The sequence below is a fragment of the Rattus rattus genome, chromosome 6 (assembly GCF_011064425.1).
Source record: "Rattus rattus isolate New Zealand chromosome 6, Rrattus_CSIRO_v1, whole genome shotgun sequence".
NCBI classification, from domain to species: Eukaryota; Metazoa; Chordata; class Mammalia; order Rodentia; family Muridae; genus Rattus; species Rattus rattus.
This window is the reverse complement of record NC_046159.1, coordinates 101,146,080-101,288,652: the sequence shown is the minus strand read 5'-3', so window position 1 is coordinate 101,288,652 and position 142,573 is coordinate 101,146,080. Positions and strand designations below refer to the sequence as shown.

The window sequence follows — 142,573 nt, the reverse complement described above, 5'->3', positions numbered from 1 at the left end:
CTGTGATAACCATGGTAACCCCCACTTACTAAAATGGGGCTCTTTCTGTGTCAGTTTCACCAGATACCCCAAAGGCTGAGAACAAAACAGTAGGTGTGTCCTTCTGAGTTCTAAGGGGAGGAGCTGGATGGCCAGTTGTGCAGCCCATGCTAAGAGACCTTGCAGCCCTTAGCTCCAAGTCCTGAAGGACCACTAGCATCTACCTCTGGGCTGTACCATGGAGCAGGAGAAGATTTCTCTGACAGCAGCTCCTCTTTATCTCAGACCCAGTGAGGTGCCTTCCAAAGGACCAGTACAACCAGCACGCCTCCTAGAGTCTGAGAGACTTAAGAGATTGGTACCAGACTTGCTATTAAAAGTCTACAGATGGACAGTCGGTGGCCAGTACCTTTAGAAGACAGCTGCTCATGGAATCACTGGCATTCTCAAAATCTCCATGTGCCTCACAGAGGAAGGGAGGCCAATCTGATCATTTTCAAGAAGAAATACTTAGGAGTCTTTGAATCCAGTTCCCAGTGCTACTGGGGCGGTATGGGGTGGATAGAGGGGTCCAGCCAAAGGGAGTACTCGGAGGGACAGGATGATCCATTGCAAGGGAGAACTGCTGGTGGGTGCACGAAAGACTGGGCACACATCCTAGCATGCAACTGAGGAGGCCCCTACAGGGCTAGAGACTGCAGAAGCTTTTGCACCCCTGTGAGAAAGTGCAACAAGAAAAGAAGCAACATTCTAAATCTGTCATTAGTAGTGACACTCAGCCAGTGTCCAGCTCTAAAAACCAAGGGAAACCTGGTCTCTGCTGCCCTGGCACAGAAGCTAGCAAACAGGGAGGAGGGCTGTAAGAAACAAAGGCTGCTGACCCACGGCCCTTCTGCCACAGACGACCTAGCTGGCACAACGCTTGATGTTTTGATTTGACAATGTATGAGACTTGATACCTAAAAAAAGAGACTTCAAAAAAGAAAAAAAAAATCACAAAACATAACCTGTGCGTTACCCAGAAGAGCCTGTTAAAACTATAAATTTCATCTGGGTGTAGGAAAAAGATGTCATTGCAGCAGATTTGTGGGAACACTCATAAGGAAGAAGCGTGCTCTCTGCTGTTCTTGAACCTGTTCAGAAAGTTTAAAATTGTGTCTGCAAAGCTCAGTAAACCAGCATGGCTATGTTTGGAGCTCTTGGCCACAGTACAGCCTCGGACACCTTGGCAGACAGAGGAAAACATTTCATCCAGTAAGGCTCCATGGTTTAATGTGATACAGACTGGACCTTTTCAGAACCAAAGATGGTCTAGCATCTCCTGGAAAAGCTGTGTGAACCACCTCTGGTTTATAGCAAGAGAGGAATGAATCATCTTGGAGGTTCCTGGTGGCCAAAGGGAAAACAAATAGCTTATCCTGGCATGCTTGTTAATAGTCACATTTTCTTCTGATTATAATGTTCTGCGATTTAAATGCTACAGGATGTTATCAACAGTGGATCTGACCAAAGTCAGACCTTAGCTGGGCACGTTGGCACACGCCTTAACATGGAGCCTAAGGCAAGAGAATCAATCCCCATTAGTTTGAGGCCAGTCTAGGCTACAAAGTGAATTCCAGGCCAGCTGGTCTGGAAAAAAATGGTAGTTGAAAGTTAGACATGTAAGTAATTGTGGAAACCACGAGGTTGTGGGAAATAGGCATGAACCTCCCTTCCTGAGAGCTGGCAAGGGTACAAATGACTAACCTATTTTCCTTTGACAAAATCCTGCTCTCTGCCTGCTGGGGGAGGGAGGGGGGGGGACTGCTCTCCGCCCACTGGGGGCGGGGCAGAGGCTGTCAGGAGGGCCCTGCAGTGCAGTTCTACAGTTTGGGCACCAGCCTTCATTCCATGTCCTTCCAGGCCCCTCTGCAGGCCATGGGGACTCAAAGTACAGAAACTTCACTTCCCATCTTTGTCTTCAAGGTTCTGGGTGTGATTTCTTCCTGCCAGTGCTCTCAAGCACAGCCTCAGGTAGCAGGGAAAAGTGTCACTGGCTGAGTACTCAATGGCTGTGGAGACAAAGGTAGACATAACATTCTTCAATAGACTCCAAGCCACTGAGAGCGACCATGGAGGAATGGGCACTTTCTGCCCTGGGCACCAGACTCAACCGAGCTTCTATACTCTCAAGTGCTGTGTGGCGCAAATATCCCAAACTCCTAACTCTGCAGCCTCTGGAGCCCCGTGCTCACTGATGCCTGCAACAGAGCCCCGCAGTGGTTCTTGTTTTCGTAATGAACCTTGACTGACCCAGCTACCTAGCTGATACACAGAAAGAAAGAAATGTACTTCATGGGTCTCTTTAAGTTAAAGGTGATTTTTTTTTTAAAGCTATGAGCTATTAACTGTCATTTTAAAAGAAGTATGCTATGAAGAGAAACTTAGCAATGGATGCTTAGAAATGTTTAGGACTGTGATTTCTATTGTCCAAAATAATGTGATAATGATTTTTCAAAATACTGAAGATACATTGTTGAATTTATTGAATTCCATTACTTTCAATAAAATAATCTTTGCTGAGAAATTAGGACTTTTTACTGTTAATAAAAGTATTTTCCAAACATTGTTTACTTTTGAAAATAGCTCATTTCTGCTTTAAAAATGCTTTACAATATCCATACTATATTGGTTCAGTACTCACTACATGCCTGTAATTTAAAAATACAAGTGCCTGCAGAAGAGGGCACAAGATTGGGCACAGGATCCTGAAAGTCCCCTCTGGAGGGCACATGTAAGCAGACAGCACAGTTAATGAAGCAGATGTGAGCGTCTGTCTCCTCCCACTTACACTCTGTGTGAGTGTGTGTGAGTGTGCCATGTGTGTGAATGCCCACACAGGCCAGGGAAGATGACAGGTTCCCCTGGAGCTGCAGTTTTCTGCCCGTGGGACTTAGTGTGGGCAGAGCAGGGGGTTAACCCTCTCCAGCCCCCACACTCTCGTATACAACTTTCCCCCAGTCTTGATGCATAGCCAGGTAGCCAGTCACTGCCACGGTTGCACACAGTAAGGATGGGACCTACAGTGACCCATTTCCCTAGTTTCAGGGTATAAGAAGCTGATATTCCAGAACCCCTCTATCCAGAGCTGGATGAACAGCATGTATGTCAGCTCACCACATGGGGGTCAAGTGGAGGAAGACCTTGCTACTTCAAAGTACCAACAGACTCATCTATAAAGCCACTAACTCTTACCCTCCAGAGACATTGTGGAAGGAGGAGCAGAGAAACTGTTAGAGCCAGAGCTGTGAGCCCAGGTCTCCTATAATGCCAGAAGCTATACCTACAAAGCTTCGCCAACAGGGCTGCCTAAACATGAGCTGAACGCGTACTTCATGAAACATGCCGATGTGGGTGGGCGGGGAGAACACAAGGCCTCAACCCTCTGCAGAGAACTACAGGAAACTAAGGAAAGCTCAGAGTGAGAGAAACAGTCTTCCCCAGGGAGGGGCAAGCAGTTGGTTATCCAATATTAAATGGTCAGCTCCGAAAACATACAAGTAACATACAGACTGAGCAGGTTGTATTTAGGAATAGACAGACAGACAGACAGACAGACCGGTAATGAAAAAGAGGCCATGAACTGGGGAGGCAGAGGCAGACGGGTCTCTTGGTTGGTTTACAGAGTGAGTTCCAGGATGGCTAAAGCTTCACAAAGAAAGTCTGTCTTTAAACAAACAAACAAACAAACAAACCAAACAAAAAAAGGCCATGAGTTTGAAAGAGCTAGGAGGGTTATATGGGAGGGTTCGGAGGGAAGAAGTGAACGGAGAGATGTAATTATATAATTTTGAAATGTATGGCATTGTCCTTGACACACATACATGGCTGAAAACACCATGTAAGGCTGTGCCTCCCCAGGGAGGATTGGCTCTGTGCTCGATATTTGTCAATAGAGACCCTGAACTCCTTACCAAGGCGCAGATCCCGACGCCCTGCCTTATCTCCACAGACCGCTCAGTGTTTTACACGTTGCTTGGCAAAGCCGCTTCTGAGTGCAGCTTTCCTTGCTTTCGTCTCCCAACCACTAGAAGAGGAACAGGACTCATATTGGTGCTTCATAGGATTCATCAAATGATAAAATACTTGCTCTCTCTTCTCCCCTGCCCCAAAACAAGATGTGGGCCCATGATCCAGGTCGGAGCAACTAAAAGCACCCAGCAGAGGGTGTGGCTTTAGGGTAGTGAGGATTTGAGAGAAGCCAGCTTCAGCCATTGTCCTTAAGTGTTTAGCAGGTGTATGGGCTAGCTTTATATCAACTTGACGGAGTCATTTGGGAGGAGAGACTCAACTGAAACAACCAGTGCCCCCAGAAGACTGGTCTCTGGTGCATTTTCATGACTGATAACTGATGTGGGAGGGCCCAGTACCACCATGCTGGTCCTAGGTGGTCTAAAAAAGCAGACTGGGCTGGCCATGAGGACAAAGCCAGTAAGCAGTGCTCCTGGATGGCTTCTGCTACAGGTCCTACCTGCAGGTTCCTGTCCTAACTTCCCTGGATGATGTACTATAACCTGTAAGATGAAAGAAACCGTTTCCTCCCCAGGGTGATTTTGGTCACAGTGTTTTATCACTACGACAGAATACCCTAAGGCAGCAGGTGACCAGTGCCATGTGTCAGCATTCTAAGCAGCATTGACTATGTGCCTAGGATGTTTTCATTGGATCAGATCCACGGAACGTCACCAAGTTACTGGGCATGTATCTTCTAAGCTTGATTTCTAGTATGTCTAGAATCAGTCATTTCTAGCTTGTATGTGGTACCTCGCACTAGGAATCCCGGCAGTTAGAAGACTGAAGCAGGAAGGTTGCCTTGAGTTTCAGGCCAGGCTGGCTAGAGTGAGATGTCTTAAAAACAAAACTACAGGGCTGGAGAGATGGCTCAGCGGTTAAGAGCACTGACTGTTCTTCCAGAGAGCCTGAGTTCAATTCCCAGCACCCACATGGTGGCTCATTTGTAATGGGGTCCAATGCCCTCTTCTAGTATGTTTGAAGAAAGCGACAGTGTACTCACACATAAAATAAATAAATCTTCAAAAAAACAAACAAAAAAAACAAAAAAGCCTTCCACCAACAAAACCCCCAGAGTTGTGATAGTGTTTTTATCTGGTTAGCGGGCCACCGTCTTAAAAAAAACTGAGGGGACTGGATGGTTAAGACTGCCTTCCTCACAGTTGACTGGAGTTGAGTTCCTACCACCCACATCAAGCTGCTCCCAGCCACCTGTAACCAGAATCTGACACCCTTTTCTGGCCTCGACATAAACATGTATACACACAAACTTAAAAAAAATTTTTTTTGAGACAGGGTTTGTGTGGCCCTAGCTGTCCTGAACAACCTCTGTAGACCAGGCTGGCCTTGGACTCACAGAGATGCACCTGCCTCTGCCTCCCGGGTGCTGGGATCAAAGGTGTGCGACACCACTGTCCAGCATCTTTTTTAAGTGCAAAAGGTGCTGTGGATGCATCTCAGCGTCAACATCTTGCCAAGTGTGCCTAAGGCCCTAGCTTCAGTCGTCACACTGCAAAGAACCAAAAACAAGGAAAGCAAGGAACAGAGAAAAGATCAGGCACTTTAAAAATAAAACACAGTTCTGGCAATACCAGAAGCACATTCTTTTGTTTTTTTTTTTTTTTTTTTTTTTTTTTCGAGCTGGGGACTGAACCCAGGGCCTTGCGCTTGCTAGGCAAGTGCTCTACCACTGAGCTAAATCCCCAACCACAGAAGCACATTCTTTATGACATTAAAATGCACTGAAGCTGGGGCACTTAGTTGGGAGAGGCTTGATGTGCATCAGGAGGCACCTGGGTTTGGGTCCCCAGCACCAAGCATTTGTGTCTAACCCCTGGCTGGAGGGTGGAGGAGAGGTTACAGAATCCCTGAAGCTCACTGGCCAGCTTCCGTCTGAACTGAGTAACTCCAGGTTCAGTGAGAAACCCGGTTCCAAAACAGTAAGGGAGAGAAAGATGAAAGATACCAGACTTTAACTTCCAGCTCCACTTGAACACACACCCAAAGACATTCACATACACAGATACATGCGGCACAGAAAAGAATGAACTGAAAAGAATTGAACAGACTCTTGGAAGAGGTAGGAAAATTTGCCGATGTTTTCTGTTCTTTTTTTTTTTTTTAAGGTTTAGTTACTTACTTTATGCATATGAGCACACTATAGCTCTCTTCAGACACACCAGAAGAGGGCATCAGACCCCATTCCAGATGGTTGTGAGCCACCATGTGGCTGTTGGGATTTGAACTCAGGACCTTTAGGAAGAGCAGTCAGTGCTCTTAACTGCTGAGCCATCTCTCCAGCCCTTCTGCTTGGTTTTTAATGGTGGGTTTTGAGCTCATTGGCCTGTGCTATGCTCGGGATATCAGATGGTTGCACAGTCAACACCCCACCAGCCGGGTAAGTGCTCAAACAATGTGAGCTTATGTGGAACGTTTGACATTCACTCAAAACACTGTCTGAGGAGAGTATTTAAGCATGGTAGTGCACGCCTTTACTCTCGACAATGGGAAGGCAGAGGCAGGCACATCTCTCTGAGTTCAAGGCCTGTGTAGTCTACATAAAGATGAGAGAGAGAGAGAGAGAGAGACAGAGAGAGAGAGAGACAGAGAGAGAGACAGAGAGAGAGAGAGACAGAGAGACAGAGAGAGAGAGAGACAGAGAGAGAGAGACAGAGAGACAGAGAGAGAGAAACTGATGGCATTCTCTGTAATCTTCCTGCATATTTCCCTTTGAAAATTATATACTATGTACTGGAGGTCGGTATAATGACTTTGTTGTGTGTGACAGGGAGAGATTATTCCATGTTCATGTTCAGGTAGCCACAGTAAAAGCCAGCACAATGTGAAAGGGACCTGATACAGAGAAGCTGTCACAGTGGGAAGGCCTAGGGCTGCACAGGTGTGTATGAGCTCAATCGGAAGGTGGTAGATCTGAAACACAAGTAGTCTAGCTGGGCTGAGAAAGAGTCCGGGGAAATACAAGATAAAATATGCCTCAAAGCTAATCTTCAGCAAAGACGAACCACGTCAGAATTATAGAACTGAGAACTAAGTCAAAAATCAGAAGGATGGCGGTTCTCACTAAGAGCCTGTGCTCTTAAGTAATTTGGGAATTTTTAATGGCACTAAAGTGTCGAAAACAAATGAAGTGGAAACTTACGGTTTCTTTGGGAAAGTCAGTCGTGTCGGATAGTGGTCTGCTGGGACAAGCACGTGGAGGAGTGTTTTCCTGAAGCAGACACAGGTGAGAGGATGTTTTGCTAAAGCAGACACGTGAAAGGACAAGTGATGAAGGACTCTTTGCTAATGTTAAGCTCTGTTTGTTGTGATGCCATAGAGAGAACCACACCAAAAAACTTCCCCTGGTGTTCCGGTGGCTTCTTGCCGCTTTCGAGGACTTGGGCTGATTGGCAGAGTGATGTCACCTGATAGACTCATGTGGACTTTTGCTAAGACAGACTTGTGCTGAGGCAAGACCGGTGCGAGGACATATGATGTTTGGAGGAAGTATAAATAGGGTGCCATGGGGAGTAAAAAGAGGCTTGCATATCTAGCTTGCAACATTTCTTGGCCTTGTGTCCATTGCTCATCCTCACTTCGTTGAGAGAGGCACGCAAGGAACTCCTGGAATAATCGTTCCTGCTGACTTGAGCCAGTTCAGCTGAGGCCTGGCTGTTTCTGCTAGGTAGGTCATCATTGTCCCACGGCTGCTAATTCATGTTTGCTATTCCAACACTGCTGACCTGGACTGCTAGTGTGTCCGTGAAATGTTTGCAAGTGGATCGAGCTGCTGCTGCTGACTTCTGTGAACTGAACTGCCGATTTCCTGACAATGCAGACAGGATTTGCTTCAAAGAAAAATTTCTAAATAGGTCCACTTCCCGCACATCCTAATAGCCTTTCTTTCCAATACTTCTGGTGGATGGTGGGCTAAAGCGGACATTAAAGCATTTAAGAACCCTTATTAAAGTAGGTTCTGAAAAATTGAAGCCTACAAACAAATTTCAAGCCCAAGGGCAGAAATTGGTATTGTTGTGCAGGGAAATGTTAGTGACCCCCACAAAGCCAGACAGGAGCCGACCTGATGCAACTCACAGCAGGGTCTTTATTCCACTTGAGCTAGCTCAGGTTCCATCCCCAGTGCACTGCCATCAGGCAGGATGGATTCAGTGGTGGGAGAGCCCCGAATCTCTATCGGGGCAAGGCTTTCTAGTAAGCAGCAACAGGGAGTATGTGTGCAGGCATCTAATTGGAAAGCTACTGTGGCCTCTCACATAATTGGCTGGTGCTGGGAGTCATATCATAAACCTAATTTCTGTTCTCCTCTGCATTGGTGGTCATTAGGCAGGGCATGGGCTTGTAACCTGGGGGTGCAGGTTTGTTGGGGGAATAACTTGGAAATGCTGGTCTTATTGGGGATTAGCCTAGAGACTAGAGCTAGGCTTGGAGTTTGTTGGAGGCAACTTGGAAACTAATGCTAGGTACCAGTCTGTTAGTTTACATGAGTTCAAACTTAGGTCAGGTTCTCTAAAATGGAGTCTGAATTTAAAAGATTTGGCATCTCATCATAAAATTAAATGAGAAAAAAAAATCTGCAGTCAGCTTGCCTAATTGGTGTGAGCAAAAGATTATTTACAAAGGTAAGAACTATTCCAAGGGAAGACCTAGCTCTGGAGGGGACCCCTGGGAGACCTCAGAGCTGACCAACTCAACTACTGTCTGGGCCCAGCTCCAGCACCTCTCGTTGGCCTCCCCAACATCTCCGAGTTGCTGGAGCAGGTGGAGAAGCTGGTGCTGCAGAACCAAGTCCTGGGACAAGTCATTGTCACCCAGGATGAGAACCTGAAGCATGGCTGTGATCGAAGCTGACAGCCGTCACCCCAGAGTCCTCTGGGGATCCTGAAAGACCCACAGAGGCTCCAAAGGGAGATAAGGCATTGGCGGGGGAGTCTGCAGAGTTTGCAGCGTCCTCAGAAGGACTGGAAAAGGGCGGGTCCGTAGGGAGATGCTTTTAAAAACCGGACTTAGGCTTTCTGACTATTTCCGGACGCTCAAGATGTCAAAGCGAGGACATGGTGGGTCCTCCGGAGCGAAATTTCGGATTTCCCTGGGTCTTCGGGTAGGAGCTGTGATCAATTGTGCTGACAACACAGGAGCCAAAAACTTGTATATCATCTCTGTGAAGGGAATCAAGGGACGGCTGAACAGACTTCCTGCTGCTGGTGTGGGCAACATGGTGACGGCCACAGTTAAGAAAGGCAAACCAGAAACTAAGGAAAAAGGTATATCTGGCAGTGGTAATTCGACAACAAAAGTCATATCGAAGAAAAGATGGGGTGTTCCTTTATTTTGAAGATAATGCTGGGGTCATAGTAAACAATAAAGGCAAGATGAAAGGTTCTGCTGTTACAGGCCCCACTGCAAAGGAGTGTGCAGACTTGTGACTCAGGATTGCATCCAATGCAGGAGGCATTGCATGATTCTCCAGTGTATTTGTAAAATATATTCATTAAAAAGTCTTCACTCTGGAAAAAAAAAAGAACTGGACTTAGGAAATTGGACAGAAAGATGGCAGAATAGATCTGGGTGTGCTGGGGAGAATGGTAAAGCTACAGAGGGCTATGTCTTGGGCTATGCTGTAACCAGAAACCATGTGGAAGTTTATGATCTGAGATGCCGTTGACTCCAAAGGGCAAGGAAGCTTCTTGTGCAGTGATATGAAAGACTACAGACTCACAGTTGAGAATGAGAGATGTAGAAAGAAGGTTTCTGTGACAAGCTCTCTCTACTCTCACCCCACACCTCCCAAGCAAAAATAGCCTAGATAGAAGATACTGAAAGGAACTCTTAGAAATTATGATAATTATTAAGGTCTAGGTAAAATATTAAAGCCTGCATGGAATGCTAAGACACAGGTAAAACATCAAGGCCTAGGTGACTGTTACATGGCTAGCCTGCCATTGTAAGGAAACTTTCTCATGCCCAAGTTGATTGCACACTCTGTTATATTCTGGGCCCCCGGAAGCCAATCACGATAGAAGGCAGCAGAACTGTTTTGCAGAATTACCCAATCACGATAGAAGGCAGCAGAACCGTTTTGCAGAGTTACCCACAATAAGCTTGGACCCAAACTAACCACCCAGCAGCACATCCTGCACCTACATATAAGCATTTTGGGTATTTGCTTTTGTAAGTTGCCCCTGGGATGGATCTCGGCATGAGAGAGATGCCTGCACCAATATAAGAAACTATTTGAACTATTTGAATAAGACTTCCATTTTGAGGAGGGGTTGAGTAAAGTTTAAGTTCCCGAGACCTCCCTGGGAACTGACATCCTACTTGGCAGAGAGAGAGACATGTATGTGGGTAACTGGCATTCTGACTGGCAAGTTAAGATGTAAATTTTAGACAAGTCCCCCGTCACAGTTAAATACCCCAACCAATGGGAACAGGATAAATGTACAACCAAGACATGTTCCTAAGTCACCTGTTCCTCAGTCCTGACTGGTGAAATAACCTGACACAGACGTGTGTAGATCTCAGGCTTTAAAAGGCTGATAAGCTCGAATCATGTCCCTGATCAATCAGTCTTAGGGTGTAGCATTCAATAAACCATCCCTATTTGACTGAGATCAGTGTCTGAATGGTTTGTGCTGCAGTTCCCAGGTCCCTAGCAATAAGGATGCTGAAGTGAACACCTTCACTGTTGGTGGCTTCTGGCGGGGGGGCTGGCCCAGGGACTTTGACCATGCTCCAGTGAGTATATGGGCAACATAAATTGAGCTTGGTTTTTTGTTTTTGTTTTTTTTTCTTCTTTGTTTTGTTTTGCTTTAGGGGAGGTCATAAGGATAGGGGTGACCTGGTAGGACTGAGAAGCTAATGGGATCGGGGTTCATTCTGTGAAAATTCTAAACAATAAAAGCCATTAAGTTTAAATGAAGAAACGGACGTTCGGAGCATAGTGAATTCCCAGTCAGTCTGGTCTACATATCAACAAGACCCTGCAGCTCCACAAACCGCTTTAGCAACTCGGCAAGAGCTAAGGAGTAGTGGGACTGAAATGTGCTCTGAGACAAATACAGAGCTTCGTTTGCATGCCAAACCGCGGCCGAAAGGGGTGGTTCTATTCACTCTGCCTTGGTAGGAGACACCATGCTGTGATGCCCCTGGTTTCAGGGTCCCAGGTTTCTCGAGGAGGTTTGATTCTTGAAAATTTATGGACTGAGCCGATGAAAAATAGAGTGCACTTGAAGCTGAGTGATGGCGGCCAACGCCTTTGATCCTGGCAGGGGGCAGGGTGGGGGGCAGGGTGGGGGCAGGTGGGGGGGTGGGGGCAGGGGCAGGCGGATCTCGAGTTTGAGTTTGAGGCCAGCCTAGTTCCGAGATAGGGTTGCACCAAAAAACCCTGCCTTGAAAAGCCAAAACAAACAGAGAGAAGAGAGAGAGAGAGAGAGAGAGAGAGAGAGAGAGAGAGAGAGAGAGAGAGAGAGAGAGTTGGGAACAGAAAGGTGAAGAGGCAACAACTGGCAGTGGCCAGGGCATGAGAAAAGGATGCACACACAGGCACATGTGATTACTAATATTTGCTGTTTTGAGAGACAAGGTCTTGCTCTTTAGCCCGGATTGGCCTCAAAATCACAGCAATCCTGTCCCGGTCTCCCAGGTGCTGAGATTACAAGTATAAGCCCCCACACTTGCTAGCCATTACTAAATACTAATTTTATGTGCATCTGACTGGAGTATACTTCCCTGCTTCTCCTCTCAGTCTAATAGTATAGCTTTGTTCTCACACAAGGAAAACAATGAGTTCTCTGCAGCTTGTTGAAAGGAAATAGCTTTCTTTGTACTGACGGGTTTGTGTGGCAGCTGAACAGTTCGGACCTTACTGACAAGAAGACAAGAGCGCAAAGAAGGTGAAGTCCCTCGCTGTGAACTTGCAGAGAACTATGGGCAGAGTGCAGAATGTTCTTCCCACAGGGTGGTCTTCTAGAAATAACTATATAAACTGTGATGAGCAAAAGCCAGGCCCGGCAGGGGTCAGGGGAGACCCCATGATGTGCGCTGTGTCTCTGTGGGAAAGGCAAAGGCAGGCCTGGGGTTCAGCTGACCAAAGATGAGAAGACGCACCACTAGGTGTGTTCCTTCGCTGCATTTGCATTTGCTTAAGCTAGCCGTGGACACCACCACCATCACGTTTTGCTTGCTTTAATAATAAAAATGAGATGCTCACTCTTTGCCCTGCTGTTGAGATCAAACACTTGGAGTCCCCGGGTACCCCATTAGTCTTTGGAATATCCTTCAATTCACAGGGACTTAGCCTTGCTGGCTACAGGGTAGGGTTTACAATCATGCAAGGAAGACAGAATACAATGTTAAGTTACTGTGTTTTAGATACCCTGAATGGGAGGACAGTGATTCCCCCAAGAAGACATGGGCTAATAATGAAAATGTCAGTACCACATGTAGGATACCTCCCTTCTAGTTATTGGTTAGGAAGGCCACTGAGGCCCTCAAATGACGCAATCTATTGTCATTGCTCTTGCTTGCCCACTGGAACTCCATGGTAAGGCCCTATTTGTGGGGAGAAGAGGAAGTCCTGAGTGAATGATGTCCTGAGTAATTCTGCTGTTGACATGAACACAGCCATGTCAAGGAACAAAGCCTTAGACGCATTGGAAAATGGGGTAGCCTCCACACTTCCGGCGAGGCGTGGTAGGATAGCAAAGCCTTCCACTGGTTCGTGTGGATATTGACAGTATGTGCAGAAATATCCTCTATAACTTTTCTCCTCTGCAGGGACTGCTCCTACCAGGATTGGTAAACCTGTCTCCTTGTTCTGTTGTATATAAAATAATAAGCCCGCCTCCTGGCTTATACCTATGCACTAACCCACCTCCCTGTTCAGTTCTCCATCCGAGAGCCCAGACCAGCCAATCCCTGCTCTTTGTGCATGTGCCTGTGTGTGCATCCTTTTCTCATGCCCTTGCCACTGCCAGTCAAGTCTGTAGGATCTAAGCTGAGCAAGAATGCAGCCCCTAGGGGTTGAGGATTTAGCTCAGTGGTAGAGCGCTTGCCTGAAAAAAGAACCAAAAAAAAAAAAAAAAAAAAAAGAGGAAGCGTCGTCCCCAGCTCTGAAAAAAAAACCAAAAAAAAAAAAAAAAAAAAAAAAAAAAAGGGGTTAGGAAGGCCCTGGGTTCGGGTCCCCAGCTCGAAAAAAAAAAGAACCAAAAAAAAAAAAAAAAAGAATGCAGCCCCTATTGATGAGGATGCAACATGCTTTGGGTGCCGAGGAGAAAGTACTGTGCAGGCTTCTGAGGAAGAAAAAGGTGTGAGTTGTATACTGCGGCTGCCCTGCAAGCTATAGTGTCAACCTGTCAGGCAAGGCGTGCTTATGTATAATAATACCGTGAAGGCTATATGGGTAACCTACTGTTTTTGCAACAAATTTGAGGCCTGCTTCACAGGAATGAATTCAGACCTGGTACTGTAATCCTGATCAATGGCTTGGGAGGCCATGGGCCATAGGGAATGTGCTAGCTAGTCTAATGTCAATAATACACAAGCTTGAGGTATCTGAAAAGAGGGAACCTCAGATTTTATGTCTCCATAAGATCCAGCTGTAGGACTGGAGAGATGGCTCAGAGGTTAAGAGCACTGTCTGCTCCTCCAGAGATCCTCAGTTCAATTCCCAGCAGCCACATGGTGGCTCATAACCATCTGTAATGGGATCTGGTGCCCTCTTCTGGCCTGCAGGTGTACATGCAGGCAGAATACTGTATACATAATAAATAAATCTTTAAAGGTTGCTTTTTGGTCATGGTGTTTCATCCCAGCCATAGTAGCCCTAACCAAGATAAGTTGGCACCAGGAGTGGGTATTTCTGTGACAGACCTGACCTGACCATGGTTTGGGGAGGATTGTGGAAGGACTTTGGAACATTGGGTTAGAAAAGCCATTGAGTGTTGAGAGCTCTGTGGGATGTCCTGTGGGTCCCTGGAAGATAAGACTGTGGAGAGCAACGAGAGGATGGAGGCCTGGCTTGTGAAGTTCCAGAGAGAAGTTTAATGACTCTTCTCAGGGCCCTTTGCTGTTTTGATTTAAGATGCTGTCATTCTGGTTAGTTGGGGCAGAAGAACCAGCCGTGCTTAACAAGATACCAGAACCATTAAAGAGAAACTTTTGGGGGCTGGGGATTTAGCTCAGTGGTAGAGCGCTTGCCTAGCAGGCACAAGGCCCAAGGTTCGGTCCCCAGCTCCAAAAAAAAAAAAAAAAAAAAAAAAAAAAAAAAAAAAAAAAAAAAAAAAAAAGAAAAGAAAAAGAAAAAAAAAAGAAAACCTGTCTCGAGTTACCTGGGTGGTACTGTTTTGAAGGTGTGAAGGAGACATGGAGAGACACTGACTGAGACTTGGTACTGGGAACCTATGAGAGGCTATGGTGAAAGTGTAGCCCAGTTGCAGCAGAAGACCCCAGTGTCTTGAAAATGCCAGTACCATGAGGGTGTCCACCAAGAACTGCAGTTAAATGGAGCCCACTGGGGCCTAGAAGGAAGACAACTGTGTGCGCTGCAAAGACAGAGTTGGAGAAGTGACCCAGGCTCCTTGGAGGAACCCAGAAATTCGTGATTGAATCCTGAATAATTATGCACCGGTTCTCAGACCGTAGCACGGACTATTGTGGTTTGGCTAATGACACTTTCCCAGACTGCTTCCTAAGTCATTCTGCCTCTGTAGATTAATCCTGCCGTCAACCCAGGGAAGGGAAGCAGCTCTCTGCAGTGGTCAACAGTTAGTGCAGAGACACAACTGCCGGGGTGATGAGTAAGCAAGCGTCTACTGGATGCTCAACACCGTGTGGGGTATTTATATCTGTAGGAGGCTCGGAGGTCTTCGTGTCCACAGATAAGCAGTGGGGGAGCTTGGAATGTTAAGCACACGAGGCTGTTCTTCAAGGGAAGAAATGCAATTCCTGTTATCTGCCCAGAAGCCTGGAAGCAGATGTGTGTGTTTAGTGGCCTGTTGACTTTTGTGCCCCGTGGTGGAGACTTTTCTGGCAGCAAATCCTCCCCAGGGCCCACATTGTGCTTTTTACTCAGCCTTTCTTTATGGACTTTACGCAGAGTTCCAATATAGTCACATCCATCTGATCTGTATTTAGCTTGTTTGTTCCCCCAAGAAGATTCACGTAAGATTTGCTATGACCATGCAGCCGAGTTTGCACCAGATTTTGCTATGCTTAAATATGCCTAAAATAAAACCATGAGGGGACAGACCCCAGAAGCTTGAACCATCACTGGCTACTGGGTCATATTGAACTGGGCTGCCTCTGTGCCGCCTGCTGATGTCACTCAGCTGGTTGTGAAGGTTGTAGAAACCCCCCCCACATATTACGCTGGCTCCCCAAGGCTCAGGGAACATCTCAGAAGAGCACAGAAAGAATGGACGGTCCAGAAGATGTACTGCGAGATGCTGTCTTGTGGATAAGACAAGGCCGTTGTACTCACGAACTCGATCTGCACGACCCTGCACGAGCCTGCAGGAGCCTGCAGAAGCCTGCAGGAGCCTGCACAAGATCGAGTTGATGAAACTTGTGAGCATTCCAACGGGCAGCACGAGTTGGACTCAATGCATTATGAGTGGCAAAGAAGGCAAGGACACAAGCATTGGTGCTTCCTGAGGCAAGTGGGAAGGACGATCTGGGGACTCCTGAGGATGGGGAGGGAGGAGTTGGGGTGCATATGTTCAAAATGCATTGTTTACGTGCGTGAACTTGTCAAAGGAGAAAGGATGGTTTTAAAAAGTGACTGTGTGGGGCTGGAGAGATGGCTCAGTGGTTAAGAGCGCCAACTGCTTTTCCAAAGGTCCTGAGTTCAATTCCCAGCAACCACATGGTGGCTCGCAACCCTCTGTAATGGGATCCGATGCCCTCTTCTGGTGTGTTTGAAGATATCAAAAGTATATGTGTATGTAAAATAAGTAAATAAATTTTTAAAAAGTTGCTGTTTGAGGTCTCTGCTACAGCAGGCTAGCTAGTCTTTAATAAAGTTATAATTGCAAGAAATTAGAAAAATTACTGTCCTCTACTTGAATATACAAGTCATTTGTTTCTGATAATTGTATAAGAGTGAAATTGGCACCAAAATCAAGTGTTTTGTCACCATAGACTATTACATTTATTTATTTGTTTTGCATAGTGTGTAGGTTTTATGGTTTGCATAAGAATGACCCCCATAGGTTTATATATTTCAATGTTTAGTCACCAGGAATTGGAACTTTTTGAAAAGATTAGAAGGATTAGCATCTGTGTCCTTGTTGGAGGAAGTGTGTCACTGAGCGGTGGGCTGTTTTGAGGTTGCCGAAGCCATGCCAGGCCCAGCTCTGTCTCTCTGCTTCTGTATCAGGGCGTAGCTCTCAGCTACTGCTGCTCACCATGATGATCACGGACTAGGCCTCTGAACCAGCAAGCCAGGCCCAGCTTACTGCTTTTCATTGTGTGAGCTGCCTTGGACACGGTGTCTCCTCACAGCAGTAGAACACTAGCTACACCAGAAGGCATGTGTGTGCCAGTGTCTGTGGGGAGCTCAGACGACCTGTGAGAATTCATTCCCTCCTTCCACCAGAAGGGGCTTGAGAGTCAGACTCAGGCTGGGAAGCTGGGCAGCAGGTGCCCTCACCTGCTGAGTCATCGCCACTGGGCCCCTGTCACCACAGATTGACTTACATCTTACACAGATGTATACAGGTTTGGTGAGTCACTCTTTTTGGGGTGATGATTTTGAGATCTGTTCATGTTACTGCATAAGTCACTTATTTGTCCCTTTTATTTCTAAGTAATATTCCACCACTACATCTCTTTTTTTTTGGAGCTGAGGACCGAACCCAGGACCTCTACCACTGAGCTAAATCCCCAACCCCTACTTCTCATTGTTTTATGCGTACATTTTAAAGATATTTTGTACAGGCTAATCTTATGTCAACTTGACACAAGCTAGAGTCAGCAGGAGGGAGCCTTAATTGAAAAAAAAAATACTTCTGTGGGATCCAGTTGTGGGCAAGCTTGTAGGGCATTTTCTTAATTAGTGATTGACTGAGGAGGGCACAGTCCATTATGGGAGGTGCCATCCCTGGGCTGGTGGTCCTGGCTTCTAAGAGAGAGCAGCTTCATTAAGCCATGAGGATCAAGCCAGGAAGCAGCAGTCCTTTGCAGCCTCTGAATAAGCTTCTGCCTTCAAATTACTGCCCTGTTTTGGTTCCTGTCCTGACATCCTTCGATGATGAACTGCTAAACAGAAGTGTAACTCAAATAAACCCTTTCCTCCCCAGGCTGCTTTGGTCATGTTGTTTTCATCACAGCAACAGTAACCCTAAGACAGATTTTATATAATATATAATATTAATCATATAATATATAGTAAGCATATATATACATATACACATACACATATATATGCTTATTTATTGACAGGGTTTCTCTGAGTAGCTTTGCATATCCTGGAACTCACCCTGTAGGCTAGGCTGGTCTTGAACTCAGAGATCTACTTGCCTCTGCCTTCTGAGTTCTGGGATTAAAGGCATGCACCACCGCTGTGTGTGTGTGTGTGTGTGTGTGTGTGTGTGTGTGTGTGTGTGTGTGTGTGTGTGTACGTATGTGTGTGTTAGATGTATGGTCATGTGAATGCAGATGCCCAAGAGACTAGAAGTCAGATGCCCTGGAACTTGAATTAAGATGTGGAATGTGCTGGGTCCTCTGGAAGAACAGTATGCACTCTTAACTACTGAGCTATCTCTCTAACTCCATGTCTGTTTTATTTTTAAAAAATGCATATTTTGGAGTGTGTGTTTGCCAGTATGCTCACTTGAGTGAATGAATGGAGTCAGAGGTTGGCTCCGGCTGTCTTCTCTTTTGCCATACCTTATCTTTGGAGACAGGATTGTTTGAAGCTTGTCGTTTGGGCTACACTATCTGGCCAGCACAACCCAGCAATCTGTCTGTCTACTACTCCCCAGCACTGGGGTGGGGTGGGGCGGGGGCTGCTGGAGATCTAAACTCAGGACTTCACACTAGAATATCAAACACTTCACCCCCAGCTGTCTCTCTAATGCCTGTTAATGGACATTAAATCAGGAGGGTTTGTTTTGTTTTGTTGGGTTTTCCCTGTGTAGCTCTGGCTGTTCTGGAACTCACTATGTAGATCAGGCTGGTCTCCAACTCAGAGATCCACTTGCCTCTACCTCTGGAGTGTGGGTATTAAAGGTGTGCACCACCACTACCCAGCTTAAAGCAGTTGTTTTTATAACCATGGTGTGCACATCAGGAATGACTTCAAAAGTAATATCGTTTCTCTGACATTTAAACAACACCTTAGTGCCTAAAACTGCCACAGCTGCTGGCCTGGCTTGCTAAGCTTCCCAGAATCAGTCAGTGAGGGGACACTGTGCCAGCAGAGTCACAGGGTTTTCAGACAAACAGCAAAAAGAAAATCAGTAGCCGAGCATGATGGTTTATGCCTGTAATCCCAGGACTTAGGTAGCTGATATGAGTCAGAAACTGAAAGGCAGCCTGGTCTATGTGGCAAGGTCCAGGCTTTCTACTGAGACCCTATACCAAAGTAACATAAATACATAAAGAATATTAACTTTAAAAATAAACACCTAGCCAGGAGTTTGAAGGCACAGCACCAGCCACAGAGTTGAAATCCCAGTAGTTGGAGATGGAGGCCGGAGGGTCAGGAGTTCAAGTCCAGCTTCAACAGATATAGATACCAGGCTAGCCTCACTCAGCTAACAGGAAAGACTGACACTGTGTCTCTTCTCTATAGTCTTTGTTGTTTAACTAAAACAGAAGCACAAACAAACAACAGCAACAACGAAAGCAAAAACAAAAAAACCAACAAACGCCTGATGGTGCACTGGACTGTCAGTGCCCATGGAGACCAGGAGAGGGCATCAGATCCTATGTGGCTCCAGTTACAGACCCTTGTGGAGGACCTAAGTCCATTTGCAGCATCTCACCTCAGTGCCTTGCATTTCCAGTCCTGCTCTGCCAAGTGCAGCAAGGCTGAGCTTTCAACAGAATCTCCAGTGTTAAATCACGACTTTGTAGTATGACTGTTCATACTTATTGTAAAGGTTTTGTTTACATTTATTCTCAGGAGCTTTTTTTCTTTCTAATAGGAATTTATTTTTATTTTATGTGTATGAGTGTTTTGCTTGAGTGTTTTTCTGTGTACTAAAGTGCATTTGGAGGTCAGAAGGGGCACTGGATCCTCTAGACCTACAGTGACATGGGTGTGAGCTGCCGTGTAGGTATTGGGAACAGAACCTGGAGTGTCTTTTTCCAAAGGTAAGATGGGATGACCAATGACCCATCTTTCTCCAAGAAGCACACACCACCTTTTGTCCATTTATGTGCCCCACCCCCTTGTACACACAGTTTTGTTCCTGTTTGGAAACAGGATGTCTCTGGGCAGTCCTTGCCGACCTGTAAACTATTTGATAGACCATGCTGGCCTCAGAGTTCTGACAATCACTGCGACTCTGTTCTCCTGAATGACGGGATGAAAGGTGGCAGGCCAGGCCCTTCTTTTGAATTTTTTGTCGTAATTGGCTTTGTTTTGCATTTTTCATACAAATGTCATTGGTTTTTTTGCTCATACTCCTCCTCCTCTTTCTATGCTCTCCCTCTTCCCTAGGACCCCACTTTTGCTGGCCAGCTTGTTCTAATGTCACATGTGTTCCAATTCTTGCCCCCCACCCTGCTTTGTTTTTACTTCTAAAGATAGTCTCATGTAGCCCAGGCTGTCCACAGAGCCTGCTAAGTACCCAAGGCTAGCCTTAAACTGCTCCTGATCCTTCTGCCTCCTCCTACCAAGAGCTCAGATTCTCAGAGGTCTGCCGAAAATGCCTTGTAGCAACCTCACCTCTCCCCTTCCGTTTTTCACTACCAGAGGCTATGGGCTATGTTGTTTTTGTTTTCTGATATTGTAGTATGCCTTATTTTCATTTCTGTTGCTGTGATAAAATACCCTGACAAAAAGCACCTTAGGGGAAAGGGGGAAAGGGTTTATTAACTTACCATTCCAGGTTAACATTCCCTCATTTTAATTTGAAGCAGCTGGTTCACAGCCATGGTCAGGAGCACAGAGAAATAAATGTGTATATGCTGACAGGCACTCAGCTCCTTTCTGCATTTACACGGTGCAGGGCCTTAAACCAGGGAAAGGTGCTGCCCCCCATGAGCCGATCTTCCTACCTATGGAAAGCAAGCAAGTCCACAGGCCAACCTGATCTACACAGTCCATTGAGACATTCCTTCTAGGAGACTCCAGCTGTGTCAAGTTTACAATTTAACCATCACATAGTACTTTAAGAGGTTTTTAGAAGGAAAAAGTTAGATTTTTGAAAAAACAAACAAACAAACAAACAAACAAACAGATTTCCAGCAGTCCACCTCCTTTTGGGAAAAATGAATTAATTTTCCTACCAGGCAACACTTAATAGAGGGGAACAGTGTCTGCCTCTGGAAAGGTAGCCTGAGAGCCCACAGTCCACCAGGTTCATCAACCCTTTTTTTAAAAGAGAAAAAATATATTTTATGTGTACATATGTTTTGCATGCATTATGTCTGTGGCTGGCATCCACAGAGACCATAAGAAGGCATGAAACAATTGTGAGCTGACATGTGGGTGTGGGAATTGAACCCAGGCCCTCTGGAAGAGCAGCAATGCTCGCTCTCAACCACTGAGCCATCCCTCCAAGTCCTTCATCAAGGTACTTGTACTCATTAGCATATCACTACTATGCCATCCTTTGAGATGTCAGGATGTTCTCTTGCTCCCACTAGGTTCTTGTCCAGCTCTCACCTTGATAAAACTGGGGGAAACGGTGAGCAAACAAGGAGGGTTAACTTGGGATTAACAACTTTTAATTGTTGTTAGAGGTTCTAAATTCAATCCCAGAAACCACATGGCATCTGTGCGCAAGCACCTACACTGGCGTTCTGATGCCCTCTTCTGGCATGCAGGTATACATGCAGCCAGAACACTCAGACGTGAAAAATAAATACAGCTTTAGGAAAAAACAACTGTAAATGGAAAACCAGGTTGCCACACAGAATTGGCGACCGGATAGCAGCAGTGTGGAAGTGAGCTGGACTAGAGCTGGAACGTAGAACTACTACAGGCAATACCACAGGAAAGCCTGCACTTCCGGGTCTCAGAATAGCGGGTCCTAATGGCAGGAAGTAGCCGCAGGATGCGCTTCTGCCTCTCTGCCTACAGCACGGACTTTGACTCTGGCGAGTCTTGAAGGCTGTCTTCTTCCGGCCTGTTACAAGTGAGCTCAAGCTATCAAACCTGAAGGGAGAAGGGGAGAACACTGAGCCCACCAACTGTGTGTACCCAATCAAGTGGGCCTGCTTCTCACCACCACCAATTACTTGCCTCTAGCTCCCAGCTGCCACAAACTCTGACTCTGAAACCCTTCTGTGTCTTTCACTCTTAGGAGCCTCAAACTAAAAGGGGAGCCCAGCACAACCTTATCTTTTTTCCTCTTAGGGAGATGACAAGTCTCCTCGTTGAAAGAAGAAAACAGACAACCACAACAGGATATTAATGTGGTAAACAGAGGGCACCAGGAAAGAGATAAACGTGGTACTGTACTTGGGGCTCAAGGAGACATGAGGCCACCGTGTCTTTTGAGTAAGACTCTTTTTAAGACACTGTTCAGTAAATTTCTACTGGGTAAGAAACCTATTTAAATTATTACTGCCACAAATCAACAGGCAGTCAGCAGCATGGCAAGAATCCAAGGGCAGTTCAGGCCCAAGTATGTCAGAGTGGGTATCTCTTCTCAGAGGTTTCAGAGGGCAGGGTGGGTGAGCCTCCATGCCAAGAGCCATGCTTGTAGGGGTGGGAGGAAGTTTACATCCCAAGGATGGATGTGCGATCATGAGGATATGAAAATGTTGGAGGAGGAGCCTGTTTAGTTAGGGTGTATCCATCCTGCACTGTGTCACTGGTAGCTCCTGATAACTTTGTCTATAAACTTGGGTCCTGTACACAGAAGCCACTCCTAGGAAGGAGAGACATAGTCGCATATGGGTATGAACTAAGCATTTGGTCTGGGTTCTAATAGACAGGAATGCCTTTTCTTTCTTTTTTTTTTTTTTTTTTTTAAGGATTTTTAAATTATTTATTGTTTTACTGCTACTTTTAGAATGTTTTTTATTTTTAAAGATTTTTTTTTTTTTACTTTTTCATTCATACAGTTTTTTATTGTTAGTTTTCTGACAAGCATTCAAGTGTCACAGAGGGAAAGAGAGAGAGTGTGTTATATTCCCTGCTGTAGGAGTTACAGACACGTGGGTGCTGAGAACCAAACTGGGTTCTCTGCAATGACAATTGCCAAGCTGTTTCCCCTCGCCCTCTAATGCTACCTTTAATTTTGACTGTAAATGTGAGTATCATGATCTCCATTTCATATTGCTTACATGTTCCTTCTTCTGCCAACCAGCTTTTAAACATATACTCAAATGTATTATGCTCACACACATTATTGAAATATACATAACATGCAACAAATTGAAAATACTTAAAATACACTATTTAATATTTTTGACATCAAATGAAATAAGCACCCCTTCAACAAGTCACCACAATCATATTTTTTTTTTTAATGTAATTTGAGACAGGGTCTCACTGAGGCTGTCCTAGAATATCTAGCCCAGGATCCTTCTTCCTCTTCTTCCTAAGGATGCCACCACAAGTGACAAAACTAACTTTAATCTTGACATGTAAAGCATAAGGGCCTAGGGCAGCTTCTAACAGACCCTGAGCAAGTGAAAAACCCCCGAGGGTTAGTAAGAATACTTAGGCAATATGCAGGCTTTTAGGACTGAGGAAAGAGGCTAGCTCAGATATCTGAGTAGAGGGGCACAAGAAGCGACTGGCTCAGAGGTTAAGAGCACTGACTGCTCTTCCAGAGGTCGTGAGTTCAATTCCCAGCAATTTCAAGGTGGCTCACAATCCTCTGTAATGGAATCTGGTGCCCTCTTCTGGTGTGTCTGAAGACAGCTACACAGTGTATGTAAAATAAATAAATATTAAAAAGAAAAAAGAAGCGACAGGTGCTAGACAAAGGTTAAGATATAAAAAGCTAATGAGGTAGGGCCTACTAGGGCACCCTCAAAAAATGGTTTTGTGACACGGCGGTAATCCCTGCACTCGGGAGGCAGACTAATTTCTGAGTTCAATGGCTGCTGGTCTACAGACCACCAGGACTTCAGAAACCTTGTCTCACCCTCCCCACCTCCCACACAGTGGTTTGTCCAATTTGACAAACATAATTATCCCTAATTAACTTCTAACTATAGTAGGTACTAATTTCTCGCCGTCCTATACTTATAGCCCACTTGAAAATTCGAAAACACAACCATTCTAATACATCATTGACTGCGGAAATGGCCTCAGCGCTGCAACCGGAAACAGAAACTGACCACTACATAAACGCCATCTAACGACCAGCTTAGAGCAAAGACAAACCCTGAAAGTAGCCCAATCGGAAGGGGCTTGGCTTTTCCTGTTAAAATCTGACAAAGAACAGGACGAGAGGGAGTCTCGAAGAACTGTTTTTTTTTTTTTTTCAAGCCGGTTTGACTCTGTCGTCCCTCAAGACCACTTTTGCGCAGGCGCAGAGCTACTAGACACAGAAACGAACACGTAAGCAAAAGCGGGAGCCGGTTCTGCTTCGTTGCATCCACTGTTTGCAGGGTGAAACTGTTGACTCTCGGTATCTAAACTACATTTCCCAGCAGGCATCCGTTTCATACTGAGACTAAGTGTGGTTCTCTGCGATAGGGTAAAAACAATAAATTTGAGTGATGACGTATAAAACAGGAAATAACTTGATTACAGTGTTTGAGTGTGTCAGTACTAGAAGCCCCAGTGGCCTAATGGATAAGGCATTGGCCTCCTAAGCCAGGGATTGTGGGTTCGAGTCCCATCTGGGGTGGCGCTTTTTTAAATTTTAACACCTTTCAATTAGGAGATGATTGTTGCCAATCATACCTATTATTCATTTAATGTATTATTTTGAGAAAGGGTCTCTCTACACAGAATGGTCTATGAACTCTGTGATCCACCTGCCTCTAGGGGCTGTAAAGGCGTATACCACAACGCCCGGCCGTTTTGTTTTAAAACTGGAGAAACTGATGTGAGGTTTTACTAGTTGAGGATCTGCAGTTTGCCATACCAGGATATGAGTCCATTTTCTTCCCCTAGGCTGCGGGTAGCCAAGTTTGGAGGTCGGTACGTTTAATTTTGACATCCCTGGTAGAAATAGTTAAGACCTTTTTGGCGCGACCTAGGTCAAATCTACATACTCTCTTGCCAGACACCTTTTCTCTGAGACTCGGCGACCTTCGGATTAAGGAAGTCTAAAGTGACGCAGTCAGAAGGGCCGAGAGGATTCGGTACCTTCCCTTGCTTTTCTTCTGATCCCCTAAGGTGTCACTTGGCGTTTCACTCGCAGGGCAGTCGGTAGACGGCGCTGTGGGGCGGAGTGGGCGGGCCAGCATCTGCCCCTGAGTGTGCGAGCGAGGGCGCCAGAGGCTGTTAGGGACCAGGTTCGCCAAGGACAGGAAAATGGCGGCCTTGGGGTCGCCGGCGCGCACTCTGCGGGGCCTTCTGCGGGAGCTGCGCTACCTGAACGCGGCCACCGGGCGACCATACCGCGACACAGCAGCCTACCGGTACCTGGTTAAGGCTTTCCGAGCACATCGGGTACGCAAGCCGCGTCTGGTGGGCTCCAGGTCGCGGGAAAGGGAAGATGAGGGGGAAGTGTGATGGTGGAGTCTTAGGGCAAACGTGTCTGGTCGACCTGTCCTCCACCTGCGGTTCTCACCACATAATCCAACCCCTTGGGTACCCAACCTGTGGTCTCAAATCCTCTACTGGCCTAGAAGCCGCGTGGGGTGCACTTTCCTAGGGACTTCGTATCTGCCACCCACCAGGGTGGAGCTGTCTCTGACGATTTCATTGGTTTGTCTGGTACGTGGGGTGTGGAATGGGGTAAGGGGCGGGCGTTGTGGGAAGTAGGTACTAGGGGTCGTGAGACTTAAAGGCACAAGGGTACAAGCGTCCCCCTCCTCCTCACCCTTTTCACATTAAAATCTTAATAGGAAGCAATGGTGGTGTGGTGGTGGTGGTGGTGGTGGTGGTGGTGTGTGTATGTGTGCGCGAGCGCACACTTGACATGTGTTTGTGGGGAGTGAAGATGCAGAATTTCAGTATTAATCTGGCCGACCTGGAATTTGCTGTTTAGCCAGACTGACCTTGAACTCACTCTGCCTTTTTCTTCTGAGTGGGTCTTAAAGGCATGGGCCAGGCAAAAGCAATTTTTAAGGCAATTTAGTTGGGAGTATTCAAGAGTTCAAGAGTGGTACAGTTTTATTAATTGTTAGCCTTTCATCACTGAGGAAAGCAATATCTTGTATTCTATAGAGATTGCATATCTTTAGCTTGCTGTATGACAGGATACGTGTTTTATTGGTGTACAAACATAAACATACAAAATGCTATCCTTGGGAAGTACTATTTTGAAATCCACAGTTCACATCCCAATAGAAGATGGTTAATTTTCCAAAGGAGGTAGTGCTCAATTCTCTGCCAATGCAAGAGGGGTAGCTAAGGCTCAGGGACACTTACCTGAACAGTTCTGCTCAGAACTACAATCTAGGGGAAGGAAAACTAATGTTCTTGAGCAATTATAATTATAATAATTATTATTGTTTTTTTTAAGATTTATTTTATTTGTATGAGTATACTGTAGCTGTCTTCAGACACACCAAAGAGGACATCAGATCCCATTACAGATGGTTGTGGTTGCTGGGAATTGAACTCAGGACCTCTGGAAGAGCAGTCAGTGCTCCTAACCACTGAGCCATCTCTCCAGCCCTTGAGCTTATCCCAACTGCTGAATTTGAGCAATGCAAAACCTTAGAACTAAAATTCACTTAGCTTTTAAAAAGTCATGTTAGGGGGTTGGGGATTTAGCTCAGTGATAGAGCGCTTGCCTAGCAAGCGCAAGGCCCTGGGTTCGGTCCCCAGCTCTGAAAAAAAAGAAAAAAAAAAAAAAAGTCATGTTAGGGACTGTGTATTAAGAACTACAGCCAAATATCAAGAATAAGATGTGACAGGTGGTGGTGGCACATGTCCTTTAATCCTAGCACTTGAGAGGCAGAGGCAGGTGAATCTTTGCCTTTGAGGCCAGTCTGGTCTCCACAGGGAGTTCCAAGACAGCAGGACTATATAGAGAAACCCTGAAAAACAAACAAAACGATGTGCACGTAAGAAGCCACAGTCTACCTGAAGAGCCATGAAGTAAGATCAAGTTTAGCACAAACAAGTGCTAAGGGTATATAGATAGTCAGGGGACAGGGCTCTGAGGAAGAGGTGGTAAAGAAAGGCTAGGAGTCTACAATTAGGGATCTGGAATTTGCAAGTGAATGGAGGTTAGGAAAGGTTAAGGATACAGGGAAAGAAAATGCATAATCAAATGGCAAATCAACAGTTTCGAATAGGGGAAGGTAAGGTAGGTATATATGGCTGCAGCTGTACATTATAGACGGAACATTATTGCTCCTGAAGGGGCTTTGCAGTAAAGGTTTTGGAATTCTCACAAACAACATTTGCAGGCAAAGGCCATCAGATCTCTGAGTTTGAGCCCAGCCTGCTCTAGAGTTGAATTCCAGGATAGCCAGAGCTCCACAGTGAAATACTATGGAAAAAACAGTAACAACAAAAGAAATTCCTCAGGAAAACAATGTAAATTCATGCTCAAAATTCCAGGGCTGGGCCAGGCATTAAAGGTGATTCACACCTTTAATCCTGGAAGCATAGGCGGGCAGATTCTGAATTCAAGGCCAGCCAGAGCTACCCTGTCTCAAGAAACTAGCAAAAATCCAAACAAAACAACAAAAACAGCCACTCAAAACACTAAGACATTTGCAGATGATATGATTGTATATTTAAGTGACCCCCAAAAGTTCCACCAGAGAACTACTAAACAACTTCAGCAAAGTGTTGGGGTATAAAGTTACCTCAAACAAATCAGTAGCCTTCCTCTACTCAAAGGATAAACAGGCTGAGAAAGAAATTAGGGAAATGACACCCTTTACAATAGTCCCAAATAATATAAAATACCTTGGTGTGACTTTAACCAAGCAAGTAAAAAATCTGTATGACAAGAATTTCAAATCTCTGAAGAAAGAAATTGAAGAAGACCTCAGAAGATGGAAAGATCTTCCATGCTCATGGATCGGCAGGATTACTATAGTAAAAATGGCCATTTTGCCAAAAGCAATCTACAGATTCAATGCAATCCCTATCAAAATCCCAACTCAATTCTTCATAGAGATAGAAAGAACAATTTGCAAATTCATTTGGAATAATAAAAACCCCAGGATAGTGAAAACTATACTCAACAATAAAAGAACTTCTGGGGGAAATCACCATTCCTGACCTCAAGCAGTATTACAGAGCAATAGTGATAAAAACTGTATGGTATTGGTACAGAGACAGGCAGATAGATCAATGGAATAGAACTGAAGACCCAGAAATGAACCCACACACCTATGGTCATTTGATCTTTGACAAAGGAGCTAAAGCCATCCAATGGGAAAAAGATAGCATTTTCAACAAATAGTGCTGGTTCAACTGGAGGTCAGCAGGTAGAATGCAAATTGAAGAATAAAAATTGATCCATTTTTATCACCCTATACAAAGCTTAATTCCAAGCCGATTAAGGAACTCCACAAAAAAACAGAAACACACTAATAGAAGAAAAATTGGGGAAGAGTCTGGATCACATGGGCACTGGGGGAAATTTCCCGAACAGAACACCAATGGCTTATGCTCTAAGATCGAGAATCAACAAATGGGACCTTATAAAACTGCAAAGCTTCTGTAAGGCAAAGGACACTGTCATTAGGACAAAACGGCAACCAACAGATTGGGAAAAGATCTTTACCAATCCTACAACTGATAGAGGGTTAATATCCAAAATATACAAAGAACTCAAAAAGTTAGACTCCAGAGAGCCAAATAACCCTATTAAAAATGGGGTACAGAGCTAAACAAAGAATTCTCAGCTGAGGAATATCGAATTTCATCAGGGAAATGCAAAGCAAAACAACCCTGAGATTCCACCTCACACCAGTGAGAATGGCTAAGATCAAAAACTCTGGTGACAGCAGATGCTGGCAAGGATGTGGAGAAAGAGGAACACTCCTCCATTGTTGGTGGGATTGCAAACTGGTACAATCAGTCTGGAGGTTCCTCAGAAAATTGGACATTCCACTACCTGAGGACTCAGCTATACCTCTCCTGGGCATATACCCAAAAGATGCCCCAACATATAAAAAAGACACGTGCTCCACTATGTTCATAGCAGCCTTATTTATAATAGCCAGAAGCTGGAAAGAACCCAGATGCCCTTCAACAAAGGAATGGATTCAAAAAATGTGGTACATTTACATAATGGAGTACTACTCAGCTATCAGAAACAACGACTTCATGAAATTCATAGGGAAATGGAATGAACTGGAAAATATCATCCTGAGTGAGGTAACCCAATCACAGAAAAACTACATGGTATGCACTCACTGATAAGTGGATATTAGCCCAAAAGCTTGAATTACCCTAGATGCACAGACCACAGGAAGCTCAAGAAAAAGGATGACCAAAATGTGGATGCTTCCACTCCTTCTTAAAAGGGGGAACAAAAATATCTATAGGAGGGGATATGGAGGCAAAGTTTAGAGCAGAGACTGAAGGAACGGCCATTCAGAGCCTGCCCCACATGTGACCCATAGACATACAGCCACAAAAACTAGATAAGATTGAAGCTAAGAAGTGCATGCTGACAGGAACTGGATATAGATCTCTCCTGAGAGACACAGCCAGAGCATGTCCAATACAGAGGCGAACACTAGCAGCAAACCACTGAACCGAGAATGGGACCCCCATTGGAGGAATTAGAGAAAGGATTGAAAGAGCTGAAGGGGATTGCAACCACAAAAGAAAAACAATGCCAACCAACCAGAGCTTCCAGGGACTAAACCATTACCCAATGACTATACATGGTCTGAATCATGGCTCCCACTGCATATGTAGCAGTGAATAGCTTTGTTGGGCACCAGTGGAAGGGGAAGCCCTTGGTCCTGACAAGGTTGGACCCCCAGTGCAAGGGAATGTGGGGGTGGTGGTAAGGGGGGGGTGGGGAACACCATTATGGGGGAGGGGGAGGGGATAGGGGGCTTATGAACACAAAACCGGGAAAGGTAATGACATTTGAAATGTAAATAAATATGTCCAATTAAAAAAAACCTAACACTAAGACAGATTATAAGACGCAGCAGAACAGTACTGGTCTAGCATGCCTGAGGCCCTGGGTTCTACCTCCAGTGATGGGGAGAAAAAGAAAAGTTGAGAAATCTTACTCTCCTGAATGTACATAAGAATGGGGGATGGGGGGCTTTTCAGAGGTTTTCTTCTGCTCTTCCAGGGTCCTGAGTTTTCCCAGCAACCACATGGTGGCTTCTATAATTTTTTTTTTTTTTTTCTGGCCTGCAGGACATGCAGGCAGGGCCTATGATGTATACATAATAAATAAATAAATGTTAAAAAAAAAAAAAGAATGGGGGGGATGCTTTTTCACTTTCTTCTGGCACAGGGCTAAAAGTTTTCTGTGCTCGTCTTTTCTGTTCTGTAGGGAGAAAAGATGTAACTGGGAACATCTTTTTTCCCCCAACTTTGATTTTTTTTTTTTTTTTTTGGTTTTTTTTTTCGGGGCTGGGGCCCGAACCCAGGGCCTTGTGCTTCCTAGGCAAGCACTCTACCACTGAGCTAAATCCCCAACCCCCCAACTTTGATTTTTTAATATATATATATCTTTGGGGGGCATGCATGCCAAACATGGGAGGCCAGAAGACATAGAGTCAGTTTTCTTTTTCTACTCTGGGGTTTCAAGGATTGAATTGGGCATCAGGCCTGACTGGCAGCAAGTGTCCTTACCCACTGAGCTGTATCAATCAGCAATACCTTGATTTTTGGAGGTAGGATCAAAGTGATTTCCAAGAAGACTAGGATCCATAGTGAGACTCTCTTTTTTCTTTTCTTTTCTTTCTTTCTTTTTTTTTTTTTTTAAGATTTTTTTATTTTATGTATCTGAGTACACTGTAGCTGTCGTCAGACACACCAGAAGAGGGCATCAGATCTCATTACAGATGGTTGTGAGCCACCATGTGGTTGCTGGGATTTGAACTCAAGATCTCTGGAAGAGCAGTCAGTGCTCCTAACCACTGAGCCATCTCTCCAGCCTGAACCACATACATACCCTAACTCTGACAAGGGGTGACTGTTGTGTCACACACCTGTAAATGTCAGCTTTTGGAAGACCAAGGCAAGAAGGGTGAATCACAGGCCAGTCCTTGCTCTACAGTATGACCTTCCTTGTCTTAAAAAACGTTTTCATTAGAGCACTTGGGTGCTCCTGTAGTGCATTAAATATTACATGTTCCAGTTTTCAGATTTTTACCTTGGATATTCAGACTGAGAAAGGGAATTATGGTGCCCAAGGAGTAATCCACACATCCCCATTGTATGCTCAAATTTTTTTTTTTTTAAAGATTTATTATTTATTATATTTATATTACACTGTAGCTGTTCAGACACCACAAGAGGGCACCAGATCTCATTACAGATTTTGCCACCATGTGAACTCAGGACCTTTGGAAGAGCAGTCCTTTAACCACTGAGCCATCTCTCCAGCCCCCCATGCTCAAATTTTTGATGTTCCTGATCCTTTCCCACAACCTCGGAACCCCAAAATAGTTAAGGACACAGTACTAGTAATGAAGCATTGTGAGGGACAACCAGGACAGGAATCACTCTGGGCATTGATGTGGATTTTATAGTTCTTCAAGTCATGAGGATCCAGATTTTCCAGATGGGTAAATTGTAAAAACAAGTTTAATGTCAAAACATATTTATTTCATATACATATGTACATACATAATCTTCATTTTGTTACAATCGAGTATAAAGCCATTTTTTTTTAGATAAGTTTTTTATTTTAGTGTGAAAGGTGTGTTAGTCTCAGGGAGTTCCTCTATCCAGAAATGAGCTAAGGTTGGATTATAGGATTCCTGGAGGCTTATAAAAGCCAGTGTTCCTCAGAAACAGGTTTTCTACCCAATAAAGGAGCCATTTCCCTTGCTCCTGGCAGAAGGGACTTGGCTCTCCCTTGAACTGCATCTGTGGTTGCACATCAGAGTCCATGCTAGCCTCTGGGTTCTCAGTTCCTATTCATAAGTTCTTATACGGGGTTGGGGATTTAGCTCAGTAGTAGAGCGCTTGCCTAGCAAGCGCAAGGCCCTGGATTCAGTCCCAGCTCTGGAAAAAAAAAAAAAAAGTTCTCCTTATACATGTCAAAGCCACTGTGCTGGCATCCTGGCCCTTCCTCCCTGCCCCAACTCCCAGGCCTGTTCCAGCTCACTGAGTTCCAACTCCAGCGACCCATTCTCCTGTAATTCTACTATCTCTTGCCATGTCATGGCCATGTCCAGTCTACTATTTCTGTATCTCTCTGTTGTAGACTCACCCAGAGGCTTCTGGGTGTTTTTCATCACAATAAAAAATGCTCCATGAGTGGGCATTTCAGTGCTTTCTTTTTTTTTTTTTTCTTTTTTTTTCGGAGCTGGGGACCGAACCCAGGGCCTTGTGCTTGCTAGGCAAGCGCTCTACCACTGAGCTAAATCCCCAACCCCAGTGCTTTCTTTAATGTACCCCCTCACATACAGGACATATAGGCATTGTTTAAGCCACAGAACCCAAAACAGCCCTAATTTGTTTAAATGGAGAGCATGCATTCTTTGTGACAGACAGACCTGGAGGTCAGCTTTCCTTTTGCTACAGTGCTTCTACGGTGCTAGTAAATATGTGCGTGTGCATGTCTGTAGAGTGCTTGTTACTGTTCCCTCCCCCGTGGGTATGGGGATACAGTAGGTGGTGTTAACAGGGTATCTGACTCTGCTGATTACTCTTTTTAGGTCACCAGTGAGAAGTTGTGCAGAGCCCAACACGAGCTTCACTTCCAAGCTGCCACCTATCTCTGTCTCTTGCGTAGTATCCGGCAACATGTAGCCCTTCATCAGGAATTTCATGGCAAGGGTGAGCGCTCAGTGGAGGAGTCTGCTGGTTTGGTGGGCCTCCAGTTGCCCCATCAGCCTGGAGGGAAGGGCTGGGAGCCATGATGCAGAAAGTCCTCAGATGTTTCTTCATTCAAGAATTTAACCATTTCTACCAATATGTATTTATCATTAAATCTTTTTTAAAGTGTAGTTTTGGTTTTTGTTTGCTTTTCTGTGTTTTTTGTTGACTGAATACTTAGGGAAATAAAATTGAAGTGAATCTGCTGAACTTTTTTTTTTTTTTTTTTGGTTCTCTTTTTCGGAGCTGGGGACCGAACCCAGGGCCTTGCGCTTCCTAGGCAAGCGCTCTACCACTGAGCTAAATCCCCAACCCCTGAACTTTGTAACATTGGGTTCATTGATGTTCTTAAAGATTTATTTATTGTATATAAATACACTGTAGCTGTCTTCAGACACCCCAGAAGAGGGCATCAGATCTCATTACAGATGGTTGTGAGCCACCATGTGGTTGCTGGGATTTGAACTCAGGACCTCTGGAAGAGCAGTCAGTGCTCTTAACCACTGAGCCATCTCTCCAGCCCTCATTGATGTTATGTGTCAGTGCTCTTGCACATGAAGGTTCATGTGGAGACCAGAGTTTGGCAAAGGGATGCCTTTCTCAAGTACTTCTCTGCCTTGTTTCTTGACAGTGTCTCTCACTGAACTTGGAGCTCACTGTTTTGGGTTCAGTGACTAACTAGGAAGTGTCCAGGATCTATTTGTCTTGGCTCCCCAGCTCTGGGGTTAGAAACATGAACTGCAGTGACTATGCATGTGGGTGTTTGGGATTCAAACTCAGGCCCTTACGTGTGCACACTGTATCCAGTGAACCTGCTCCCTAGTCCCTGATGTATTTGACTTAACTTTTAAAACTTAGGGCTTTTGTTTTTGGTTTTGGTCATAAATGGAGAGATGGGCTTAGTGGTCAAGAGTGTGTGTATTACTCTTGCAGAGGTTCTGAGGTTGGTTCTCAGCACCCATGTCAGGTAGCTAATAACCATCTTTTGTAACTTGTTACAGAGATCCCAGACCTCTAGTCTGTACAGGTACCTACACTCATGTGCACATACATATATACATATACATAATTAAAAATAAAGTTTTGTTTTGCTGTTTTTTGTTTTGTTTTGCTTATTTTAGATAAGAGTCTTGCTGTGTAGTTCTAACTGGCCTGGAACTTGCTATGTAGAACAGGCAGACCTTGAACTCACAGAGCCCTGCCTGCCTCTGCCTCCAGAGTACTGGAATTAAAGCACCACTATGCTGAACTCTTACCATGATATTTTAAAAGATAAAAATAATGCAAGCCTATTCTTGTGTTCTAGTGCCATGAATATAATACCCACATTCATCCTTTGTCTCTTCTCACATTTCCATGCCTTTGGTAAGCATTACTAAGTTACCATGCATCTTTGAACATATTTCCTGTGCCTCGACAAACACATAAATATATGGATGGGTATCTTTCTAAAACTTTTATTTTCTTATTGTATGGTATGTGTAAGTGCAGGTAGAGAGGTCAGAGGACAATTTTAGGGAGTCAGTTCTCTCCTTCCACAGTGGGATCCAGGGACTTTGTCTTAATGCTCCAAGTGCTTTGCCAACTTCCTGATCCCGTGTGTCTATCTTTTATAAAAGTACACAACTATGTTGTGTTAGGTCCTGGCAGGAAACAGAATAAGGTTGAGGAGAGCTAAAGGGATACGTGAAGATGTGGGATGAAAGTAATGCCAAACAGTAAGCTAACAACAGTGGGAGATATTACTTCCTTAGGCCTGATAAGCAATGACACTTAAGGACTATGGCCACAGTTGAACCCCAGCCCACAGGATGTCCAGGAATCGGGGAATAGACTGAGCACATTAACATCTACCTCTTATGACTGTCAACTTGCTCTCACTTTTAAACTGCACTTGAAAGAAATGGCTCTGCATTTAGCTAGTCCACTATAAAACGTGGGCTGTTTAGTATTGGTCTCTTTGCTAGTCAGGTTTACCCTGCCACAAGCTGCTTCTGAAGGTTCTACTTACCTCCTAGTCCTTGTCTTTACTGTGTCTGCCCCCAACTCATGCACTGATAATCTTTTTTTTTTAATTAAAAAATATTTGGGGTTGGGGATTTAGCTCAGTGGTAAAGCACTTGCCTAGCAAGCGCAAGGCCCTGGGTTCGGTCCCCAGCTCCGAAAAAAAGAAAAAAAAAATATTTGCTGACAATTCTGCCATTTACTCCAACACTGAAATATATAATGTAGAGATTTCAGAAGTCAATACTAGGAGAATTAAAGAGAACAGTAAACAGAACAGTAAAGGGAACACATAAATTTAATGTTACTGAGTACAAGTTCTCATGCTATGCCAGTTTTTATACGTCAAATGAAGTTAAAATGTCTTAAGTATCTTAAAATTCAACCTTCCTCTTACAGGGAAAGGAATTTTAACATTTAATATTTCTTTCTAGTTCCAATCTCATTGAACTCATAAACTGGTTTAGCATTTCAGGAAAATAAATAATTTTTAAATTTTGTAGAGTGAATAGTTCATAGTAGAAATTCTATTTATACCAATATTTTCCATTATAAATTTACATTGAGAAATATTTTTCCTGATTCAAAAGTGTAGAATATACTACTGAAAGTAATAATTTCCTCCAAGTAAAAAGAAAAATGGAACATTTTACAAATTTGCAAGTCCTCTTTGTGCAGGGCCATGCAATCCTCTTTTACTGTTCAAGTTTAGTGTGTGTGAGTGAGCACCATTGATAATCTTTTGAAGTAATAAATGCCATAAATGACCCTTTTGCTTCAAATCTCCTTAATTTCAAAAGTTATTTTCTATAAATCACCAACTTTCCATTTGCTCCTCTTTTTATGTGAGGGCTTCCCTCCCCCAACCTCCACACACAAGAAACTCGGTATCTTAAACCAAAACCCATGGCTCACTCATCTTTGTATTCTTCAAAGCATATTTTCATATGCATAAGCATGCTACCCACATAGCATGTGTTCAGGTGGTGCTATGGAATGCATGGCCCAGTTAACTCCACTTTAGAACTGTTAACTGGGAGGCAGAGGCAGATGGATCTCTGAGAGTTAGAGGCCAGCCTGGTCCAGGACAGCCAGGGCTGTTACACAGAGAAATCTTGTCTTAAGAGAACCCAAAAAAGCAAAATTGTAAACTGAATAACAACCACTCAAAAAGGTTTTTGAGTACTGGTTATATCCATCCTCCTTCCTCAGCCTCTTCATTACTGGGATCCAGGCTCGAGCCGCCCTATCTGGCTTACTTATTTTAGCTTCAGTTTGACTCTTACTATGTATTTCTTCCACAGACTTCAGATATCAATGCCTTTTTATTTTCACTAGAATTCTGGGAGGGTATTTCTGCTGGTCAGTGGTGGGGTACAAAAGGCAGAGGCAGGTGGATCTCTAGGAGTTTGAGGGCCTAGTCTACATAGTTCCAGACCAGCCAGGGTTACATAATGAGATCCTATTTCAAGCTAACCAGCCAATGAACAAAACCAAAAGAACAACACTGCTCACCCTAAAACAATCAAGGAGGCAGTGGTGTGGATTCAGTTTTTGGGCTGCAGTTTCCTGAATCTTATTCAAAGAAAACCTTGAACAAAAAGAAATGTTCCCAAATGGAAGGCAGAGGTATCAGAATGAAGAGGAAAGTTAATATATGAACCTGATTGTATGAAACGTGCTCTGAAATAGAATATCAGAAGTTGGATGCAGCGCAGTAACAGAAGGCATGTTTAGTATGCTAAATCCCTGGATTTGGGGTAGGAAGATGGCTCGATAGGTAAAGACCCTTGCCACCAAGGCCAAGCCTGACAACCTTGCGTTTGCTCCTGGGATTAACATTGTAGTAGAGTATCGCCTCTGAAAGCTGTCCTCTGGTCCCTACACTCCCGCTGTTACACAAAAATAAATGTTTCTGTCTTCTGGTTAGATTAAGCCCTACAAACCAAAAGGCCTGGTCACAAAGCAGAAGTTACAAGACTGAGGGAGGGGATTTCTGCTCTAAAGCATTGAATTATTACTCACATTGATTTTCTCGGTATTGAGTGTTTGAATTACAAATAGAAACATTTGGTAAGGACCAGATGCTTATCTTCTATAATTGTGTGACAGGGAAAGAAACCAATGCAGCCATGAAGAATACACAATTAGGCTAATCTGTTTTGTAAGGAAAGTTTTGTTTTTCCCCTCTTCCTTGTGGTACTGGGGATTGAACCCAGGGTCTTACCAGCACCAAACAAGTGCTCTGCCACTGACCTATATCCTTTCCCTTTTGTTTCCGTTTGGAAACAATCTCTGAGTTACATACAGGCCAGTTTGGTTTACATAGTCAGTTCTAATCCAGTCAGTTACATGGTGAGGACCTGTCTCAAACAGAAATCACAAACACTTCAACAGAATACTCAGCATTTTAGTGTACCTTTCTAAGAATGTGTTTCTCAGGATAATACTGTAGCTATAATAATGCGTCTGTCTAGAACATAGTTTGCAGTTTTCTATTTACATCAGTCTCCTTTTTAAAAAACATTTTTATGTATTTGATTGTTTTACCTCAATGTATGTACATATGTGTGCTTGGTGTCCTTAAAGGCCAGAAGAAAATACCAGTTCTGACGCTGGGGTTGGAGGGTGTGAGCTGCCGTAAGGATAATGGGAACGGAAGAGCCTAGGTCTTCAGGAGCCAGTGCTTTTCACTTCTCAGGCTCTCTCCAGTTCCTCTGTACAATTGCCAAAGGATGTCTGCAAGTAGTCGTTTGGGATTGTTTACAATTTAGTTTTTAACCCAGACATTGTGGCACATACCTACACCTAGAGTGGCTGAGGTAGGATGACAAGTTTCAGGGCAGTTTGAGCTACAGAGTTGAAGGAATAAATCATTTGTCCATTGTCAGCATGAGCTGCATTAGATAAACCTGGTTACAGATCTCGGATAAACAGGAGACACTAGGCCCCATAGTCCCTACTTGGGAGCTGGCTGCCTGTTAAGGCCCTTGCAGTTGATCACAGTGTTGAAATTCTACAGGCCAGCTGGGCTCACAAGTGGAAGAGAGAACCTTGGGCTCCAAGCAAAAGGGTGAGGAAATTGGAGAGGGGGGCAATATTAGAATTTGGGAAGAGATAAAAAGTGGAGAGACATGCAATTAGGCAATTTGAAAAACAAAACTCCAAACAACAGCTAAACTGTTTTATGCTAAGTTGGCAGCTCAATTGTTTTGCCTTTTGTGTCAGGGTAATGCTTAGCTTTTGCAGACTGAAAAATGTCTGTCCCTAACCTATGCTGAGTCTTCAGCATCCTCACTTTTTAAGACTATTTTCCTCATAACAGTAACACCTTGCCTCAAAAACAGTTTTTTTTTTTTTTGCTACTTGTTGACGATAACATGACTACAATTTGCATTGGCTCAATATGGAGTACTAATCTTGGGAACTGTGATTGTCCTTTCACATTATTTTACTATTATGGACTTGGCACTAGTTAAGGAATTTTAATTCAAAGCGTGTGCAATTATAATGAAACGGCAACAAAATATCCATAATTTCCCTCCTATTATCTAGAAAGTAGCGACGTATTAGCTTAAAAGAATCGCCAGTTTCTTTTTGCGCACCAGCTCTTTTTCAAAAAACCAGTAAGCAGCGGTGGCCTAGGTATTTCCCCTTGGCTCCTCTGGCCTCACGAGGCCGTTTATTCGGTCACCCACACTAGCTTTGAGGTGAAGAAATCAACTATGGATGGAAGGTCGCAGTTAGCAAGGCGTGGGAGTGCTGGGCGACAGTTAGCCGAGAACCCAGGCGGCTGTCCTCCTTCCCAGGCCCGTCGCGGAAACACTGCTCTGCATCATGGCCTGTCCCAAGCTCTCACTTGCCCAGATTCAAATCCAGACTAGCAGCTTCCAGCTGTCCTAAAGGTAGCAAAAGAGTCGGGATGCCTAATTTCCACTGTGTTGAGTTCGTTGATGTTTTTTCCTTTTCCTGAACCTGACATGTACCAGCTCGGGCACTGATGAGGGGCAGTGGCTTGAGGATAAGGTTAGGTGTCAGCGGCTCGGGCTTGCGATTCCGCCAGCCTCCGTCAGGAACGCACTAACCTTGGGAACTTCCGTCGAACTACTTACTCCGACTAGTTCTAAGCTTGGCACTTGCTAATTTGGGACCGGGCTGCGGGAGCGGCAAGCAAAAAACGCCTGGGGCCGAACAGGCTCCAGAGTCGGCTAAACGAGCAACATTCTCGCGAGACTTCGCCTCCGAGAGGGGCGGGGCAAGCAGGCGTGAACGCGCTCTGCAGCCGTTAGGGTGGGACCCTTAGCGGGAGGGGCAGGGCGGGGCGAAGCGAGCTGCCTAGCGATTGGCCGGACCCCCAGGGGAAACGACTAGGCGCGAGCAGCGTGCGCGCTCCCGTCGCGGTGGCGGCGGTGGCGAGCGGCGTCAGAGCTCACTAGGGGGGGTTTGACGGCTTCTGGCGGGTGTCGCTGTCGGGAGGAGGCGAGAGTCGGCTTAGTCTGTGTCGCGTTTGTCTCAGGAACCGGACGGAGAGTGAGGGCACGAGAGCTCTCTCTCGAGGTGGTTGCCATCTTCCACGTCCACGCCGCCGTGAGGAGCGCAGCCCGGACTCTCCACGACCCCTCCGACTCCCCACTTGCAGGCCTCGAGGCCGCAGCGGCCACCGAGACAGCGCCGCACCTCCCCCACCCCTTCCCCTCGTCCCCCGCCCGCCAGGGCCCGGCCGGTGCCCACCCCCGCCCGCCTGTCTGCCTGCCTGTCGGCCCGCCCGCCCGCTACGCCGCCGCCATGTCGGCGCAGGCCCAGATGCGCGCTATGCTGGACCAGTTAATGGGCACCTCTCGGGACGGTAAGTCGCTGCCAGAGCCCTGGGGGTGGGGGAGGGGCCGCTGCCGGAGAGGGGGGGAAGGCCTCTAAGGGAGCACATAGGTGCGCGCGTGCGGCCGAGTAAGGGGCTCCCAGATTGGTAGCGCGAGGTCCCCTGTCTTTCTTCTAGCCCAATCAGGGCTTGGCAGGCGGGCTTGGGGGCGGTGACCGCGCGGATTGGCGGGAACTCCTGCCAATGGGGCGAGGCGGGGCCTGGGCGCAGAAAGGAGAGTTTGTGCTTTTTGCTGTTGACTTGGCGGGGCTGGCAGAGCCCAAGTCTGTTTTGCGTAGTGGGGCGGTCAGTTATGACTACTGACTAGGGACCGGCAGAGCGCTAAGGTCTCCACCCCCAGCTCTAGCTCCTTTGCCCTGGGCTTTCGGATCACCCCTCGCCGCCGTCTTTAGAGTTTGGAGAAAAACACCCCCTCCCTCCCTGGTCTTAACGAAACCTTCACTACTAACCCCCAGTTCCAGGGACGCTTCATCGAGCCCTACAGAATCAACTTTTTTTTCGTGTGTGTGGAAAATCTGACCCAAACCATGGTTTCTTAAAGTGGGTGTGTTTGGCCCCATTTTGTAGAAGTGTTTAGGCACATTTTTTTTTTCCACCGAGAGACTTCCATTTTGTTAGGCCACTAATAAAGACTTTCTTCAGTAAGTATTGGCAAATTTTACATCTGCCAGAATCATTTTGGATATTTGATGCCCACTGAATTAGAATTGAAGAAAAGAAAGGGCTTTTAAAAGTGCAGTTAGATTAGAATCCATATAGGAAGTTATTTGTGTGTTGGGTTATCCTTTGTTTTTTAAAATGATGAAATGTTGCTTTTCGGATAATTAAAAGTGTACTTTCAAATTAAAGTTCAGCACTTTCTTAAAAAACAAGACCAAGACCAAATCCTGACTTGTAAAACTCGTTTAGGCAAGTTTCTTAGCGATTTAAATCCTTTTTTTTTTGACAAGTTTGGCTTACAAGAAAAGACATGCGTAAATTTAGCTTAACTGTAAATCCTGTTGAATTTTATTGATTTCTTTGCGGAAAAATACGGGAGATTATACCTATCTCAACTCTTTAGCAATACTTTAAACAGCTTTCAGGGTACGGTTAAGGTCTAATAAAAAACTCACCGGGAACTTTTCCTAATAGAACATTGAGCCAAATACGGGTGGATAACAGATTTATTGTGTAGAGAAGAGGGTAAAAAAAATGGAAAGAAAGTAATATTTGTGTGTAGTAAGTAATCCCTTGAAAGTTAACTAATTAAAAACACCACTGGAATAACCTAACCTTTCATGTTTGGGTAAGAATGTTTATAATTGCACCACGGCTTAACTTTCTTCCTTTGCCATTATAAGTGAGAATATTTAGAAGGGGCTTCATACGGGAACCTAACAGTTCAATCTTTGTAATAACATTTTAGAAATTTTTAAGGCTTACTTTATGTAGTCCTTTTAATTTGGATTGATACCATTATTGGTATCTTCTGCATAGATAGGAGGATTTCCTTATATATTACTTGGAGGTTAGTTGGATCAAGGTAATTATGACCTGACAATTTTCTGATAGCAGCCCCCTCTAGTATTACAAAACTGAACTGTTAAATATGTAGTATATTTATAAAATTCTCTATGTGGTATCAACAGGAACTGGATTCTTAAATTTTTAATTATTTAACTTTATATTCCTATCTCTGTCCCTGAATTTTTTTTAATCCTTCAGTTGAACTTAAAAATGAACTTATATTTATGAGTAAAACAATAGTATTTAGTGGAAGTGATTTGATTTCAGTGTTGTATTGATTTAGAAGAAACATCAATTCTGCCTTGGTAGAATGCTGAGGTAGGAGAATTTCAGTGAGTTCAAGGCTACCCTAGGCTTTATAGTTCCAGGCTAGCCTGAGTTAAGGCAAGACCCTGCCCTCAAGCAAAAATAATAAAGAACAATTACTTTTATGGAAAAGTGGACAAAAGTGATGAATGTTAGCTGGGTGTTGTGCAGTGAGACCCCTAGTTCAATAAAACAAAAAGCCTTTTTTTAAGGTTCCAATTAGTTCCTTCATATATGTAAAATAACATAGTATGTTTCCTTCTTTTTAGATATTTAATGAATTTGTAATTCAGGACCTTGAAATAAAAGCAGAATTACTTTTCTTTTTTGGTATACAGTAAACAAAATTATCCAAGGATAGGAGAACATAGGTATATCACTGAGAAGCACTATCTAATTTGAACCACATAGTGGCAAACCTTGTGTCACACACATGGGACAGTTTACCAAAAATGTTGTTGTTTAAGAGGTGGAATTGGGGACCCAGAAAGTGGGAGAGAGATGGAAAAGGTAGGTAAGCGTGGGTATTTAAAGGAGCTTTGGTTATTGTTTGACCCTGCAGACTTAACTATAAAAGGAGCCCAGACTATTTTGGGTAGTGGTGCCTTAAGTGGCAGTTGCCCCCTTAACAGTATTGTATTTGTGAAGGAATCTGAAACAATAAAGAAATTCTGGGGTTCTGGGAAGATGTTGCTCCCCCTTTCCAAATATTCCCCACCCTCACTTTTCTAAAATAAAAGTTTTTAATTCTTTTTTAAATTACTTGGAGATTTAAGTCTGTTGGTTAAGTGTATCATCCGTTACTTAAATCAGCTAATCATTTAAGTGACTTAAACCTCACTAGAAACCTTAGGAATAGGAATTATGGAGGTAGTAAAATAGATAACTTGGATTACCGGGCACTTCAAGAAAGGACAGTCCATGATGTGTGGAAGGGCTTGGGACAGTGAGAAGAGCAACTTGGTGGCATTGGGAGGTTGGGCATTGGGAGGGTGATCAGGTGGGAGAGATGCTTAAGGAAGATGGGAGGGCCAAAGACAAACTTTGCCTTCTTTGCAATTTTGCCTAGGGCCCTGGTGGTGGCAACCGCCTGTGTGCCACTGAAAATCGTGCCGATGCCTGGCATACTGCATAAATGGAAGCAGGGTACCGCGTGAGTTGAAACATTGGTCACACTATATAAAGTTTGTATATGTGAATCAGTGTAACTCAATCCCATGTAACTGGGGGTCTGTCTATATTTGGAATTTTCTAATAAGACGTAAGTTAAGGAAAAGAACACTGGGCTGAGACTCAGGAGACCTGGTTTCTAATTAGAAGCTTGGGTAAGTCACATAACCTTTTTGCCTCAAATTAAATCTTATAATTTGTCATATGAGAATCCAAATAGTTTTCTGTTACACTAAAAATGTTGAATAAATATAATTTTTCTTTGAAAAAAATCACCCATTACTAGTATTTTAATCTCAAGTTTAAAATTAATTACATTAAAAAAGTTTTTTTTTGTCTTAGAAAAGAGAGGGGTAATTAATTTGTTTTCCCTGAGCATATTCTAGATTGTAACAGATAATATAGGAAATTTTAAGAAACATTTTGAGAATTGTCTTTGTGACAGTTGAGAGAAAGCACTCTAGTGCCCTCAGATGGACCATGGTCGTTTTGACTAGATTGGATTAATTGTAAGAATATCCCTTGGTGTAAATCATCTTTGTGAGCACATAGTTTAGTTATGAATATCTGGCTGTGATTCCAGAAAGATTTAGGAATGCACAACTAGTGTAAATTAAACAAAATTGACGTGGGTTGGAACACTAGCACCTCTGGAGTGATAGGGATCAAGCTCCAGGCTTTGCATATGCTAGGGGAGCTCTGAACCACTAAACTATATACCCTTAGGCCTAGGACCTGGACCTAGATTACATCTTAAAGTTTGAAGTTTAGAAGGTTGTTCTAAGGGTACCATGCTTTTAAAAATTGTTTTTATGGGAGCACAAACCACTTCTGAATGGTTAAAATGAACCAGGAATGATAGTGTATCTTCAACTGTGCCTTGGAAACCAACCCGTAGACCCAGAGTGTAGATCATAGAAATAAAATTGTATGGTATCATCCATGTTGGTAGGTAACTTTGAGCAGACAAGTTACCTACAGCTGGGGATGTATCTTAGTGGTGGAGTGCTTTTGTAGCATGTGCAATGACCTGAAAAATCCAATCTTTAGTACCACAACCCTTCCTCCTAACTTCTCAGAGTGACAAAAGGCACCCTAATGGCTCTATATCCTATTAGGAATGTCGGCCAATGTTCCTGGAATAGTATAGATCATTATTCTTGTGTGTGGGGCTCTCCTCTGATCCTACCTAGCATTTGGCTGTGGAGACAAAGAGCATCAGGAGTGTCCCACACACAGCTACATAGTTAATTTGAGGCTACCCTTGGCAGCATGAGACACCGTATCAAAAGCCAAATCAACAAAACACCAAAAACATACATAAAAATTTTTAGATAATTTTAGCTATTTGGAATAGTAATATTACTTAGCTATAGGATACTTCCTCAGTTAATAATACAGGATGCTAATCTTAACTGCTAACCAGTTATGTAGTGTATGATAACAAAAGATTGAAAGAATAGTCATTTTAGGTAATAACCTTGGAAAATACAGTTCAGAAAGTAATTTACCCATTCCTAATACAAGTTTAGAAATACATAACTGATACATCTACATCTGGTTAGGACACTACTACAAAATTATTGAATCAAAGATTTCAAGTAGTGTTTTTTCCCCCCTGTGGGTCTATCTTCATTGTAAAATCACCTTTATTGTAACTTGTGTTTCTTCACTTGCCATCAGCACACATACTCACTTAATTTTCTTCTTATCTTAATGAATTATACCTTTGGTTAGTTGTAAGCAATTCTTTTATTATACTTGGCTCATTTCATTTTAAGCAAAAGAGGTATGTATAGCCTTTAATGTACAAGCATACATTTTAAAAAATATTATAATGAGATATTTCTTAGTCTAGAGCATGTACATATAAGGCCAAATAGTTTTCATGTGTGTCTGTAACCATTTGATTTTTGTCAGTGTTCAGGCATCTCCAAAACATTGGAAAAACTCTTGTTAGCACTTGAATAGTGAACCAGTTAAAGTTTCCCCCTCATTTTGTATTTGAATTCTAAATAATATTTCTATCTACAGAGCAGCCCAGAAAACAATAAAAATCTCACCTCATACAACCCTGTTATCTTGGAATTTCTGCAGTTGTTTAGCATTCCTCAAGTAAGCCTATGTTTTTTAGACTATTTCAGGTAAAAAAAAGAAAGAAAGAAACAGAAGACAAATTATTTTTTGTGTATGTATAAGCACTGTAAGTGGCAAGTATGTTTTTAGTTAAAGTAGGATGTCAGCTAAAGATAAAATGTGTTCAGAATAGGGACTTCAAAAGCAAGTAGATCTTAGGGTCATGCTCAGGTTCATTGAATCAGGTTCAGTACCGTGCTTCTTACAGTGAGACTTAAAGTTGCTTAGGGTTCAGATGAGCAGTGGGCTGAGTACTTACATAGGCAGATGGCTTAACTACTAAACGAAGGTTGGTGAGTGTGGTAAGACTAGAAAAAATGAGATAGTTGCTTCTTAATGAGCTTCCAGCTGGGCATGGTGACCCACACTTGTAATCCCATTGAGAGACTTAAGCAGGAGTATCTAGAATTCCAGACTAGGCTACAGAGTTAAGAGCCTGTCTCAAACAAAAAATGAAATTGCAAACATGGAAGGATTACTTTTGTAATCCTAGCATTCTACCATTTGGGAGGCTGAAGCAGGAAGATGATGAGTTTTGAGGTCAGCATAGGTTTCAAAGGAAAAAAAAAAGATTTGTGAGGCAGTTCAGAGCTGCTACTTTTGAGGAAATTTAAACAGGACTATCCACCCTAATCAGTCTTTGAAGAAATTGTATACTAAGAAGACGAAAGAAGTTGGATCATCTTATTGGAAAAAAAATGAGGGAGTGAAACAGGGTAAGTTTCTGAGAATAATCTTAACAGCTTTAGCACCTAGAGAAAAACCAATCTGTTCCTTTTTGGGTATGTATGAGTGTGGGTCTATGCATGCAGGTATGTATATGTTAGAGGTAAATGAACAGTTTCTGGTATTGTCCCACTCACCAGTGACCTGGGATCTGTGTCTGTCTATGCAGGCTAGCATTACAAGTGTGTACCACTGTGAATAACTTTTTTTTCCACATGGGTCCTAGGGCTCAAACTTGGGTACAAGCAAAGCATTTTAGCAATGAAGTTAATTGCTCCAGCTGTTTGTTTTATGCTTGTCTTGGAACTCCTGACTCAAGCAATTCCTAACCTTAGCTTCCCAAGTTGCTGGGACAATAGGCATGCACTATTGTTCTACTCCTGTTCTTTTGGGTTTAAATGATCATTTACTAGCAGCTGCTTAGGTAGAAATGGAAAGGCAAGACTAAAATATAAAATAGATTTATCAATTTTGTAGGCTTATTGAGGACATAGAGGAAAGTAGTTTTTAAAGAATTAAAATTTATGAGGCTGTAGAGATGGCTCAGTGGTTAAGAGCACTGTCTGCTCTTCCAGAGGACCTGAGTTTAATTCCCAACAACTGCATGGTGGCTCACGAACATCTGTTATTGGATCCGGATGCCCTCTTCTGGTGTGTCTGAAGACAGCTACAGTGTATTCATATATAAAGTTTACATCATGTTTTTGTTTTAGCTGAATAACTTAACAAGTCAAAGGCATCAGAAAGTAATTTCAATTGAATGTCATATCTTGTTTCTTAACATTGGCCAGAGAAAGAACTTATTTTTTTTGTAGAAAACACTTTATTGACCCATATGTTTTAATTTAGTTGTGAACCATGTACAACTGATGTTTGACCTATTTGACTCAACGTGAAAAGAATTTAACCAGCTGCCCTTGCTGACTCTTTTATCCTGTCTCAAGAATATGGTAAATTGTTTGTTTTTATTTTCTTGAGACCTCAGATTTCTGTAGGCCTCAGTTTTATATTTTAAGAGTTAAACTATCCAAAGCTTTGCTTTTCAGTTAGGCAAGGTGGATATTTATGGAAGATACATACCGTACCAGCTTTTGTGTTGTATTCTGTTCTGCTGTCTATATATTATGCCCTTTGCAGTTAGTGCTTGAAGATGTTTCAAATAAAGGTTTAGTAGCTTTTATAAATTTATTTTTAGAAATATCCCAGGATGACCTTCAACTTCTGATCTTCTTGTCTCGAGAATGCTAGAATTATAGGATGGGCTATCTCATCTAATCTGATGTTTACTTGGTATCAAACTGAGGGTTTCATGCATGCTGGATAAAACACTCTATGAATAAACACTCATTTGGCCAGATATAATGTCTCTAGCTGTAATTCTGCCTAGGGAGTGGCTGAGGCAGGAGAGTTTCAGTGTTTGAGACCAGCTGGGCTATAGAATGAGATTGTCTCAAACTCTAAACCTCACACCCCCCAAATAGGAAAATGTTGGCTACTGTTCTGTGTCACAGTGTGTCCCAGACTAGCAACAGTTGCATTCCTGTACTCAGTTAAATGCTGATTCTTGAGATGTATGCCAACAATTAGGTTTAAGAAAGTCTGTGGATTCCTTCCTTCCTTCCTTTTTTTTTCCCTCGGAGCTGGGGGCCGAACCCAGGGCCTTGCGTCTTCCTTCCTTTTTAAAACATTTTTATTTTTAGTATAGAGTAGAGTTTATTTAGGGCATGGGGAGGGAGGTTGTGGGGGTAAGAGGGAGGGAGGGGAGGAGAGGAGAGGAGTTGAGGCCTTTAGGAGAGACAGGTTATGTGTACTTGAAGAGAGGGAGAAGAGGGTAAAGGAACAGGAGCAAGAGGAGAAGAGAGCAAGAGCCTTTGTTTACTTGAGATGTTGTTTTAGTTTTTTTGAGTGATACTGGACCTTCTTAAGTAAACTAGGCTGTCCTGGAGCTGGGAGCCAGCTCTTCTGTCCTGAGTGCTGACATTAAAAGCATTTGGACCTTGCTTAGCTCTCAGTTTCGATGCATACTGACATTTCAAGAAGCCCCGTTGTAGATAAATGTTTCCTACCCTTACTTTTGCTTGTTTGTTTGTTTGTTTCCTAGTATTACTTTTTTTGATTTTTCCAGACAGGGCTGTCCTGAAATTTGTGCTGTAGACCAAATTGGCCTTGAACTCCAAAGATCCACCTTTCTCTGCTTCCTGAGTCCTGGGCATTAAAGGCATGCACCACCATTACCAAAAATACTTAATATTTTTTGTCAACTAACTTTCTAAATATGTTTTGTGTGTGTGTGCACACAGGTTTTTGGTGGAGTGTTGCTGAGTATTGGACCCATGGTCTTCTACAAAACTAGGCAAGCACTGTACTACCTGTGCTATATTCCAGCACTTGGTATTTTATAAGGTTTCAGTATATATACCAAGCTGGCCTTTATCATCCTCTGTAGCTCTAGGCAGACTTTGAAATTGTGGTCCTGCTTCTTCAAGGAGTTGGCATTACAGCTTGTGCTTAAATTAATTTTAAAAAGACACTTGTACTGCCATAAAAATAAATACAAATAGGACATGTTATAATGATACAACTAATAGAACTAGACTCCTTTACTTTTCTTTCTTTCTTTCTTTCTTTCTTTCTTTCTTTCTTTCTTTCTTTCTTTTCTTTCTTTCTTCCTCTCTCTTTCTTTCTTCCTCCCTCTCTCTCTCTCTCTCTCTCTCTCTCTCTCTCTCTCTCTTTCTTTCTTTCTTTCTTTCTTTCTTTCTTTCTTTCTTTCTTTCTTGGCGAGACAGGATGTCACAATATAACCCTGGCTAGCCTGGAACTCTAAATGTAGGACAGGCTAGCCTCTACAGAGATTGTCAATTGCTGGGAATCAAGGGGGTACACCACCATGCCCAGCTTAGACCCTTGTCACTTAAAATTCCATATGCTTAAAGTTAGAGTTTGTCAGGTCAATATTAAAAAGATAATATTGCCAAGAAGAAACTTCTTCCCTGAGTTACTGTTTCTTACAATGTAGTAAGTATTTTGTTCATGAAATTGAATGATACCCCAAATCATCTTGTGTCAATTCCATGTTTTGGAAAAATATTGTTGTAGGTTTCCATTATAAGATGTAAAGTTACTTGCCAGTCCAGTGTGTATCCATTCCTATGAATAGAAATGACTAACTAGAAACAACAAAACTTGTGAAATAGAGAGTTCTTGGTCATTTCTTGGGAGATCATCTAGACCTGCAGAATGAAATTAGTTTATCTTGGTTTCTCATTTTTCCTTTATTGTTTTGGTTCATGAGAGCTACTAGTTCTTCAGGTTGTCAAAAACACAGTGACAATGTGAAATGAGAATGCAGCAGTAGAAACCCTGAGGAGAAACATGATTGTGATTTATGGACTAGAGAGGGATATATTTGCTAGGGAAGAGGTGTTTTATCTTAGACTCTAAATAGTATGGGAAGTTGTATCACAATTTAATTTGTAGTATTAGAGGGAGTAGTGACTACAGTGGTGTTTTGTCTTTTTTTTTTTTAAGTTTATTTGTATACGTATGCCTACTTGTTTGAATGTGCACCATGAGTATAGTGCCAGAAGAAGGCAGAAAGAGGCCCATGGAAGTGAAGTCACAGGCAGTGGATGACCAGCCTAATGTAGATGTCAAGAATCAAGTCTAAGTCCTCTGTAGGAGCATCCAAGTTCTTGTAACTGTTGAGCTATCTTTCCATTCCCCCACAGTAGTATTTTAATTGATTGTTGGTTGACATACTTTAGGGTGTAATTAATTGATAGCAGTTGAATTTCAACTACTTTTGGTATCCCCCAATTCTCATTCATATTCATTCATCCTCCCCCACCCCCCTCAGATAGGGTCTCTCTATGTAGTTCTGACTGCCCTGGAAATCCCTATATAGATGTTGTTTGACTCATTCCCAAAGACCTGCCTGCCTCTACTTCCCAAGTTCTTATTTTTCTTAGAAATTTGGTGTGTATTTGCTTCATTTCTTTGTCTGTCTTGTCTGTCTTACCCAAGCTGGTCTTGATTTTAGGTCATCTCCTGCCTCTGCCTTCTGCGTGCTTGGATCACAGGTATGAGCTACCAATAATCCCAGAGAGACAAAAAAACCTAATGTGTAAATATTTACAAAATAACATCTGTAAGTGACACATTCTTTTAGTACTGATAGTTATCTCATTTTGAAAACAAAACACCTATATGAATGAACAAGTAGTACCTTGTATATTTTGCTCATATTTTAAAGTGAATGGCGGAGTCCCCAGAGGTAGCTCTAGTGAATGTGATCTGTGTTCAGTACTACAGTTTCTCTGCTGTGCTGTTTTGTAGCTTTAAGGCTTACATATCCTTCCTGATGTGTGCTTTTTCATTTTATCTTGTCCTTAGGTTTCACTTGTTTTTTAGTACTCTCCTTTTTTTCTTTGTTGATTTTTGTTTGGGGATGTTTTCCTTGATGATGTTTATAGTTATTTTGAACAGTTGGGGACTTGCTTGTTTTAGGAGACAGGGTTTTACTATGCTTGAAACAGCCTCAGGAATGCTTGGATTAGGGGTGAGCCCTACCACACACCCCTCTTTGGGAGTCTTTTTAATGAATAATCAGCTAATGTATCATCTTTGGTTCTTTTCACCTATTTCTTAAGATGGCCTTTAATGTGGATGAGGTGCTTGCTGCACATCTGTAATTCCAGCAGTTGAGAAGCTGAGGCAGAAAAATCATAAGTTTTAGCTAACTTAGTCTACATAGTGAGATACCCCATCTCAAAAGAAAAAAACAATTAAAAGAATGAGGAAAAAAAACCATAGCTTCTATTGCTTCTAATTTTGTATGTAGAAAAAAACTCTGGATAGAAGGCACCAAATAACCAGAGTACAAGTGTTACTGTATCAGAATTGAACTGCAATTCTGTGTCAAAATAAAGGTAAGCAGGCTAATTTTTGACATGCATGTTAAATTCTGCATAACCTTATTAAATATTTTGAGTCAAGGTCTCATTCTATAGCTCTCTTCAGTCTGGTCTAGAACTCACTATGTAGTACCACTGGCTTCAAGCTTACTGGCAGTCCTGCCTTAGTCTCCCAGATTCTGAGGCTGCAGGCATGAGGCACCCTGCCTAGTTTTGTATTAACTTACTTTTCCAATTCTAAGGCAATACTTTAGGTTCTTGTAATGTCTCTCTTTAAGTCTGAGAAGTATGCTGATGAAAAAACTCCTGAAGTAGTTGTCCACAAGAAATGAAATGGCACAAATTTTTGCTAGACCCTTTGCTTTGGGTAATGAGAGAAGACAAGGTTGGAGCATAGCTTTGGGATGTAGCTTCTGTTTTTATATTTTCATCATTGCTATTCTGTTAGCATCTTACAGTTGCCTTTTCTCCAGCTTAATTTTTTTTTTTTTTTTGGTTCTTTTTTTTCGGAGCTGGGGACCGAACCCAGGGCCTTGCGCTTCCTAGGCAAGCGCTCTACCACTGAGCTAAATTCCCAACCCCAGCTTAATTTTTTTAATATAATTTTGTTACATAAGTGATTTAGATTTTAAAAGTTTGTAAAATATCAATAGTATTTGATTATATCCAATAGCACTGACATTACTAGCTAGGTGTGGTGGTACATGCTTGTAATTCCAATACTGGAGAAGTGAGGCAGGAGGATTATGAGTTCGAGAGTAAGCCAGGGTTGCATAGTTAAATTGTGTTTCTAACCCCTATCTCCCCAAACCCCTTATTTACCTTGTAAGTTTTTTTTTTTTCCATATAATAACCATTGTTCTTTTTAAGCTTGTCAAGAGGATTATACTAGTATGGACTTATACTACAAGCTATTAGTGATTAGTAAAGTATAGGACTATATTAACCAAAGGACTATGAAGAAATAGCCTTTTCTAAACTACGTAGTAGTCTTATGTTTACATTTCCTGAAGAGAGAGAAAGCTCCTACTACTATTCAGTGTGACTTTATTCATTCAGAAAGAAACTTCTTACAGAAGTACAAAATATATTAAGTTATATTAAGTAGTTTCAAAGCATCTTTGATTATATTAAAATATCATTTTATAAAATACACTTTAAATTGCTTACATATACAATAGGTCAAACTGTATACACTTATTTAGGTAGCATGAAGAAAAAAATAAGTATTTTAAAAAGTAACTACAAAAATTGGGCATGGTGATACATACCTGTAATTCCAACATTTGGCAGGTGAAAACAGGAAGAGCAGAAGTTCAGAATTATCCTTGTCTGCATGAGTTTTAGGCTATTCTGGTCTACATAAGACTGTCTCCAAAAAAACCCAAAAATAAAGTAATTATGGCTGGAAGGATGGCTCAGTGGTTAAGAGCATTTGCTGTTCTTGTAGAGGACCCTAGTTCAGTTCCCAGCACTCACATGACATCTCACAACTGTCTGTAACTCCAGTTCCAGGGCATTCTCTGCCCTCTTTTCACCTAGAGCACCAGGCACAAGTGTGATATACATACATACATACATACATACATACATACTACATGCATGCAGACGAAACTCATACACATAAAAGCAAAAGTAATTATAAGCTATATACCTATAATATCAGCATTTAGAGAGATCAAGGCAGAAGGATCAGGAGCTGCAGATTGAGGCACTTAGCCAACTTCTCTGTCTCAAGCAAAAACTAGTTGCCAAAAAGATATATATATATATATATATATATATATATATATATATATATACACACACACACACACACACATATATATACACACACACATATATATATATATATATGATGAATGTTGAAAAACAAAGAAAGATAGGTGAGACGGGTAAGGTGCAAGGAGGATTATGTAAGAATGATCAGATTGACTCTAGTATAGTTGTCCCCTTGGCTCATGTGAAAACATAGGTTTAATTTTGCACTTCTTAAATTATCTCTTGCCCTTCAGTAGACTAGAAACTGTCCATAGGTTTTTACATAATTCCTACAATTATGTGGAAGTGGAATTTATATTGGAAGGCAGGGTAATAATGCTCCCTCTGTATTTGGGGGATTCAAGAGAGAGGTTAGGTGAAGAAGAAGCTACTGGTTTCTGTTCTGTTCTTTTCCAGCTCTAGCTTTACTGTCACTGCAGGGGTGTGGGTCTTATTCAGAGGGAAGGGACCTTCTGTGTCCCCCAACTGAGATGTCCTAGAAATATCTACAGATGGTGGTGGTGGACATTTTGTCTGTCCACTAGAAAATGTGGGAGAGCTTCCCTGTCCCCGCCTCTGCCTTCATTTATAGACAAGGATACATCTGTTGCTTTGTATGTTGATGCATTTTCTGCTCACTCTTTGTTTTCCTGAAGTCGAGCTCTGAGCTAAATCTGTACAAAGAAATATTGACTGCTTTTATAAGTTGCTTGCCATTAATGCCTGATGATATATATAGTAAGATAGGATTCTGCCTACCATTAAATATGTCAAGTATTACAAACTTTAAGGTTTTTTGAAATTATAATACTAAACTCAGTTCACTTTTGCTAACTTCACAGTTGTTGATCACATAGCATGGTCATCCACTCACAGCTTAAAAAAATACAGGGAGCATCGGAGAGAATGGGTAAAGTAAAATTTTGATGTTCTTAAAATAGCACCTAAATTTATGAAAGTTGATTTGGTTTATTGTTTGTAAGGGAGGGAGAGGGTGGGAAATATTGAGGGGGAGAGGGCGGGTTTGGGAAAAAAAGCATGCACTGTGTACAATGTCAGATACCACTTAGGCCAAGGTTTTATGTGCTACTAATACAATTTATATTAGGTAGTAGGATCATCATTTCATATTGGGTATTGCAATGGGGTTCTTTTTCCTTCACAGCAAATTGAAGGGACTTTTGATAGCACTATTGAGTGCTATCCTGGTTTTAGAGAAGTCCAGTCCATATCCCAGAGAGAAACTGGTGTCTCAGTGCCACCTTAGGTTCAGTTACTAGAGTCATGTAGTATGCATTTCAGGGGTTTGTATGCTTTTTACACAAGTGTTCTCAACTGTTAGAATTTTTGACACCCAAGAAGGGATTGAACAAAAGAAGGCAATGAAGTTGTAATTCTGAAGATAGTTGTTTGGTGGACATGATTAATAGAACTTTTTGTGCTTCTATTCAAATGAAAAACTTGTGGCCACCCAAAATTCTAAGCCAGATTCCTCATTAGACCTGGTGGTGCAGGCCTGTGTATAATCTCAGCACTTGAGTAGAGCAGGAACTTCAGAATCATAGTCATTTTTTTATGATGAGTTCAAGGGCAGCTTGAGCTACATGAGGCCCTGCCTCAAACATAAAAATGGTGGGCTAGAGAGATGACTCAGAGGTAAGAGCACTGTGTACTCTTCCAGAGGTCCTGAGTTCAGTTCCTAGCAACCACATGGTGACTCTCATGTAGGTGTATATGTAGATAGAGCACTCAAAGCTAAATAAATCTTTAAAAAATTATTTAATAAGTAAGTAAATGATGGTCTAATTCCTTACTCAAAAACTTTGTCATTGTCATTATATATAAAGCTTAATTTTTGTGGAGGTCGTAGGGCAGAGAGACCTGCTTTTATAGATTAAGATAATTTGTTTTTGACTCAATTTGATCTAATTGCTGCCTCACTTAAAGACTGAATAAATTCATTTATACACAATAAATATGGATTGAAGAAAAAATTTAAGACACCAAATGTCACCCTCCAAAAATTGTATCTTTGGCTCTAATTTGTGTATTTCCAGATGTACTCAGCCATGTACCAAAGCTGACTATAGTTTACTTACTGTTTCCTCAGACCTTCAAGCCTTTGTAAATTTTGACAAAGATACTTTTCTGGTATGGAATGCTCATCTTTCCTCTAAGTCTTGTGTGTAGTGTTCAGAGTTTGGCTTCTACTTACTTCATGAAGCCTTTCCCAGTTTCTCCAACCTTTTGCTGGTAGTTCAAAATATCCCTTTGGCACTTGGATTATACTATTTTGTATTATTGTTATTTATATGTTCTATTTTTCTAATGAATATGCGTCTCCTTAGGAGCAGAATATTGTTTTTAAGTTTTGTTACTTCGTTTTGTAGCATAGAGGATAGAGTCACTAGTAGATTTTATTCTATGATTTAAGATAATTTATCATTGATTGACAGGGCAATTTCCCCCCATTATTAGTTTTTAAACATAGGAGAATTTATTAGGGTAATTAACTCAGATTTTTTTGTACGATTCAGAGACCAGGAAACACTCATATAAAGCACGTTGAATTGATAAAATCCTACATTATAAGGATATTTTTTTCATAGTCCCTGCCTATTTCTAGCCTTTTTTTTTTCAGTCTCCATTTAACCGTTCTATTTATCTTGTTTTTTTGTTTGTTTGTTTGTTTTGTTATGTTTTTTTATTTGAAAAACATGGTTTGGGCCAGATATTGTGGCGGAAATAAAAATTATAAGCATTTCTGTTTCAAAGTATGGTTAAATTTTGCTTATGTCCTAAACCCAAACTTATTCAAACACTGAATGATTTTGTAATTTTATAACCAAATTATTTTAAAATATTAAGTATAAAGTCTCCCTAAGTAGAACTTGAAGTATCAATAGACAGAATTCACTTGCAAGTACCTCATTGTTTTATCTTGTACTGCCAGTTTTATTATTTCATTAGAAAGATTTTTATAATGGCTAATAGCTGAAAGCTATATTTGATATTTTTGCTATAGTTATCACATGTTTATAGAATATCTACTTATTTGCAGTGAGGTAGTTTAGGTGATTTTTTTTTTTTTTTTTTTGCATTTATAGAAATAGATTCCTTCATTATTTTAAAGCTCACCAAGGCTATTATATATTTGTAATTCTTCATGCTTTATCTGATAGTATCTTCAGGGCATGTATACCTTATTATATTTAAAGTGATTCTTAAGCATTGATGTTTGATTATTAAAACTTCTATAAATATTAGCTTTATTTTAAGACCTCATTTAAACATAATCCTTATACCTATGAGCCATGTTTTGTAATTGATTGAACTGACACTGCTGCTTCATTATCAAAAAGCTTAGATAATCTGTAGCAGGATAAGTCTGAGATTTGTAAGTACTCCCTACCCCCTAGAAATATATCACTTTTAAAGTTTTTAACATAATTACATTTAAAAGTCTTCTACAGTAAAAAACGTTGTGTACTTTTTGCTTTCTGGTGTGAGCTTACGTAGTTCTGATATGAGCTTGAGGCACTCATGGAGTCTTCATTGAAACATATTTTAAAGAAATATTTCTCACCATCTTAAGGGCCACTTGAGCTCCAGTCTTGGACCTTTGTTATCTCCGTTCATAATTTTCTTTGAGCTTATATTTGTTAAGTCAGTATTGTTCAAAAGCAAAAACAAAAGCAAAAAAAACAAACAAAAAACAAAAACCCAAAAATTCCACAGACAAAACAAAAAAAACGAACACTCTGATTTTGTTCACTTTTGTTTTTATATACAAGAATCTTTACAGTCAACATGTACTTCTAGGTGCTGTATTGAAATTGCTGGCAGAGTCTATTCTATACAAACTGAACAATCTGGCCCCTTGTTTTATTTGTAAAGGTTCAATGTATCTATGCCTGCCTACTTCAATCTGCAAGGGAGTTTCAGAAAGGCCCCGCATTCGCCGAGCCGTGAGTTATCACTAACTTTTCAGATGTGTTAATGAATGTGGAACAGAAGCAGTTGTGTTTAAAAGGAAATAAAAGGCCATCAAAGTAACCTATATTATAGTAGCAGGCTTGAACACTAAATGGATTATTCCAAATTGTGTCACAAATAACCTACTAGAGACTAGCCTCAGAAAACCTATTGTTGAACTGCTCTGAAGCTATGATTTTAGCAATATTATCTTTCTTAAAAATGTATGTGTCCTAGTTGCAAATTAGAATGTTCTTTAAATCTTCTTAATCAAGTTAAAACAATCTGAACAAAATCTTACCCCACAGTGTTTAGTTGAATTAAGTTAAACTCTACAATGTAAGACCACATGAAAGGGGTAAAGTTGGAATTTGTTTGTTATTCATGTGTGAAAATATAGAATTTAACTTAAAAATTACTTCCTAGTTGAAATGTTTGGAGTGCTCTAGGTATCATGTGAACTGCAGAAGTTTTTACAGTCTCTTTTGGTTTGTTTCAGCCGTTTTTGCTTCAGTAATTCATCAGTAGGTTTTCCTTTAACAGTGATATCAATTTAAGGCTAAACTACATTTTTTTAGGGCATATCATTCTGCATAGAGGAAACGACCCTGTGAGTTTTTCTTTTATTCAGAAGTTCTAAGCAAAAAATTTGTAACTAACATTTGTATTTTGTTACTCTAGTTAGTTACCTTTCCTTTTCTTTAAACTTATGAGTAAGAGCTGTATTAGATAAGCAGGCTGGTTGCTTCTGTTGCTTAGGAGTTGTGTGGGTTGTTTTCTTCTCTTTTCTTTTCTTTTTCTTTTTTCTTTTTCTTTTTCTTTTTTTTTAGTGTGAGCACAAAATGTATTTTATTTTGCCTGGTTTGTCAATATACTACAGACCACATAAAACTTGGAAGTATGGAATCTTTGGCGGTATTAAAGTTAACATTTCATTTAGGCAATGTGCCTTTGTTTGACTGGTGTGTAAGTCCTTCTTCCAGGTTTGTACGCTCTTAAACACCTTATTCTACCCTCTAACTCCTCCCAGCAGCAAAAGGGAGACACTTCAGCTGGAACAAAGTAGTGGAAGAAATGGCGTCTGGGGTTCAGTGGGGATTCGCAGTGTGTATGCAATGTTTGCAAGATTACTTTTATGTTTTTCAATTAATGTAAATAATTACAAAATAAATTAGTGCTTACTGTCAAGAAGAGACCATTGTATACCAGTAGAAACTCTTGGTGGGTCTTCTGCAAGTTGCTTAACCTCTTGGGGCCTCATTTTTCTGATCTGCAATGTGAAGGGAGTTGGACTTGATAACCTATAAAGTCCATTCCTGCTCTAAAATCTTATGCTTTTCTGAAGTACTTTTATTTAACAGAATGCTTTGCTTTCCCACTTTGACTATTTATTTGAATTACATTTGCAGTACATAGACTGCAACTGCATGTTGTCTAAAATAGTTTTTCTATAGGGTGGTACATAAAGAACTAATCCCTCCTGGGTTGATTTATAAGTGTGTGCATATAGATAGTCACACACCAAAAGCTAGTAATAACTAGGACTTTCAAAAATAAGCACTGTCTAGTTGTCTAACCTTGAATATTATTAACTTTTCTATATTACAGGAGATACTACTCGTCAACGAATCAAATTCAGCGATGATAGAGTATGCAAGAGCCACCTTCTCAACTGTTGCCCCCATGATGTCCTTTCTGGAACAGTACGTGGTTATTTATTGTTTTGTTACTAGTGTGCCAGAAAAATGAAGTTATTGGTAAAGCCTTCTCTGTCTGTAGGCTGACGGACAGAAGACAGTGAATCAACCAATACGCAAGATTATTGTTTGTACATGACTAAAGATGGGCGATTTTATAGCATTTTGGGCCTTTTATCCATATGAAATAGTAGCTGGGGCTCTGTGTCAGGTGCTTTTTCTTATTTCCTCTTCTCTTCTGGAGAGGGATGAAGGAAATATTTTGCTAGGGGCATGTTCTCACAGGGTCACTGTCCCTCATCTTTTATTTTTAAATGGCATAGAGGATATGAGCCTTTAACTTTTAAATTTGATTGAAATTATGAGTAACTTCCCTTCACAGATACACTTGTTGATGGGGAATTGTTAGGGGATAAATCTTGACCCTGATTTTATTTCTCATTTGCCAGAAATATCTGGAATGAAGAAAAGATTTCCAGATTACTTTTCGTAAGCAGTGAGTACCCTTAATCACAGATGCCCAAATGAGTGTTTTTTTGTTTTTTTTTTTAAGTGAAATTAAAGATATCTCCCAAACATAAAAGTATCAAGACATATGCAACAGGAAGCATCTTTGTCATTTTTAGTAGAAATCACAGTTGAAACTATAAGCGTCTTAAGCCGAGTGTGGTGGCCTAAATGTGGAACTGTGGCCCTTTATCAGCCTGAAGACAGAGTCAGAAGTTTGAGCCAGCTTGACATACATATTGAGACCTTGTCTCAAATCAAAGCCTGAAGAGTTCTAATGACTCTATAATACAATGGAGGTTTTTTGTTTTTTTTAAATGTAGTTTGTGTTTATTTTGTTGCTAATCCTGACTGCAGGGATTATAGACAAGTTCCAGCGTGCATAGCTTTAGATGTTTTCTACTGTACCAATCCATTTATAATCTATAAATTTTTCATTTGTAGACTACTTTGGTATTTTTCCACATTTAAATCATTTGCTTGCTTATACTATGTGTAGCATTATATCTGTGCACTGTGTGTCTACCTAGTAATGGGGAGGCCAAAAAGAGGGTATTGGATTCTCTGGGATTGGAGTTCTAGACAGTTGTGAACTGCCATGTGTGTGCTGGGAGTCAAACTAAGGTCCGATGAAAGAGCAGCCAGTACTCTTAATGCTGGACCATCTCTCTAGTCCCAGAGATTTTTCATTTAGTGTTATAAAAAATAATTAAATTTTTTATTTTTGTAATTTTTATTTTTTATATTGGTGTATGTATTGGGGTATGTGTGCACATGTGGACGGTAAGAGAAAACCTTGGGTGTCTTGCTCAGAAACACCCTCCACGTTCTTGGTGATGGTACACAGCCCACTCACCTGGCCTGGAGCTTACTGATAATGACAAGCTGGCTGGCCAGTGAGTCCCAGGAATCCTTATGCTTTTATGTCCTCTGCCTTGATAATACCATATCTGGCATTTTACATGGGCGCTGAGTGTGCAGGTTAGTTTATGTCAATTTGACACAAGTTAAGGTCAGGGACGAGGAGAAGTCCTCTATTGAGGAAAAAAGCCTTCGTAAGTCCTGGGTTCTATACAGAAGCAGTCTGAGCAGACTAGTAAACAATACCCTTCCATGGCCTCTATTCAGTCCCTGCCTCCAGGTTCCTGCTCTGCTTAAGTTCCTGTCCTGACTTTGTTCAGTGATAAATAATGATGTAGAAGCATAAGCCAAATAAAAATAAACCCTTTCCTCCCTGTTTTAGTTAGGGTTTTACTGCTGTGAACAGACACCTTGACCAAGGCAAATCTTATAAGGACAACATTTAATTGGGGCTGGCTTACAGGTTCAGAGGTTCAGTCTAGTATCATCAAGGCAGGAGCATGGCAGCATCTAGGCAGGCATGGTGCAGGAGGAGCTGAGAGTTCTACATTTTCATCTGAAGGCTGCTAATGGAAGACTCACTTCCAGGGAGTTAGGGTGAAGTCTTATAACCTACATCCACAATCACACACACCTATTCCAACAAAATCACAGCTTCTAATAGTGCCACTCCCTGGGCTGAGCAGATACAAACCATGACACTCCTAAGTTACTTTTGGTCATCAAGCAGTAGTAACCTAAGACACTGGGGTTCATTCTCAGGTCTTTATGCTTGTAAAGGAAGTACTTGGGGCTGGGGATTTAGCTCAGTGGTAGGCTGCTTGCCTAGGCATAAGGCCCTAGGTTGGTCCCCAGCTCCAAAAAAAGAACTAAAAAAAAAAAAAGGAAGTACTTTTACAAACTGAATTATCTCCATAGCCACCAAAGTGACTTTATTTAGTAGATAAATTCCCTTTTGATAAACTTAGAAATAAAAGCATCAAAATGACAGAATCTATTGTTGCTTATTTTTCTGTCATTGAGACAGGATACCATGGAACATTGCCTATCTTTGAGCTGGTTATATAACCATGGGTGACCTTGAACTTCAGATATTGTATCCTACCACACCTTTTAAACATTTCTATATCAGATATATTTTATACGAGTGTTTTACCTACACATATGTATGTTTGTGCACTACCATGTGTTAGTCTGGTGCCAATGGAGTCAGAAAATGGTGTTGAATCCCTTGGAATTGGAGTTACAGGTAAGCCACATGTAGTTGTTAGGAACAAGTGCTCTTTAACCACTCAAGAAGTGTGTATACACACACACACACACACACACACACACACACACTTTTAAACATTCTTGAACAACCCTTAAGCCTGAATTTAAAAAAAGATTAGCAATTGTGTGTGCTTGCATGATATATATGTTTTATGTTATTGCATATGTATAGAGATAGAGGACAACTTAAAGGAGTCCGTATTTTCTTAGATTTCAGATGTTTGTGAGCTGTTTTCCATGTGGGTGCTGGGAATCTAATTTGGGTATTCCGGAGGAGAAGCCTGTTCTCTTAAGCACTAAGTCTTGCCTTGTCTTGCCTTGGTTTGCCTTGCCTTGCCTTCTGTTCTCTTCTACTATTCTTTAGTTTTTTGGGAAACAGAATCTTGTGTATTCATCCCAACCTGATCTTAAACTTGGCGCCTTGTATTGGAGGATGGCTTTGAACTTGTGATCATTTAGTCTTTCTCCCTAACAAGCATGGTAACACAGCTGCTTTTTTGTGGTGCTGGAGATAACAGGGTGTTGCTGATAACTGGGTATTAGACAAATTTAAAAACTTAAGATGGTTTCTGTTCTATTGCTGTGAAGAGGCAACCATGATCAAGGTAACTCCTATAAAGGAAAAGGGCTTGTTTATAATTTCAGAAGGTTAATTATCATGGCAAGGAGACAGGCCAGAAGGTTTGGTGCTCGAGTGGTTGCTGAGAGCTTCATGTACATTCTATTCCACAGGCAGAGACATAGACTGAAAGGTGGCCTGCCTTCTGGCTTTTGAAACCTAGCCTACTCCCACTGCCCTTCAAACCTTAGGTGTCCATATCAACTTTAGCAGTGGTATAGTAGCCTCATTGGGTTGGGAGTTGGGGTTTGTGGAAGGGGAGAACTATAGCAGGTCAAAACTCCCAGCTAGCTGATCAGTAATTATTACATAAGGACCAAGAATTAGCCTCTCACTTAACCTTGAACCCGTATAACATTTTAAGAGATTGTTTGAGTTTATTCAATAACACTTTTAAAAGTCTAAGGAAACTACTGTGTTCTTGGAGGCTCTTGATTGAAAAGGGAGGATAGAGTTATGAATGTACCATTTAATTGTAGAGCAAATCAAACACATGCTAATAAAAACTTGAAGTAATTCTTTCATATATACCTACAGTTGATTATCCACAAACATCCAAATACTTCGAGGTTTTCCATTGTTCAGATATTTTTAAAAATACAGTGAAACAAGAATGAGTTGATAAAATCCTTTATTTGGGAAGGGGGTGAGAGGTAAGGAAGATGTTCTCATATAGACCAGCCTGGTCTTAAATTGACCTTGATCCACCTGCCTCTGTTTCTCAAGTGTTGAGATTATAGTTATCTACCACCACCTCCAGCCAACCCTCTAAAAAGTGATAAATTCTACTCATTAAGAGAACTTTGGGTTTGTGGGGATGGGTATTAAATCTAGGCTCTTTTCTAAGCATGCAGGGACAGAGTCCTATACTGAGCTGCATGCCTAATCGTCTTTGCATTATTTTTATTTTGAGAAAAGGTCTCACTGGCCCATGCTGTCCTTGAACTTATTCTGTTGCCCAGACAGGATTCATTCTTAAAATTCTTCAGTCCTTCTCAGAACAGCTGAGATGACTGGTCTGGCTAACCAAGTCCAACTGAGATAACTTTTAAGTGGTGGCTTAGTGGTTAAGAGTTTTGGCTGTGCTTCTGGAAGATCTGGGTTCAATCCGTAGCATCCACATGGCAGCTCACAACACTGTTAATTCTAGTCCTAGGAGATCTAGCACTTTCTTCTGGCCTCTGGAGGCTCTGCATGCATTTGGTTTATAAGTAGGCACAATGATCCCCCCACAAAAATTTCTTTCTTTTTAAAGTTATTGTTGGTTTTTTTTTTAAGATTTATTTATTTAATTTTTAAAGATTTGTTTTATTTTATTTATATGAGTACACTGTAGCTGTTTTCAGACACACCAGAAGAGATCTCATTACAGATGGTTGTGAGCCACCATGTGGTTGTTGGGATTTGAACTCAGGACCTCTGGAAAAGCAGTCAATGCTCTTAACCACTGAGCCATCTCACCAGCCTCACAAAATTTTTTTAAAGAAAAATAACTTTAAAAATGTTTTGTTTGTCCTATAAAGAATTATAGCCTCTTGAGTGGGTGTAGTAGCACACCCCCTATAATTCTTTTTAGTTCTTTTAATTAGATTTAAGTGTGTGGGCATTTGCATCTAAGTGCTTCAGATTCCCTGGAGTTGTAAATCATTGGTAGCCACTTGATGTTGATGCTGGTTTTGGAAGAACAGCAAATGCTTTTAACAATTGATCTATCACCCAATTCTTGTAATTTATTATTCCCAGAGGATCGCAAGTTTGGGGATAGCCTGGACTATATACCAAATTCTAAGGCACCCAGGACTACAAGAGGACTGGGCTTCAATTTTTTTTTTTTTAATTTATTTTATGTCTATGAGTACACTGTAGCTATCTTCAGACACACTACAAGAGGGCATCAAATCCCATTACAGGTGGTTGTGAGCCACCATGTAGTTGCTGGGAATAGAACTCAGGACCTCTGGAAGAACAACCAGTGCTCTTAACCGCTGAGCCATCTCACCAGCTCCGTGGGCTTCAATTTTTTTTTTCCTTTGACCATTGTCTTAGTTAGGGTTTTACTTCTGTGAACAGACACCATGACCAGTGCAAGTCTTATAAAGGATGACTTTTAATTGATGGGCTTACAGGTTCAGTGGTTCAATCCATTATCAAGGTGGAACCATGGCAGCATCCAGGCTGACCTGGTTCAGGAACCTTCATCTGAAGGCTGCTAGTGGAATACTGGCTTGCAGGCAGCTAGGATGAGGGTATTATAGCCCATACCCACAGTGACACACCCTTAATAGTGCTACTCTTAGGGGCAAGTGTATACAAACCATCAACAACCATATACTATAATGTCTTATAAAAAATTGTTATATAGGAAAAATATAGGTATATATGTGTAAATTTATTCAAATAATGTGTAAATAATGGTAAAACTTGTAATTAGATGGATTTTCATATTTTTATGTTTAATAATGTTGGAGTAATGAAACTACTTGAATAGGCATGTGTAGTATTTTTCCAGTCAAGATAATCTTTGAGAGGGAAGATGAATGTTAGTCTTTTCAAGCTACCTTTGCATCTTTCAGGTCAGGTAAAAAACTAAAACCAGATACGACCTTTAAAAGGCTAAGATCTGTAGGTCAAGGTGGCACATACATCTTTAATTCCAGCACTTGGGAGGCAGAGGCAGGCAGATCTCTGTGGATTTAAGGTCACTGTAGGCTATAGGGTAAATTATGAGGCAGCCAGGGCTATGTAGAGCAACCCTGTTTCTAAATAAATAATATTTGAAAAATAAAATGCTAAGATATGAACATGATGGTACTCCCTTGCCTGTACTGCTAGCACTTTGGAAGTTGAGACAAGAGGATTTTGAGTTTGAGGCCAGTTTGAACTATATAGTGAGACTCTGTCTTGTAAACAAACATGAAAGTAAATTGTGAAGGGATAGAAAAACAGGACTGCTGTTAGTGTTCCCTTTCACAGATAAGCTTTTTTTTTTTTTAAACAAATACTCATTTTTAACATTGGTAATTGCTAAGTTAGCCTTGCTTAGGTGGATGGCCCCATACCCATGTATGGCGTGGGAAGAAGGGAAGGGAAGGTCTGGAAATAGGAGGGGAATAGAAGGAGAATTGGGGTTGGATGTGATCAAGATAAATTGCACATATGCATAAGATTGTCAAAGAATAAAAATAACCTTTAAGAAAAACTATATAAAGTTAATTAGGAGTGTTAGGATTGACATTTGTAGGGAACAATCTATATTTTAAGCAGTAGTGGTGTAATTGAAATTCATACCCACCTCTTGTTATTTCAAAGCTCTGTTATTTCAAAGCTCTGCTTTTTGCATGCCATATTATAGTTTCGTTTTTAAGCAGTTTTGAAGCAATCCTTAAATTTGGGTGATAAGTGATTTTACAAATACAACAAAGGAAGGGAATGAAGGTTCTGCAAGGGCAAGATATTTGTGGTTTAGAAAATAGTATTGTCTAACAGCGATAGGTGGAAGGCTGTGCATGCTAAACCTGCAGTGTGTTTTCTGAGATTTATCTCTATCACTGAGAGTCATCTACTTTTTTGATTACTTGGTATGATTGTACTTTACCTAGATTATCTTTTTTTTTTTTTTTTTTTTTTTCCCCGGAGCTGAGGACCAAAGGATGCCCAAGAAAGTCAGGTTCCATGTGGGTACTGGGAGTCAAGCCTGAGCTCTTGCAAGAACAAGTGTTCTTAACTACTGAGCCAACTCTTCCAGCTCAGGAGTGGTCTAGGCTGGCCTTGAATTTAATTATGGAGAGGTTGTCTTCTTCAGCAAATCCTACTAGCTTAAGCAACCACACCTATCCACTGATGGTTGTAGTATTAATTCTGGGTTGTAGGAACATCTTTATATTCTCTTTCTACTTACTCTCTTTTTTTTCTTCTCACTCCATCCTACTGTGTTAATGTTCATGTTTCTTAATATATAAACCATTTCCCACAATCCTCTCTTAGAAAGTCATTTATGTCTCTCTTTGTTCTCCAAATAGGTTATAATTTATTCTTCTTTCAAAACATGAACTGAATGTATTGCCCATTAGCCTTTAGTGTGTGTAAATTGGCTTTACTTTTTTTTCTTTTTTTCAGAGCTGGGGACCGAACCCAGGGCCTTGGGCTTGCTAGGCAAGTGCTCTACCACTGAGCCAAATCCCCCACCCTAAATTGGCTTTACTTTTATGGGAACATACCTCATACATACTGGTATTTGATAAAAAATATCCTTTTATGAGTTGCTTTGAGAATATAAGCACTGGGGGTTGGGGATTTAGCTCTGTGTTCGGTCCCCAGCTCCGAAAAAAAAAAAAAGAAAAAAGAAAAAAAAAAAAAGAGAATATAAGCACTGGAAAGTTAGGAGTCAAGAAAACGTGTTCTTTGTTCTTCAACAGTTATTGAATGATAATACTACATGACAAGGAACTGAGCACAAGGAGTGGTGGCTCCTGATACAGGCCTAAGAAGTATAACAGTGATCAAAACTGTCTCCATTGAATTTATCAACTCAGTTTAGTCAGTATACATAAGTAACTACATTGTTATCTTCATAGTGTTTTCATAAGCATCTTATTTGTTCCATATAACAATCTGGAAGTACTTGAGGAAAAAAAAGTAATTAAATGAGTTTTTCAGAATCAGGAGGTTAATAAGAGATAAGTGGACATTTTTCTTTTTTGGATTTGGTTCAGTGCCCGGTATAAAGACAGGGTTTCTGTGTAGCCTTGACTATCCTGGAACTCATTCTGTAGACCAGTTTGACTTTGAACTCAAATGTCTGCCTGCTTTTGCTTCCAAAGTATTAGGATTAAAGGCATGTGCCGCTGCCACCTGGCACTAGTGTACGTTTTGAGAAACAGCATTTTGTTGTTTAAATTGTTTTGATAATATTGTTGAGAGATTTTCATATAGTTGTCTTAGTTTATAAAAACCACAATATAATTTTTAGCCAATTCAATTTTTGAGTCAGGGACTAATTAGTCTTGACCTGGAACTCACTATGTAGACCAGGCTAACTTTGAACTCACTGGGATCTTCCTGCCTCTCCCTTCATAGTGATGGGATTAAAGATGTGTGCCACCATATCCCTCTGATGTATGGTATCTTATAATAGGATTCTTCTATATTTTATCCAGTGTTTATTATTAATATCAGTAATTTATTTTGTTTTCAGTTTTGGTGAACAGTATCACAGTAAAATCCTCATGTTTCTGCATATCTGTAGTTATAATTGGATCTGTTACTGTTCCTAGTTTGAGTGGTGTGTGTGTGTGTGTGTGTGTGTGTGCGCGCGCGCGCACTCTTATGTGTGTACATAAATATTAATTAGTATACTCTGAGTTAGAGGACATTCAGGGCTACACAGAAACCTTATCTCTAAAACCCAAAATCCCTTAGTCAGCACAGCAGCATGGAGGGTAGGCAGCTGCCCAGCGATTGTGCTGCCTCAAGCATAGCAAAAATATTAAGACTCTGTGCATCTTTCATGTGGGAACATAAATGGTCAAAAATGGGGAAGAAGCTGGGAATTTTAATATTTATTACTACAACAAACAAAAATAAAATTATAAAGAGAGTTCAAATGTCCCATAGTAATGCACCTCCCATTCTACCTCCTATTTCCCGATAGCTTCACCTAGCTAGTACTTGCATTGAAGTTGTGTAGCCAGGCTGGATTTGAATTTCATGAGCACCATGGCTGACATACCACTAGCTTAGTATGTATTTCTAAAGCACACATACATAAGGAGCATATTTTATGTCTTTTTGCCATCTCTTTTCCACTTGTCAAGGATGTGTGAAAAAATTTAAATTTGTATTGTGTAAGCACTCTTTCTGAACCATTTGCTAAAGGAACATTTTGTTAAATAACACTCCCTCTCCCCCCACCCCTGGCCCCCTCTTTACCCAACAAGACAGTTCTTTGTAGCCCTGGCTTTCTTGGAACTCTAGAGACAGGCTGACCTCAAACTCAGAGATCCACTTTTCTCTGTCTCCCAAATGATACAATTAAGTGAATGTGCCACCACACCCAGCAAGAGAGAGTGTAATTTTTAGAGCCTGTGTTAGTCTGTAGCACTGGCTAACCTTCACTTTCCTGTTTCTGTCTTCCTAATACTAAATTTACAGGCTTGGATTACTAGGCACATTGGAAGGGACGTGAGTTTTGGTCTTTTAAAATTTATTATTTCTAAATTTTTATTTCATATATACATATATACATACATATAGATACACACATATACACACACACATATACATATGCATGCATGGGTGTTTTGCCTATATACTTGTGTTTACCACATGTATGTCTGGTGCCCTTCAAGGCTAGAAGATGTCCTTGGGATCCCTTGGAATTAGATTTACAGACTGTTGTAAGCCACCATGTATGTACTAGGAATTGAACTTTGGTTCTGGAAAAGCTACTAGTTCTTTAACCCCTGAACACCTTTCTAGCCCCAGATCATGGTTTTTAGTGGATATATATGTTCCATCAAACTCTGGTAGACCCCCCCAGCTGAGGACCAGACAGGGCCTTGCACTTGCTGGCAAGCACTCTACCACTGAGCTAAATCCCCAACCCCTGAGGGGCTCTTAAAATACTTATTTTCTACATTAGAAAATGAAATTGTTAAAGCTTATATCTATGTACCTTTGTACAGGTTTTATACCTCAAGTTCTTAGAATTGCCTAGTCTAGCCAAATGCATTTAATAGTAATGATTTGGGAAACATGGATAGTGCAAAACATGGTTTGTAGAAACAGAAATAGATCATTTTTCTTAGGAAGCTTAGAGTCCATTTGGAATGATAACATCAACTTTCAGAAATGAAAAAATTAACAGCACTTAATAGAATCTACTTTGTTAAACAGAAAAACTATAGACTGTTGAGGAATTTTAAAGAGGAATTATTAGGATCAGAAATAATTGGTCAAGGGGTTGGGGATTTAGCTCAGTGGTAGAGCACTTGCCTAGCAAGTGCAAGGCCCTGGGTTCGGTCCCCAGCTCCGAAAAAAAAAAAAATTGAAAAAAAAAAAAAAAAAAAAAAAATAATTGGTCAAGACTTCTTGGAAAAACAAATTTGAAATGCAGAAGTTAAATATGGAACTGAATTGTTGCCACTTGTAACTTGCATGTCTGTTAGTTACAACACCTGAAATAAACTTGTAGAAAATTTAATGAAGAAGTAAACTATTAGTTAAATTTTAAAAAAAACTCTTCTTGGTCATAGTAGTTTGAAATCAGAGTAACCAAACATTTTATTTTGTTTTCACTCACTTTATTTCTAAAGAGAAGTACCAGCAGCGGCAGCCAGTGTGCTTTCACTTGGCTTTGGAAGCACTAGTGCTCCATCTATGTGGTGTCTGGATGGAGCTTCAGAGGAACAAATTCTCTGGAGAATTGTCTTGCTACTCTGTGTTTTTATCGTGGTTTCCTCTGTAGTGGCTTTTAATTACATAGGAGGTCATGGAATTTGTTAACCAAGGTAGGTTTTCCCTCACATTGACTTTTACAAGGGCAGGGAGTTGTTAGGAGCTTCCTTTGAACTTGTTTGTGTTTTTTTTTGAATGCCATGTCTGATATGTCAAAGTAGATACTTTGTCATGGTGATAGGGAAAGAGAAAACTTTCTGGTTTCTAGAATTTAGAGAAACTGTCTTGTAATACCTATTCTGCTATGTTCCTGAGAAATGAGACACTGAAGGTACTGGGGTACAGATATCCTCATTATAGCTAATTTTAGAAGGGCACAAGTAAAGTGAAGAAATCTCTTAAGACTAGTTTTAGTTGCCTTGAGTTTTTCTGTTTTGGGTTTTGTTTTTGACTGAGGACCAAACTCAAGGTCTTGTATTTGCTCTACCTCTGAGCTGGACCCCCAATTCCAGGAGACTTGCTTTAAGAATAAGCTCTGGTCTGGTAAAGATGGCTTCATGGATAAAAGCACTTGGTGTGCAAGCTTGGCAACCAGAGTTCCATCCTTAGAACTCATGTAAGTAAATACAGACGGCGGGAACAGACTCTGCAAGGTTGTTTTTTCATCTCCACAGGCATCCTGTGACCCCCACCCCACTCCTCACACTCGCATTGCACACACAAGCAATAATCATGAATGAAGAACTATATTAGAACAAATTCTGACATAAGAAGCACATTTTGAAAGATGAGTAGTTGAGACCAGGTATCTTTATACTAAAAACATGCAAGAGAAAATCAAGACGTAAAGTTAATTATCAAAGTATTCACTAAAAAACAGAAATAGATTTGTTATGAGATTGTAGAGTACAGTTTTAGATCACATAGATCTTAGTCATGCCATATTGTGAAACATTCTCATTTTGTGTGTGTGTGTGTGTGTGTGTGTGTGTATCTTAGGGTCTGTGTGTCTTTGTGTATATGTGCCAGGTATATGCAGGTGGCTGTGTAGGCATCATATTCCTGAGCTATAGTTACAGGCTATTGTGAGCTGCCTGACCGGGGTGCTGGAAATTAACTGGAGTACTTTGGAAGAGGAGGAGCAAGTGTTCTAAGCAGCTGAGCCATTTTTCTAGCACCTTAGCTTAATTTTTTGAGGCAGTGTTTTGATATGTAGTCAACTGGAGACGGTTCTCAGCTTCCTAATTATATCCTATGTAGGATTACAGGTATCCTATGTAGATCTGAATTGAATGCCTAAAGCACCTCCTCTGCCTTCTAAGCCTTAGAATTCTTTGCTCATACCTAAGTATTTGTAAATTTTTATAACTGTAAGGTATATAAGTATTTAAAAATTTCCTACTTTATATCAGTTCTTTTAAACTTTTTAAAATTTTTCAAAATCTTTAGTAAATGTACTATCTTTAGTTTGGGATGTTATGCAAAATGATTGTTAATTTTTTTTTTCATACATATGTAGGTTATTGGCAAAATAAAAGCAAGGTTGGCTGAGTCATTTTAGCTTCTGTATGTGTAAGTAAAGATCAGACTACTGTAGAAGATATTCTAATACTATTCCTGGTAGAAATTTCTTTGTTTTGCTAGCTGGTTTTTTTTTTTTTTTTTGTTTGTTTGTTTGTTTGTTTGTTTGTTTTTTTTTTTTTTTTGCTTTGGACATAGGAGGGAGACACTGACTGATTACTGGCCCCTAACTTGTAATCTTCCTGTCTCAGTGTTTCAAGTGCTGTGATTATTACAGGAATGCTCCACTAAATGTGTTGGTAATACTACTATAATTCTGCTTCCTCCACCCCTGCCTCTTCCCTCACCCAGTTTTTCTTGTTTGTCTGTCTGTCATCAGATCCTCTAGCCTGAGACTTTTTAAGATTCATTTTTATTTTGTTCATATTTTATCTGCATTCTGTGTACCACATGCATGCCTGGTGCTGAATGAGAGTGTCATAGCCAGAAGAGGGCGTCAGACCCCCTGTAACTGTAATTGCAGATCATTGTTAGGTGCCATGTAGGTGCTGAAAATGGAACCAAGTCCTGTGAAAGAGCAACCAGTGTTCTTAGCTGCACTAAGCCATCTCTCCAGCCTCCACCTGAGACTCTTGAGATGCTAGGATTACAGATATTTGTTGCCACACCAGCATTTCCCACTCTTCAGATTCATTTTAAATGCATCCTCATGAGAAATATTTTTCTGGGCTAATGAGATGGGGTCAGTGTCAATCTGAGTTCAAATCCCCATGATTGGTAGAAGGAGAGAAACAGTTCCCACATGTTGATCTCTGTCTTCCACATTTGCACCATGGCGAGTGTCTGTTCATGTAAAGAAAATAAAATGTAATAAAACGAGAAAGGCCACCTTATTCTAAAAAGATTCCAATAGCATTATTAAGAATCATAGTTTTATTACCCCCTCCCCCCCTTTTTTTTGGTTTGTGCTTTCCCCCTGAGATTAACTCATGAGCCCAGGCTGATCTTGAACTTGCTATGTATTTGGCTTTGCATTTCCAATCTTCCTCCTCCTATCTACACAGCACTGATACTATAGGTCTGTACCACCACATTTATGGAGAGCTAGGGATTGAACCCAGGACTTTTGTATACCAGCACTCAGCAACCAATTTACCTGCTCAGGTCTAATTATGTAAAATTTTATATTTTGAAGGTCCATTAAATGAAGAAGTGTACTCACTGTATGTATGACTTAGTATATATTCTGAAGCGAACTGTGATAGTGATGAATTTTACAATACATGTCTCTAATATATTGTCTTTATTTTCTTTCCTAGAGAATGGATCTTGGAGAATGCTTGAAAGTACATGACCTGGCTTTAAGAGCAGATTATGAAATTGCATCCAAAGAACAAGACTTTTTCTTTGAACTTGATGTATGTGCTTTGCTTTCATGTTACATTGTTTCTTGCAGTAAGATATTTTGAACATGAACTAGTGTCTTAGTAGGAAAGACTTAGGAATGTATCTTTGTGATTGTGTGAAGGTTAGTACATATATACCCACATACCCGCACTACCCCAGTGTGTAGTACTGAGATGAAACCTAAGGCCTTATACAGAGCAGACAAATACTTTATCACTGATCTAGTCCTAACTCCCAATTTTCAGTATATGAGATTGAATGTTTATGAAAATGTATAAAAGTGTAGGCAAGCACTTATCTCCAGAGTATCCTGCAGCCTTGGGACCATATTGGCCATCGCACACACGCACGGGCACGCATGCACGCGCGCCTTAGCCTTGGGACCAGGCTGCCTACCTCCCCACTCCCCATTCCTCTTTGCAGCTCTGGTTGTCCTGGAGGTTACTCTGTAGAACAGGCTGGTCTTGATCCACCTACCTCTGTCTCCCAAGTTCTGAGTTTAAAAAGCATGCTCCAACCCCCACTTCCCAGCCTGGTACCATGTTTTTAATGTAAAATAATAAAAAGCATAGAAAATACTGTTTAGGTATCCACAAGTTACAAAGTGACTTAATATCCTTTTTTTAATAGAAGACTTTCTGGCTGTGTGGTTGTGGGGTACACTTTTAATCCTAGCACAGGGGAGACAGAGGCAGGCAAATCTTCAGTTTAAGGCCAGCCTGGTCTACAGATAACCAAGGTTACACAAAGAAACCCTGTCTCGAAGGCAAAAAAAACAAAACCCAAAAAAATAAAAATAAAGGCTGGGGGGGGGAGATGAAAGAAAGAAAAATTTCTTGTATAAAGATAGAGAAACATGGGGCTGAAGAGATGACTTAGTGGTTAAGAGCACTCATTTTTGCTCACAAGCATAATTTCATATAGGAGATCTGATGCCCTCTTCTGATGTCTGTAGACAATGTGTATACACATAGTACCCATAGATATGTGCAGGCAAAGCATTTATGTATATTTAAAGTATTTTTAAATACTTTAAAAATAGATAAATTAAATTACACAATGTTTTAAAGAACATATCACCTTAAACTATTGACATTTTATGAAATAACATGTATGTAAGACATAATGGTCAATAAAAATCTCTGTCAGTGAAATTAGGTAATTTTATTTAGTTGAAGCTATCAATACATAGGTCCTACATCTCTTTGAATATCTAAGAACTTTTGTTAATGGAAATGAAAACCATCAATAGAAATACATTTAATACTGACTGGGCCTGAGTTACAAGGAAATCTTACCGTCAGTTGAACATTGTTGTTAGATATTGTCTTAGTTAGGGTTTTACTGCTGTGAAGAGACACCATGATCAAGGACATTTAATTGGGGCTGGCTTACAGGTTCAGAGGTTCAGTCCATTATCATCAAGGCAGGAACATGGCAGTATCCAGGCAGGCATGGTGCAGGTGGAACTGAGAGTTCTACATCTTCATCTGAAGGCTGCTAGTGAAAGACCGACTTCTAGGCGCTAGGGTGAGGGTCTTCAGCCCACGCCCACAGTTGCACACCTACTATAACAAGGCCACACCTCCTACTAGTGCCACTCCCTGGGCCAAGCACATACAAACCATCACAGATACTGAGGTTAATTTCAGTATTTTGTGTTATTGGTAAAAAGTAGTTGAGCCAAAGGCAATTTTTATAGATTATACTAATTACTCTTTGTGAGAATTTCAGCTATTTATTTTTAAGTAATACATTGGATTTTCCCCCTGTTTACTGCACAGTGTTGTTAAGACTTTTTTAGGCACTGCTGACAGACAGAATATGAATGTAAGGGTTTTAATTTGCATTTTTATGAAAGTGAATTGCTTATTGTATATCATGTATATAATGCATGTGTTTTCCAAGTTGGCTAAATGTGTTAATCAGTTTTCTAGTTGACTTATATTAAGTTTTTACAAATTATGAAAGTTGACCTCTTTTCTTGTGTATAGTGGTTTTTTTGTTTGTTTGTTTTGTTGTTTCCTTTTCTTTTCTTTTTCTTTTTTTCGGAGCTGGGGACCGAACCCAGGGTCTTGAGCTTGCTAGGCAAGCGCTCTACCACTGAGCTAAATCCCCAACCCCTTGTGTATAGTGTTAATATATTTTCCTATTTTATTTTTCTTTGGATAACTTTGTCTTTAGATAGTATTTTTATTTATTTTATCAATTTGAAAAATCTTTCCAATTTTAACCTGAAAATAGTTACTACCTATCGTTTCTTCTTTTATGTATTTTCAGCTTTTAGATTTTCTTTGTTTTTGTGTGTGTTTGAATATTTTGTATGCCCACAAATGTGAGTGCATGTGTGTCTTTTGAGTATATGTTCAGCAGATGCATCTCTGGTGCCCATGGAGCATCAGATACCCTTGTAGTTACAGATGGTTGCTAACTGTATGTGGATGCTGGGAACCAAACCCAAGTGTTTTACAAGAAAAGCAAGTGCTGAACTACTTTGTTTACTTTTTTTCTGATCTGAGCATTGTTAAATTTGTTAATGGCATAGTTCATCTTTATTGTAATAATTTGAAAACCACGGAATACAAATAATTACCTAAATATCCAGAAATAAATCTTACTGACATTATAGTGGTCTTCCATGATGTGTCTCTGTCTGTCTGGTCAAAGATTAGCTTGCAGGAATTGTTTCTTTCCTGTGTTTCCTGGAGAAGGAACTTAAGTCTTTAGGCTTAGTAGCAATCAAGTTATCTTGACTTGGTAGAGATGTTTTCTTAGTTGTATTGCCTTGGTTGACTTGACATGTGATGTCATTCAAGCTGCTCTTTGCTTCACCCTTCTTCGGCCTCCCAAATGCTGAGACTACAGCAGTGTACTTCTAAATTGTTACTGTTTGGCTTCTTTTTTTTTTTTTTTTAAATGATACCATAAGAACAAAACTATTTTTATTATTGTTGCTTCAAGGGTTTTATTTTTGTTTTTGGATCCTTTTTCTGAACTTTATTTTTCAGAATTGCTTGAAACCCAGAGCCTCAAACATGCTCTGTCACTAACCCATGTCACTAACATAAACCATAACACTAACCCATGTCATCAGCCCTCTGATTTTCTTGTTTTAGGAGGAGGCTACAGAGGAGTGTTGCAAATTTATCTTAGGGTTTCCTGTGTGATAGGAAAGCATTTCTGTACTTAGGACTTCTTCCCCTATCCAGAATATATTGTTTTATAATTATTGTTCAGTTTAACATTAATTTGTGGCAGTAATTGTTTTATATTAAATTTTCTAGGCCATGGATCATCTACAGTCATTCATTGCAGATTGTGATAGAAGAACAGAAGTGTCTAAGAAAAGATTAGCAGAAACTCAAGAAGAGATAAGTGCTGAAGTGGCAGCAAAGGTAAAAATTTCATTAGTTCAAAGTATCAGGGTTTTTCGTTTTATTTGGTTTTATTGTTGCTGTCTGAGATAGGGAACTCTGTTTACACTCCTGACTGTTTTAGAACTCACTTTGTAGACCATACTAGATTCAGACTCACAGCGATCTGCCTGGCTTTGCCTCTGCCTCCCAAGTGTTGGGATTTTAAAGTCTACTTTTAACCTGTTTTATTCACTCTCTCTATTCATTTCTTTTTGTTTTTTAAGACAGGGTCTCACTGTGTAACTCTAGCTGGCTTAGAAGATACTTTATAGACCAGGCTGGTCTTGAACTCTACTTGCCTTTGCCTCAGAGTGCTAAGATCAAATAAAGGAATGTGCCACTATGCCAGGCTTAGTCCAACTTTTGATTACTGATAAGTAATCTATGGAATTATTTTTACCTACACAAATGTTAATAACTAATATAACAATTAGCAAAGTGATATTATATAAATTAATGATTATATAATAATTATGTAATATATTGATAATTAAATATTACTCAGAATTTGTCAGTCATGTGTGTATTCATTTGCATACATGTATAGTTCCATCATTTAAAAAAAGATTTATTTATTTATTTATTTATTTATTTATTTATTTATTTATTTTAAAGAATTTTAAACCTTTGTTTTCCCCCTTTTGGTTTTTTGAGGCGGGATCTGTAGCCTTGACTATCCTGGAACAGGACATTGTGTAGACCAGACTAGTCTTGAATTCACTGAGATCCACCTGCTTTTGCCTCCCAAGTGCTGGGATTAAAGGCATATATCACCAATGCCCAGCAAGATTTATTTTTATATGCATGACTGTTTTACTTTTATGTATGTATGTATGTATGTATGTATGTATGTATGTATGTATGTATGTATAGCATATGTATGCCTTGAGCCATGTACATGCTATGGTCTATTAGGAAAGAAATGTTTTTGATTGGGGACACTTTAGTAAGTAACTTACTGGCACACTAATTTGTTAAGATTGGGTATTTCTGGGGTCTGACTTAGTAGTTAAGAGCACTGATTGCTCTTCCAGAGAACCTGGGTTCAATTTCCAGCACCTTTATGGTCGTTCATGACCATTTTAAAGGGATTTCATGTCCTCTTCTGGCATGCAGGTGTACATGCAGCAGAGTTCCCATACAGAAAATGAATAAAATAAAGTAAATAAAAACAAATCTTAAAAAAAAAAAAAGCTTAATAAAGAAACCCTAGGTTTTTTTTTGTTGTTTTTAAGTTTGGATGTTTCTATTAATTTAAAACTTTCTTTTCCAAGTGTGGTGATTTATAATTGTGTTTGGGAGGCATAGGAGGGAGGATTGGGATTGGAGTTCAGCTTGTACTATAGTAAGAGTCCTGTCTTGCTTCATTAATGGGTCTTTTATGAGTTTCTGAAATAATCTTGTATATGTTCCTTTGCTTTTTTTTTTTTTTTCTTTTTCTTTTTCACTTTTTTATCTGTGTGTTTTGCCTTTTGTGTATCATATGTGGTCCTAGTGCCTCTGAAGGCCAAAATAGGGCTTTGGATCTCCTAGAATTGGAATTGTAGATGATTATTAGCTGTAGTATGGGTGCTAGGAATTGAAACCAGGTTCTCTAGAAGAGCAGCTTGTAAATTTTTTTTTTTTTGCAGAGTAGAAATAGCTAGATGTTTCCAATATAATTCATTTACATATATTTTTGTCTTCTGATTCTTAGAAAAATCCTTATATGGATTTTCTTTTTTTTTTCCCCCCCCTCTTTTTTAACTTGGTGATTTCTTTTTTACATTTCGATTGTTTTTCCCCTTCCTGGTTCCCGGGCCAACATACCCCTAACCCCTCCTCCTCGCCTTCTCTATGGGTGTTCCCCTCCCCATCCTTCCCCCATTACCGCCCTCCCCCCAACAATCACGTTCACTGGGGGTTCAGTCTTGTCAGGACCAAGGGCTTCCCCTTCCACTGGTGCCCTTACTAGGCTATTCATTGCTACCTATGAGGTTGGAGCCCAGGGGCAGTCCATGTAGAGTCTTTGGGTAGTGACTTAGTCCCTGGAAGCTCTGGTTGGTTGGCATTGTTGTTCATATGGGGTCTCAAGCCCCTTCAAGCTCTTCCAGTCCTTTCTCTGATTCCTTCAACGGGGGTCCCATTCTCAGTTCAGTGGTTTGCTGCTGACATTCGCCTATGTATTTGCTGTATTCCGGCTGTGTCTCTCAGGAGAGATCTACATCCGTTCCTGTTCTTTGCTTCATCCATCTTATCTAATTGGGTGGCTGCCTATGTATGGACCACATGTGGGCAGGCTCTGAATGGGTGTTCCTTCTGCCTCTGTTCTAAACTTTGCCTCCCTATTCCCTCCCAAAGGTATTCTTGTTCCCCTTTTAAAGAAGGAGTGAAGCATTCACATTTTGGTCATCCTTCTTGAGTTTCATGTGTTCTGTGCATCTAGGGTAATTCAAGCATTTGGGCTAATAGCTACTTATCAATGAGGCAGCCTGTAATCTTATCGCTGAATCTCTCCAGTCCATTCATGATCTTTTGTTATTTTTTCTAGGCAGAGCGTGTTCATGAGTTAAATGAGGAAATAGGCAAGTTGTTGGCCAAAGTGGAACAACTGGGAGCTGAAGGAAATGTGGAAGAATCTCAGAAAGTCATGGATGAAGTAGAGAAAGCACGGGCAAAGAAAAGAGAAGCAGAGGTAAAACTTCTTTTTCTTTTTTTTTTTTTTGGTTGAGATAAGATCTTTTGAGACCCAGTTATCCTGGAAAGAGGTAAATTCTTAATAGAGGTCAAATGTTAGTATCTACACTTTTTAGAGAATATATATTTCACTCAATTATTAAAAATTTTATTAAAGGAAATTAAATCACTTTAGAAATGCTTAAGCAGTTGCTGTTTTACTGTAGGATTCTGTTTCAAAGTTTTGGGGTTTTTTTTTGTTTTTTTTTTTGACAATTGGAAGTGTTGCTATATTGAATTTTTTATTGTAATTAAACTAGTAGTTACCTGTATAAAACTAACACACCTGTATACACTGTGCTACCTACTTTTTTCCATAGTGAGTTTACTTCCTGTAGCAGTACAATTTGCTATTTTATGGTATAGGTCTTTATCATAATCTTTTATCATGTAAACAAATTGTTTTAATTGGTACTCTTGTGGTTTAATAATGGCCTCCATAGGCTCCTAGTGCACTAGGATAGGGTTTCCCCCATAGGCACTATTAGGTGTGGCCTTATTGGAGTAGGTGTGGTGGTGTTCAAAGACTGTGGGTGGACTTTGAGGTCTCAGATGCTCAAGTTATGCCCAGGTGATTGGCTTACTTGCTCTTCCTGCTCCCTGGGGATCCAGATGCCTCTCGGCTATCTCTTCAGAGTTGTTTGTGCCCCAATACTGCCGTGCTTCAAACCAAGATGATAATGAACCAGTCCTCTGAACTATAAGGCAGCCCAATTTACTTTTCCCTTTACAAGATTTGCTGTAGTCATGGTATCTCTTCAAAACAAATTTAAAATATTTTGGTTTTTGAAAGTACAGATCTGCAGGTGAAGTAGATCACAACTATAATCTCAGCAGTTGGAAAGCAGAGCAAGAGGATCATAGATTTATTGAGACCCTGTTTTGAAAGAAAGAAAAAGACCCTGTCTTGAAAGAAAGAAAAAGAAGCCAGGTGACTTCTAACCATGGCTTACCTCGGCCAGGGCCAGAAGGTGCAGAAGGTGATGGTTTATGTAGCCCATCAACCTTATCTTCAGATACTTGCAAAATAGATCTAGGATTCGAGCGTGGCTGTATGAACAAGTGAATATGTGGATAGAGGGTTGTATTATTGGCTTTGATGAGTACATGAACCTCATATTAGATGATGCAGAAGAAATTCATTCTAAAACAAAGTCAAGAAAAAACTGGGTTGGGTAATGCTAAAAGGAGATAATATTACTCTGCTCCAAAGTGTTTCCAACTAGCAAGGTCAAGCATGGGAAAGTAGAGAAGGCAGTTCAGTGTTTTTAAAAGTGTCTTCTGCTGGGAGCTACATTTACTCATCTTGTTTTACTTGCATATTAATTATTAGGTGACAATAAATGTTGTGAGATTGTTTTTGTTACCCCCTCCCCAAAAGAAGAAGCCAGAAAAATGAAGCCTTTATCATTCAAATCTCTTTGGAGTACATTCTAATTTTTCTTCTATTCTGCTGTAGTTTTTCTGTTTTTCCATTCTATATACTAGTGTGGAAAAGCAGAGTAGAAGGAAGCAATTTTAGTACCTTCTTCAGCATATTTCCATGTCTTAATGTTGAGGTGAAGCAGGATAAAAGGAAAAATTTGTCATTGCTCTTTATAACACATATGTAATATACATACCACAGTCACGACCCTAAGGCATCTAAAAATACTAATTTAAGAAACAAAAAAAAAAAGCTGGGGTTGGGATTTAGCTCAGTGGTAGAGCGCTGCCTAGCAAGCGTTTAAGGCCCTGGGTTCGGTCCCCAGTGAAAAAAAAAAAGAAAAAAAAAAAAAAAAGAAACAAAAAGCCTAATGCATGTGCTGTCCCACACTCAGAGATTTGCCTTCCTGTGCCTCATAAGTGCTGGGATTAAAGGCATGCACGTTCACCACCAGGTTTTATCCCCATATTTTTAAGTTTCCTTTTTGGACAGAACAGGACGTTAGAAGTTTGTCAGTCTTGCCTTGAGCTTGTGATCTCCCTGCCTCAGCCTTCCAAACAGCCAGTATTCTTTTCTCCCAGCCATTCTGACTTGTCCATAACTTGGTTTTTGGCTTGGTATCAGTATATATAGTGCCAATTTATAAAATTAGTTTGTAAATTTTCTATTGTTTCTAAAAGTAATATCATATACTCAATATTTTTCTCCTGTAATTACTTGATAGACTGTACCAGAAGCTATTCAAGAATGAAGCTTAGGTTTTTTGTTTTTGCTTTTTATGGGAAAGTTTGGTTAAAAGGTAAATTCTGACCAGGTGCATATAGCTCATTCTTGGAGTCACAGCACTCAGGTGGGATGACCACTATTACTTTTAGTTCATGGCCAACCTGAGCTATAGGGTGAAATAATATCTTAGAATGAATAGCCTAACAATCAGAAATTTACATTCTTGAACAATTTTATAGAATTCAAATTTTTTTTTTTTCATTTTTAAGTCACTTCGAAAGTTTTGTCTCATGGAATTTCTACATTTTACTTGTTGACAAAATTATTCAGAAACTGCTTTTTAAAAAATATATTATTTACCTACCTTTCATATGCATTGGTGCTTTACCTGCATGTATATCTATGTGAGAGTGTCAGATTGGAGTTATAGACATTTGTGAGCTACAATATGGGTTTTGCGATTTGAATCCAGGTCCTCCGGAAGAGCAACCAGTGCTCTTAATTGCTGAGCCATCTCTCCAGCCCCATACTGCTTCTTGTTAAAGGGTGTTCTCATTTGGCAACTTTACCCTCCCTTCTTCCTTTGCCTTGGTGATATAAATACTCTACCTCTGACTGGCACTTGCAGCTCTTTCTGCTGATTTGACTAGCTGGATATTTACTGGCTTTATTTTCCCCTGCAGAGAACCAATCTTTTGACTTTAATTTTCCCTTGTCAACCAAATGTGGTTTCTGTTCACATTTTTCTTCTCTTTGTTCTGTAATTTATTTGTATTCTACTCTTATGAAATAGCTGCTTGGATTGATGTTAGACCTTTTTAAAAATTATACTTTGCTTGGTGGTGATGGCACATACCTTTATACCCAGCACTTGGGAAGCAGAGGTAGACAGACCTTTGAGTTGTAGGTCATCCTGTTCTACAGAGTGAGTTCCTTATGCACTGTCTTTTTTTTTTTTCCTTTTTTTTTTTTTTTTTTTTTTTTTTTTTTTTTTTTTTTTCTGGAGCTGGGGACCAAACTCAGGGCCTTGCGCTTTGCTAGGGCAAGCGCCTACCACTGAGCCAAACCCCAACCCCAGAGTGAGTTCCAAGATAGCCAAGACTACACAGAGAGCCTGTTTCAAACAAAAACACAACCAAAAAACAGCAACAAAAAAAATGTGTATGCTTATACATTATTTGTTGTTACTGTTGTATGGTATATGTTGCCTTCTATGATCCCTTTTTCCTCATGATTGTAGTTCACGATATGCACACAAACATAGGGAGACTGTCTTAAACAAAACAAAGGGACAATTAGAATAGCACAAGGCTTTATATATAGTGAACTCAGAACTTTACACAGTGGTTTAAAACCTTAATTTTGATGTGTTACTGTTAGTTGATTTTCACTGAGGCTAGCACATTTTAAAATTTACTTGTTTCTAAATGTATCTAAGATTCTGTTTTTTCTTTGGTCTTTATCAGTTGTAAACATGTCAGGTATCCCTTAGGCCATTTAGGTTTCTTAGTAACTCTTTGAAGAGAATAGTTTCAAAACTTTTCTAAATCTTGTGTTTTGATTGTGAAGATAATGAAGTATGGTTCTCTGGAAAAGATAGTACCCACACTTGATTATATATTGTTCCTTTCCTAACTGCCATTATCTTAATTCTCATGCTTAAAATATACTTTTTAAAAATGTTCTCTAATAAACCAATTCTTTAAGAACCCCATACTCATACTCTTGTATTGTGTCTTTCTAAGCACCTCTTTTTCTCCTTATACTTACGTATAAAGTATATATTAAAATATCTTTAATTGTAAAAATTTGTGAAGATTGCTTAGTTGTAAAATTCTTGCCATACAAGCATAAGGACCTGAGCCCTGGACCATACATCTTAAATTTAAAGTGGGGGGAGTTGGTGTTTACAGCAAAATTTACCTCCAGTCCTAGTGGATCTCAAGAGCTTGCTGTCTAATCAGTCTAGCCAATCTAGAGTTCTTGGTTGAATTCCAGGTTGGAGAGATCCTGTCTCATAAAGGTGGAAGGGGGAGTGTGGAGAAATGGCTCCACAGTTAAGAACACTTACTGCTTTTTAACAGAGAACTCAGGTTTGGTTCCCAGCATCCATATGTCAGCTCAAAGCTGTTTGTAACTTTAGTTTCAGGGGATCAGATACCTCTGTGATGTCGATGTCTTCCTCCATCTATATGGTGTATATCTATGTACTCAGGCCACATGTATACAGAAAATTAAATATTTTATAAAAAATAAAGTGGAGAGCAATAAAAGTAGATTCCTATTTGGCTTCCAGCCTTAACACACATCTACTCTGGCACATGTAGTTCCATGTACACATAGAAACCACCCCTGTAATCCCATTCTACACATAGATTCTATTCAGTTGGATATAATATGACTCTGCAACCATTGGTAACTCGGTTACGTGGGATCTCACACCTGGCCTTTGTGAGCACTCACATACATTAGGTGTATATACTCAAACCTACACATAAAAATCCCCCTAAACATTTATTTTGAGATAAAGTGTATTTTTTTCCTTTATTCATAGCTTATAGCGATATAGTCAGGTAAAATGGAGCCAAAGTTTAAGCTGTTTATTTTTTGCTTTATCGGTTCCTTCCTGACTTGAAACTATTAGATTATTGTTTTCATGGCATTTACAGTAGATTCTTTTTTTTTTTTTCCTCGGAGCTGGGGACCGAACCCAGGGCCTTGCGCTTGCTAGGCAAGAGCTCTACCACTGAGCTAAATCCCCAACCCCTTTTTACAGTAGATTCTATCCAGCTATTTTTATCTATATCACCCTAGCCAAAGCTACATAGAGGCTTGGAAAATGTATTTTTAACTGTTTCAAACAAACAAACAGACAAACAAAAACCCAGGATTGTGTTAGTAAAGGAAAAGAGGATATTGGATTGGCCAATTTACCAATGTGTGTTGAGAATACCTTGTAAATAAAATGCATGAGCATAAATATCTGAATCCTGATGAAGATAACCTTTAATCTGTTGTCTTGGCATCATAGGGAGGTGCGGAGTAAAGGATAGTTGAAGTCTTGACTTCCAACAGAGCTGTCTCTCAAAGGATTTACTATAAACATTTTATTTAAAAATAGTATATTTTCTTGCATTGTTTTAAGGACATTTGTGTGACATTGGTTTTCTTGATTTTGTTTAGGAAGTTTATCGGAATTCTATGCCAGCTTCCAGCTTTCAACAGCAGAAACTTCGTGTCTGTGAAGTCTGTTCTGCATATTTAGGTCTTCATGATAATGACCGACGACTTGCTGATCATTTTGGGGGTAAATTGCATCTGGGATTTATTGAAATAAGAGAGAAGCTCGAAGAATTAAAGGTACATTTTTTTAAATTAATGCCCTTCGCTTTATCCTGGGTAACCTGACTCTTTCGGTCTGTATCAGTTTTCTTTTAGTTTCATTGATAAGGTTTCATTGCGTAGCTCTGTGTGATCTTCAACTACTTGTAATCAATCCTCTTGTCTCAGTTTCCCTGTACTGTAATTAGTTAGGTTTAGAATAATACTGCTTATTCTGATTTATCAGTCTTGAGACTCTGTTGACAATGTAGTATAATACTATTATTATTAATTAAATTATTGAATGTCATTAGGAATGATGGGACTGGAGCTCAGTGGTATACTTGCCTTTCCTACTTGTAAAAAAAAAAAAAAAAACCATGGTGAAACATGAAACTTCTAACATCCTGTTTTCCACAATTCTGGAAGACCAGCTTGGAAGTCTAATAATTGTAGTACCTGACAAAATTTTAAATTATATTAATGTTAATTGTACTATGTGGGAAACCATTTATGTTTTAAGGTAAAGATATTAAGGGATTTGCCCAGTAAATTTATAACCAGTTTTGTAATTTTTATTATCCTAAAGAGAGTTGTAGCTGAGAAGCAGGAGAAGAGAAACCAGGAACGTCTGAAACGAAGAGAAGAGAGGGAGAGAGAAGAACGGGAGAAACTGAGGAGGTATGTCGGGAGTCAGAAATAGTTCTTGTGTTTGAAGTGCGTCTCCAGCCTGAATGAGACAGGACTTGGAGATGCCATTGATTCTGGACATGGTAATTTTGAAACTTGTCCTAAAAAATTTTATTCTGCAAGACTATTTTAATAGAAATAATATAGGTTCAATAGCTCATATTTATGTAAAATGCTTTAAACCAGACATGTTTAGAAATTTGAGGTTTTTGAATTTGGGAATCTGAGTAACAAACCTAACCTGTTTAACATCTCTTAATTTAAAATCTGAAATGATTTTATATTATAAATCCTAGGTTTTTGAGTATGCTTGGTTTTGTGTTTTTTTTTTTTATGCTAGAGATGTTCAGTGTTTAACAAATCTTAGTCAACTAAACTGATGTGATTTCTCTCAAAATTTGAGGAAAATCGAATAACGGATGTTCCATGTCTTCAGGTTGTATGAGTTACAGTAAAACCTTTTACTACCCATTGATTAATTCATATTAGGATAGATTTGTATCGTTATAAAACAGAATTATGGCCTTTTCTTCTTTTTTGGTGGTGGTCTTAGGCCTGCGCCTGGTTGTTGTTATGTGCCAGGCGAGGACATCCTTTGTTTATTTTATACTTTTTGAGGAAAGATTTGGAAATTCTTGTTTTTATGTTAAGCATTATTATTTTCTCAATTGTAGGAACCATAATTTTTGTTACATTTTTTGAAACAGTGTTTCTCTGTGTAGTTCTAGCTGACTTGGAACTCACTATGTAGACCAGGCTAGCCTTGAACTTATAGACAGCCTCTTGCCTCTGTCTCCTGAGTGCTGGAATTAAAGGTATGCATCACCACACTCTGTGGGCCCATAAATCATAAAAATCCATTAACTTGATGCAGCTTGATCATACACACATCTGCTTATAAACATCCTTCTTAGTCATTTTTTACCCATTGGCAGCTCAAATTTCATGGCACAAATGTGGCAACATTGTTTTTATAGCACCTGTTCAGAACTTTAAGTGTTCTGATTTTTTTCTCTGATTGTATTATGTCTTTGATAGTCAGTACCTTCTCTCAGAGTTAATATATATCTCAAAAATAATTAAATTTATTGGTCATTCTAACTGAAAAGCTCTGAGCATATTACTTTCAGTTTAGTTGAACTTTAGTTTGCATTTCATAGGCGCGTGTGCGTCTGTCTATCTGTCTGTCTCCATTTCACTGGTCCCTGGTGTTGCTGGATTTTAGCTGGCAATCTTTTTGACTTTAAGGGCAAAGCTACAATGCTATGTTGTTGATTATGTTTTGAGAAATCCTTTGTTTCTCTCTTTTGCTCAGTCTTGCTCCTTCCCCTATTTCTTCCTGTGTTTTCCACTTAGCAAGTTTTACCTCAGAACTTTCTCTTTGTTAGTTTATCCTGAGGTTTTCCCCACCATTCCAGATGTTTTTGTTGTTTGTGTGGTGTGTGTCTGTATCTTTTTGTGCATATGCATATATTTAAGTCAGAGACTGTTCTTTGGAACTTCTCGCAACTAAATATAAATTTATTGTTGATATCACTATTTTTGTTGAGACATTGTCTCTCTATATACCCCTGGCTGTCCTAGATCTATATAGGATAGGCTGGCCTTCAACTCATAGAGAGGCTTCCAGCTGCCTCTTGTTCTAGGGTTAAAAGTCACATACCACATCTAGATTCCTTGCTTGTTAAACCCAGGTCTTGTATAACTCAAGCCTGAATGCAGAGATTTCAAGTACTTGTCACTAGTCCTAGGTTGATCTGTCTAGAGATATTGTTCAGGAATCTAGTATTTATAATAGTGTACATAGCATTTTAAATAATGTTGGAATTCTCAGTATAAGACTTGACTCAGATGACCTCATATTGTTTGTAGGACTGCAATATTTGTAGATTGTATAAAAGTGGATTACCTCTTAATCCTTTTTCTCTGACTTCCCAGGACTGGGGTTACTGGGCCTGAGTTTCCCCCTCAGTGCCAAGGAAGTAAGCCCTGACAGCATTCATAGCTTACCTACTGTGTACCTTATAGACCCTTGGGATGTAGCAGTGGACAGGCCCTGTTTTCCAGAGGGAATTGACTCTTAAGAAGTAAAGAGGAACTGGGGCCTCTGAAGATGAAGAACCAGGAGTATTGCCAACTAACATGCCCAGACAGGGAGCCCCAAGTGCACTATTCTTAAAAACTGAAGCTCAAATCTTTATCCCACATTTCCCTGGTAGACTGAGAAACCAATCTCAGTCCTCAAAGCCTCAATTTCTTTTCATTGCAAAGTATAATCTTATTGGGGAAATATTTAGCTAGGCATGGGGGAAATATTTAGCTAGGCATGGTAGTTCATACCTGTAATCCTAGCATATAAGAAACTAAAGTAGAAGGACCTGCAGCTTTGAGACTAGCTTAATCTGTGTAGTAAGTTACATAGTGAATTCTCATCTCCCCCCACCCCCCCATCCCCAACTAAAAGGGAAAAGAAAAAAAGCAGATGTGGTTCATATCTGTAATCTTAGCACTCAGGAGAGTACCTAGTATAAAGCCATCCTGGTCTGTAGTGTAAGACTACCTTAAAAAAGTTAAAACAACTTCTAAGTGCTCTGAGATTGTGAAGTTGAAGAAGTATTGTAACTGTTTATAAAATAAAGTTATAAAATAGTGTAAAATTATATAAGCTGGATTTTTTCTTTTTCTATTTATTTATTTATTTATTTATTTATTTATTTATTTATTTATTTATTTATTTATGGAGCTGGGGACGGAACCCAGGGCTTTGTGCTTGCTAGGCAAGTGCTCTACCACTGAGCTAAATCCCCAACCCCTAAGCTGGATTTCTAACTGCTCCTGAAATAATCAACTAAAAAAGTGTGTCACTTACTCACTATTTATGCTAGGCTCTGTTTTAAACAATATCTTTGTTTATCTGATCTATGTTAGTTAGATTTTCATTGCTATTATAAAATATTTGAGAAAACAGCTTTAAAAAAATAAAGATTTATTTTGACTCATGAACTCAGGAGTTTTAGCACCTGGTTTGATCACTATATTACTGTGGGCCTGTGTTTGAGGCAGAACATCATGGTGGTTAAAAGATCAAAAAGGGCCATGGTAGAGAAAAGCTGCTTACTTCAAGATAGGCAAGTACAGAAAGTTTTCAGACAGATCCAGGAATAATATGCACCCTTCAAGAACCTACATTTTGAACTAGGTTGCACTTAGTGTTTTCTGTAGCCTAACAACAGTACTGTCAACTTAAGAATCTGTCAGTAGGGGCTGGAGAAATGGCTAAGAACATTTGCTGCTCTTTGAGGAAACAGACCTGAGTTCAATTCTACATTGAGCAGTTTATAACTGCCTGTAACTCCCAACTCCACGAGAGCTAACACCTTCTGGCCTCCATGAGTGTACACAAGCTTATAATATACATGACTACATTAAAAAATTGTCAGTATGTTTTTTATCCATTAGGTAAGATTAGATAAGAATACTTATGATTCAGTTAGCTCTGGATGATTAGGTTTACCAGTTGGGGACCAGATCATCAGCATGTGAATTTTTGGAGGACATTTCACACTGAAATCACATGTATATTGCTATTCTTCTCTTACAAATGATTGATTAAACTAAGGTAGGATATATATCTGTCCCTTGGTTGCACAGACAGTGAATGAATGGAACCATAGTTAAGACAGCCCAAAGCATACTTTACAACATGCTTGCATATACATTCATACCACAGAATAAACTGCTGAAGTGTACTAATCATGGAATTGGAATTGAGTACTGACAACTGTACTGGGAAATGTGAAGAGTATGCTGTAGAAGAATATAATCTGGGGCTGGATCATTTGGAGGTTGGAGAAATATCCCAGTAGTTTTTTAAGAGAGCACCCACATGGTAGCTCACAACCATCCATACAGAACTCTATTTCTGGGGAGCCAGTGTCTTTTGACCTCACACGTGCACATGGTTAACATTCAGATACACATATAGGAAAACACATTTTAAAAAACATGATTAGCATACATATACACATATAGGCAAACATGTTTTTTTAAAAAAATAGGAAGGAATATAAGCATTTTGGGGCTAGAGAGGTAGCTTCAGTGATTGAGAACGTGTACCTGCACTTCCAGAGGACCTGAGTCCAGTTACTAGCTAACATCCACATTGGATAGGGAACAATTTTTTGTGACTCTAGTTTCAGGGGATCCAATGTTTCTAACATTTTAAGTCATCCACACTCAAGTTCACATGCAAGCACATACAACAATTAGAAGTACTAATTGTCTTATATTCTAATTTTCTGTATTCTTTTATAAAGAATAGAATTTGCTGTGTAAGCAGACAAAGATGTAAGCTTGATATCATTTTTCTAGAACTGTAGTATGAAGCTGTAGGTTCAAAAATGGGCATTTTAACATCTTGAAACGTTTTTCTGTTTCCAGAAGAGAAAAAGCACAGTATAAAAGCTATAGGAAAAAATAGTTTGTTGTTCTAGTTAGGAAGTGGGTTTTGGAGAATTAAGTTTTTATGATAAGCACACAATTTGTCACCAGAAGTACATTCTTTTCTAAGCCAGCCTAGTTGAAAGAACTTCTGTGAGAAGGCAGGGAATTCTATAGAGTTTTGTTGTTGTTGTTTTGGGGGAGACTCATTCAAGTATATGCCTTGTTTTATAGAAGTAACATAAAAGTCAGAACTCAGGAATGTCATTAAGCAGCACATTGTGCCAGTTTAAAAATTTTAGTCACTTTTCTAAAAGTAGATATTCTTTTTTTAGGTCCCGATCACATAGCAAGAATCCCAAAAGGTAGGTACTGTAGTAGATGGATAAAACAGTAAAGCTGTATTTTTCAAATGTATGCTTTTTAGATTATATATCTTTTAAACTCCAGTGAGAATTAATAAATTAGTGATTTAGCCAGGTGGTGGTGTTGCGTGATTTTAATCCCGGCATTTAGGAGGCAGGGACAGGCAGATCTCTTGAATTTCAGGACAGCCAGGGCTACACAGAGGAACTCTGTCCCAAAACAAAAAAAAAAATTACCACTGACTCTTTGGTAGTTGAGGTTTGAGCATTGCTATTGAAGAATAACTGCTCAGAACATATTCAGAACTACTACTTAGTTTTCTCAGAGTAGAATTAGGCATACTGCTCTGGTATTAAATGAGTAAGCAAAACATATTTTGAAATTTGAAATAAAAACAAAATCCAATTTGAATGTTCCATTTAAGAAACAATTTCCTAACATACCTGTTGGAAATACAAATGGGTTAGCCATCTACTTGGGTTTTTGCTGTCAATATTGTATGGGATTTGTTTGGTTTTCTTTTTCAGCCTTGTTGAGCCAACAGTATAGCCCTGTTTGGTTCCAGTTTGTGTTCTGGAACTCATTGTCTTTCCTCTGGACTGTTAGGAAAGATTACAGGCATGTGTCTGCAGACTAGTCAGGTTCTTCAGGCAGTTTGAGTCCATTATCCTCCTTCCTCTATGCTGATATTACAGCTGTGTGTGGTACCTACCTGGTACCATAGCTTTTGGTGGAGTGACAAGAGTGATCATGTGACCGAGTGCCATGAGATGATTTTGTTGTCACAATAATACTTCCATTCACTTTGTGTAATACACTGCTTAGAGCTTCCTGGTTTGAATGATAAAATACTGAATCCTCATGCTTGTCAATCCTCAATGTTGCTCCTGTTTACTCACTTCATTGTAGCCAAATAGCTTTCTTCCTTCAGCATGTTGGACTTGCTCCCATTCCATCACTTTATACCTGGGTGCTCCTGTCCACACTGGCTGTTTTGCTTCTCTTGGCCATTTACAATGGCCTTCTGTCAGAAAATCCTTTTCTTCCCATTCTATGTAAACTATTACTGCCCACTTTTACATTTACTTATTTCTTTGCTAGAGGTAGGTCTTTTGTTTGTAAACTGTAAACTCCAACAATGAAGGAACTTGATTTTACTTTATTATTTTTTTCTCTTGTAAATAAAATGTGCTAGGGTTAGGTACCTAGTAAATATTTTATGTATAATTATCTTGACATTTTTAAAAGCTTCATTAGATTATGTATTAGAAGTAGGTTAGGTAGGCTGGAGAGATGGCTCAGCTGTTAAGAGCACTGACTGGGGGGTTAGGGATTTAGCTCAGTGGTAGATTTGTATTAGGGGAAGTAAAGGCCCTGGGTTGGTCCCCAGATGGCTCAAAAAAAAGAAAAGAAAAAAAAAAAAAAAAAAAAAAAGAGCACTGACTGGTCTTCTAGAGGTCTTGAGTTCAATTCCCAGCACCTACATGGTGGCTCACAATCATCTGTAAAGGGATCCGATGTGCTTTTCTGGTGTGTCTGAAGAGAGTGACAGTGTACATGAAATAAATACATTCTTCTTAAAAGGATCTCACTATGTATACGTAGTCCTGGCTGGCCTCAATTTTCACAATTTGCCCTTATCCTATTTTATTTCTATTTGTGTGTGTGTGTGTGTGTTTTACAAAGGCCAAAAGAGGGTTCCGCTATTGTCCTTTTTGGTCCCTGTCTGGAATTTGTGTTTCGTGTTTTGTTGGCTGTGGTCTAAACTTACACTTGTCTGTCTTCAGAGCTGGCATTAGGTCTGTGCTCTAGTACTCTAGTACTCAGGGTTGTGCCACATGCGTTTTCAACCACTTACCTTTTTTCTTTTTTTTTTTTTTCCCCTTTTTCCCTACTAGTGGGTGCGGATCCTATTAGTCCCTTGGATGTTAGCAAGTTTTCTACCACTGAGCTACATTCCTAGTATACTGATATAAATTTATATATTATTGATTGACTTCTGAGAACTAGTATTCTTGTTTTTATTTGGTATCTCAGTATCTAGCCAATAACATATTAGCAGTTTATTTCCACTGCACATATAGTTTTTTAGAATAGAATCGCCATCAAGTACAGCACTGAAGAATAACTTCTCAGTATTGGCGAGATGGATCAGCTGGTTAAAAGTACCTGCCACCAAGCCCTGATAACCTGAGTTCAGTTCCTGGGAACCACATTGTAGAAGGAGACTCCCAAAAGTTTGTTCTTTGACCTATGTGTATGCGTACCGACTTTTTAAAAGTAAAAAAATTAAAACTTTTTTTTAAAGGAAAGATTTTAGTGTAAATTAGATTTGTAGTACTAACAATAAAATAATTTTCTTGTAGATCTAGATCCAGAGAGCATCGCAGACACCGATCTCGCTCCATGTCACGAGAACGCAAGAGGAGGACTCGATCAAAATCTCGCGAGAAACGCCATCGCCACAGGTCCCGGTCCAGTAGCAGAAGCCGCAGCCGAAGCCACCAGAGAAGTCGGCACAGTTCAAGAGATAGGAGCAGAGAGCGATCCAAGAGGAGGTACTGAAGTGCGGATCAGAGGATGCGGAACTACCTTTATGATTTAGCCTTTTGTTTATTATGTTACTTATGCTTAGATTATTGGTTTGCAACCTGCACCTGATATTGATAATGTACTCAATTGTAGGTGTGTACATTTTTTTTTTTCTGATTGTATGGGGTAGTTCATGCAGAGTTAATGTGTGAGCGAGAGTAAGAAATTGAAGCCAGTATGTGCAGAGGTTATTGTTTTTCTTGGAATGTTGGGGAGGTGGGAGGGGAGCTGATAAAAACAAAAAACAAAACAAAAACTATTTTATAGGCAAATAATTTTAGGTACTAATACTCTTGAGGGTTGTGGGGCTTTCTGTTTATCGTTCTCCAATATGTATTAACAAATGGGGACTCTTAGAAGTCCTTTCATTAAAAGCATTGTTTAGCTTTGTTTGCCTGGTTTCCACACTTCGGTGCACTTCTAACAAGCAAATAGATTCTACTATGTTGTTTAATCTACAATATAAATCATACATTTTCGTGTTCACCTTTAGTGTAATGGGAAGATTCTGAGTTTGGAGGAAGCTACACCACCTTAGTATAGGAGGAAACTTCAAAAGATGCAATGAGAGCAGACACTGCACCTGATTATCTAGTGAGAGAGAGCTAACAAAGTGTTAGAACGCAGTGGAGCTGTTAAGTCCCCAAAACTCAGGTCACATGATAATCCTATGGAGCATAAATTATACTTAAGATTACCTTTTCTCTCCTGGATAACTATTCTTAGATAAATATAGGAGGCAAAACTTGGAGTTCCTAGTTATTAGTCTTAAATTTTCTGTGGCTTACTCCATATAAATTAAACCCTCAGAAAGCCAGCAAAGTCTTTGTCTGAAGATTTGACTGAATCACTCACTCCCTGAAATCACAAGCTGAGTTTCTTAATAGGCTTTCAATCAACATTTTATTTTATATATTTCTGTCTTTGTTCTAAGTAGTCCTTTAAAGTGATTTTAACTAGGTAGGGGTGCGTGCGTGCGTGTGTGTGTGCGCGCGCGTGTAGGGGGGAGGGTTTGCAGGGGAGGTCAGGAGGCCAAGGTCTTATGTAGCTCAAATTGGCCTCATACTCATCCTTTAGCCTCAGCTTCCTCTTGAGTGCTGGGATTATAGGCATATGATGCCTTGCCTGGCTTTATGAATTAGATACTTTCCTCTGTGCTAGGCTTGTTAAAAAATAGCAAAGTAATAATAGTGTATATAAATAACCATTTTCATGTTGCTCTATGGCGTTTTCTGTGTGGGAGAATGCTTGGCCACAGATTATAAAGTGATAAACTGGATGTCGTAGGTAAATGACATAAATTTAGATGAGGAAATTTTTCAGAAGGATTTTTTAAAAAATGGATTTAGGTAATGGATCAGGCTTGAATAACTGGTTGTAATTTAACAAGTAGGAAAATATCTGTAGGCTTCTTACATTTCAAAACTAGGTTTGTCCTCAGTGCAGTGTCCAGAAACAGACTTTTTTTTTTTTTTTTTGTAATGTTATTTATGATTCTAAATCTGCACACTAAATCTGAGAATGGGACAATGTTAGGTGATAAAGGATTCAGATGACTCTTGTGTTGACCTGCTCAGCTGTCATTTTTCTGATGTTTCTCTTCCTTGTCTTTATTGGTGATGGAGAAGGGAGGGCTGGGTGGGGAGTCTTGTCCTGTCATTGTGTCATCTGAGGCTTCCTGAACTTGGGAAGTTTATTTATATAGGAAAACTTCCCACCATATTCAGCATGTTCAAAAGAGGATTATTTTTGTAAAACTATTAAAAATTTTGCTTTTCTCAAGAGTATTTCATATCTTTGAATTCAAATTACTTTTAAAACATCATTGTTTTTAACAAAAAAGCAAATGATTGCTACTTGTTATTTCATATATATAACATCAAATTATTGATATACATGTGAGTTTAGTGTTTTTGATGGTAAAAAGAGTCCATTAAAAGTCTTGACATTTTGCTGTTTCCTTATCCTTGATGTGAAATACTGATCTCTGCTACTACAAGTGGGTTGTCTATATGAACCTTGTCTTGGCAACAGTTCCCACAGGTCAGTGAGGACCTTCTGCAACTTTATATTTTTTGGGTGTTCTGTCATGTAGTACAGACTTCAAAGTCAGACTACTTGGGTTCAGAATTCTTTGCCAATATTTAATTATATTTCATCTGTTTTTATATATTTCATTAAATAGAGGTAATAGGAATATTTGGCTTATTAGGTTTTCACTAGTAATCTGTAACCATTGTCGTGTAGGAGGATATTTGTAATCTTGAACAAACATTAGTCCTTGTCTTTGTTCTTTTTCAGTTATCACTGACCTCAGGGACTTGCCAGCATCTAATGTCATTGTTCTTAGTGATCATTTCTATCATTAATAGAAGCTTTGAAGATGGCTTGTGTAGACTTGGAATGTGGTTTTATGTCTTGTAAAATGCTTTTTAAGCACGAGCTTCTGAAATGATAACTTTTGAGGGGCTGAAGCACAGGAGCCTTGGCATACATCGAGGCCAGCCTGGGCTAGGGAGAGACCTTGATTCAGAAAACAAAAGGGGGAAATGATTATATAACTTCAAGAAGAATGCTTGAGATTGGTGTTGATTTTTCAAGCTTTTTAAATTTTAATCTCTGTTGCCATAGTTTTGTATTATGACAAAGTACTTGAAAAAAATTGAGGAGGGACTTTCTTTTAGCGCAAACTTTTATGAAGTGAAAGTGAGATTTCAGTTCACGGCCATTTTTGAATTGCTTTTGGGCCCATGTCTAACCAGAACCCCATGACATGGAGCCTGTAATAGAGTCAAGTGACTCAATCTTATGGCAGAGGAAATAGAGAACAAAGGAACAGGTACAAGTTAAAATAAAATACACCCCTCTTGACCTGTTTCCTCCTGCCAGAAACCGTCTCCTAATGGCTGTGAACTTGCAGTGGATTAATTCATTGGTTGTACCATCTTTATGACCTAGTCACCTTTTTCTGTAGCACCATCACCAGTTTCAAGTCTTCAACGTACACTAGCCTTTTGGACTGTTTTATATCCAAACTACAATACTCTCCGTATCTATATTTTTCAAACTGGTTATAGTAGTATTTTCTATCTTGCCTTATGTTTTTCTGAAAGTATTGTATTTTCTGTGTTAGTAGCATGCAAACATAGCATATTGAGACCCAAGTTTAAACTCCAACTTAAAAAAAAAAAGTATTAAGCAGGACTTGGCAGTGCCTCTGATCATAATTCTAAACCTTGATTGAGATAAATTATGTGTAAACGTTCTGTATCACCTGTAAAGAACTAAATAAATGTAATATTTGTTGTTAATTCATTTTAGGTGTTAAAAGTATATATTCTATGCTAACCAATATAGTTAGATTCTACATAATGTGTTTGTGTTTTTGTTTTTTCTGGTTGCATTTCTGATACGAAGGTGTTTTGTTTATGTACCTTTCTTTGAAGATGGGATGAGACTGGACATAATAGTATTAGGAGCAGTTAAGATTTTATTATAACATGATCATTTTTGATACCCGACATTTTGGTTTTAATGAATCCACTCAAAGAATAAAGCAGATTTTTAAATTAGCAAATGGTTATTTAAAGCCATATTATTGAGTAGTTCTCTTACCTAGTTTACAACATACTGCCTGTAGGACAGAGGTGGCTGAAAACCTGTTTTTGTAAAACCAGAAAGCTATGGATGGTTCTGCATTTTTTTTCTCATTTTTATAGTTGATAGAAAAGAACAACTCATATGACCTGAGCTTGCATGTGATTTACAACACCTCAAATCCTTATTGTTTGTCATTTAAGCACAGAAGAGATGACTGCTATACAAATTCATTGTTTACCATCCAGTTTGGAATCTTGATACTTTCCTCTTATAAAAGCAATTACTTATATATTGTTTTTATACCTTTTTAATTAATTGAAGAAACTTTATGATTATCTCTGGAATACTAAGAATATATTATTTAGTGTAGGCTCTTTTACTCTTAACTATATAGTTATCTGTTGTTCCCAATTTTGTTTTGGTGCTCTTATCAGCTATAGTAGGACCTCTTCTATAAGAAACTCTCTTCTCAGGTTTATTCTTACCTATTTCTTCAGCTATCAGAAACTTAATATTGATCCTATTTTTTCATTGGATTTTGGGTGTCCCAACATATTTTGCTCCTTAAATTAATATTTTTCAGATCCTCAAAAGAAAGATTCAGAGATCAAGACTTAGCATCACGTGACAGAGACAGGAGTTCAAGAGACAGATCACCCCGTGACCGAGATCGAAAAGATAAGAAGCGGTCCTATGAGAGTGCTAATGGCAGATCAGAAGACAGGAGGAGCTCTGAAGAGCGTGAAGCAGGGGAGATCTAACTAGCTGTGTACATACCTTCAATCCTTAAACTTCCTATGGCGTTCATGCTATTTTAGTTTACAGCTGTTCAGATGACAGTGAACAGTTCTAGACACCAATCCAGTCAGGCTAGATGTCTAGTACCCAATGATCTGAACTGAACCTGCTCTCCTTGATGAAGCCTAAAACTACATCCATAGTTTTTTGTGAACCTGAACGTAACAGTTTATATTATGAGACACTGTTCTCTATTTCTTAGGAGCGATAGTGAATGAATTGTGTTGATGCCTTGCAGTTTTTGAACATTTGTAAAATACTGTTTTCCTTTCTATTCCAAACAGCAGCAGCTTTAGGAAATCCTTTTTCTTTATAATTCTTCCTTTGACTTTTGTATCTCCTAATACCTGTGCCTCCAACTATAAAAGAGCAAAGGGAAGCAGTATAACTTCTAAGGTTCTGTTCACATTGGTTATTATTGGTTGATTAGAGTTGAGCATTTCTACTGGATTGTGTGCTGGAGAAATTTAAATATGGGGCTGTTTTGTTTGGGGCCTATTAGAGTTGGAAGTTGAACAGCTGTTGGATTACATACTTTTGCTTTTATATTGAAATTTTGAAATCAGACTTGTCTTGATTTTTGTTTTTGGTTTTTTTTGTTGTTTTTGGTTTTGGTTTTTTGTTCTATTAAACTGCTGCGTTCAGTATATTGAGGGGGATGGGGGCAGGGACTGTTTCATAAAAGCACTTGTTTTGTGTGTGCAGGGGGTATGTGTGCATAGTTTAAAGACTATACTCTAAGTGTAAAAAAAAATAAAATGAAAAGAATCACCACCACTACTGTAACTTGTTCAGTAAGTTGTCACTAGAACTATTTGCTGTGGGTATTCTCTATTTTGTAACATCCTTAACAGTGCCTTTCTGTACAAGGCACCAAAGGAAGTAAATATTTAATTGTGGATTCCAGATGGACTGTTGCCCCACCAAAACCTCTTGCTGATTATACTACACTACTTCAGAGCTGTGTTTAACAGCTTCTGTAAGGAAAGATTGAACTTGTAGAAGCAGCTAAGAGTTGCTTGTTTGTATTTTTTAATTGACAAGCCTGAATAAAAACAATATGTAACCAACATATTGAAACCAGCAGTTTCTGCATTAAAGAGCTAATTCCCTACTCTTGACCACCTAATAGTTAACACCTTTTGTTCTTCTAGAATACAGGGGAAGTAATATATTAACTAGTAAAGTTAATATATATTAGGATCAATTTTTGGAGAGTAAGATCTCATGTAGTGTGAGCTGACCTAGAATTCACTGTGTAACTGGGTATGACTTTGAACTCCTGGACCTTTGAGCCTTTGCCTCACTGCCCAAGATTATTGATGTGAACAACGAAACCCTGTTTAAGTATTATTTCAAAAGGGTGGGGGGTCAGTCCCAAAAATTTGGCCCTTTGTGAATGTAAAAGAGCAGAAAACTAATTGTGTGATAATAGATTTCTGAGTTTTAGAGATGACATTTTGCTTATGTGTCCTTACCTGACCTTGAATTGCAAACTTCCTGACTTGGTCTCCTAAATGTTGGGAACATAGGCACAGCACAAACCAGCAGGTATAGTTTTAACTTTATTTTTTTTTAACAGCAGAAAGGAACAAAAGCATGGTGGATTATGCCTGTTATCTCAATGCTGAAACATTTGTAAGTCTGAGGCATGTGCTTCACAAGTTTAAGGTTAGGTGGAGGCACTCAAGTTTCCAGTTTACTAAGTGAACACATTTATAGAAGAGTGCGTCAGTAATGCCTGGGACAAAGCCAAAATGAATGAAGGAATAACTGTATGTGGTGCCACCCTATTTCCAGAACACCATTGTTACAGTCTTTTTTTACTTTATCTTTTTCTTTTGAACTGTGAGAGTAACGTGAAAATAATTATAGTTAGCAAAATTGAGGTGTGAGTTATATTTAGGGTCCTGAATGACTTGAGGGTTGGATTAAAGCACCCCCCCCTCCCCCGGTATGATACCGAGTTTTAGTTCCCAGCATTGTAAAAGTTATTTCCTCAAGTGTTTGTGAGGCGTGGTGACTGTTCCAGCCCCATAATTGAGGGTAGTAGGGAAGCTGAGGTGGATTTGAAGTTCAACACCTGCCTTGGCAGCCTTTTTAAGCTTTACACAAAGCACACTTGTAAAAGTGTGACTTTAAATCACATAACGGATCCATCTCAAAAATAGGCCTGTAGTGAATCTACTCCCAAATTCCAGTTTATAGACAATAAGGTAAGTTCAGAATTTCATTTTACAAAATAACTGGCTGAATTTCCTCAAAAAGTTAAAGATTTTGGTTAACCAATAACCATGTTTATAGTCTAATTAGATATAAATAAAAGAGATTTTTGACTAGCTGAGCATGGTGGTTCATGCCTGTAATCTAGACACATGAAAGTCGGGATGATTCCTATGATTCTGAGGGTAACCTGTGCTACAATAGATCCTGCCCTTTTTAGAAAAAAAGTAAGGGAGAAAAAGGTAGAGAAACTGAGAGATTATGTAGACTGGATAGAGCTTGTTAATTTGTGTAATGATAAACTTGCCCTACATAAAAAACATCTTATTTTTTAGTATTCATGTGAGACATGATGTCTGGTGCTTATTTTCAAATGATCCAGTTCTGTATCCACCAACACATAAAAGTAATATGTAAAATGTTAAGTATTAGGAGAGCTTTATATATGTTTATTTTCATTTTTTAACTTGTGTATCTTGAAAATTTAAAAGTTGAGAGGAACTCTTGGATTTTTCAACTAACTTACCACTTTGAAATGTTCTGCCTGGGCTGGGGAGTCCATTCCTGCAATAGAAGCCCAAGGACCTGAATAAGTAAAATGATCTAGCCTGACACATACATGGATGGGTGTTTTAATATTTCTTAAGGTTTGATCTCAGAACATTATCAGAATCACAAATATAGATACACCAGTGGATACATACACAAAAGAACCTAAAGACCATCAGTCATGAGGTACCACTGTATACCTACTGAAATGGCCCACAGAGGGACAGAATAGCAATATCAAGTGCTATATAGAGATGAGCAGCTAGAACTCTGAACAGGACTGAAAATGGCACAGCTGCTGCTTCTAAGTTCAGCGCGTCCATAACACAGTTCAGTCGTCTTGCTACCCAAGGAAACAAAACCATGAGGCTCCAAAGGTTTATATTTAAATACTTAGAGTAGTTGTGTTTACAGTACCAAATATTTGAAAGATTCATCAATTAGAAATCCGACAAACCGCTAACATCCACACAAAGGAAAATTGCTAATGTATTTACCAGTGAGTAACTTAGTATACTCAGCTAAAGGAGCTAGACCCAGAAGAGGACACTGTACGGCTCTCTTCATGTAAACTAGAACAGGTAAAAAATAGCCTGTAACCTTTGCCTCAGGGCTTGCTGCTGAGCAGCGAGTGTTTTAGGATGTGAGAAATTTTCCATATGTTGAGTGGTAGTATTTACGTGCAGCCTACTCCTTGGCCTTTTTAAAAGTTCCTATTTCTATAAAAATAAAGAAAACTGGTACCTTAAAATGTGAATATGGGGGTTGGGGATTTAGCTCAGTGGTAGAGCGCTGCCTAGGAAGGCAAGGCCCTGTTGAGTCCCCAGCTCCGGAAAAAGAACCAAAAAAAAAAAAAAAATGTGAATATGGGGCTAGAGGGAGGACTCGGGTTAAGAACACTGCTCATGAGTACTGGGGTAAGGTTCCCAACACCCATGCCACATGCTGTCATCTGGAACTGGTGTCCACTGACACTACCCTAACAGGCACAATATACAATTGAGAACAAGAACATCTTTCAAATGTGAGTATGATTCCAAGTGTATAATTTTTTTTTTTTTAAGTTGCTCTTAGTACTGACAAGATGACCCAACAAGTGAAAGTGATTGCAGGGTAAGGTTAACAACCTGAGTTCAGTCACCGCAACATACACGGAAGGAGAAAAAACACACCCAGAAGTTACATTCTCACATTCTCATGTCCAGGGTGCACAAGTCCCCACCACAATAATGTTCTCTAAACGTCAATGTAAAATAAAAGAATTAGGCTTATCCCTGTCTATCAATTGAGAAACAAAACTATGATTTATTAGGCTCTGCGTAGTTACTGGGGAATTAAACTAATTAATTCTGTAGCAGTAAACTGGTTGCTTCTCCAACTGTTCTCCCAAATATTTGCTGTTTGAATCTTCCTGGGCTCTTTCTGCTCCAACAGTCTGGTATTCGGGGAGGCATTTTCATTCTGACACTTGCTGCTGGTCAAGCTTCTCTCCTTTTACCTCATTGTGGTCTCTATCTGCGACCCCCACCCAGGTAACTGAAAAACCTGTTTGCCTTTTATTTCCTACAGCAGTTAGCTGTAGCATTCAATAAAGACAATTATTAAACAATTATGAAATCTCTTGTGTACTTATATTCACAATGCCCAATCCATTTGTATCTGGCACCTATAAGAAACTATTCTATTTGTCCTATCTTGGTGAGTTCACAGTTCTGTACTTTTCTTATTACTATCTTAAGCAATTAAATCCTTTAACTTTCATAGCTTGCACTTACAATTTTAAGACACCTGTTTAAAATTTCCTCCCGTTTTCATTTAAAAAAAAAAAAAGAAAACTACTAGATCCTTTAATCTTTATCACCAACCTTAAAATACCTACAACTTTCACCTACTCCAGCCTTCATAAATTGGATTTACCATCCTTAAAACATCTCCTGAAACTAAAACATTTTCTTAAGTTCTTTGTACCTTAGTTTAATTGTGACACTATCTAGTGTTCAACCCCACCAGAGACTTGAGAAGGAATAAATATTACCTGACTATCTAGGAAGCACAAGCAAGCTGCTTCCAAAATTATCCAAATAACAGACATTGTTGGCTGCCTGAGCAGTCCCCCAGAAAAGTCTGTAACATTGGAGCATCTGTCTTCAGCCTTCTGGACCAGTATATCTGACAAACTTTTGTTAAGCAGGAATTATGAAGGACTTAATTACCCTGTATTGGCAAGAGCTTGGCAGTTGACTTTGCCTGGTCCCGAGTTTTGTCCATTTTGGACAGTATTCTGTCTGCAGAATGCTGCAGTTAGGGCATTTTCTTTGCCCCATGGCTAGCTTGCCATAATTGAAGCTGTCTTTAAATGGAGGTCCTTCGATGCTCTTCTTCCAAGTTGAATGGGGTGCTGTCAGAAGCTGACATGTCTTGTCAAAAAAGGCCTTTAATAAATAAAAATAAATGCCATATTCTGTTTGGTCTTTGAGGTTTTGGAAGACTATGTATCAATACCATATGAGTAGATAAACTTTGTTCTTAGCTATTTACTGCCTGTTTAACTGAGGAAGCATATTTTGTGATAAACTGGTCCAGTATTTGACTGTAGGTTTGACTGTTTTATCAACTTGTAGTACATATTTATCCTGAACACTTTGTAATAGCAGCTTTTAAAAGGACTAGAATTTTACATCTTCAAATGACTATAAGAGCTGAAACTTAACATACAGTAAGTTGTAACAAAAATAACTTCAAATTTTGTATCAGTATACAAAGCCTTATACCAATGTAATAAAATACACAAATGTAACAAAGTATAACCTTAACTTTGTATCAATATTCAAAGATCCATATTAATGTAAGATGATGGCTATAAGCTGCTTTTTGGTTTAACATTAGATTCAGCAATCTATCTTTCCTATTATTCTTGTAAAATCCTGTCCCTGCTCCCTTTCTCTTTTTACCCCTTCTCCCATTACATAAGAAAGAAAGGATAGAGAAAAGAAAAGAGAAATTCCCAAGTGTAGCCTCCTATTCCGTGTTTTCTCACTAGTCAAGATCATTTAATAACTTGTAACCAACCCCTTTATAATAATAAGCATCCTCCACTCAATAGAACAACCAAAACTTTGTTTATTAACATGGCTTCATGCTTATTTGGGATGTAGTATTTATTTCTTGGAGGCCAAAGAGATTTGGAGAATGTTTAATCTTAGGAAAGCTAGCTGTAGCTTTTTTTTTTTTTTTTTTTTTTTTTTTTTTTTGTCCAGTTTCTATACTCTGAGAAAGCTTAGGCATAAGTGAAGTCCTGGCTGAATCCGAATGTAGCTGGATGGATTGAGGTCATCTGCGATCAGCAGCTTTCTTTGAAGCTGTATTGGAAGTCTTGAGCAAACAACATTGAGGCAGTTTGGGGTGATATCAGGTGTCTCAGTATCCCTAAGGGTGAATCTTTCCCAGAACCACTATTTTTGATGTTATTTTCTGTGAACATATCTTTTACAGGTGTTTTGTATTAACATACATAATGGAATGTGCAAGGTGCACATTGCAGTTAACCCAGAACCAAGATTCTTTGCTCTTTATTTGAGCAGGTAAAAGACATCTGTCTTTCCTAGGCTAATTTGGATTATAAACAAACTGCAATATAAATTCTATGCCATGAAAGAATACCATGATAAGCCCTGAGGACTTTGTAGCCAACAAAATTTACTGACTACACATGGATATTTAAGTCTCAGCCAGTCCCATATAAAGAGGTCAACAAATACATTACCTATCTTGGTCTTTTTTTATTTCCTTTTCTGTGATTGAGATCCTCAGGAGGGTCGCCCCCACCTGGTTTCTACCAATTTGGAACGACTAGAGCTTTTTCCCCTGTGGGAATATAGGTATATTCCTTCCCCCAGCACATTTCCTGTTTTCCATTCTAAGGTTAGGAGACCTTTAAAACAGGCTGTTTTAGTTCATCAGTACTTTCTATAACCCAGTGTCTCTCAGCAGCTATAGGTTTTTTTGTTAATGTTCACAAGCATTTTAAAATTTAAAGTTAGTAAAGTGCTATATAATCAATCTCTGGGGGTCTTTGTTACCCATTTCTGATTGTTAAGTATCTCTTTTAAAGTACAATTAGATCTCTCCACTATTGCTTCTCTTAGAGTGGTATACCTATAATGTTTTATAATATGTAAAAAATTATTTCATTTTATTAGAGACATATGCTGAAGCATTCTCAATCTTTATACAGGTATTCCCATAATAGCCATAACTTGTAATAAATGTGTAATTATAGAATCAGCCTTTTCAGATATTAAAACACTTACCCAGTGAATTCTTGAGTATATGTCTATATTAATGATTCCAATTTCTGATCACTTGTAGTTGAATAAACAGTGAAATCAATTCAGAATCATCCTGAATAAATTCAGCACTTTATGAAAAACAATTCTCTACATATAGTCAATCACTAAATTAAGAGATTCTTGAAAATATAATACCGTATATAATTCTGATATTTAAATGGAATCATAAGGACTCTATACTCTCCCTTACATATATTTTCTGATTTATATCCTGCCTTTTCTGCTATATTTGCATCAGCATAAAGTGTAGGGGCCTCAGAAATTGGTATCCTTTTATTCTATAAGGGAGAATCTGATTAGTTCTTTTTATAATCTGAAGTTGCTTGCTTTGGGGTATTTGTTGTTAATTTTTTCCCCAAAAAAGTACTTCAAACTCTTTGCCAATGTTCATTTTTTGCTCATAATGAGCCAATGTAAGCATTAATAAAAGGCAGCATAATTTCTGCTGGATCTATTTCTGCTAACTGATGAAGTCTTATTTTTTTCCTTTTAGGATTAATTTAGATACTTTTTCTATATAGGTCTTTAATTTTTTTACTCTGTGTGCTAAAAATGGATATTTTTATCCATTTGGATAAATGGATAAGACATTATTCTCTCTCTGTACAATTTTTGAGGGAGAATGAGAAGACAACAAGATAACTACCATTCAAGCCATCTTTGGATTTAGGCAGTCTGTATGAGCACTTTGTAGTTTATTTCCTACCAGAGCCAATTATCAGCTTCAGCTGATAACCTTCTTGGATCATTAAGAGTTCTTTTCTTTCTTTTTTAAAAATATTATTTAGTGTATATGATTACACACCAGAAGAGGGCATCAGATCCCATTACAGATGGTTGTGAGCCACCATGTGGTTGTTGGGATTTGAACTCAGGACCTTTGGAAGAACAGTCAATACTGAGCCACTGAGTCACCTCTTCAGTCTTCATTAAGAGTTCTTAATTGTTCTCTTATGATTTTACCTTTTGTTGTAGAATTTCCTGTAGACTTATATCCTAGATAATTAATACAGTCTCTTCTATGTATTTTTTCAGGAGAATTTTAAATCCCCAATTAGGTAAAAGTCTCTTTGCTTCAGTAACTTTTTTTTTTTTTTTTCCAGAGCTGAGGACCAAACCCAGGGCCTTGCGCTTGCTAGGCAAGCGCTCTACCACTGAGCTAAATCCCCAACCCCAGTAACTTTTTTCCTAAGGTTTATCTCTATTTGAATTTGAAAGCAAAATATCCATATAATTGTAAATTATGGACTCAGGAAATTGCTCATGAATTATTTCCATTGGCTGTTGTACAAAATATTGGTACAAGGTAGAGGACTATTCAACATTCCTTGTCCTGCCTTTTGATTGGCATTGAATGGGCACTGTGAAAGTAAATCTACCTTGTTCCTGTAAGGGGATTGTGAAAAAGAGTCTTTTAAACAAATTGCTATGATAGGAAGGCAATAGAATTTCAGGCCGCACAGAACTGAATAGGGTTGTCTGTAGGAAAAGGAAAAAGTGAAGCTTCTGTGATCATGAGCTGGTGCCGTCTTCTTTCTCCTACACGTGACCTCTATTATGATTTTTCCTCTATTGGAAAAATGGCATGAGTCCACCTCGAAGCCTGCAATGTGCATGGCAGTTAGGATGAAGGTATTAAAACCCATGACCACGGTGACACAAAAAAAGGCCATACCTAATAGTGCCACCTTTTTGACCAAGCTTAGTTCCCTTCCTGCCCCCATAAACTTCTTCAAACACATAAGTCTGTGGGGGACATAGGTTCATTTAGTCCAACTTCCAAAGTCCCTGTCGTCTATAGCAGTCTTAACTATGGTAATGGTCCAAAGTTCGAAGTCTTCTGAGATTCATCCAATTACTTAACCAAAGCAGGACAGGAAGCCAACTGAGCAAACTGCAAACTCTCTCATCTCCGTGTCTGAGGTCAAAGTGGTCTTCGGATCGCCAACCCCTTTTCATCTTTGTTAGCTACAACAAACTTCTTTCTCCTGGACTGTTAGTAGCTTTCCTCACACAGTTCTGGTATCTTGGGGTCTCCAAGGCAACTCCAACAATTAGAACTTGTTCTGGGATCCACACATGATCTTCTGGGCTCCTCCAAAGGTCTTGGGTCTCATCTCCAGCTCTGCCCTCTGTAGCACTCTAGGCTCTGGTTGACTTCACTGCACTACTGCTGATGTTCTCGGTGATCATCCCGTGGTACTAGCATCTATATTATATGGAGTCTTCCATGGCAACTAGGCTTCACCAATAGCCTCTCATAGGCTCTCTTCATGGTGCCAAGCTTCAAATCCTTTGCATGACCCCTTCAGTCTTGGCCATCAACTGCAACTGAGGCTGCACCTTCACCAATGGCCTTCAACTGTTCTCCATGACCCCATAATACCTTTAAGACTACTACCACCTGCGTGATTCTTACATTTTGCCAAGTCCAGCTGCAGTATGAGGTACAACCTTGGCTATCTCTGGAACACAGGTTCTTCGTGCTCTCAGGAAACACTTCCCAAATTTCACCTCAATGATGCTGGTCTCTTCTTTTTTTTTTTTTTTTTCTTTTCTTTTTTTCGGAGCTGGGGACCGAACCCAGGGCCTTGCGCTTGCTAGGCAAGCGCTCTACCACTGAGCTAAATCCCCAACCCCTTTTTTTTTTTTTTTTTTTTTTTTTTTTTTGGGACCTGGGGACCAACCCAGGGCCTTGTGCTAAGGCGAGCACTCTACCATGAGCTAAATCCCAACCCATGGTCTCTTCTTAACCACTGTAATTTCTTAACTCCAACTAGCCATCATCAATTGTCCCAATAGTCCCATCTATTCTTGACTCTAAAGCCAGAGTCACATGGCTCAAGCATCTGGGGCTGGAACATGGCCCCCTTGTTCTACTATCACCAGCTTTCTGTTTTCAATGAATTTACTCTGCTTAAGCTTGGTTATCTTGGAACTTGTTCTTTAGATTGACTTTGAACTCAGTGGTCTGCATGCCTGTCTCCTAAATGGTAGGATTAAAGGTGTGATCCACCATGCCTTGGTTTAAGCTTTTCTCTACTTAGAAATTTCTCTGTCCCAGACTGGTCTTGAACTCAGATATCTGTCTACGGGGATTGAAGGTGTACCACCATGCCTGGACTTAAACTTTTCCTCACCTAGAACTTGCTCTGTCCCAGGCTGGCCTTAAACCCAGTGATCTGCTTGGTTTTATCTCCTTGAATTAAAGGTGTACCTCATCATATGTTGAACTAAACTTAGCTGGGTGGGATCTTGCCCCAAAGTCCCATTCCCTTAATCTGTTACCTCTTAGAGGATTCAGTTCCAGTCTACTTCCTGGTGTCCCTGTAATACTTGAACCATTTATTTTGTATTTTTCCTCTCTCAGCTTGCTCCTTTTCATTAAAATGCTCTTTATAAGACCAAAGAATAAAGTCTCTGTTGGGCTTTTTTGAGACTTCATTTGTCAATGCAATTAGTAAAAATCTCTTTACCTTAGCCTCAGGTAGACCCTTTAGATAAGGGCAAAAGGCAGTCACATTCTTCACCAAAATACCACAAAAACAGTCTCTATGCCACATACTGAAACTCTCCTGAAACTTCTTGGGCCAGGGCTGCACAATTCTAATCACTCTCAGCAACATGATCTTCCATATTCCTACCAGGATGGCCCATTACACCCCACTTGAAGCATTCCACTGCTTTCCAAATCCAAAGTCCCCCAAATCCATAATTTTTCCAAACAAAGGCATGGTCAGGTCCGACACAGCAATACCCCAGTCTCTGAAACCAATGTCTGTCTTAGGGTTTTACTGCTGTGAACAGACACCATGACTTAGGCAACTTTTATAAAGGATGACATTTAATTGGGGCTGGTTTATAGGTTCAGAGGTTCAGTGCATTATCATTAAGGCAGGAGCATGGCAGCATCCAGGAAGGCCTGGTGCAGGAGGAGCTGAGAGTTCTACATCTTCATCTATAGGCTGCTAGGAGAAGACTGGCTACCAGGAGGTTAGGACAAGTTTCTTAAAGCCTACGCCCACAATGATACACCTACCCCAGCAAGGCCATACCTTCTAATAGTGCCACTTCTTGGGTTAATCATATACAAACCATCACACACTGTAATTTCAATTCTGTTTCTAAGAGGCAGCAACTTAAGCCATTTGAGTGCATTTAAGAGTATGGCTTGTGGGGTTGGGGATTTAGCTCAGTGGTAGAGCGCTTGCCTAGGAAGCGCAAGGCCCTGGGTTCGATCCCCAGCTCCGAAAAAAAAAAAAATGAGTATGGCTTGATTTGTATATACTTACTACTCAGCCCAATTAAGATAGAATGTCCTCTAAAGTCCCTCCTTGGGAAATAATTTCTCTCATCCCCAAGATAACCATTCTAATTTCTGTTAAAAAGCAATTGTCCTCATATTGTAAAATTATATTCCTGCTGCCATTTCTTGGTTTGTCAATTTTGGACAGCAGTAGCTACTCAAAATGATGGCTTGCAAGCTTTACCTGTTGTCCTAGTTCCTCTTCAAGTGAAGCTAAAATATTTTGTTTACAGCCTCACCACATCCACATAGTCACTTTCTCCCTCTAAGTTTCTAAGCTTGACATCCAGGTACGGGGCAGGCAGGGGAGCTCCAACCAGATCGTTCTTGGCTTTGAAACTGAGAGCAGCTGGGGACTGGCTTCTGAAATCAAGACTACCAAAAGAGCTGAGAGCATGGTGGAGTACTTGGGAGGTTTAAGACGGAGGATCAGGAATTCAAGGTCATTCTCTCATACATAGTGTTTGGCCGACAAAAGATGGCTGAAAGCACCACACACAGGATGTTTGCTGGAAGGGCTTAGAAGTGATCATAAGAAACTCGTGGGAAATCTGGTAGTGGCACAGGCCTTTAATCCCAGCACTCGGGATGCAGAGGTAGGCAGCTCCCTCTGAATTTGAGGCCAGCCTGGTCTACATAGTTCCACGATAGCCAGCGCTACATAGTGAGAACCTGTCTTGAAAAAAGAAACAGCAAAAGAAAGAGAGAAAAGCCGTGAGAAAACCCAGGGTGTTCCTAAGATGCTCCCTGCCCATTGAGTGTATTGCTGGGATTCAGCGTCTGAATAGCCAGGGCTAAGCTTTGCTTTTTATTAGTTTGGCTCTGGCCTCTGTTTTCTTTCTTTCTTTTTTTCTCCCTATCCTTATGTTTATTAAAAACTGACAAACAAACAAAACCTGTACAAAAAATACCCCAAATTCCTTATCAATTTGAAACAGCAATCTTGAGAGACCTTATCGCCTAGGACCCCCTCTTCCTCTGCCGCGACCACGTCCTCTTCCTCTACCCCGGCCTCGGCCTCTTCCTGCAACAGCTTCTCTTTTCTTAGATTTCACTTTAGGTTCAACATCCACAAGTAGTGTATCTAGAGGTAAGCTGTCTGGTAGAATAAAATACCGAATGTTCTTGCCTCGAATACCCAATGTTTCCAACTGTATAGGTTCTCTGTTCTCCAGGGTCATTTTCACAGCTTTGAGGTGCGTATTCATGCTGACATCTACATGTGATTGTTCCATGGACTTGTGTTCCATTCTTCAATTCAATGGTTACAGTTTCATGACTCAGTTTCATCAAAAATCTCACGAGCTTCATCCTAGCGGCGCAGTCTCCCTTCTAGTCCGACTGTCCATGGAATTCAGGCTCCAAAGACCCACGGAATAGGGGTATGAATGGCCGGAAGAGCGCGCGGAGGCCTGCGGATCTGGCCTCTGTTTTCTTAACCTTTGTCTACTCAGGTACAATTTCTTACAGTTTGTTCTCCGTTAGTTTCTGTTCACCGCCCCAGATAGTGATTTTTGTGGTCCTCCTGTGTATAAGGAGGCCTGTCACCATTCTTGGAGAAGCAACGACCCACACATCCACAGTCAGTCAGCCTGGGCCTGCACCTGCCCTCCTGCACTGAGGCTTCGGAGCTCTTCACCTGCCTTCCCTGTCAGAACAGACCTGCAGCTCTGGAGCGCCCTGCTTCCCCCTTTTTTCGTAATGTATTTGAGCAGAACATCTAGTTCCTCCTCCTACAGTTTATAGTTGGTGCTCCTGCTTGTTGATGAATGTGTTCTACAAGAAAAGCCAGGGCGCAGAAGCATGGTGGGAGGCTTAGAAGTATTAAAGGCAATGCTAAGCAGGGCAGGAGCATGGTGGCTGACAGACCTGGAACCCCAGGTTCTGCCACATACTAGCTATGTAACTAGATACTACAGTCAGACTAAGTAACAGCCCCAGCACTAAAGAACTGCCCATGTTCCCTAGTTTCTCAGCTATTTAGGTTTGAGGAAGCCAAAACATATTCAAGAACCAGTGACCAGACCAGGTGATATAAATTCAGTTCAGACTGACTCTTAGCCAGCAACTCTTTATTTTTTCCAATTATTAAATGGCAAGTTATATGTTCAATGTGCTTAAAAGGACAGTGTAGTTGTGTTACATGCTTTCAGTCCCAGCAGAGCAAATTCAAGGACCGCCAAGACATCATAGTGAAAACCCTGTGTCAAAACAAAACAAAAAGAAATAGAAGAAAAGAAAAATGCCTGAAAGGCTACAACAGTTGTCTTCAGCAAAAACTTTGAGATGGAGTTTTCCCGCACTGGCATTCAGCAGTTACATACTCGGTACACTTGACAAGGTTGTGCCACTGTTGAGAAGCCTGTCTTCCCTTATTTCTGGCAGAATTATCTCTGTTCTCAGACTTGTTCTGTCTCCTTTGAATAGCACAGGTAGAAGTATCAGTAGTCACTTTCAAGTCCGGCTGCTTTTCCAGAGATTCGTCTGTGTTTTGTGTCTATCAATAGATATACATTCACAGGTTAGAAAAGTACAGTGTTCGACATATACGTGTTAACCCCCAGAACTTACATAAAGCCTGATATGGAGGCTCCTACCATGAGATGGGAGCAGAGAGGAGAAACCCAAAAGTTTGGCAGCCAGTGGACTTGGCATGTGCAACAGTAATAACAGACTCCATGCCTAACAAGGTGAAACATGAGGACTACACCCAAGATTGCCCTTTAACCTCCACATACACACTGTGTCATACCCCACTTAGGTTCATGTGTGTGCACAAGCACATCATACATGCATGAGCACACATACAAAAGACAAGCATTTAAAAAAAAAAAAAAAAAAGACGTGGCCATACGTTTGGCATACACCTTTAATTCCTGCATTCAGGAGGCAGAGGCAAGAGGATCTCCATGAGTTCGAGGCCAGCCTGGTCTACCTAGTGAGTTCCAGGACATCCAGGACTACATCAAAAGACTGTCATGAACAACCAAAATAAAAAAACAGTAGAGAAATTTGAAGTGTGCATGTGAGTGCCTTGCCTGCATGTATGTTATGTGCATTCTAGCACCTGTGGTAGTCATAAGAGGTAATCAGATCTGGGGCTGCAGTTCCAGATGCTTGTAAGCTACCATCTGGGGTCTGGGGACCAAATCAGGTCTTCTGCAAAGGTTATGAGTGCTCTTAGTTACTGGGCCAGCCCCAGAACTATTTGTTTTTATAACTGAGTATACTCCAATGTAAGGCCGTGGCACCGGTGGACTCTTCACTCTTTGTATGTTTATTTGGTTTTTATGTTTTCTTTGATAAAGTGTGGATTCACTTCTCCAGGGTCTGCACTATTGACCTCCCCTCTGCTGCCTGGCAAGTCCTTTATCCTCTTTGATTTTCAGCTTGGGAATAGCAGAGTAACAGGAGCCTGGAAGATTCCTACTGTTCACTGTACTATTAGCCTGCTGTCCTGCTCTGAAAACTCTCCCCTCCTCCCATTGTCTTCATATTTTAGTGCAGTGTGGAAGTTTCCACTCTGGTTGCAGTGTGACTTCATTCCTGGCCACAGTTCAGCAATCCAGGGGCACTAGAGCCTGCCTAAGGTGTTCAGAGTCCTTTCTTTTGACTAGAAGTTTCCAGCTTAGGTTGGCTATCTCTTCTAGACTTGAGGACAGGTAAGGTAAGCACTTTTGGTGACTATGTTCTTCCAGGCAGGAAATGGCCCAAAAGGAGAAAGATGATCATGCGAAGAGAAGCCACTCCAGTTCCCCTTTTCTGCTTATCCTATTTAAAATTTGTTGTTAATAACCTGGAATCCAGCTTTATTAGTTTACTAGGTCATAGTGGGAATTAGATGTGCTCATGCAGGTAAGTACACTGGATGGCACGCCACAAGAACTGTTTATGTAAGAAGACATGGCTTTCCCAGGCAGGATTGCTTAGCATTGGAGCCCCGGTGTTCCTGGGGTGTCCTTAGATCCACACACACCTTAACCACAGATCCATGTGCATCGTGGGGAAATGCCTTTGTAGTTTTGGGCCAGCTTCTCTCCAAAGCATAGCTTGTCCACTCTTGGTCAGAACTCTGACAGGGACTGAAGCATACCTTTAAGACTCTGAGAAATGGGAACTGCTCTCTCTGAGAGGCAGGATTGCTTGATGCCTATTCTCAGACTCCCTACAGATAATCTAAATGTCTCCTTGTGCTGTTCGGGACCTGGGGACTGAAATCAGGTCATCAAGCTTGGTGGTAAGTGCCTTCACCTGTTGAGCTGAGCTATCTTGCCAGCACTACATTCTTAAAATTGTCTGTGTGTGTGTGTGTGTGCGTGTGTGTGTGTGCGTGTGCGAGCGCGCGGGAGGGCGAATGTGTGTGAGGGGTTGGGGCTAGTGCACATGTGGAAGTGAGAGTCAGTTCTCTTCTTCCCTCTCCATGTGGGTTCTGGGGATCACATTCAGGTTGCCAGGCTGTGCAGCGAGTGCTTTTACGAGCTGAGCCATCTTGTTAGCCACAAAGTTCTTCATAAAGATACCAGTCATACTTGACTAGCCACATGAATGGCCTCATTTTTACGTGAGTGTGCACACACACCGTATTTCCCTAAAGGTCACATTGTAGGTATTGGGAATTGGAATTTCCATAGTTTGAAGAGACCCAATTCAATCCAAAGGCATAATCCTGGTTATACTGCTGCTGCTTATTCTAAGGATATGGATTCTCCTAGAGTTTTCTCTTGCTTAGGATTCTCCCTTGGCTGCTGCTCTCTAAAGGGGTACTGGCTGCTTGGACAGACTGATACACACAATAGACTTTTGGCGTAGGGATGCCAGGACATTGCTTTCTCCTGCAAATGTCCGTGTGAGCACCAAGGGCGGGAAGCTGAAACAGTTCAGAACTTTGTCAAAGAGTGAATTCAGATGAATACAGCTTAAGCCCTGCACTGGAGAAGCACCGGGGAAGGGGACCTAGGACAGGAACCCTTAGTAGCTTGTGGAGGACCTCAGGGAGCAGGGTATGGCCAGATGTTCCATGGGTGTTTCCTCAATCCACAGTGGTGTGTGCTGATGTATTAGCTACTTTTCTTGTTGCTGCAATGAGTTATGTGACAACTTACAGAAGGGAGAGTGTTTTCGCTCCCAATTTGAGGAAGCAAACAGGAAACAGGGAGGGATGAATGCTGGTGCTCAACCCTTTTCTCTGTTCATCCCAGGACCCCAGCCTGTGGGATGCTACCACATTTAGAATGGCCCTTCCCACCTCAATCCAACTCCCTCACGGGCACGCCCGGGGTGGGTGTGTATCTTCTTTTCTCAAATGTACTGTATGAGCCTCTACAAGGCTCCCCCACTCCATTTTATGTATTTTTCCTGGATGTATATCTGCATCTGTAGGTCATGCAGTGCCTGAGGATGGGGGTGTGTTATGGGGGTGTGGGGGAAGGCAATGCTGGAGTAAGTTTGAGTTCTAGGAACCAAACACGGGTCCTCCGGAAGAGGAGCCACGGGCTTTTACCTGCTAAACCATCTTATGAGGGCCCAGTCTTTAAAAAAAAAAAGGTTTTATTTTAGTGTGTGAACTTGTGGATTTTTTGGGGGGCGGGGGTGCCCACCCCTTTACATTCGGTCCCAGCCAGCCCATCTCAGAATAGGTTTGGTGCCTCCCTTTGGGGACTCCAGGGCTCCCAGCTAGCTCAACCCTTAAGGTTGTGGCAAGGCAGAGAAGGTAGGGCTGCCTGGTCAGAAGACCAGAAGTGCCCCAGCTTGGCAAGCAGAAACTTCTATGGAGCATGAGGCTGACTGAGGAAGGAAATGGAAGGTGGGGAGGTTTGGTGCAGCTCCTCCTCCCATGGCTGCAGGGACCACCAGCCTGAAGTGTCTTTGGACTTCTGAACAATGTTGGGACTGTTAAGACTAGAGAGTCTGTGGAAATTAGACTGAATACATTTTGCATTATGAGTTAACCACGGGCTGGGTGTGGTGGCACACCCCCTCACAGTAAGTTCCAGGCCAGGAGAGCCTGTCTCAAAACAAAGCAAGACAGCCATGAATCTTCAGGGTATTTGTTACAGGAGTGCTCTGGATTGATGCTGAAATGTCTGGCACAAGTCTGCTCACGGCTGGTAGTGCTGTGTTTAGGGTGTAGAGGTAGAGCCTGTCTGTGGAGGTGTCAACAGTGACAGGCCTTTGAAGGATCCTCCCACTCCTGGCTCCAGCTCTTCCTCGGCCGCTGCGGACTGGGCAGCTCGGCCAGGTGCAACCCTCTGAACCCGTGAGCCTGGTAATGCTTGCCTCTTTGAAGTTGTTCCTGTCACCAAAGCAAAAGCAATGGATACAGCTCCAGACAGGTCTGATGCAGGAGACTAAGTCATTTGGTTCCTTTGGCACAGACCCAGGGTCTGGGAGAGCTGCAGTCAAGAGCCACGAGCCTGCCTTCTTCCAAACCCCCACAGCTGAAGTCTGGGTGGTCCTCATTGTCTTCCGGGAACCTGTGGTGGGGTGGGGGGAGAGAGAAAAGAGAAAACACTCAGGTTGCTGGGTGCAATATTGTGTAAGTCACTACACAGGAAATACCTGGAAAGAGCCCTGGCAGTGTCTCCTGATGGTCAGTTACATGGCAGAACCAACAAATCCCTATTCTAAGCAGCCATGGCAGTTCTGTCTTGGTAAATGTGTTGGGGACCCACATCAGGGTTGGGGTGGAAGGGTAAGCCAGTGCTAGCCCACCTTGGCTGGATGTAGAAGGGGTCTCCTGTCGGCACTGAAGGCTGGGTGGGGCAAAAGGAGGCTATAGAGGGAACCCGCTTACTCACAGTTGGGATGGCAAGGGAACCCCATCAGTCCAGTGCCAGCCTTCAGGGCCTCGTCGGGCCCCCACCCAGGAGCCCTTGGTGACCTGGTATTTTCTTAAGAAGTCCTGGGGGAGAAAAGTGGGAAGTTACTCTTTACACACCATGGCTCACTAGGGCATTCATTTCCCTGAAGCTTCTGCAGGATTCCAGCATAATTTTCCAGGAAGTAGTCGGCTCAAAGAGCTTGCGAAATACCTGCACTTATGGAAGATGATCTGGATGCTCACTGGCGGCCTGGCACTGTGCTTAGGCCAGTAGGCAGAAGGGCTGGGGGGCAGGGACTAGGGTCAGGGGAGGCACGAGGCAGATTAATGGTGTAGTCTCTACAGGAGCAAAATTACTTTGCATGGGTTCAGTGGTGTTAAAGCCGGTGAGCACAGGACTGGGAGGAGGCTCAGTGGTTAAAGGGCTTGCTTCCAAGCTTGATGAGCTAGGTTCAATCCCTGGGACACACATGACAGAGAACTAACTCCTCAAAAACTGCCTTCCCATCTCCACACACACACACATTGTGGTGTGTGCATGTATGTCCCCCTCCAACAATAATAAAATGCACTAAAACTATGGCATGACCTTAGCAACAAGAAACAAATGTGTGCATGAATGTCTACGTAAGGAGTAACAGAAACCAGGCGGCCATTCAGCCCAGCCAAACTGGTGCGCCCCAGATCCCAAGAGCCCTTGTCTCAAGCGGCCCCCGAGGAACAACACCACAGGTTGACTTCTGGCATCTACATGCAAGAGCACATGCATGTATACACATCACATGTGCAAGGGCACACGTGCTGGTGGTGGGTGTTGTCAACCTGACAGAGCTGGGAAAAGGGAATCCTAACAGGGAAAACGAATGGTCCCAGAGGACTGGCCACAGGCAAGTCCATGGTGATGTTTTCTTGGCTGTCAATTTGACAACATCTGAAATTAACTAAACCCAGAGGGCTGGGAACACCTGTGGGGGATTCTTTTTTCTAAATTAAACTATCTGAAGTGGGAAGACCCAGTCTAATCTGGATCCTTGAGGTAGAAAGATACACTTTTTAAACAGATCTTTAGAGATGGCAAGACCCACCTTTAATCTGCCCACACCTCCTGCTGGCAGCCCAGGTAAAGGACACAGAAGGAGGAAGCTTGTTTCCTTTCTGCTTGCCTGCTCTCCCTCTCACTAGCAAGTCCACCCTGGCACTGGCATTAGAGCCTCCTTCTTCAGGATTCTGGCAGATACTGAAGACCAGTAGGGACATCCAGCCTTACAGACAGAACAACTACTGGATTGTCGAACCTTCCATTGGGAGACATCCTGATCCCATTTATATACACAGAAAATGCGTGCATGCATGCACACGGGTAATATTTATATTCACTCTATAAGTTCACTTACTCGGGAGAGCCCTGACTCATACAGGCCATGTAAGAAAGTGGGACAAGCAAGCCACAAGGAGCAAGACAGTAAGCAGCACTCTTTCATGGCCTCCGCATCAGCTGCTGTCTCCAGGTTCCTGCCCTGAGTTCCCACGCTGCCTTCCCAGAAGATGGACTGTAAGCAGTAAGTGAAATAACCCTTTCCTCCACTAGTAACTTTTAATCATGGCGTTTTATCACAGCAATAGGAACCTGATGAGATAGGAGTGCTGTGATAGACCTAATCATGTGTTGTGTGAGGATGGTGAGCTTTCGGCTGGGAAAGCCCTTGAGTGCCCAGAGCTCACTGAGGTGCTGTGGGAACACTGTCTCAGAAGATAATGCTGAGAGCAGGCAGCGATGAAGGCGGAGGTCTGGCTTGTGAGATTTCGGGGGGAAGCTTGAGAGTCCTCTAAAGACTCTCAGAGCCCCTGATAATTTGAACCACTATAGTGACACCTTTGCTTTGCTGGGCCAATTGATACAGCTAGGGCTGTGACTAAGAAGAGACCAGCATCACTGAGGCAAAAAGTGTGGGAAGTGTTTCCTCAGGTCCACACACAGGCTGTGGCCCAGAGTAGGCCAAGGCTTTACCTTGTGTTGGTAATGTGTAAGAGTCCCCATGGTACTAGATTTGAAGGCATGAGGAGGTCATGGAGAGCAGCTGAGGCTTGGCGTCATGAGAGGAGAGGCCAGTGGTGAAGGTGCAGCCTCGATTGAAGTAGAAGCCAAAGAGTTGAGGGGGCCATGGAGAGAAGTTGAGGCTTTACACATGTGGCAGGGTCAGAGTTCCCGAAGAGAGCCCAGGGGAGGCAGGTGAAGGTGCAGCCCAGTTGCAGTGGAGACTCAACAATTTGGAGATGTCAGGACCATGGGATGGCCACCAAGGACAGCAGCTGTAGAATGGAGCTGGCCTGAGCCTAGGAGATAAGATGTGTGTGCTGTGAATGGGAGAGCTGGAGAGGCCGGGCTGTCCAAGCCGTTTGGAACCCAAGCTGTGAGTAAACCCTAGACACTGGACCCTGAGTTACTTAGGTAGTTGGGGTTGGATTTGCTTTGTTCAAATTGTAACTGTGCCCTGGTTCTTCCTTTTTGGTGTAAGAAAGTATTTACAATTTTTTAGTATTCTAAAGACGGGAGACTTTGAACAATAAAGAGACTCTGGATGTTTTTAAAAAGACTAAACTTTTAAAGTATTTGCAAGTTTAAATACTGTGGGACTTTTAAATGTTGGATGTCTTGTACTGTGATATTTATATTAATTGGAGCTCTTGAGGTGAACAAGAAAGGAAATATTATGGTTTAATAAGTGTTATTTTTGTGTGTCAAGGGTCAGTTGTGCTGACTGGTTTTGTCAACCTGACACAAATCCAGGCACAAATCTTTTTGTTGTTTTATTTTTAAGACAAGGTCTTACTATGCAGCCCTGGCTGGCCTGAAACTTATGTAGGTCATGCTGGCTTTGAACTCACAGAGATCCACTGACCTCTGCCTCCAGGGTGCTGGGATTAAAGTTGTGCAAACTTTACACATCTAGAGGAAAGGGAATATCTAGACAAGGCCTGTATAAGGCTGGCCTGTAAGCTGCTGTTGCACCCCTTTAATCCCAGCACTCAGGAGGCAGAGGCAGGTGGATTTCTGTCAGTTCAGGCCTGCCTGGTCTACAAAGTAAGTTCCAGGACATTGAGGGCTGTTACACAGAGAAACTCTGACTTGAAAGTAAAAACAAAACAAAAATTGAGAAGCTATAGGCACGTCTCTTGATTAGTGATTGACAGGAAAGATCCCCCCAGTAAGCAGCACTCCTCCATGGCCTCTGCATCAGCTCCTGCCTTGACTTCCTAGGTTGATGGATGAAAAGCTGTAAGAAGAATAAATCTTTTCTTTCCTTCCTCGGTTGACTTTGATCATGGTGTCTCATCACAGCAATATAACCCTAACAGACAGACAGACACCAGACAGACAGACATGCACTCGGAGGTGGGGGGAAGGGGTTCTTCCAAGGCTAAGATTCAGGGGTCTGGGACGACACATACCCTCCCCTAGCCAGCCATTCTCACCTGGGTGTGGCTCAGCAGAGGCAGTGTGGCCTGGTGGGCTGAGCAGAATGCTTGGCTGCTCTCCCAGTCTTGGACTTCTTCAGAGAGGTAGTAACAGTGTTCCTGAGACCACATCCAGCCTTGAGGGCACGGTTGGCATTTGGCTCCTGAAAGCAGAGACTTGTCAGTCAAGGGGAGTGTCTAAGGTGCTATGCATGAATACACTGAAAAAACAAATCCTGGTCCTGACCTTGGCTAAGGAGGTGAGTCTACGGGTAGGGAGCTGGCAAGCATCCGTGGGAAGGATGGTGGCCAGAGGAAGCCCTAGGAAGGTTGTCCAGCTTTCAACTGTGCACAGTTCCCTTGGACAGGGGCTGGCGTTCTCATTACCAGTCAGGTCACAAGCTGTGACTGACGGGAGAAAAGGGTCAAGCTCTCTTCCCTTTGCTAAATAAGGCCTGTGTCTTCATGCTGCGCCTCATATCCTGGCCTCAAAGGTGCTGTAAGTACACAAAATAGGGATGGGATACCATACCGCCTCTAGAGGCCAGTGCCACAATCGCCACAGTGCAGACTGCTAGCAACACAGCCATGACCACCAGAGCCCAGCGCAGAGACTTCATGTACTGGGGCAGCCCTGGAGAAGGAACAGAGAGGTAAGTGATGAGAGGCCACTCTGACTACATATATACAACCCAGAACGATTCTGCTCGCCACCCCACACCACACAGACCAGCCCCATGGTCAGCTTGGCTCAAGATACAGAGGCAAAGCACCCAGGTTAGATCAGAACTTTATATTCAGGAGAGACGTGCTACAATACGCTCTACTTCCTTCTCACATGGCTACAGGACAAAGGCTCTACAAAACAGAGCAAGGGACTCAGTACACGCATGCCTGGCAGTAGATGGGCAGGGTGCCTACAGGCAGCAGCGGACAGAGGAACCAGGTCTCTAGGGGTAACCTGCCACAGAAGAGCAATCCCGCTAAACTGCAACTCCACAAGGCCAAGGTCAAGCAAGGTCAAGTCCCGTTAATGTTTTCACTCAAAGATTTTTTTTCCCCCCATCAAAACTGAGCTGCCTTTCCAGATCTGAGGTCATGGATGAAGACGAGTGCAAATTCTATTCTCCACGGCCGTGAGTAGTCAGCAGCTGTGGGCCTTGTCAATGGCTCCAGGGCCGAGGGCATGAGGTACCTGGGAGGCTGTGGGCAGGGAGTGAGAGTCTGAACAGGAGACAGGGTCACACCCACCTCTTTTCTGTTATCCTATTCTTAGGGGGGTTTTGTTTACTTTGTTTTGTTTGAGACAGGGTCTCTCTATATAGTCATGACTGTCCTGGAACTCTCTGTGTAGCCCAGGCTGGCCTTGAACTTAAAGAAAACCACCTGTCTCTGCCTCTGGAGTGCTGGGTTTAAGGACATGAACCACCATGCCCAGCTATCCCTATATTTTGAGATAGCATATAACTATGTTTCCCAATCTGGCTCTGTGCGTGTGCTCCTCCCACCTCAGCCTTCTGAGAAGCTGGGACGACAGGCTGTACCCAAGGCAGGCATGTGGCTCAGCAGGTGACCGTGCTTGCCCCCAGCCCTGATGCTGGTCCGAGACCTGCATGGTAGGAGATCAACGTAGAGGTTTTCCGTCTGACCTCCACACACATCCAGTGCTGCATGCCACCCACACCAATAAGAATATAAACGTAGCCTCTAAGAGGTTGTCTGGCCCAAGACACAGCTTGTGGCTGAGTCGCCCTGAGAGTGAGTACCAGGTGTCTGACTTCTGCTGCTGCTGTGGTAAAATACCCTGAGAAAAGCAACTTAAGGAGAAGCAGCCTCTGACGGCTCCCAGCTCAAGCACAGATTTCATCATGGAGGGAGGGGAAGGCAGCAGGAGCCTGAGGCGGCTCTCCTGTCATGTCCACAACAAGGGAACAGTGGAAGATGAATGCATCAGTACACAGTTTACCACCCTCCTTTTATATATGTATGTGCTCCTTCGAGACAGGGCTTCTCTGTGTAGTCCTGGCCGTCCTGGAACTCTGTGTAGACTAGGCTGGCCTCAAACTCAGAGATCTTTGAGTCAGACTTAGGTTCACCTCCTTCTGCTCCGGGCGTCTGCTCCCCTCCTGTGGTGTCTTCCTCTGCACTGAGTACCAAGAACAGTCTTGCTTCAAAATCCCAACCACCCCACAACCCCATCAAAACCTGAACTGTCTTTGGAATTCCACACCCCCCAGCCTCATCCCAGCAGTCTCCCTGGCCCACTACAATGTAGTCAAACTGACCTGTGCTTACACTTTTTAGAGTTCCTACTGCCTGGACAATATGGAGGACAGGGCCAGGTGAGGCTTGTCTTCAGCTCCTTCTCCATAGGAGGTGTGCTAATTTCCAGACAACCACTGAGATCAAACACCCTGCCTTCTCCCCAGGATCGGGGAATAATGCGTTCTGACTTGTACAGACAGACAGACTGCCTGAAAAGACACTGATGTGCCAGGCACTGGAGATGTGGGCAGGTCCATGCCGCCACCTTCTGAACCCCTGAGGAGATACTTAGAAGGGGCAATCATAGCCTTTGTGGAGAATCCTGGGATAGTGAAGCAAAATCCAACTTGATCTAAGTTGCCCTTGGCAGTGAGACGGTAAATCCAAGCCAAGACCCAAGGGAGAGGCATTCGCCACGTGGGACTTCGGACCCTCATGCAAGCAGGACCCTGCAGACCCAGGCACCTTTTTATTTATCTCTCCAACTCTCCGCATGTTTTCCTTTGTGGAAGGACATCTGGTCCACCATCTAGGTACCCATAAGAGATGTGAGAGAGATCTCCATCCTTCAGCCAGTTTAGTTGTACCTGGCTCGTGGTCCTGCCCTCTGCACTGCCTCCTGATCCTGCCTTCTGCCATCGTTCCTGTCTCTAGGCCTAGCATTTGCCTCAGCTCTCCTCCAGATTAAAGAATCTGATAAAGGAGCTGACAGGTGGCTCAGTGGTTAAGAGCACTGGCTGTTCTTGCAAAGGCTCTGGGTTTAATTCCCATCGCCCACAATCTGGCTTACAACTAAGTGCCTTTAATTCCAGTTTGAGAGATCTAATACTCTCTTCTTTCTGGCCTCTGTAGGCACCAGGAGTGTAGTGGTATACAGACATACAAGCAGACACTCATATACATAAAAATTAAAAATATAAAAATGTTGATAAAAAAAACCTATAGGCTAGTACATTTCCCTAAAGAGGTGCATGTTATCATCCCTAGAACAGTGACTAAACGAAGGCCATTTGGCAAAGATGAATTAAGGTTCCGATGGAGGTGAGGTTGCTGCTCAATTAACCCTGAGATGGTGGCTGTCCCTACCGGACAGCAGACGGATCCAGCCTAATACCAGAGGGACAGCAAGGGATCTAGCACTAAGGGGAAATAAGGGATCTGTCCTGGAGCCTCAGTGAGAGCACAGCCCTGTTTAGCACCACCTTAGACTAGGGATCCTGTGTCAGACCTCTGATGTTCACACTGCAAGATACTAAACTTGCATCACCCAGAGGAGCAAGCCTGAGGGAAACTTGCAATACTCACCCCACTCTGCCGAAGTCTGCTCATGGAAGTCTAGGTTTTTAGTGATCTAAGTCTCTGAGCCCTCCCTTACCTGAGGACCCCTGGGTACTGCCTATGGCTTAACCTTTCTTCTATTGCCCCACGTTCGGGCAATTTGCTTTCTAGGCGAGGTACTACTAGCCCCTTCAGGCCTCTCTGTTCTCTCCAGACGAATTGAACATCCACTACCCACAACCCAGGATGGCCCGGTTAACCAACCACAATGGAGCAATTCCTTACTCGGGACTAACAACCTTTAGGGGGCTGTACTCGTTAGTGTTTTGTCAACCTGGAAAGGGGATCCTCCCTTGAGAAAATGCACCCATCAGATTGGCAAGTACAGCTCGTAGGCAAGTCTGTAGGGCACTTTCTTAACCACCACGGGCAGATGGAGGTGGGGCAGAGGTGGTATAAGAAAGCACGCTGAGCAGAAAGCCAGGAAGCAGCCTTCCTCTGTGGTTTTGCTTCTGTTCCTGCTTTGGCTTCCCTTGATGATAAACTGTAACCTGGAAACCAATAAATCCTTTCCTCCCCAAGTTGGTTTTGGTCAGTGTTTTATCAGAGTAAGAAAAAGCAAACCAACACAGGGGCTCTCTGCACTGCTAGACTCCGTGTCTCCTTCACAAGTAAAGCGACACGCATGCCCAGCCATCTGGCTCCGAGCTAGTTCAATGGTGCTGATGGATAATCCTCCTCAAGGCGGAAAGGAGTCCAGTCCTTGGAAGTGTACCCAGGCCACCACTGCCACGTGATTCTGAATCACTTCCCCTCACCTTACCCAGAGTTCTACTTCAAGATGCTGCCCACACTAAGAAGCAATGAGAAAGTTTCTGGGAGCAGGGCTGGGGGTGGCGAGGGGGGCGGGCAGGATCCTGGGTTGGTTCTTAGTAATTCTGAGACAGAAGTAGGATGGACTTGGGACAATCAGATGGGCTCCTGGTTAGTCTAGTGAAGGGATGGGGCACGGACACCTTTGAGCACTCACCTATGAGCGTGATGGCCCGCGGCAGTTTCTTGCCATCTAGGCCTACGCGCTGCAGCAGTGCGTCGTCCTCCTTGGTCAGCCCGGGCTCGCGGCAGGGACAGCGGCAGCGGCAAGGGGGCGAGCCTGGGGGAACCCTGCAGCCCTCAGCCGGGCCGACAGGCTCCGTCGCGGTCGCCGCAAGCGGCGATCCTCGGCTCCACGTGGAGCCTGGTGACGGGGCGCGCGGCAGCCACTGGGGAGTGGGAGCGGAGCGGCGGGCAAAGGCTGGCGATTCCGGCACAGGCACGGTGAGGAAGCGCGTGGACGGCGCAGGCGAGGGCGCGCGACTAGCCCCAGCGGCGCCCACGGGCTTCACGCGCACGTCCACCTGCAGCTCCACGGGCGCCCAGGATCCCGGCGCGGGATCTCCTGACGCGGTCCAAGGCTCCAGCTCCCCTTCGCCATCCCGGGGCTGCTCGGTGCACGAGTGGCTCGGGGACGGCAGCTCGCGGCTGCACGAGCCCAGGCGGCGGAAGGCGCCATAGCCCAGGCTGAGCGGCGGCACGCGCGGGGAACCGGACCCGGTGGGAGGCTGAGACTTCTCCGGGAGCTCCTGGGACTGCGCGTCCGCCGCCTCCCTCCCGGTCCGCTCCGGCCTCGGGCTGTCTTCGGAGGCTCTGGGTTGGGGCGCCTCCGCGGGGACCTGCGGCGGCTCCATTTTCGAGCTTTCCGAGGGCTCCGCTAGGGACCTGGTCTCACCCTGGCCTCCTCCAGACGCCTCTCGCTCGGATCCGCTCCGTCCCGCGCTCCGGGACCTCGAGACTCGCCGAGCGTCGCGTTCTAGGCTGGGCCCCCAGAAGTTTCGGGTCACTTAAGTTATCAACTGCACGCTTCACTAGGGGACCGTGTGTGATTGGCTGTGGCTATGGATTGGCCAGCCCTGCCTTTCCGTGGCACGGGTTGCTGGGAGGACCGGGTTGAAGGAGTCACAGGGTGGGCGGTGGCTCTAAAGGCAGCACTGGGAACCCCGGACTGGAGCCCCACCCGTTCTCTCCGCTGGCTCTGTGCCGCGTGTGGATTTAGTTGTAGACCGGTTGGGAAGCGATTGACTAAATCTGCGTGAACAAGGACTTCAGAAGTTTCAGAACAAGGAAAAGGGATGGTACCAGGGGTCACCGGTTGCGGTTTGGAAGAGAGTGGAAGGTTGAAATCCTGATTCCAACTCTGGAAGCTTGACTACTAGTAGCCACACTAGTAGCACAGTCGGAGGATGAGGAATGAGCCAGGCGCCTTGGTCCATGCCTTTAATCCCATCACTCTGATAGCAGAGGCATCCCTGAGAGTTTGAGACCAGCCTGGTCTATCTATACAGTGAGTTCAGACCAGCCCGAGTTTATAGTGAAACCCTGTTTTACCAAAACAAAAATTAAAACGAAATTTTAAAAAAAGGGAGGAGTGAATGCTCATTTCCCCATGAAGTGTCGTGCTCCACCAACCTGGTGAGGTAGCACGATGGGCTGAATACAGTTTTGTGGGTTTTTCCGTTTGGGTTGATTTTTTTGTTGTTTTGTTTGATTTTGTTTTGCCTTTTTGCTTTCGTCTTGATTTATGAGACAATCTTTCTAGGCAGTCCTGGTCATCTTGGGACTTGCTATGTAGATCAAGCTGGCCTCGAACTCACAGAAACACCCGCGTGTGCTGAGATTAAAGGCATGCATCACGACACTTGTCCTGAATGTAGTTTTTGTTATAGATTTGCTGTTGTATTGACTTGTGTGTAGCAGGGTGCGTATGGCCATCTCTTGAAGCTCAGACATCTTGAACTCAGAGTTGCAGGCATTGGTGAACTGCCGGATGTTGGTGTTGGGATTTGGACCTGATTTCTGATGACAGGACAGCAAGCCTTATCGATGAGCTATCTCTCCGGCTCCTGAATAGCCTTTTAAGATACAGATTTCCTTAAGGTTCCTTCTGCACCTCCCAAGTCTGAAGGGGCCTGAGGCCTCTTTAACCAAGATTCTAGGGTAGGGCTAGCAGATTTAAAAAAAAAAAAAAAAAAAAGGTGGTGGGTCTCTGAGTTTGAGGCCAGGCTGGTCTACAGAGCAAGTTGCAGGACACCTAGGACTACACAAAGAAACCCTGTCTTAAGAAGCAAAAGCAAAAAAGAACACGAGGTGGTTCAGTTCAGGTAAAGTCTGACTTCAGGTGAGCAAGACATTCGTTCTGGAGGTCAAACCCAAGCCCTCATGTCATGACAGGCACCTTACCAACTGAACTGTCTTCTCCTGGTCCCATTAGAAATGAATCTTAAGGGGTTGGGGATTTGGCTCAGTGGTAGAGCGCTTGCCTAGCAAGCGCAAGGCCCTGGGTTCGGTCCCCAGCTCCGGAAACAAAACAAAACAAAAAAAACCAAAAAAAAAAAAATGCATCTTAAAAGGCCCGGAACCGTGATTTCCAGGTGGGAGAGAGTTCACTTGTAATCCCAGCACTTGGGACATCGGAAGCTTGAGATCACACATGATGATTTCCAAGCCAACCTGAGCTACAGGAGAGGAAATCTCAAAAACTCAGACCGAAAAAATTGGGGTAGTGGTGGGGGAGTATAGCTCAGTGGTGGAGCACACACACACCTGACGTAAGTGACCCAGGGTTGATCTCTAGCACCTTTTGCCACCATCAACCTTCTCTTAACAGAACTGTCCCGCCCACTACCTCAGGTCACGTCCCCAGGACATTTGAAACCACTGCTCTCTTTTCTGTCCTTTCTACTACCTTTCCAGCACCTTCCTGGAAGGGGCACCTTGTCACCAAATCCAGGTGCTCTTCTGTGCTCCGTGCCCCTTAGAACCCTTTGATGGCTTGGCACTCTCCTTTTCACTCTTCACCCTCACTTCCTGTTTCGTTTTGTTGTTTTAGAAAGAGTTTTCCAAGCAGCCCAGGTCTTCCTTGAACCCTCTGCAGATGAAGATGGTGGCGTTAAACTCCTGATCCTCCGGCCTCCACCTCCCAGCACTGGGATTACAGGCTTGTTTCACCATACCCGGGTACTTTTCCTGCCGTAGAATCCCTGTCGCCCACACTTTCCCCACCACCAGGGCTGACTGGTCTCCTCCTTCCCTTTGGTTCTACTGCCTCAGCTCTGCTGTCTTCAGCTTCTCTGGTTTTCTTTTTTTCAGGGGGAGCTCTTTCCTACCTGATGTTAGTTTATATATCAAAGTCTTCTTTCACAGGACCTCAGCTGGAAACAGGGTCACTGAAGAGGAAATTTGCTGAGAGGAGGTTACACTAACCCAATATAGCTGGTATCTCTAGAAAAAGAAGAGATTTAGAGACCTGTGCACAGAGAAAATGCCAGAACTTGAAGGCAGGGACCAGGATAATGCACCCAGAAGTCAAATAAACAAAAACACTGAAGAAATTGCGAGGGATCCCAGCAAGCTTTGAGAAGCTAGGAGAGGAGCGGGAAGAATAGATGCTATCATAAGGGAACAACCCTCCAGACACCTTGATCCTGAATTTCTGGTCTCCAGAATTGAGGGGTAATTTAATCCACTCAGCCTACAGGACTTTACCCTGGCAGCTCTTCTGTCCTAAGCTGGCTTCCTGGGAGGGCTCTGCCTCCCTGGGTGGTCAGCCCAGCATGTTTGTGACTGCCTCAGTCAGCACGTGAGGTGTTCCCTTGCAGGAATCTGGCACTCTAAATGTGGAAAAGGCAGAGCTGGAAGTGTGAGAACCACAGGGGAGCAGCTCCAGGGAGATCTGCAAATACTGCCCCAGCCTCAAGGTTCCCGGCTGCAGCTGGGCTCCAGGCACATTAGTGCAATCTTCTGGGCTTCATGAGACACCGCGTATCTTTCTGTTATGTACCCTGTCCCTTGCTGTGTTCATGAGACACAGTGTATCTTTCTGTTATGTATCCTGTACCTTGCGTGTTTTAGAGCCCTGGTTTCATTTCCATTTCATTTCTACAGTCCATCCCTGAGGGAAAGTCTAGGCAGTCACATGTCCACAGTCTAGAGCAGAGAGAAATACACGTATTCATGTTCCTGGCTTGCCTGTGCTTGGCCTGACTTCCCCTATACAGTTCAAAACTTCCGGCTTAGGAGCGATGCCGCCTACAGTGGGCTGGGTTTTTCCCACACCAATTGCCAATCAAGACAGTTGTCCACAGATATGCCCACATGCCAACCTGATCTAGATAATTCTTCAATTAGGACTCTTCCAGGTAATTAATTATAGGTTATGCAAGGTTAACATTTTAAACTATCCATCACCGTTATCATATCTTTACCCAAATGCAAGTGGCAGGAAGCCCAAGTCCTTCCAAGTCTTTGGGTTCCTTTGAAATAAGTCAGTCTCTGCTTTCATTGCACTGCCGCAGGAAGCCTTGGTGCCAGAAGCCATTTGTGACAGCTATGGTGGAAGCCAGATGAGCTTCCAGATCCTTCCCAGAGATGGGTCAATGCTAAAGAAGGACAGACATCCACTGTGGTCCTTCCTTCCTCTGGTCTTCTCTCACTTTCCCTCACTTCGAGCTGTGCATGGAGGCCAGCAAGTAGCCCAGGGGACTGACTCTCACACGTTAGGTAGTTTACAGGGTTTTTTTTATTTCTTTTTATTCATTTATTGTAAGTACACTGTAGCTGTCTTCAGACACACCAGAAGAGGGCATCAGATCTCTTTACAGATGGTTGTGAGCCTCTATGTGGTTGATGGGAATTGAACTCATGACCTCTGGAAGAGCAGTCTTGCTCCCCCCCCCGGGAGCTGGGGGACCGAACCCACGGCCTTGCATTGCCTAGGCAAGCGCCTACCACTGAGCTAAATCCCCAACCCCTAGTCGGTGCTCTTAACCGCTGAGCCATCTCTCCAGCCCAACGTTAGGTAGTTTAGAATGTTAGGTCTCCACCCAAGGCCAAGGCGTTCTGTGACAGGAGGAAATAGCTTTTCCTCAGAGTTTCAACAGAACCTCATTAAGGCTACTGTGACGTTACCCATTCTGAAGAGGTAACTCTAAAATCAGTTAGGAGACAGGCTGAAATTGGTAAGTAGATAGAAACCATTTCTGTGGTGAAAAATTTAGAGATTAAAGGGGCTGGGGATTTAGCTCAGTGGTAGAGCGCTTACCTAGGAAGCGCAAGGCCGTGGGTTCGGTTCCCAGCTCCGAAAAAAAGAACCAAAAAAAAAAAAAATTTAGAGATTAAGATCCAAGATGCTGGGGGTTAGTGTGTCTGGTCTAGAGTCTTAGGTCGTTCCTTTGTATACTGCCTCAAGGCGGGGACACTCAGGAGGAGGTAAGAGACCAGAGCGCTCCCTCCCTCCCTCCCCAACTCTCTCTCTCCCTCTCCCTCCCCTCCCCCTCCCCTTCCTCCTCCTCCTCCCTCCTCCTCTCAGTAAAGCCAGAGAGCCAAGGGCACCAGTCGCTGGTCTCAGGCGCCTGCAGCGGCTGTCTGTTTCCACCTCCGGTTCTCACCGCGAGTGCTGTTTGGCGCTGTAGCCTCCTGGGTGTTTGCAGTGGCGCTCACTAACCTTTACTGCTGCTGTATCAACACTATCTTTATTTTTAATGTCTGCCTCTGCTGGTGAGCATTTGAACTGTTACCGTGGTTAAATACCTCAGTGCTGCTGCACGTGCTGGGGGAAAACTCTGTGGACAATTTTGTGCTGTGTTGTTTAAAGAGCACATCTCTGAGTAACTCAGAACAGGTTGAGTTGAGTGAAATTGCCGAGCTGAAAGGTGGCTACAGCTTCAAATGTGATGAATAGTGCCAAGTGACCCATCGGAGGCTGGGCAAACGGTCTAAGGACTGTTCCCTTTGGACTTAGCACGGCCCTGTGTTATCAATCTCCTTAGCTTTTAAACAGCACGTGGGTGAAAATATTGGATTTCAATGTGTATCTCTTTAATTATGCATGAGTATGAGGTCGAATGTCTTTTCATTTGTTAATGGTGTTCTTGAGAATTGTCTGGGTCAGTCTCAGGGCCTGGCTAAAGGTCCACTGAGATCCCCTAAGGCCAGTTCCAGATCACCCGGCTGGTTCCAGGAAGTAGCCCAGCAGGAGCTCTGACCACACCATGGAGTTCACTGGGCAAGGAAGCCTGATGGGATCTGCTTGTCTGATCAGACAGCAGGGCTGTGTGTGAGTTTACCACAGCTTGATTCCCTAGAGAGGAGCAAACACCTTCATTTGAATTTCCAGCTATGTCAGTCACCTCCTTGGGGCAGCCTAAGCTTTCCTAGGTCATGGACACACACAAGGACATGTGGGTAGTCACCTCAGAGCTGGCTTTCTGACATGGCTCCTCCACTGCCCAGAGGTTTCGAGGCACCCATGCTAGAGTGACCCCCTCCCCCTCCCTCATGGTCCTCAGTCTCATTCTAGACAACCCTGGGTGCTGTGAGCAGCTAATGCACTCACGTGTCTGCTTTATCATTTGATGCCGGTCTCTAGCTCTCAAGAAAATACTTGTTATGTCTGAGATCAAGGTCTGACATGCCCAAGATCTGACAAGCCCAACCTGCTCCTGGGATGATGTCACCCAGTGGCTTAGTGAACACTTGCTGTTAAATAATGCCAAACAGGCAGCGGGCAGGGTGCTTGGCTTACCGTGTCTCGTTTATTCTCTTTTGCTCCTAGTTTTTAGTTGACAAACTTTAGATATTAAGGAGTGGAAAGACAACAAAATGTTGGAATTAATCTTCACTGCCAATTTGACTGATTTAGAATCACCATGGAAGCACACCCCTGGATTTTCCAGAAGTTTAACTGCGGGAAGACCTGCCCTAAGTGTGGATGGCACCATTTTGTGTGCTGGGGTCCTGGACTGAATAAAAGGTGAAAAGGAGCTGAGAACCAGCGTTCCTTGCTCTCTAAGGATACAGTGTAACCAGCTGCCCTGGGCTCCCACTGTCAACCATTCTCCACCAAGATAGACTTGCCCGCCCTCCCTCCCTCCCTCCCTCCCTCCCTCTCTCTCTTTCTCCAACCCTCCTTTCCTACCATTGCTTTAGTTATATATTTTGTTAATAAACAATACAGATAGCCAAAATACATCTCCCACCTAGGTCCTGCAGCTGGAATTTCATAAAACCTGCTTTCCTGTTCTGTTTCCACTCAAACGCACTTTCTGTTGTTGAACCCTTGATGGGGAGCGTAAACCTCCTGAAGCTTCTTCCTTCAAAGCATTGGCACACGTCTGCCTCCTCCTCTCAGAGCATCATCACCGCCCTCTCAGCAACAGCACCGCCCTCTCTGAGCAAACAGCTTCACCACACCAGAGGCCATGTTCAAACTGCCCCAGTGATTTTCAAACCTGGTTTCCATCAAAGGTTTCCATCCAGCCATTGGGCCCATTTACTCCTTGCAATAATTCTGGAAGGTTCTTCCAATGCTTTGGATCCCAAATTCATGTGTGGGAAACATAATCCCCAGGTTCCAAAATCATCGTGTTTGGATATGGGGCTTTGGGGAGGTGACCAGGCCAAGAGCCCTTAGAATGGCTAAATCCGCTCACCAGGACTAGAGAGGTGGCTTGGAGGTTAAGAGCGTCTGTTGCTCTTGCAGAATCTGGGCTCCATTCTCAGCACCCACATGGTGGCTCACAACTGTCTACAACTCCAGTACCAAGAGATCTGACCTCTTGTTCTGACCTCCTAAGGTGCCAGGTATGTACATGGGACACCTACATATATACAAGCACAGCATGTGTACCTGTAAAGAAGACCTTTAAATCTGTTTCATGAAGGGCTTTGGAGAGATGACTCAGGGGTTGAGAGCACTGACTGCTCTTCCAGACGTCCTGAGTTCAAATCCTAACAACCACATGGTGGGTGGCTCAGGACAATCTGTAATGGGATCTGATGCCCTCTTCTGGTGTCTGAAGACACTGACAGTGTACCCACATACATGAAATAAATAAATCTTTAAATCTGCTCATGAATTAATAGCTTCTCCCAGGAATGGCTTTGTTATAAAAATCAAGTTGTCTCTGGCATGCTTCCCTTTTCTTACCATGGGATACTCTCCACCACATGCAGCAAATGGCTCTCACCAGGTGCCAAACAGAGACCAGCATCTAGCCCTCTGGATTCTCAGGCACATTATCCCCATGCTGGCTGATCTGGTTTCTGCAGGTCCTGGGCTGGTGTGGAGGAACAGTCCTGGCCATCTCCTCAGCCGATCGATGATTGATCAGGTTTCACTTCACAGTTTCCTCAGGCACAGGCCTCCTGTGCTTACCTCTTGCAACATTCAGGGGTGTTTGTCCTCAGTCAGGAGCCAGAGGCAGTCATCATTTAGTAAAGGACCCATTGTAGCTGGGTGAGGCCTTGTAGAGACAAACGAGTCCCTGGTAGAGGCCCCAAAAGTGGTTCCCATTTGTGGTGCCAATGAGGCAGACACGGGCTTGAGAAAACAGCCCTGTTGCAGACATTCCTGCTGCATGCATGGACGCTGCAGACCTGGAGAAGAGCCACACAGAGAGGGAGACGCCCCCCTGAGTCATCTGCATGTTGGAACGCACATCATCCTTGTTGGAAGCCACACCCAGTTATGGTTGGGATAGGAAGTGGCCTCCAAGAAGGTGAATGTGTTAAAGACCTGGTTTTCAGGAGCTATTGAAGGGGGTTTGGAGCTGTAGCACGTTAACCTTACTTATCATCGGGTTAATCCATTGATGAGTTCTTAGATGAATGGGCTCTTAGCAGATGGGCTGGAAGAAACAGGTCACTGGACTACCTTTTGAAGGGTACTCTTTGCCCCTGCCCCACCCCTACCCTCCAGCCGTCATAAGATAGCAGCAGGTTTAGCCCCAGCCTCTCTCACCATGATATTCTGCTCATGCCCAGCCAGGACCCTGCCTGTCTTGGACAAAACCTGCAGCGTTGTTCTCTGCTGTGGGTGGGGAGATCCCTCCCCAAATCCTTCTGATCCCAGCTGCTGCAATTCTTTGGCTCCAAAGGGAGAAAAACTCACACCAGAGCACAGGTATGGCAGGCAAACAAGCACTCAAGGTTTGCTTTCAGTGGGCGAGCAAGGAAAAGGATTGCTTCCCATGGTGGGGGTGCGCTGGGCACCTCTCTCTAGTGTTTGGCTTACAACTCTTGATCCATCGTTGATCTCCTCCTTTGGTGGCCACTATCCCAGGTGGTCCCTGGGAGAGGCTAAGCAGAGAGGTTTATTAGGGAAAGGGCAGCAGTACCTTGTCATGCCTCTCAGTGAGTGGCTTTGTGGATGCTCACCAGAACCTGCCATTTCTGGCTTTTTTTTTAGACTTCTTTCCCTCTCTTGGCCGGCTTAATATCTCATGCCCCATTAGGAAGCCTTCCACTGTCCTAAGCTCTGCACTTAACCTTAATATCTTTAAGTTGATTTCCCCCCTCATATTTTGCCATAGTACCAGAAAGCAAGCCACCCTTTGGGGTTCAGAGTCTCCTGGGAGGTGGGGTCATAACTGCTAGGTGTGAATGGACAACGGTCTGTGGTAAGCTTCCTTGTACCATGGCTTAACATCCCCAGTCACAGCTGGGATGAGGTTCGATGCTTAGAAAGATCTAGGCAAAGGACAGATGGGGATCAATGTGGTACAGTCCAACCAGGGGACACGCGGGGGCGAAGCAGCCCCTTCCTCACGTGGCAGGTATAGAAAACTTTTCCTGACAGACTGGCAGAGTCTGTAGGCAACAGAGGCTGAGGGAGGAGACACACACCCTGGAGGCATCTTGGAGCACCTAGGAATGGGGCACCCAAGGATGGGGAGTATAGTCCTCTTGTGAACACATCAGACATGAGACTCAGTAGCCTGCAGTCTTTAGGCAGAGGGTCTTTCCCACCTCAAATTACCTTGCAAAAGTCTAACAGGCAGGCATAGGCTGTGTCACCAGAAAGTCATGATGATAGTCTAATCGAATATGTTGACATCTAGATAATTGTGGTTTAAGACAAAGCAAAGTAATCACAGATTCTGGAGGAAAATCAGAAAGGAGTCCTCTCAGGGAAACTGGTGTTGTCGATGAGGGGAAGGTGGGACATGGCAAAGTCTCTTAAGTACAAGAGTTCCACATGCTTTTCCAGTACTGCCCAAGACGGATACAACAACAGCAGGTCCAGTTCCCTCAAAGTCGGAGCACACAAGCCTGCTGCAGGCCACCTGCTGCCGAGACCCTGAGGCGACATGAGTTGGAACCAGCCTGGGAGTCCCTGGGCCCTTCAGCAGGGTGTGTAAGTGGTTGATCCCCATTTAACTCCGCATGCAGGGCTCTCTTTTGGCCTCGGCCCAGATTCTAGGCCTCTCTTCCCACCTAGGCCCTTTTGGAAGTCCCTGGCCACTCTCTGAAGCCTGGCCCACAGTTGTCTGCCCCATCATGGTTACTGGCCATTTGGACCAGGAGTGCTGATCCTTTCATCTGTGGTGAAGACCCATCATGAAAGCCACGTGTGACTCGCTGCCCCTCGGCCTGGATCCTGCCTAAAGGGCCTGCGGTTCTCTACTTTCCTGTGCTTTTGTGAGCAGGCTAGATTCTCATCTGTCCTTGTTTCTCAGTCTAATCTTGCCTCTTTTTTAAAGGAAGCTTCTTTCACAGAGAGGAGAGGCCATTCTGAGTCCCTCCCATCTGTGTGAAGTCCTTTGTTCTGGTACATGTGTGGTTGGGTGTTCATCTGCTGATTTTTCAAGTGAGAGCTGAGAGCTGAGAGATCCCAACTGGTTCAAATGCCAGTCTGGGGAATGCCCTCCTTGGCCTCCGGCTTACTGTTAAATGCAGCCCTCACCTTAGGGGGCAACCTTGTAAATTAACTCTGTTAGTTGAATTTACTATCTCCTTCCTTCCTTCCTATCTTTACTACTACTACTACTACTACTACTACTACTACTACTATTATTATTATTATTATTATTATTATTATTATTATTATTATTATTCAGGACAGGGTTTCTCTGTGTAGCCCTGGCTGTTCTGTAGACCAGGCTAGCCTCAAACTCAGAGATCCACTTGCCTCTGCCTCCTGAGTGCTGGGATTGAAGCTATGCACCCCCACACCCTGTACCTTCCTTTTTCACTGTGGCATTATCATTGTCTCTTGGATGGACAGGACCCCAAAGGTCAGTAGGGGGTAGCAATGTGCTTTTGGATGTCAGGTGTAAGAAATGCCACCTCTTTCCCCCAAGTCATGTTCATTCCTATGAGGATGTGTCACAGTTTCTCTAGGAATTCATTTCTGGGGCTGCCTAAGTCCAGGGAATTATACAAGGATCCCAGGACTTACATGTGTTCTGACAGAGGCCATGTGTCCTCGGGTCAGAAACCCCAGTTCACTCCCTCCACACAATGCAATGGGCTTCCAGGCACTGGTCTTACCTCTTTAGGACTCAGATACCCTTCCCTTCTCCTGTGGGTACTGCCTGCTCTCTTGTCATCCCCTCAGAGGGCCTATGAATTCACATATGCCCTCTCTAGTCTGGGGCCTGACACTTCCTTTGAACCCGTGGGAGTATCTGGACCAGCTGAGCTTTCTCCAACTTCAGCTATTCTGGATCCATGGATCATCCGTCCTCTATCCCAAACCTCCTGGGTATTACTTTATGAGTCAAGTCTCTAAAACACAGTCTACTTTCCTTGAGACTAGGCACCCTTTCATCCTCAGACTCAGTGCCTGCAGCCTGCTCGAGCTCCTTTTCTGAAACCCATGTCTTTGTCTTGTTGAACATCTAGCCCGTGGAGAAGGATTGGGTCTCCCTGAAAGCCCGATGCTCCATTCTAGACCCCCATTGTGAAGAACGTGAGGATGAGACCAAGTTCATTGCAAACCCACCAGGCTCTGGTCCTGCCTGTCTCTAAAAGGTTGATGCTTCTAGAAGTTGACTGCTCTGGGGAGGGTGGACACCAAGCTACATGGCAGGCTGGAGACTGGACATCCCTAAGCTGTTCAAGATAAAAGCCTCAGGAACCCCATAGACCTGGGAGGATCAAGTTTTCTGGTTCTGTCTGGCTTTGTACCTGGCTGTCTCAGGCTGAACCGACCTTGTATACCCAAGCCCTGGCCTGTGTCAATCCTGTAACAGCCTGTCCTTGTTCCCAGCCTCTGCTGCTACTTCAGGACAGGTGGGTTGGCTTCCTTAGATGGGTACAGTTATGAGAAGAGCCCCAAATACTGAAGAACTTGTCCAAGTGACAGAACAGAAGATCTATTTAAAACAATTAAAACTTTAATTTATATTTGTATTTTGTATGTATCATTGTTTGCCTGAATGTTTGTATATGCACCATGTTATTGCGAGACAAAACATTTTCTGGGAGAGGGAACACATGTCTTATTCACCCTAGAAAGGGAGCTCATGACAGACCAAAGAATAGGTAGTACTGAAGTCTAATTTGGTGAACCACGAGTTTTACTGGGGTTACTTACAGGAGTGTGGATGAAGGGTTACTTACAGCAGAAAAGACTCAAAGACAGCTGCATCACCGAGGTCCACCCTAGTGTGGGTGACAGTTCACAAAGCTAGGAACCTGGAATACACTGCACAGCCTTCAGGCAGGCCAACAGATTGGAGACTGCCCTTTCCAAGTGGCTCTGGTCTAACCCCCTTCCAGGCAGCTGGGTTGCTTTCTGTTTCTCCCAGGCCACTCACTGATCTGGTCTCAGAGTCTTTTTTACAATTTGACTTGCAACTCAACTCTGCCTTTCTAAGAGATATTCTCAGCTTTTATTACTTACTCTGGCAGAGAGGGAACCTAGTGAATCTGCTCAGTTTTAGGGACTTCCTGAAGGTGTTTGTGTTGTTTACCTTCCTGTTAAAGGAATTTCCCTGAAGGATGGAATGTTTCAATCTCAGAGGAAACTTACTCAGCACATGTGTATGCAGTGCTTCAAGAGACCAGAAGGTCCCCTAGAGCTAGAGCAGTGGTTTTCAGCCTTCTTAATGCTGTAACCCTTTAATGCAGTTCCTCAGGTTGTGGTGAAGCCCAACCATAAAATATTTTCATTGTTACTTTGTAATTGTAATTTCACTACTGTTACAAATCCTGTTGTAGTTATATGATATTTCCTACTGTCCTAGGGAACCCCTGTGAAAGGGTCATTTCATCCCCCAAAGAGGTCAAGACCTATTAAGAACCACTGAACTAGAGTTAAAGTAATAAGCTTCCATGGGGGGTGTTGCCAACTAAACCCTATGTCTTCCAGAAGAACAGCAACTGCTCTTAATGACTGAGCTGACTCTCCATCCCCTTAGGCAGGAGGGTCTTACACTACTATTGTGATCTCCCAGGGGCACCAACTACACCAATAGCACTTGAATGTAGAGGCTGGACTGGTATTTCAGTCTGGAGGTGTTCTGAGAGCAGGGAAATGAGCCTCACTCTTGGAGAGAGGTGTGAGGAACCAAGACTGAGTATGGTAAAGTTGCATCAATGCCAGCCTTCCACAAGAGAGCTGACCGTAGTTCCCAGACGTGTCCCTAGTGGGCAGCAGAACCTGGACAAAGTAAGTCTATCCAAGTCTATCTAGCTAGTGTCCTGGGTACTTTGGAGAAATTTCTACCTATGGGAAGACAGGGGGTAAGGGGCCTACACTGAAGCGACATTAAAACTGGAGCAGTCAGTCTGTGCCCTTTCGAAAACTGGAAAAAGAGTAAGAGTTCCTGACACATGCACTTCCTCCTACACACACACACACACACACACACACACACACACACACACACACCAAACAAACAAAACAACCGTCATTAGAAAACAGAGCTCCTTTCTCCCCGCATAGCCTCTCACTAGCAAGTTTAGCTTTGTTAACAGGTCAGGGATGAATTCCAGATCTCCATGACCCCTCGGCCAGGAGCCTTGTACAGTGAGTAACTTGTCCGGCCTTATGAGGCAGTTGCGGTGAGGTGCTGTTCACGGCTCGCATCCGACCGGCTTCTGTTGATGCACTCACACCATGTGTGAGTAAAAGAGTCCCACTGCCCAAGAAAGGCAGCTGCAAGATAAACCGAGAAGATCTTTCTCGGTGGATCTAAGGAGGCAGGATTCTGGTCCTGCTGTTTGTGATGGGTGCCAAATATAAAGAGGGGCTTGCTCTTTGGATCTGGGACAAGAGGGGGTGCTGGGTTGAAGTGACTGTCGGAGGCAGTTTTAGGGACCAAGAATCTTCAGCCTGTAATGGGACTTGGCTCAGGGAGAGTAGGAGCCCTCTGCCACCTGCAGCCCGCAGCAGGCATTGTGGTCCTCAGTCAAGGCTCTTCAAGACATGCTGAATGTGCGCCCTCTGGGCAATCCTCAGCAGGGCAGTCACCATACAGTCACCAGAAAGCTTTATGGCGATATTTTCAGGCTTCGAGTTGTCAAGGAGGGCAGCAGGGTCATCAACCACGCTCCTTAGCAGGGTCTACCAGCTGACCTAGTTCCCATCATAAAGCTGTGTGCATAAACCAGAAAGTTCCAACCCCTTAGAGGTGCCAATCTTCTCCAGTTCATCAGATTGCAGCGGTACTCCCTTCTTGTCACTAGAGGGCGGCCGTGTGCAAAGGGAAAGCCTTGTGCCTGGGGACAAGGGTCTTTTCCCTTTTTTTTGGGTCCTCAAGAAAGCAATGCTAGGCCACGACACTTCCTCTCATAACCAGGCCCAGTGGGGTTAGATTTTGCATAATTAAACAGTAATTAACATTAGGCAAATTATTTTACTCTAATCTTAACAATGGGCTGTAGTGGTGGTGGGCTTGCTGGGAGGAGATGGTTGTGAGGTGTCTCTCGGGTCTAGTTCTTTCTTTTAATTTAAATGGTTTTACTTTTTTTGAGAATTTATATATGTGTCAATAGGAGAGGGATGATGTAATCACAGTTGGGGTAATTCCAGATTATTTTATATAAGGAATTTAGATGGTTACAGAAAGGATCAAATAATCCTGAATTTTTAGTTAAAAAAAAAAAAAAAACAAACCAAAAACCCTAACCATTTACTTTTGGAGACAGAGTCTCGGGCAGTACAGGGTGTGTAGTCAAGGACAGTTTTAAATTCACAGTCCTCCTGCCCATCTGGAGTATTGGAATTACAAGTGTCCCACTGTGCCCTTGAAGTACCAGGGATCAAACCCAGTGCTTTGTGCATGCGAGGCAACCATTGTACCAACAGATCTACACCCACAGCCCAACCATATATTAAAGTGCTTAAGGGCTGGAGAGATGGCTCAGCTGTTAAGAGCACTAACTGCTCTTCCAGAGGTTCTGAGTTCAATCCCCAGCAACCACGTGGTGGTTCACAACCATCTGTAATGAGATCCAATGCCCTCTTCAGAAGAAAGCAATAGTGTACTCACATACACAAAATAAATAATTCTTAAAAAAATAAAGTACTTAAAAGCCTCTATACAGTATATTAAATTAGAAAGACATTGATTTAAATAACGCATGTGTTATTTACCAAAAACAGCCTATCTACGTATCTGTTTTGTAATAAGAAACCCAGTATTTATTCCTGTTGTTAAAAATATACTTATCATATCAGATTTGAGTTTTTCCTCTGCTGGGGTGAGCCGAGCTTCCTGTCCCTTGCAGGTTCCTGTTACCCTCTGGGAGAGACTAATGCATGAGGCAGCGGTTTCTGGCAGGATCATTACTGAGAGCATCACTTCCACCCAGGAGCCGATCACTCTGCAAGAACCAGCTTTTCTGGACTGCAGACTGTCCCTCAGGAAATGCTAAACTTAGTTCCCTGCAGACCGGGCTCCAGAGGAGCTACCCTTCCTCCCCCCCACTTTCTTTCTTCCTTCCTTTCTTTCTCTCTTTCTTTCTCTTCCTTTCTTTCTTTCTTTCTTTCTCTCTCTCTTTCTTTCTTTCTTTCTTTCTTTCTTTCTTTCTTTCTTTTCTTTCTTTCTTCTCTCACTGATAACTTTTTAATTTATTTATTTTATGTGTATGGGTGTTTTGCTTGTGTGCATGTCTGATGCTTGTGCAGGTCAAAAGAAAGCATCAGATCCCCTTGAACTGCAGCTGTAGACATTCGTGAGCCACCATCTAGGTGCTGGGAACTGAGTCTGGGTCCTCTACAACAGCAACCAGTGTCCCAAACCCCAGTGCCATCTCCAGCCCTGTTCTGTGGACGGCACTCTTTCCCTTCTTAGAAGAGTAACTCGGCTGACTAATTTTTCTTCCCCTCCCCTCCCCTCCTCCTTTCTTCTTCCTCCTCTTCCTCCTCCTCTCTCTCTCTCTCTCTCTCTCTCTCTCTCACACACACACACACACACACACACACACACACACGCACGCGCACACACACACACTCATTCTTTCTCCTGTAGTGCTGGGGATTGACTTGGGACCCATCCTTACCCATGGCAGGAAAGTGCTTTACCACTGACCTTGTCCCTGGTGCAGTAACCTGGATTTTCCTTGGGAACTGTTTCTTCCCACTTTCCTCTTCCTCTTCCTCTTCCTCTTCCTCTTCCTCTTCCTCCTCCTCCTCCTCCTCCTCCTCCTCCTCCTCCTCCTCCTCCTCTCCTTCTCCTTCCTCTTTTCTTTTGTTTTTGAGAAAACAGAGAACTGTGTAGCCCTGGCTGTCCTGGAACTCACTCTGTAGAACAGGCTGGCCTCAAATCCATAGATCCACCTGCCTCTGCCTCCCGAGTGCTGGGACTGAAGTCATGTGCCACTACTGCCAGGCTCTTAGCACTCCCAATCTCACAATCAGGGTGGCCCTGACCCCAACTCCAGGGCTGGATGTGCGATCAATACTTTAGCCTCAGTCACCGTCACAGAAGATGACGTATGTTGGAGAGTTCGATGTCAGCTTGACATCAGCTAGACTCATTTGAGAAGAGGGACTCTGAACTGAGAAAACGCCTCCATAAAATTCAGGACGTGGGCTGTGGATGGAGACGGCTGCATGGGGTATGATATGCTGAGCATGAGCTGGTCAGTTAAAAAGGGGCTGAGATGGTACATTTTTATAGTGTGTGTGTGTGTGTGTGTGTGTGTGTGTGTGTGTGTGAGAGTGTGCAAGAGCTTTTACCATGGAACCACCCCAGAAGCTCCATTTAAACAGTGTTCGAAATGGAGTCTCTCCTCAGCCTGGAACTTGACAATTCGGCGAGGCATGCTGGCCAGTGAGCCTTAGTCCTTTGTGCTGAAATTACAAGGGCATACCACCGTAACGGGTGTTTTGTTTGTTTTTTTTTAATGTTTTTAAACTGTGGGCTCTGGGAATCAAACTCAGATCCTCATGCAGACACTTTATTATTTTACTGGCTGAGTTACGATGTACACAGACAAGGGAAAGGTCACCGGGAGGATAGCTAGCTAAACCCTGTAAGGATTGAGTGTGAAGTGTCCCCCGCAGGCTCGAGTGTTTGCACACTTGGCTATTGACTTTGAACACTGTTTTGGGGGCCGTGGAACCTTCAGGAGGAGGAGGAGGAGCCTGGCTGGAGGGCGCTGGTTGCTGGTTGTGTGTTTAGAGTTATACTCTGATTGTGCTTCTTGATCTACCGAGATGAGGACAGCCGCCTCGGCTCCTGCCTCTGTTTCTGAACCTCTTCCACAGCCGTGGTGGTTTATACCCCCAAATGGCAAACTCAAATCACCCCCCCTCAAGTTGTTTTTGGTCAGAATGATGAACAAAGGGGCTAATACAGCAATGAAGCGAGAGACAGGGCTGGGACGTGACCTAAACCCAGCTTCTAACATCATAGCACTAATAGCCAAGCTTTTCTGTCTCTCTGCCCTCACTCTTCCGCCTGATTCTCTAGAGTCACATGTAGCCCAGGCCGGTCTGAAACTTGCTGTGGCCCTTTTGCTTCCACCTCTTGAGAGATGGATAATATGTGCTTCCAGGTCCAGTTTATAGGACGGGAACCCAGGGCAAGCACCCCACAGATGTGCTACACCTCCTACCTCCCATAGGCTTCTCTAACCCATTCCTAGAATCCAGTCACCCTACCAGGGGCCACAATGAAGGTCATTGGTTAGAGCACGGAGGCCCTGTCCAGTGGAGGACATTTCCAGGAATGGAAGCTGATCCTGCCGGCATCTCTGGCCTTTTGATTGCTCCATGCTGTGCTGTTGATGGGAGCTCCTGAGATGCTGACCTCCTGGCAACCCACAGGCCTATTCACCAGGGAGGAGCAGAATGTGACTTAAGACACCAAGTGTAGCAGGACAGGCTGCCTTGCCCCTCATTGGTGGCCCTTTCCTCCTTCCCGTGTCCTTTACCCACAGATTCTTCCTGCCCAAGAACAGCCTTCTGGTGCACTGAGGGAAGCATTGGCTTTGTAGTGTTGCCTGCTGCTTTCGGCCCTCCTGACAAGCGTCCACCCAGCAGCGCGGCCACCCCAGGCTCACCTCATAGGAAAGGGCACCTGTGGTCACACGCACGGCCAGCTCTGGGGCTGGAAAATATCTTGGCCTCATCGATGAGAACCCCGTCCTTGCTGCTGTGGAAGATCCCTGTGTGTGCACCTCTGGGGTTGCACAAAGAGGCTGCGTGTCAAGGGCAGGCTGAGCATCAAATGTTCGGTCACCACCTGGCGTGGAAGGCAGGTAAGAGGAACGTGTTCGGAAAACTCAAATTGCAGGGAGCCTGTGGCCCAGAAGAACCAGACGAAGGTGTGGTTGCTAGGGAGACTTGTTCCAGCAAGATGAGTTATGGACCAGAGGAAAACAAAGGCAAAGCTCCTGAGGCTGAAAAGGCAGAGGCAAGCCCTCCTAAGGAGAGGTCTTGACTGGAGAAGGCATTTCCTCATCAGAAGAGGCATTTTCTATTTCAGTGCCTGCCCAAGAAAGGAGGAAGGACCGTGGAGGACCAGGGTTCCAAGTACTGTGCCATTCGCCTATAATCACAGGGACTTGGCAATGGGATAGTCCAAATCAATGGTAAATAGACAAAGTATAGTTGTATATGTTTATGTGGTACAAATAATGTTAGGATACATATGTATACAGTTTGAAATATTTTAATCAAATCAATTAGCATATCAAGTCCCTTAATTATGTGTTCCTCTTTTAAAAATTTATTAATTTATGTATTTTATGCATGAGTGCTTTGTCTGCATGTTTGCCTTTATGCCAGAAGAGGGCATCAGATCCCATTACAGACGGTTGTGAGCTGCCATATGGTTGCTGGGAATTGAACTGAGGACCTCAGGAAGAACAGTCAGTGCTCTTAACCGCTGAGCCATTTTTCCAGAGCCCTTTCACGGGGGTCATCTAAGACCATTGGAAAACACAGATATTTACATAACAAAATTTTTACATAGCAAAATTACAGTTATGAAGTAGCAACAAAAATAATTTTGTGTTTAAGGGTCACCACAGCATGAGGAAGCATCAGGCCGCAGCACTGGGAAGGTTGAGAATCATTGCTCTAAGGGAAGCTCTTGACCAACCAACAATTTCATGTTCTCCGCAGTCCCTGAGAATTCGATTAGGAGCAGTCAGAGAGTATAGAATTGTGCCCACCCACGACCACATCATAACCATCCTCCGAGTCTCCATGAGGCTTCTCTTTGCCTTGGTTTCCCATCTTCCTCCTCTTCTTAACTTACAGGGCACACAATAAATGATTTCTTTAGATTTTGTTACGTGTGGGCCGCTCCTGGCCCTCTTTCTGCCCACAACTAAGACCTGCCTGGTATTCTGTGGAGGAGACGAGTGTAGTGGACCAGCATCTCCTGGAAGGAAGGGCAGCCTGACGTCTCCAGCCCTGTCCAAAGGGGAAACCTGCAATCTTCCCACCTGCACAGTCCTCACCCACTGTGGACACACATCTCCTGATGTCCCCTTCTTGAGCATTTTCCCCAAAGCCAGTCCTCATTGTCCCTCGATAAGCAGTGAGGTGACTTGAGGCCTCACTAGGACACGTTTGTCCTCAGGATTTCTTCCAGTGACCATTTTTCCTGAGACTTGTGCTGTGTGCGGCTGTTCACACCTTGACTTGTGTGCTGTTTCAGTCAGACATTGTGACCTGGCAGTGCAGGGCCTCCATCTGCGTGTTTGTTCTCATATAATATTGTATATTAAAATATGAATTATTCACCAGCATCAAAAATGAGTCATTTCTCACCTCGTCTCATCCTCTGGAAAACTGGGGCACATTGACCCCACTGGAGCAGTTGCCACCCAACGAGCTCCCCCGACCTGAGTTGACTCCTAGTGTCCTGTCTGTCCTAGAAGCTTGGGTCCTGTCTGTACTCTCCATGGTCCAGCTAGCAGAGGACTTTCAGAAATGTTCAATACTCACAGGAAAAGATGAACCAGGCTGGTGGCAAGTTAGTGGGCCGAGATAAGCACTATTCACTGCTTTTGCAGATTTGTGGATTATAAGCGATTCTTTTAGTGGGCTTTGCACGCAACTCCTTGCCTACAGGACTTTGGTGGGACAGACAACAAGACAGCATGGAAATTGGGTTAACCTGTGCTACCAATATAAGGTACTGAAGGGATTATAGAGGTGTTAAGGAAGGAAGGGGAGGGTCCTGGAGGCTCTGCTGATGTGAGGAACGTTCATTCTGTCTGGGGAAGTCAAGAGGTCTGGGGCTTCTTAGGGTAGCAGGGCCCTCACTGACATGACACACACACACACACACACACACACACACACACACACACACACACACACACACCATGGCACTGGGTGGCTGAGCAGCTGGGAGAGGCAGAGTCTGAAAAAGAGTTTTGAAAGTTGAAATGGAATTTCCTATCATCCCAGTAGGACAGTGACCCAAAATTATACTTCAGTTGATTTCAAAGAAGACAGGAAATGCCTTCCCCTGCCCCCAACTCTGGGTTTGTGGGCCAGGACTCACAGTTACATAACAGTGGAAGGAGACAGTCATCTTCTGAGACACAAGGAGGGACATAGGGACGTCTGGCACAGAGCCTTCTAGACACAGGGACATCCTCTGAATAGAGAGCAGTGGGAACCTGCTCTGAGCAACAAGGAGTGGGGCTGGGGGATATATTCCTAGTTATCTATGTGTGTGTGTGCGTGCAAATGTGTGTGCATGTGTGAGTGTGCATACGTGTGTGCATGTGTAAGTGTATGTGTGTGAGTGTGTGCATGTGTGTGCATATGTGTGTATGTGTGTGCACATGTGTGCATGTGTGTGAGTGTGTGTGCACATGTGTGTATATATGTATGTATAGGTGTGTGTGAGTGTATGTGCATGTGTGTGCATGCATGTGTGTGAGTAAGTGTGTGCACATGTGTGCATGTGTGAGTGTGTGTGCATGTGCATGTGTGTGTGCACATGTGTGTATATGTGTGTCAGTGTGTATGTGTGTCAGTGTGTGTGTGT

At 42.3% G+C, this 142,573-nt stretch overlaps 3 protein-coding genes, 1 non-coding gene and 3 pseudogenes across 13 annotated transcripts; 5 read left to right on the top strand and 2 right to left on the bottom strand.

Annotated features, from left to right (window-relative positions):
* Nucleotides 1-9,085: 9,085 nt before the first annotated feature.
* On the top strand, nucleotides 9,086-9,509 carry LOC116902890 (annotated as a pseudogene).
* A 14,453-nt stretch (nucleotides 9,510-23,962) lies between these two features.
* Nucleotides 23,963-24,035, top strand: Trnar-ccu. Its single transcript has one exon. It is a non-coding gene; the product is annotated as a tRNA-Arg (tRNA).
* A 560-nt stretch (nucleotides 24,036-24,595) lies between these two features.
* Nucleotides 24,596-32,424, top strand: Fmc1 (formation of mitochondrial complex V assembly factor 1 homolog). Its single transcript, XM_032906732.1, has 2 exons — nucleotides 24,596-24,805; nucleotides 32,134-32,424. Exons 1-2 carry the CDS (start codon nucleotides 24,668-24,670, stop codon nucleotides 32,335-32,337), a joined length of 342 nt encoding a protein of 113 aa, XP_032762623.1. The 5' UTR covers nucleotides 24,596-24,667; the 3' UTR covers nucleotides 32,338-32,424.
* Nucleotides 32,425-38,681: 6,257 nt separating this feature from the next.
* LOC116903941 (putative RNA-binding protein Luc7-like 2) lies at nucleotides 38,682-96,110 on the top strand. 10 transcript variants are annotated; one of them, XM_032906731.1, is made up of 12 exons: nucleotides 38,683-39,143; nucleotides 42,058-42,141; nucleotides 57,278-57,372; nucleotides 57,816-57,862; nucleotides 70,861-70,959; nucleotides 74,233-74,343; nucleotides 76,895-77,038; nucleotides 82,415-82,591; nucleotides 83,142-83,233; nucleotides 88,018-88,047; nucleotides 90,415-90,606; nucleotides 94,824-96,110. In XM_032906731.1, the coding sequence occupies exons 5-12, from the start codon at nucleotides 70,864-70,866 to the stop codon at nucleotides 94,999-95,001; spliced, it is 1,020 nt and encodes a 339-aa protein (XP_032762622.1). In that variant the 5' UTR covers nucleotides 38,683-39,143; nucleotides 42,058-42,141; nucleotides 57,278-57,372; nucleotides 57,816-57,862; nucleotides 70,861-70,863; the 3' UTR covers nucleotides 95,002-96,110. The 10 variants fall into 10 exon arrangements, with proteins under 10 accessions (XP_032762614.1, XP_032762618.1, XP_032762622.1 ...); XM_032906724.1 differs by lacking the exons at nucleotides 38,683-39,143; nucleotides 42,058-42,141; nucleotides 57,816-57,862 and adding exons at nucleotides 45,767-45,970; nucleotides 52,537-52,604; nucleotides 55,592-55,662; XM_032906726.1 differs by lacking the exons at nucleotides 42,058-42,141; nucleotides 57,816-57,862 and adding an exon at nucleotides 55,592-55,662 and having other exon boundaries at nucleotides 39,129-39,143.
* LOC116903945 lies at nucleotides 77,358-78,623 on the top strand (annotated as a pseudogene).
* Nucleotides 96,111-107,318: 11,208 nt separating the features above from the next.
* Nucleotides 107,319-107,874, bottom strand: LOC116903943 (annotated as a pseudogene).
* A 4,749-nt stretch (nucleotides 107,875-112,623) lies between these two features.
* On the bottom strand, nucleotides 112,624-122,059 carry Klrg2 (killer cell lectin like receptor G2). The gene is made up of 5 exons (XM_032905219.1): nucleotides 121,315-122,059; nucleotides 117,274-117,375; nucleotides 116,760-116,905; nucleotides 113,263-113,366; nucleotides 112,624-112,938 (listed from the first exon to the last, which is right to left on the bottom strand). The coding sequence occupies exons 1-5, from the start codon at nucleotides 122,009-122,011 to the stop codon at nucleotides 112,818-112,820; spliced, it is 1,170 nt and encodes a 389-aa protein (XP_032761110.1). The 5' UTR covers nucleotides 122,012-122,059; the 3' UTR covers nucleotides 112,624-112,817.
* Nucleotides 122,060-142,573: the final 20,514 nt, after the last annotated feature.

Coding starts and splice junctions, on each gene's coding strand:
- Fmc1 (XM_032906732.1), top strand. CDS start 24,668: ATGGCGGCCTTGGGGTCGCCGGCGCGCACTCTGCGGGGCCTTCTGCGG. Junction 24,806..32,133: donor AGGCTTTCCGAGCACATCGG/GTACGCAAGCCG, acceptor TACTCTTTTTAG/GTCACCAGTGAGAAGTTGTG.
- LOC116903941 (XM_032906723.1), top strand. CDS start 39,083: ATGTCGGCGCAGGCCCAGATGCGCGCTATGCTGGACCAGTTAATGGGC. Junction 39,144..57,277: donor AATGGGCACCTCTCGGGACG/GTAAGTCGCTGC, acceptor TCTATATTACAG/GAGATACTACTCGTCAACGA. Junction 70,960..74,232: donor ACTTTTTCTTTGAACTTGAT/GTATGTGCTTTG, acceptor TAAATTTTCTAG/GCCATGGATCATCTACAGTC.
- Klrg2 (XM_032905219.1), bottom strand. CDS start 122,011: ATGGAGCCGCCGCAGGTCCCCGCGGAGGCGCCCCAACCCAGAGCCTCC. Junction 117,376..121,314: donor GCGGGCCATCACGCTCATAG/GTGAGTGCTCAA, acceptor TTCCTTCTCCAG/GGCTGCCCCAGTACATGAAG. Junction 116,906..117,273: donor GGCACTGGCCTCTAGAGGCG/GTATGGTATCCC, acceptor CTCTGCTTTCAG/GAGCCAAATGCCAACCGTGC.